We start from the raw sequence: 144,179 nt of genomic DNA on the forward strand, positions 1-144,179 counted from the left end.
ACCCTGAAGAGTATAATTGACAGATATCTATCTAGCTTCAAGAGACCGAGAATGGTGACACTGGGGACTCAGAGACGTGTGAGTACTGAGGGTCGTACAAGGACTTTGTCAGTTGAGAGAGATGCAGGACTCTGGAAATCCAAGCGAGGAATTTTATGATTTTCTTTCAGTGACTTCAATTGTTTGGACCTATCTCTGCCACTGGGGAGTCTGGGATAGGTGTTTTTGAACAGTTTAGCTTTGATTTGGCTGTGGTATTTTCTTGTTTTTCAAATAAACATCGATTTCTTGAAGACCCTTTTGGATCTTAAGGCTGTTTGGGGGAATATTTGCTACAGTCTGGTCCTTGGGACAAGGGAAACAAACTTCTTACCTTAGGCAAAAGATAGAAGAGAGGGCTGACAGTACCTGACCTGGGGCGCTTTGTCACAGGTGCTGAAGGTGTCACCAAAAGGCTGACTGAAGTCAGTGACAAGCAAGAGGATGGCTGGGGAACCACAAGGGATGACAAGATTAGGGATCTTGTGGTTAACAGTCACAGACCTCTTCCCTTAGTAATCACAAAGACATCAGCAGTCCTGGTGTGGGATGATGAGGAAAGACACTAAGATCTCGTTGGGATGAGAGAGATGCTTTTTTCTGCAAACCAATATAATCCCTGATGCAGCTGGATAACTTGCAGTGCACAAATGATTTGTCCTTTCTGTACCCACCTCCCCCCTCCTCCACTTGCCAATATTTTAAGATATTTCCAAAAGTAATGGGGAGTGGGTGTTGGAGAGTTGTATTTGCTTTATAGTCAGCTTTACATATAACAAATGAGCATTCCATTTCTCCTGGGAAATAAGTAAATTGTATTGAAATTGAAACAGTGGCAGAAAAGGAGTAAGTGGTTTGACTTGAAGCACAGAGGGAGATTAGAAGAGAGCAGAGATTAAAATGCAGAAACCCTTACATCATGCCAGAGCTTTGTGCGCTGCACCTCCCTCTCTCACTGCCTGGAACTGATGCTTCTTTCTTCTGGGGCAAACCAAGCTGCTGCTGGAAAAATGGAGCCTGTGAGCAAATCCCAAAACATCACTGTAACATAGTTTTGAACCCAGAAGATGCATTTGGGGTTGGGTTTGTTGGGCTTTTTGTTTGTTTGTTTGTTTTTATATTGTTTTGGTTTGATTTGGGTTTTTTTGTGGGGTTTTTGTAGTTTTTTTTTATTTGGGTTTTTTAGTTTGTTTGTTTTGTTTTGTTTGGTCTGTTTTATTTAAAATACTTGTCATTGAACTTTATTAAATATTCTGCACTCTATGAATAGAGTATTTTCCCAGAACTATGTTTGACTGCTATATACAAAAAAAATCCTCACCCAGTTTCCCTTTGCTCACTTCTATTCTCCAGATTAATTGTAAATAACACACTGGCTGAGTAACAAACTCATATGGAATGAATTGGTCACACAATTATTGTGCACTTATTCAGAAAATGTTTGTTCTAATTTATTATTGATTGAAATCCAGTGAATTTTTTTTCACTAGCTAATACTTTATTGTGCTCTATCAAGCTGCAGAATGTTCCATGCAATCACATTGATTAAAGAAATAAAAAAGATGTCAAAAGATTCTTGAACAAAATATTCCCATTAGATCTGAGTAGGGAATTTAGTTAATTTCTAGATAGCAGGTTTTATGGCTTTCAGAAGATAACTCTGTTTCTTAAATGTGGATGCCTTGTAAAGCTCTAACTGAAACACTTCATGTTTTGTGAGGCGCTTCTTTTTGCAAATAAAAGCCAAAAAAATTTGGTTAGTTGTACAGATTTTTGTTATTTTGCCATAGTAATATACATTTAGCGTTATCAAACAAAACCTATCGTCAAAACTTGAAAAAGTTAAATTTATTCTGTTATGTTTTAATTTTTTAACTGCAACATCTTTCCCAATTTTTATACTTAACAAACTCACTGAATAATTAAGGATTTGAGTAAATGAGATAGATAGGTTTAATCTAGAATTAAAATTTTTGAAAAACAGTAAAAAATTACTAAAACCAACTAACTTCATGCATAAGCTTTGTAGACTTGTAGACTCCCTGCAATGCCTTTTTCATTCAGATCTAAGTGCTCAACATTATTCTCAAAATGGCATCACTTTAAAATATAATGATATTGCCTGATAATGACTACTACAGGTGCAAATTACAGAACTCCAAAAAGTAAATGTAATCATCATGTTAGTTTTTGCTTTTTGAAGCCATTGAATGTCCCATTCATTCTTTTATTCCGAGCAAGTGTAAATAAAGTTCTTTATTTGCTTTCCCTGCAGCATTCAGAATTTTCTGCCGGTTTAATCTGTTCCCATCCACTAAGAGTCAGTTTCTTGCATGTCTTTTCACAGTCTTTACCTCCCTTTTTCATTGTGAAGCTGAATATCTCCCTGTTTGTCCCCAGTTCCTGCACTACAATGTTCTTTGCCTAGAAATGGTTGAGACTAAATACTCCCCCTGAGGATGTAAACTGACTTATTAAAGAGATAGGAGCAAGAACCAACAGTGAAAAGCCAAACACAGTAAAACACATATTATTACTATTAATATTACTATTATTTTACCATTTTTACTGTTATTTCTTATCTTTGCACTTATGCATACATTTACCTTGAGGTTTTTAGATAATGCTTCAGGCTTTATCTTATGTGCTTACAACTAATTTTTACTGTGGGAAAGTATACATTGTCATCCATGACCTCTGGGATTTTCAGAAAAATATCCCAAATGGGCACATCATTGCAGGTGCAGGTACAGGTAACATGAGCTAGCAGGTAAGCACAAAAGGTGGAACCTCCTGTAAATAAATAAGCCTAACTATTAAATGATGTGAAAAATGGGAAAAGTGGGTCAACTGAGCGAGTTATTCAGTAGCTACAGGGAGGGCCTCTGACTCCAAGCAGTGTCAAGCATTGAACTGGAAGGCCATACACCTTCTTGTGTTTCTGGCTGTTTGGAAATAAGTCTTAAGAACCAGCTCAGGGGATTCTCATGCTCCTTCCCGTTTCTGCTGAAGAACACTGTTCATCTTCTATATCTCCTTGCAGTGCACAGGAGCCTTGTTCATCAGCATGGAAATTGCATCTGACTGTTTCATTGCCAAAGGGTCACCCATATTTTTAATATACTATTTGAGCACAGTTATTCCTAAAAATTCAAGTGTTCAAAATTCAAGCAAGTTCCTCTTAGAAGTCCTTTGCACTTAGAAGTCCTTGTTCTTGATTTCTATTTTTTTTCCTTTTTATAATAAAATTGAAAGCGGGATGGAGCAATCTCAGGATTGTGATTAATCCAGAAGAACTGAATTAATATTTCAGTAACACTTGAGGTAATTTAGCACCTTTCCAAAACTGTTTTGTGAGGAGTGGGTTTATTTGGGAAGAGCATGATAGAGAGCAACTCTTTTGCAAAAAAACACACATCAGAAACATACAGAGGTTTTCACACCTTGCAGAGGAAAGTTAGATACCAGTTGGTATCCAGAATGAAGATGAACTGCTCTTTTATTCTTTCTTCGTTTTATGTGGATGTTAATTCCCTGCCACTTCCTTGCAAGGGACAAAGCTTTGAATAGCTGTACCGTCATCTTTTTCCACCTCTGGTTTTATTCTGAGTCTTAACTTTAAAGACAGAGGCTGGTTTATTCTGTAGAAATAAGTGGGAATGTTAGAAAAGGCTAAATATCATCATAAACCAAAACATTATGATACCAGAAACCCTTAGGAACAACACTAATGCTTTTAAATGAAGGTTTTATTTGTCTCTGAGCTGCAAAAGGAAGTCACTAATGAGATGTCATTTACATTCTAACACCTGTTAAATGGCACTTTTCTCTTTCCCCAAAGAGAGAGATGTTTATGAATGTTTGCAGCTTTCTGAGTGTATCTACAAGAATTATATTTTCATAATAAATGCTGTATATTTTTCCTGTATATACCTTGGTTACACTGGAACAGTATAGGGAAATATCAGGAGCTTTTTTTTGTTTTATTAGATTTATATGTCATTTTTATATAAATCTAACAGGGAATGTCTAACTTACAAAGAAATTTCATTAATCAGGATTTAACACAATTGTGTATTTAGGATGTGATTTGCAGCAGTTACAGTGCAAGAACTGCATGTAATTATACCTCCATTTAAATGAAAATTAAAAGCTCGTGTTGTAGCAGGGTACATGTGTTGAATATATTGCTTTACAGAATAAGCCCTTCAAAGGAGAATACCTGAAAATGAAGTTTCAGTTGATTCTGTCAGGGTACTGCTGCATGCTGTGACTTTTAAAATTGGGACTTGCATTAAAACTGACCAGAGGGAAAGATGGGAAATTACGGGAAAGCAAATGATCTATAACAATACAAGTTGATATGCTTCTGTTAGATAAGCATAATGCAAGTTTCTTTCAATCATTTCTAAAGTAGTTTGGTGTATAAATTAACTCATTCAGTTAATAAAAAAAGGCAGAATCCACAGAGGCTTGTGCTGGAAATAAGTTATGCAGAGGAATTGGAAGAAGGAATTAAATTAGTATTTGAATTAGAACTAGATCAGAATTAAGAAAGCGAATTTTAGGGAACCAACAACTTTAGCAGGTGCTCCTGTGGTCTGTCTCACACCTATTAAATATGGGATTCACTTGGGAGTTATTGCTTCCCAATTCCCATCCCAATGCCTGCAGTGGGCACATCTACTGCTTGTCTTCTAGCCTTGTCTCCTCAGGTACGAAGTGCAACTGCATGACTCTTTGGAAATCTTGTGCAGGGGAAAGGCGAGGCACAATGGCTCTGAGCACACCCTTGGCATGGGGTCCTCTCACAGAATCACAAAATATGCTGAGCTGGAAAGGACCCACAAGGACCATCAAACCCAACTCTTCAGTGAATGACCCAAACAGGATTGAACCCAGAAAACTGGCCTGAAACAGTGTTATGTCATCAGTTTGTTTTCCTGTTCAGCTCACAGGCAGTATGACCCTGGCACACAACACAGGGCAAAGGAAGAGGATAACACAACTGAAATGGCTGGTGCTATCATAAAATGAAGACATCCCATCTTGGTTGGATGTAGTGCCATTCTGGAAGCTGATGCCAGAGCTAACAGAAAAATTGGAAATAATATTTGGATCTCTAAATCTCAATTAGGTGCTTTACCCATGAGGTGTTGTTATGATCCAATTAGTGAGAGATGCCTCTGCCTGAATTAAGGTGCAAACAAGACCATATGCCAAAATCAATAATACAGATTTTATTTAACAGTAGTTGTGAGGTAGAGAGATAGAAAAAATGGAGAGGGGAGAGGGAAGGGGAGGGAGAGAAAAAAGAGAGAGAGAAGAAGATGTCCACCATCTGTGGATCCAGTAGTATCCCAATGGTCCTTCCTCACCCTGGTGGGGGTCCTGACCTCATTCTTCTGAGGGTACCAGTGGTATACAGCCCACTGTATATATGGGTAACCACGGGTGGTTGCAGATGCCATTCCCATAACTAGTGGTGATACGTGTATGAGCAGTTGCTTCCTTTCCCACAGTTTGCCACAGTGGGATTTTTTGTCTGGATATGTTAACCAGGACGTGCTAATCAGATCTCGCCTCCACCAGGTCTGGAATTAGCACCTTCCTGTCATAATTTCTCTCTTCTGTGCTTAACTCAAGTTCCCTCTGTGGTGGCTTATCTTACGGCAAGTTCCTTCTGTGGCCTTGGCAGTGTTCAAGACAGGCAATGGTGCCTTTAAGTCCTTGCAGGTGTAAAAACAGAAGACAGCACTGATATCTGTAGTGAACCATCAAAAACTGTGCTCTTCAACCAGAGAAATATGTGATTCAGCACAGACGCTCTGGGGGAAAGCCAGGGCAGAAGCTACCAGTGGAACAGAGCTGACAGAATATAATGAGCAAACCATGTGTTGGGGGCAAATTAAGCCCAAAGTTTTCTAAAACAGTTCCTTAAATTATAGGCTTAGGCACTTTAGCTTCTTTTCAGCTGCATAGTGCTGACATTTTAAATGTTGATGGTTCTGCAATGCTGTAAACATAATTTGTGTCAGTAGGTCCCAAGCAGTGGTTTGGGTTTTTCAAAAAGGGTTTAGTATCCATATGTCTATCGCAGATGTTTCTTGGGATTCAGAATTCCTTGAGAAAGACCCACATAAGCTGACAATGTCTCTTTCAACATGCTAGATGTGTGACAAAAGAAAGCAGTGTTTGTAAGTTGAAGTCAAAGTAATGACAAGCCTTTGAATGAAGGTAAGAACAAGTCCTTGTGGGCTAAGTCTACTTAAGCTGCCTTTTGGATTTAACCCGAATGGATCAAATTTTTTTGAAAAGAAGAGTGACTGAGCCCTGTTTGAAAGCCAAAGAACATAAGCCTTACAGCCCAAGTGCTCTGTAATTTCAGGAAGGGAAGAAATTTTTTCATGTATGACTTGATCTTTCTGAGAAATTATACAAAGTTTTAGCTCATGATCCATCTTCCCACCTATATTTCCCAGTTCTAACATTATTGTCTCTCTCCCCCTTAAACTACAGCCCATTTTCTGTAATTCATGTTAGTCTCGGATGTTCTGCTCAAGGAGCAGAGAGATGGTTTTGTTTTAAATTTAAAGCAGCTTTAAATTTTCTTATATGTTAAAGAGACTGGCTTCTTGCTTACTTTATGTCTGGAAACATTATTTCAAAAAGTTTGCAGTCTGGAGAACATGGGCTTAATCAGATTGCTCTGTAATTATTCACCAGCTTTATTCACCCTGGATGATATATACCTTGCATGGTGCTAAAAGAAATAAGTATATTCATTTCCTATCCAGTTCCCACCTTGCATTATAAAAGCCAAATATCCATTCTGTAAATAGAGATGAATCAGCAATCCATATAATATCTATTCATCATACATATTTCACAAGGAGGATATTGTGGTGGCTGGAAAGTTCTTACAAAAATAATATGGAAATCCGGAACTTGATGTGGAGTGTCAGAGAGCTTCTTACTATTATTTACCTTATCAGCTTTTGCTTTCTGAAATCAATGGAAGGGCATCAAGTTCAGCTAATCCATATTTCTGAGTATGAAATTGAATTTATAGTCTGTAGTATGTTGACTACCGCTCGCATTTAAGGCATAATTGATTTTTATTGAAAAGCCAGCAGGCACATCAAAAATTTCCACAAACCACAAGGATGTTAAATTTTACCCTGTTTAGATAATAGTGTTGCTTTATTTATCCTTTAAAATGAAGCTTTTATATTTATATCAGAAAATGTTGTGGAAGTGTGACAGATGCTTTTTGAAACCATCAGTCCATAGTTCTGTTGAACTCTACAGTACAGAAATAAGCAACTTTGCTGCCTCTAAGGTAAATGACTATGGTTGGTTTGTTTTAAGAGTAAAAGAAATAATAAATCTGCTCAAAGAAGCCATTTCATGTCATCTAGCAAAGTTATTTTTCTTCATTCCAATAAATAGCTTGTGTAATTACTTCTTTTCACTTCTCTTTTCTCTTTCTCTTCTATCTTTTTCTTTTTTTTTCTTTTTCTTTTTCTTTTTCTTTTTCTTTTTCTTTTTCTTTTTCTTTTTCTTTTTCTTTTTCTTTTTCTTTTTCTTTTTCTTTTTCTTCTCTTTCTCTTTTTCTTCTTTTTTCCTCTTCCTCTTCATCCTACCCCTCCCCCTCCCCCTCCTTCTCCTTCTCCTTCTCCTTCTCCTTCTCTTTCTCCTTCTCCTTCTTTTTCCATATTGGCCACTCTTTGCTTCCTCCTCACTCTTTAAAACCTATAAATGCACTTTTCTATATGCCTTTAATTGGTCATAGATAGCAAACTAACTAATACATGCTAAAATTTTTAGTTTCCAAAGCATTTACTTAATTTCCTTCAGGTACACATGTGTTCTTAATCCTAGCCTAGATTTTAGAATGAACAAATGACTCATGACCATTTTTTTCCCCCCTAACCAATTAAGTAATGAAACAGATTTTACTTTCATTGTCTTACTTGAGCTATCTGGGCTATGTGTGCGTGTTCCTCCACATTACCTACTGCATTGCTTCAGTGCATATGTGTTTTTCACAAGAATTCTTTGAACCAGAGGAAAAAACTCAGAGTTCCTCTGCATAGGAGATACATTGTGGTAAGTAATACAGCTGGAAACTTTGAAAAACCATGCAATGAGATATATATGTGTGACTCAAAAGCATGCAAATAAATTTATCAAAACTACGTAAATAAAAATCTTGATGAGATTGTACAGTTGCTACTCAGTATCAAGTAGTCAAAGTATCAAGAAGAAAAAAGGACCTACCTTTTGCAAAGGCAGGTATTTTCAAATACGTGTGCAACAGGTGCAGGCACAAATCCATTTAATAAATAGCAAGATTTGTACCTGCTCCTCTATTCTATCACTTTCAAACTTCACCACAAATGGTATACAGATATCCATACTTGCTTCTGTTTCTCCTTGTTGTCCATAGCATTTTTTACAAATTTGTGTCTTCTCTATTATGGGACTCTTACTGGAAGCATCTGTTTTCTTTCTAAAATAAAAAAGCAACACAGGCCAGGTAACACCAGTTTTGGTTCTGAAAGCATCATTTTGTCCCTTACTGTGTACTTTTCTATTCATTCTTGCATGTGAACACTGGCAACCCACTCTTGTTTTAAGATTGATCACTTTAAGGATAACCACACCCCTTGTTATTTCGGCTGTAATGGTGTTTTAAGAGCCCTGTTTAAGGACTGAGATACAGCTACAACAGAAGTCATACACGGAACAGAAAGACTGCAATGTGCTTAAAATTGAGAGCAAAGGGTGAGGAAAGAGAGAGAAGGAGACCAGAATGGAGCTCAAAGGAAGATATTAAAATGGAGGGTTTAGACACTTCTGCTTATGATGCTAAAGGTTCCTTTTCAGGATACTTTCTAAGGGTACATTTGGGTGAATAGATGAATGAAAACTGTTAAAGGAATGTAGGCTATTGAAGTTAAACTCCAGTTCATTGGCCTAGGTAATTTTTGCCTAATTTTAGATTTCCAAATAAAAGGGGATTTATCTTATTCAAAGAGAGGTCATTCTTTTCTAAAGTATTGATCATGTTCGTTATTGTGTCCTTTTTTCTCTACAGCTCTCCTGAAAGATATGGTTTCTAAGGACCTAAATGCATAAGCAAGATTGCATTTATTTGATTAAGAAAAGACAAAATCTTCATAATCACTATAAATTTTGACAAAACTTTAGAAATATAGTAATTTAGAATTTTTGTCTTTGAAAAGGCAGCAAAAGGAGTTTACCACATGTGTAGTATCAAGTCTGTGAGGAATGGAAGATGGGTTTGTCTGTCTATCTCTAATGCTACATCCTCTATATCTAAGAGTCTCATCTTTCAATTTCGCATACATATTTAGGAAAAGTATGCAAATTTACATGAAAATTCCCTGGAGTATTGCAAGGACAAATCTTGCCCATTAATGGACTCATAATGTCTATTCTCATATGAAAGATATAAAGGATATTGTTCACAAGTACTGAAAAGAGAACAATTCCATTAGAAATACATGTAGTACACTGAAACTAAGCAGGGACTGCATTCATGTATGAACACAATGTAAATTTATCACTGTAACAATTTTGTATAAAAGGGAGTTTCTATTTGCATTCACATTCTCTGCAGAGCTATGAAAATTACTCATACAGTGAATTTGGAGCCGTAATTAGAGGAAATTTCTTGGGTTTAAAGAATTTTCTGGTTTTTAAGGAGTAGATGTCTGTTGATAAAATTTTATCACATTGGTGAAGATGGGAGCGTATGAGGCTGTGGGAGAAAGACAGATAAAGGAGATTTAATGCTGAAACAAATGAGCCTTTCCTTCATCACATCTTTCCCTTATTTATCATCTCCCCCTTAGAACTTTTAATCATTAAAAGGATCGTTCTTAAATGTTACCCTGCTTTCCTCAGTTGATTTTCCTGCTACTTATACAAACAATGCCTCGGTTATTTTACTTTCTGGTTAGGAGCGCATAGGTTTTGGTATGGATAATTAGGTGTATTTATCAATTAGAATAATTCAGATTTTAATTTGTCATGAAGGGAAGGCTGAACTGAAATATTAAATCAGATTGCTGAAAAACATGATAATTAGGAATTTCAGGTTTTTAACTTGTTTCTACTGACCCATAGTATTGTCACTCTTAAAAAAAAAACAAAAAACAAAACAAAACAACCAAAAAAAACCACCCCAAAAAACCCCAGTACAAACAAACCTCCCTGTTTTATTATTTTTCAGTGGTAAAATGTTGGGACTGAACAGATCCTTTTGCACCACTTAGGATATGCTGTTTATTCTTGGACATACATTTTGCCAGACAGACTATTTTCCTTTCCCCCAAACAACAGAAGGTGCAAACTTAACATGGGTTTTCAGCTATAAAGGAGGGTCTTTCTGTAAAAATAAATTTTGGATATTGTATCAGACATCATTTTTTTCAGACCCACTTCAGCAATACCTGCAGTTTGATCTGTGCAAGAGCAGCTGAGTAGCCATTCAGAGACATGAATATGCTTAACAAAGGAAGTAAAAGGAGTCTCCAAAACTGCTAATGAATTACTATGAATAAAAGCAAAATTTTTATTTGATGTAGCAGTTATTTAGTAACATACTTCTGTAGTCCTCCAAAGCTCCTAAGTTGTCTTAAATATTATTGACTAACTCAGAGCTACATAGGAAAGCTGGCGCTGCATCAGAGCTCAGTGTCCATCTCTGCAGCCTCAACCAGTGGGAGTCAAATAAGACTTAGACCTACAAAGACTATTCAAGCTCCTAATCCTGAACAAAAAAAATAACAGTTTGGGGGTTTTCCGTCTTCTATTGTGATTTTATTTTCTCAGATAGTTTTAACCAATATTACCTCTCATTCAGATTCTACCAAATGTTTATGTTCTGCCTCTTCTATTCTTCAAGGCTGAAAAAGATTCCACATTCTCTGGGACCTACAGAGGAAGATGTATGATAATGTGGAATAGAAGCAACACCTCTGAGGGGAAGAGGCCAAGTAACATGTCATTTATATTGTTTAGAGATTCCTGTAGAATTGGAGTATATCTTGTGGACCTATGCTTTGTTCTCCACAATCTTTCTAGAGCCAGGATGCCTTGTATTGGGTTGCAGTCTTATAGATTTACTTCTTCATAGCCAAGAGGAGCCCTAGGTAAAAAACAGAATACAAAAAAACAGATTTTTCAAGTAAGAAATGTTTCCCACTAGATCAAACTTCAATGCAGCCACTAAAATGCCCCTCTTAATTCATAAGGAATTAAAAAAAGGGGGAATAATGATACAAGCAGTAAAAATAAAATTTGAATGCTGGATAACATTTTAATTCTTCTCCCCATTTTAACTGCTTTGCTTAAGACTTAAGATCATGAAAGTACAATACTAAAAAGGTCCTTCAATAAATAGAAACAAATGAGCTTTTCCCTACCACGGAATTACTTAAAATCAGTCCTTCTTGTGAAGCTAATCCCCTGACAGATAAGACTGTGAATATCCCCCCTCCCCTTCCTACACGCTCACAGATGGGTTGCAACAGAAAGATGACAAATGAGTTGTGTTTGGCTGGATTAATGGGTATTATCATGTTAATGGATGTTTATGGTGCAGTTTGGGAGGTTCATGTGGTTTTCAAAAAGTGTTGGTGTTCTGGTTAGCTGCAGTCTGTGCATGTGTGAGTCTGTGTATGCATTATTAGCCACCTTTTTATGCATATTGTACATTTTTGGTCTCCTTAATGGGTCACAGCCAAAGTGAGTGTGGAAGTGTTGGCCTTATGCTCAGGTCTTTCACCACGCCATCAAGCGTGACATGCAAAATGCAAGTGTCTGAGCCTTGTCTTGCCACAATCCCTGTGAATGCAGGTGCCTCATGATCCCAGGTCTACTTTGTTGCAATCAGTTTTAAAATCTGACATATTGATCAGGAGTTTAGCCTGAGTAACTACTGCACATCTATCAACTCTGGCTGCGAACGTCAGGTCAAATTTGTTGGCAAGGTGGTCTTACAGGCAAGCCGGGCAGCTCCTGCCACCCACATGAGCTGGGCAAGGACAGTATGTACTGCAGCGACAGGGCATGGGAATAAGGTACCAAGTGGGGCAGACCCTCAGGAAAATGTCTCACCAAAGACCATGATGCAGGAAAATCTCCTGTTTAAGCAAAAATATAAAATCACTCAGAATTAAATAAGTTTTTTATCTGGGTTTTAGAAATTGGGGTGGGGGGTGTAGTATGTTGTGGTATGTATGTTGGGGTTTTTAGTTTGGTTTTGGGTTTTTTTTGTGAGCTGGTTGTGGGGTTTTTTCTGTTCAAAATTTCTTATTCTGTGAAAAGATGAACCTTTAAAAATTCTTGTTTGCTCTCATTTTCTTCTGCCCACAAGACTTGTTTTCCTCTTACTTTCAGGATATAGGCTTTAACATGAACTGATAGGCTTCTCTCATACGAAACATATACATGCATATATATATATATATATATACACACATATATATGTATGTATAAATAAAGGAATACATATGTCAGACACTTGTGTGTAAACTTCTGCTTAAAACCCTAAATGCTCATTTGAATGCTAAAATGCATCATTTGCATGCAATATTGACGGAGTTGTTCGCATAAACATACAGTTGTGTTGACACTCAATTTTCCTCTGAAAAGAACAGGTATTTAAAAATCTGGAATTGCCACGGAATACCCTGCAAAAAATAGTAGAACCTCTAGCAATTAATACATTTATTGATTTAGACTGTATTAAAAGAATTTTAAAGGACTGAACTACAATAAAAATGCAGGAAATATACTGGTTTATCTAATTCATAATATTTCTGAGGGTTTTTTTCTAAATTTTGGGAAGTCAGATTTTCCATTCAGAATACTATAATTTTGGAATGAAGACAGTGAAAATGATCTTCTGAAATCAGTACCAGAGGGGATTTTAATGTACTGAAATAATGCATGCCATTTATTTGGTATTCCTCCACCATCCAGAATAAAATAATTCCTTCATGTCTTTTCTTTCCTTAAAAATTCACCAAGCGTATGTGGACCTCACAGATGCAGCTTTAATTGAAAGTAATGTCAAAAACAGTGTTTTGATCTGTTTCCTTTCTTTTGACATTTTCTGGTTTTGGAATGTGTTGAGTCTGTACGACCATTCTCTGTTCAGAAATTCATCTGGAAATTTACATATTTTAAAGGCTTCTTGCTCTATAATACAGCTGAGCATAATAGTGCAAGCTACACAGAAATTGAGGTGTGAAAGAGAAATTTCCCAATTTCAGTCCTTAACTGAAATATAAAAACAATTCTTCACCATCTGGGATTTACTGTGCAAGTCTTTATTCTGGGTAAGCTTGCTAGAGGGATAAAGTTCATATGATCCAGCAATGGATAGTCTGTAGCTGGCTTTAAAAAATAATAACAGGAAAAAAAAATGTACATTCATTAATACACAGCATTATCATTGAAATGCACAGAATTTTTGATACATTCAGAAGCACACTGGAATACATTACAACAGAGTGAAGCTCTAAATTTGTGAAATCCAATCGATTACATATTATTCTACAGGATGATAAAGTCTGTCTCCAACCAAGTAATGTTCCTGATATGGAAAGGTGTAAGTACCACAGGAAACAATACATATCAAGGATGCTCAGCATTTTTCTGGATTATGTCTCAAGAGAAAGAAAGACAAAAGAAAAATAAAGTAAGATAAACATTCATAAAGCTTGTCCTTGTTTTGTTTACTCCCTGTCTGAGCAAGTAGAATCAAGAAAGGTCTTAGTCTCTGAAAAAGGTTGTTAACTGTATATAATTCTTCTTCAAATTAATGATGAAGCCACCTACTGTTAAAAATAAATCAAACCTAAAATCAGTGTACAGGTACACTGTAATTTAAAGGTGAGACTAATTCTGACAGTTCAGTACCAGATGCTGTGGCGGGCGCACCTTTCAGATTGTACTGGACTATACATTCTGCAATAAAACTGCAACTACAGCAGGTATGTACAGTCGCCAGATTATGCTGATGTTGTCCACTTTTATTGCCCAAATTCATCCCTTGCTAGTTACAGAACTACAAAGGATGGGAAGACAGGCTTACTTGCAACTGAAATCTCAGATCAGTCAGAACTGTGAAATTAAGCGCTTCTAACAACAGCTACTTTGCGCAGTGCACCTATAAGGGATTACATGAACAATTTAAAACCTTTACCTTCAGGAGGAATAGAACCCCTATACAAAACTCCATAGAAACAACTTTAGCTAGAAGTGCTAAGCATTAAAAAAAGAATTAGTGGCATAAACCTCTGTACACAGTATCAATTTTCCATGTGCATGTGCTCTGGCACATACAGGCGCAGGGCTCAGCTCCTCCTGCCTCTGAGTTCAGATGATGAAGGACATGTCCGCGACACCTTGTGCTCAGATCCAAACTCTTAACACCCAGACACTGTAGGTGCAAGATTAATCCATAATGAGGGTGACAGGCTGGGGATCAGGAGTCCAAGGATATAACTTGCTCTCTGGCCCAGCAGCCTAAACTACAATACAGAAAGAGCCTTGATCTCTCTGATCCTGCTTCTCCCTTTGAACATACTGACAGCTATGCTTCCTTACTTCATTGGGCAGGGGTGTTGGGAAAAAGCTATTTCTTACCACTTGTCAGCCTACTTTGGGCTGACCAAGAATATTTGAAAATCTAGTTGAAATAAGTAATTGTTCAGATCAAAGAGCCCTGGGAGGCAGTGCGAAATATTAATGTTGTGATAGTTAATTAGGTGCTTTTCAAAATTGCAACTTTCAATTTTGTATTTTCAGTAATATTTTCACTACCATTAAATTTACGAGTTTAAGCATGCAAAGCAAAAAAAATTTTTTTTTGAGGTAAATATTCTGTTTAGTATGCATTTTTTCCATCTCTTTTGAGATGGGGGGTGGGGGGGAAATAAACCTCCTTTGGTCCAAGCTAAATAATTTTTCCATTCACTAAATTGAAAATATCCATATTATTCAGGGTATATACACAGCATAGTTCAAGGGAATCTCTCAGAAAGATGGTGAGTGCCAGATAAGATATTTTAAAGAGCAGTATAGCACCTTTTGGCTCTTACTTTGAGACAGCTGCAACATCTGAGTTGATAGATTGGCTTTGTTTTCTGCGTGGAAAAGTTAAACCACTTCAGTGCACAGCATTTGCATGACTTTCCTTACTTTCTTTTTTTAAAAAAATATACTTAGAAACACAGTATTTTACTCCTGAGAAGTGTGTAAGTGCCTCAGCTCTGTCCAGTTCCTCCTTTCTGATTGTTGTCACAATCTTGCTCCTTTTACATTACTAAGCTGCAATATCTTCTGTGTGCTCTTGAACAAAATCTCCTCTGGTTTGAGCCATTCTGATATGCACCCTATCCCAGCACTGGTGTTCTACAAGGAGCACTGCAAAGGCTGGAATTCAGCGTGGCCTGCATTGGGAGCTAAAGGACCACAGAGGCTGGAATGGGTCTGGACTCCATGTGGGTTCCAGGTTGCAACGGGGCTCTGCAGAAGGACAGGGTCTTGCTTGGCACTTGTCCCATGCATCAGTGTTGTGCCACGTGTGGAGCTGTGCTCCTAGGGACCAGGGCTACTTGTAATAAGTTTGTTTACTTTATTTACAAAGCAGCATATTTCAGACCAGCGAGCACTAACACTGAGTGGCATTGTGCACATGTACTGATAAACACATTGCATTCTTGCAATGCCTCTTTAGGAATGGTTTTCATGTGTAATCAGATGAGGCATATGTCACAAAGATGACAATGGAATCACATGATGTCTTATATATGTTTTTAATAAAAAAGCAGAGGGTTTAATTTTGTTGCTGTTATGAGTCTCAGAGTGTGAGGTATTCTTCTGTTTTTCCTGATAAAAAGGCCATTCAGAGTCTCTGCTTTACACAAGCTGCTGTGATTTTGAATGCAGCCACCCTACACTTTGGCTTTGCTAGTGGCTCGTCTTCCTACAGGTAGAGTTTGGCATGCAGAACCTCAGGAGCCCTTCTGCTCCACCTTGTGCCATGTGTATGTGTGCGTGTGCCTGTATGCACGCCTGGGTGTGTAAGAGAGGCACAATGCAACGAAAGGCAAATACACTACTGTGATCTGTGGGGTGAGCAAACCAAGCAGGCTTTAAGGAAAGCACAGATTCCATCAACACACTCTCCACCCCCTCTGTTTTTCCAGACAAGTGTTATTTTTCAATATTTTATTGCACTAGCCATAGGAGAAATCTTGTAATAAAATCATATCGCTGTTTCATCCAAGGCGAGTTTGGATGTTATCACAGTGATATACTTTGTCATAGATTTATTGTTAAGTTGTCACATAATGTAGTTGAATAGAGTTCTGACAATTGTACTCTAACAAAGTTTTAATACAAGATTGTGAAATTTTAACATGAAGTAGCTTTCTGCAATGACAGACCATTATTACCCTCAAACTTTCAGTGACAAATTGTATGACTGAATACAAAAAATGCAATTTAACAGCATTTGTTATTATCTGTACAGCTTTCTTGTTGTCTTTTCATTATATTCATAATCTGAAAATAATGTAAAACAGATATATGTCTGATCATGTAATGACCAATGGCATATTGTATCTTGTTTAATAAGCGGTTGTCCTCTTGTCTTATTTGGGAATATACAGTTTAACAAGATCCTTACCATCGTTTTCTTAACAGGGATAATAAACAGAACAATTCTGCATAAAAGCTCATATCAGCTTCTTTCATGCCTTTTCTTTTCAGAAGGCTGCCTAAGGGTTTAAGCAATTTAGTTGTCTGACCCGCATGCTTTCTCTGCAGTCTGCAGTTCTTTTGTTTAACATTAGTATGTGGGCAAACAGCACTCAGAGCTGTGCAGAGCTTATCAGCCTGTGCTCAGTTGACCAGAACCCCATTCTGTGTATCTAAGAGGGGCCACGTTTAATGCTTCACAGTAGGAGCATCTGCAGTTTCCAAAAATGACTTGTTTATCAGATAAACTCTGTCCTTGCACTGACACATAGTGGCTCTTCAATATCACACTCTCCTGTATGAGAACTGAGCAAAACAGGGTATGCACAATGAATAACAAGTGAAATTTATGCACATGGTGTGGTGACACAGGTACCCTGTAACACCGGGCAGTTTCTTTGCATCAGCTCAGTAATTGCAGAGAGAAACTTCCTCATTACATTCCAAAAACATTTTACTTACTCATTCTCAATACATTTCAAGCACATGTTCTGAAGTCAGCAAATGTTAATTAATTTGCTTATTTTGCTTGGAATTTAATTAGAAGTAGCATGAAGGGTCTGTCTTCTATGGCACAGTCAAAGAGACTCAGAGCTAAGCTGAGGTTTGTGATGTGCCCATAATCATGGCAACCTCTGACCAGCCAGTTAGGACCCTCACTTTTGAGTTTACTGTGTTACCAAAGTATGCCTTCACAGCCCTGTCTCTCCTTGCTCTACATGCTCTCTCCACTACACTGATTTTATAGACCCCTGGGCACTAAAACCATAAATATATTCTTTTAAGAATCGTGAATTGTGTGTTTGTAATAAAGGCCTCACTAAATATTTTAGATATCATAGAGGCTAGGCTTTGGTTTAGAAATAAAATCTTTATTAAAACACCATCTTTTAAGACAAGGTAAAAACAGCAGCTTAGAGTTGATATTTGAGGCTCAAGATCCAGTGAGAATGAAATGCTGTGAGCTCTTTTCAGAAAAGTGCAGCTGGTCTCTCAAATTCTCCATCCAACTAAACAAAGGAAATCTTGTAAGACAAGTTGGTTTTGCAAGATTTCTGGACTTCTCTGGAGCTTTTTGTAAACATGTTCGTGGCATCTGACCAGTCACAGAAGGGTAGGTAGATGGAGTAAGAACAAGATATTTGGATCCAAACCAATGCCATCTCCCTGCAATTCAGGCAAGCCTGTATTCTAGAATGATACCCATGACTAATTATAATGATTTTATTATGTGAAATTGATATTACACTGCAAATGGCAATAGCCCAGAAGGAGCCTGATAAAATTAACACCCTTGTCTGTACAATCAAGATTTTAGGTATAAAGATGAGAACACAGTAACTCTAGTAGCTGTTACACTCTCTAATACATACAATGGTTCAAAGCTGAAACAGTATGCTGGGAACAGAGGCTTATACCAGGCTTTCCCTTTCTCTCCCCTCCCCCCCTCATCAGCACATGCTGGCTGGTCAACTAGTCAGAGAAAAATTGTTAATGAGGGTTAAATAGAAGTTATCTATTAAATGTCATTCTAGGATCAAGATATTGGAGCTTTATTTTGAATGATGCCCATATTTTTTCTCTCCTTTATTTTTCCATCTTCTCCCTCCCCCACCTGAAAGAAAACATCCAGATGCCTGGCAGCATCCTCTGATTGCTTGCTGTTTTCCTGACACTAAATCTACTGTGTCATATTCCTTGCATGGGCTGCAGATTTTGGCCTTTTCACCTGCTGTTTTGGTTGGCTTTAGATGCAAAGAGAAGAATATGAAAAGGAGAGGGGGAGGGAGGGAAGTTGGGAATGCTGGAGAAAAAAAAAAAAAGGCAAATGTTTTTAGCGCCTTCATCTAGACATGTGTCCCCTCACTCTGTGACATGGCTGCTCCAATGTTGCCATGGTGAGGATTTCTAATCATCCCTACACATGACAGGCTCCTATTTGTCTGCACTCCCTTGGGTGTAAATTTCTAGGCTTAAAAAAAAAAATCCATGTGAGCGTATCATCCGCCGTGCAGATGTTTCACTGCTTTAGAATATCAGGCAGCTGCTTGTGCCACCGTCGACAGCTAATTGGAGACTGCATCGCAGGAACAGAGGCGTAATTATGGCATAAATACACATCCTCTGGTGCATCATTGTATCTCTATTAACAGAAAATTTTAAACAGTGTTCAGAGTGTAATTAGTGTAGTTGATAAAGTTGTAAAACATGTAAATAAGGGAAATAGCAGGTACGTGGCCAATCCACTACCCAGCACTAGGGGATGCAGATTATTGCCTATTTAGAAATAATTAGCAAAGCTGCATTAGCAAAGCCTGTGTCCAACAGAAGCAATGCAAACATTTATTCTGGTAACAGCTCTTTCTGTGCTAGCCATGAAAATCTACTAATATTGGTAATTTAGCCCTCATTACAGAGGATAAAGCATGAAAAGAGCTCAGACATGAAATATGACAAGTAATATTAATTTTTATTCCAGAGGAAAGGATGCTTTCTCGGGTTGCATGCTGATTTCTCGGCAGGGTCTCAGTAGTGTGTGAGCGAGCTGGTGGCTGAGGATGCGTCTCTGGAGCTGGCTCCCTGCTGGAGGTATGCCCTGAGGTACCCGTGACAGGAGCTGATGAGGCATGCTGTGGTTAGTGCCCAGCCAAACCTTAGGTCACAGTTCAGAACGAGCACTCAGGCATTAAACTTCTCTCCTTATAGACTCGAGTCTTTAATTTTGTCCTCAGCCTCGCTCCTTGCCACCCCCAAATGATTTTGCCAAATCACCTGCTCGGCCCCCAGCTGTCCTTCCCAAAATGTGTAACACGCAGCTGTGCCAGGCGAGCAGAGCTCTGAATCAGGGTGTACGTACTCTTCAGGTTTGTCTTGTGCCCTGGATGAGAAATGATTGCTTCCCCCTCACTGTTTATGCTTTAGATTATGTTTCATGAAGAACATTACCCTGTGACCATAAAAATAAATGCCAAAATTTTGGCTTTGCTATACAGATGTATTTTCTAATGAAGAAAAATGTGAAAGCCTGGCTGGCACAAGGGACATAGATCATTTTTTTTTTTTAAACAAGAGGATGAGAAGGGCTGAATGTTCTGGAAATGGGGAAAAAACTGTTGTGGGTTGTTTTTTTTTTAACATCTCTGATTTCTTCTTCTTTTTTTTTCTTCCTATTGGATGTAGAAACAGAATGAATAAAAACTCCAGCTTATAGTGTCGGCTAAGTTCTGCTGCATCCTTAATAAGTGTGCACGTGTGTGTTTACGAGAGAGAGAGGAAAGGGGGAACAGGAGAATTCTGCTTGACAAGTGCCAGTGTTTCAAAAAGAAGTCTAAGAAAGATGTTATCTCTGGCTCAGGCAAATAAATTTCCCCACTTAGCCAGTGTTTCCTGAACATTTTCAGAATTCAGCTCTCACCACAGACTGCATAAAATCCTGCCAAATAAGGGCTGAATTTCATGTAATACAATACTTAAGAAAAAGAGAAAGAAGAGAGGGGAAATGTAGAGATGAAAAGAAGCTGGACAAGCTACTGTCTGAAGTATTAAAATGTAAAATAAGCTTTAGAGCTGTAGCAGGGGGAAAAGCCTTTTACAGCTCCAAAGAGAACACTGTGTATATTTTATCAGCTACAATGACGTGAAAATTGTGAAAATACTGAACTTGTTGATTGAAGAGGGTTTTTTTCCATGCTTTGGTGGAGGTTCAGTAATCACCCCAACACCCTATTTGAGTAAAAAGAACCCAACAAAGCTAGAGAGGGAAGCTCAGTTAGTCTATTGCCTGTTGTGGAGCAAAAAGCACACAAAAGCTCAGACAATACGCACCTCATCTGCACTAATGTAAGCATCCCATCGAGTTCTAGCACACTGAATTTTTATAGCCTTAGCATATATTTTCCATGTTTAAGATTTATGTAGCTATATGCAGATGTGCATTCCTCTGGCACACAAGAAGTAGATGGTTTATGCATAAATACACTTTATGGGTAAGATGTTTGTATGTGACCAGGACGCCCTGTTAAATGCTCTGGTGCCACTCTGATCCTGAGGAGTTCTTTGAGGTTTTTACCATGGATTTCCCTGGAAGAGCTGGTCCATCTTCTGCTGCTTTTCATAATTCCAGCACTGTGTGGCTCTGTGTGAATCCTGCAGCATATTTGTAGGGCTGTGTGCTCACAGAGATGATGTTGCAGTGTTCGTGTGTAACTGTGTGCATATGGGCACAAATGTGGATGTTTGGATATATGTGTGTGTATCTGCACGTGATCATCAATGTTTAATAGTAATAGATTTCATTGGTAATGTGATGGATCAGGAAAACGTGACAGTTTGCATGTCAACATCTATTCCTATATGTATAATGCATACATATATCATGGGTATGCACATTATATAAAACAGTAATTTTTAATTTATACACTGAAATAATGTTAAAAATCAAATTAAAGGGAAAAAAAACCAAAAAAACCAAAATTGAAACCTTTCCAATTCTCTCCTTCAACTTCACTCCCATTATTTATCGCAGTGTATTGTGTATTGTTTGGATGCATTTTTCCAGTGTTTGGTTGGTTGTTTTTTCTGAGCCCACAGGACTGCCTTCAGACATCTTATATTTCCCATCCATTAGAAGAAGGAGAGAATTATCTCCTACATCAGGAAAAGTCATCTCTTTCCCCTCTTCCCTCTTTCCCTTCAAACTACATAAGTAAAACGCACATTGTTCAATGTTACTGCTGAATGAATTACAGTATTGCAAGCAGATCAGCAGAACAGTCTGGACACTGGGTGTATAGGGAGAGGTGTTTGGAGATGGACAGTCAGGCTTCTGTTGGTACAATATGCACAAGGGGGTTCTGAAATGGTTTTAGACAGATTATTGGTTCTTTACAGGGCAACAAAGCCATTTCTCACTCTTTTCTATAGAAAATAATGTCTCAGGTCATCGTAACTGGAAGCTGTTTAAATACTTACATGTTATTGTTTAATATTAATCAATATTTTGGTGTTATAATACTTTGGTGATGTTTATAATTGATAAGCAGCTATAATATCAGTTTGAAATAAAAACATATTAACTTACATATTCTGACCAAATCAGATTAAGGTCACATCTAATATCATCCCTATGGTCCAAATTTACTCCTGTGTAAATTAGACTAACTCCATTAAAGTCAATGTGAGTTTCTATCCATCACACTAGACTGTAAGAAAAATGAATGTTACCATACCTGGCATTTCTTTTGCACTGAGCAGTGTGTGCATTGCGACTGAAAGTTGTCTTTCTCCATTTTACCTTTGTAGGAATGTGTCCCACGGCACGTATGTGGGTTCTGACTGAAGAATAGCAGGGATACCAATCTTGATGCACTGCTTGCTTTCTGCATAGTCAGGGAGACCTGGAGGGGTTAAATTAGGGGTGCAAAGTAGGAAGGGTTGGTTTAAATAAACTGGTTTGTACTGAATTAAAGTCAATTAATTAATTGGGTCAGGAGGAAACTAAAATCACAATTGGCTCTGGAGGCTGAAGGAATTGGAACCTTGTAGATGCCGGGTGATTTCCCAAAGAATTACAATCACTTCATAGGTGTGACAGCTAGAAAAACATCAAACCAAAGCCCATTGAGTTTGGAGATAAGTGATTTAAAATGAAAAAACACTATCAGAAGAGAGGGTAGGTGGGAAAACAGTGAAAAAAAAAAGTGGTTGTGCCATTTTAGATCTCATAACCATTCACCTTTTATTTTCTGCTCATTTATACCATTTCTGTGTTATTGGTGGGTAGGTATTGAAATTAAATGTTTTAACCATGTTGTATCTTAAAAATAAAGGGGATAATGAGTTGAAACTTATGATTAATTTTCCTTTGAAGTTATTTGACTTCTTCTCTCAGTCCTTTCCCTGCATCTATTTTCAAGGGGGTAAAGCACATCAGGGGAGGGAATGCGCAGCAGGAGCGGCTGCGGCTCACAGCAGCGAAGTTGCCATTAGCAAGCAGCATAGCCTGGTAAGAACAGATCTGTGGAGTGAAATTGTTGATGCTGAAGACATGCCTTTCTGTAGTGTATGCCCTGAAATTTTTTTAATATGTGCTACTTCTCATCTGCTGTTGGAACCCACCATCCCGCAGGAGTAGGAGCAGAAAGGTGCTGTTGGTTTGCCTGGAAAGCTGCACGGGCATTGTTAGACTTCTCCATGATGCAAGCTGAAATGCAGTAAGTGGAGAAGTTAGGAGATTCACTTCAGATAATCATGTGCAGATAGACACACATCCCTGCTCTGAACTAAAGCATTGGTGTGGATGTCCCCTATTCCTCGAAGTCTCTGCTGCTGTCATCTCTAGTATATTCACTGTGCTTCAGCAAATGTAATCCTTTCCAGCCGCTGGATAATTGCTAGGAGTATGATTCCTTTGTCAAAACCTTGTGTTTGGATACCCTGGTAAGGGTAGGTGAGCCACTGCAAAAGGTTTTGGAAGGAATTCAAACCATTCATGATCCCGAATACGTTACTGTCTTGGTTTAACTTTGCTGTCCTAATAAGAAAATTAGGATAAATAAGGAAAAAGACAGAAACAAAAATCATATTTTCCTGAAATATTATTGGAAAGAGCATTCTTCTAAGTCATTATGAGTATTTAAGGCAGCTCAACTACCACTGAACATGGGAAAACCAAGTTTTTAAAGAAACTAGTCCCGAATTCCTTTACTACAGAGAAGGCAGCTTTGTTCGGTATGGATAAGAGGCACACCACCAGAGAAAAAGAGGGCACTCAATTGTAGTAACAAGGTCAGTGGTTCAGTCACGCAGGGGCTCTAGAGCATTTGTTACTGTTATTGTACTGGTACGTTCCTCCCACATTGACAGGTTTTCTTGCTAGCATAGGCAACATCAATATTAATTTTGTAAATGTTTATCTCATGTAATGTATATGATTAAGACTTGTTTGGATGTTCTGTGCTGATTAAACCGAGACCTTTCTATGCCAACAGCCCTGTGGCATTGAGTTACTGTGAGAAAAACAACGTGTGACAATGTTAGGGGAACACAGCTGAGCATACATACTTTGTCTAGTGCACTGGGTTTTCTCGAATTCTCTGTATTTTTGTTGCCACTGATAGAGCCACATACAAAACCAGATTTGAATTATCAAATGTCAATAGTATATTTTCACTTACTGAGTCTGTAAGCGACATGCCATTTATGGCATCCTTGGAATAATGTCTATTTCTTTAACTTACACATTCTGTGAGGTGGTAGATGGTTCCCCCTTGTCTGGTAGCATTAAAATTGCACTTTTAGACTCATGTGACAAATGCTGTGAAATGCTCACTTTTAGTCAAGTTTCACTTTGTGTTGAAAATAGCGGATGGAATTCACAGGTTCCTCAAAATATTAGCTCTTAGGTGTCTTGGTAAATGAATACTGCACTTCTTGGACCAGGCTCACTCTTTGTAAAAGTGTTCATTGAAATTGATGAGAACTGACCTTGATTTCATGACATAGTCATTACCCTCTGGTAATCTAGAGATGTGAAAGGAATTGGGAGGAAGGAAATGTTTCCCACTTTTATACATGTCATACTGCTGCAGCATACATGAATCAGTAGCCAAGAAAAACATTTTACTGCTTGCCTGCTGAAGTGATATAAATTAATTTGTCTCACTCTTTTTCCAAACAAATCATGGAGAGGCATGACCGTCAGCTACGATGAAGACCAGTGTTCTCAGATGCTCTTAATGTACACAAATGTTTTGTTGTACAACTAAACCATTACCACAAAGTCATCCTTGCTATTTTTGAGCTCTTCTTTGCAGAGGAATGAGTTACTTCAGTTTGAAGAAAACAGTGCAATAGACACTGCATAAGAGTGAAGGGGAATTTTTTGAGTCTTACTCCTTAGTCTGGCTTGTGGTCTGGGTCTTAATTTATTTATCTGCAGGACTTGCACTTTTCAGATATTTAGTGTTTGTCAAACACATTGAAATATTTAAGCATGAAAGCAAAGTATGACTTCAAATTCATTTTTATTCTTAGTACTATTGCTATTAATATTATTATTCAGATTTCACAAAGTTAAGTGTGTCAGTTTTGGAGGGTTTTATTAGCTTTTATGGATCATGTTTTTACAAGTAAATTCTTGCTTTTGGTTTCTGTTTCACTCTGCAGTTACAAATAGTACCCACTATCCTGCATTAACTATAAAATTTAGAAAAATAACCAATGAACTTATTCACCTCAACAGTTGCTGTACATGTCTGGTTTATTATTTACCTGCCTGTTCTGTATAAACAGACAATGTGTGTGTGTGTGTGTATTTTCAGCAAATGCACATTTTTATTTAGTGATGGGGAGAAACTACCCTGCACTTTGGATCCATGGGTAAAGAAAGTAAAACCACAGGACAGGTTTATAAATAAAACCACAGGTAATACCTCTAACACTTTTGAGTACTGTAGGGGTAGGTATGAGTGCACTCTTTAATTTAAACTCCCCAAGTCTGATTTTTACTGGCTGTGAGAGCTCCTGTGTGTCTGTCTGTCTGTCGACCACTGTGTGCTGTCACTTGGGGCACTGAAGCTGACATTGGGATTACAGCTGGTGTTTTAAGGCCCATTGTAACATAAACTGTAAGATCAGCAGAGTAAAATAACTATATCTCTTCAAACGGCTTTTCATGTTTACTGTTGAGGTTGTTTTCCTTGGAGAGTTTGTATTAAACTTTGCCTATAAAAAATTCAGACTTGCCTAATATTATTGCGGCTCTGCTTTCAGAAAAGCTGTGCTGTGATTGCTCATGAAACCGGGCTTGTAGCACCAGGCATTCTTTTTCTGGTTCTGCATCTGTTCAAGGCTTCATATACTATCCAAAGTAAAAGCCTCTTATCAGCCACCAAAGGGCCTGGTATTAATTTGGCCATTACAACAGGTAGTCACATAATATAGCAGAACTAATACGAGGGAACTTTTTACAGAAGCTGAAATTTTACTGTGTGTAAGGACAGGTGATTTAGGTTAGCTTGTGCCTATTAGGACGGGTTTCACTGTGACAGTAATCTAACCTCGATACAGTTCCTTTCATCTACAGGATCCCAGAGTGCTATGCAAACCTAGCAAATTGGTATGAAAAACTGTATGGTGAACACTCCATACATGCCTGGAGTGAAATGCAGCAGCTGTTCGACAGCATACAGTAATATTCCCAAACTCTTTAGAGAAGCAGTGATGAATGCTAAAAAAATCAAAGACAGATTTTTTTCAAAACTGGGTGTGTTAAAGTTATCTGCTAAAATACCTTTTTGGCAGCTAAATCCCAGTAGGTGGTCCTGGCTTTCACAGGTGAAGAGGGCTGGCATCTACCCTGAAATCTGTAAGACCTGCAGGAAGAGCAGTATTTCAGAAAAAAAGCAGGGTCAGAGCATCCTGAAATTCTGATCTCTACACTGCTAATAACCTTTAATATGACATAATATTCTTCATAAGATAATTCAGATAACACATTCTGAAAGTTTTAACCTTTTTGTGAAGTTAACATGCTCTTTCATGCCTTTACGGAATTCTTATTAACACTGAAAGCAGCTTTGCCCCAGAAAATATAGAAGCTACAAAAATCCCTTTGGAACATGGTTTCACAGGGCTCCCACTTCAAGGGAAGGATGATAATGTGGAAGAAAAGCATATTTTTCTTCCCAGATCAAGTCACATTATGGAATAATAAGACCACTTTCTTTGGTAGTTTGGTTTGATATTGAAAAAAGTGAAATGGCACAAGGAAATAAAAGTCCATGTTTGTTGCCTATCCTCACCAGAGCTGGTGATTCCTCTGACACCAGAGTCACACAGTGCATCCAACTTGCAGAATAGATGGGGCTGTTCTCTGCTCTTTCTAAGGGGTTTTAAATAAATGATCTCCAGTGTCCCAAAAAAAATGCCATAGCAACAGGTATACCTTATTTTATCTCTATTGTTAACATCCCAGTTTGAATCTTAGAGGGAAAGAAATTTTTCACTTTATCAGTTAGGCAGGGGAAGAAATTTAATATGACATCTGCTTTGTCTAAATTAAGGACTTCTACCAGTGTCCCCTTTCATTACAGCATTTTCTACGTCTAACCAGCTTTTTCAAGACTCCCTAAAAGTGCCTAAAAGCTAAGTATTTTGGAAATAACATGTCAAGCTTTGATTTCCACTTAAAGCACTTTTGTCTGGTTAAATATTTCATCATTCTTTAAAAAACCTCTGTCATTTCCATTTCAGCCAAAGAAATTCATTCATCAGTTCAGCCCGAACCCAGGAGTAATTCTGTCTTCCCCAACTTAAAGGGAGAGCTGCATTCCCTCAGCTCCACTCCTAGAAGGAGATCTTGGCAGGATCCTACTGTTTTAGGTCTCAAAGAGTCCGAGCTCCTCACCTGCGAATGGGTGGCCATGCATGAAGGAGCAGAGCTCTGGTGTGCAGGGGGAGAAAGGGAATGTAGGGGACTGCTGGGAGCTATTCATCGCAAACTTTAGCTGTCTCTGCCTGACTAATGATAACTAAGGGACGGAGTCTAATCTGAAATGTGCACTGGTCTGTGTCTTGAGAAATACACTACAAGGAAGGAGTGCATTTATCAATATATTCTTTACCGTTCGCCCTACATTTGGTCCATGTCCAGCTTACTTTGTGGAAATATCTAACTAATAAAGATCTGAATATAATTAGTCTGGAATTAGTGAAATAGTTGCAAAGCAAGGGGACCAGTTAATCGTCTGGTTTACTGATTTATCTTCCTACAAAGCCAATTTTGAGCTCTTCTTATTAACAAAATGTTCACTTGTAATCAGTAATAACTAGTGCCAGCTGTACAGTAGTTGAGAGACTATTTTGCAGGCAAAAATAAGATGTAAACATAAGAAATATTATAGCACTTTGATGTAAATAAAATTTTCCTTAATAATTGATTAGTGGATGATGAGAGAAATACACCTTACACATTAAATATTATGACTGACATAGCAGTTAAGTTCACTTGTGTCAATACATCATATATCACTTAATTTTTCAGTCAGTATCTTCAGAAAGAACTTTCTGTGTGCCAAAATAATTAATAATCCTCTTTGAAGCATTTTAGCACACTCTTTAATAGTAAAAGAAACTATCAAAGTACCATTATGTGCATTTCTACGTGTGTGTCTCAGTTTAGCTTTATGTAAAAATTCAGATGTCTGACAGTCATAGCACTGTAAAATATTTTGTCAGGGACACAATTTGGAAAACACTTTGTCACCCAGAAATTTCGCTGTAAATCTTGGAGAATATTAACACACAGGCTTTATTCTCAAGCCTGGGAGAGTGTCATCCTGACCTCTGTTTATTGCTATTAAACATGGAAGGTTTACTTTGAAGCATTCATTTAAGAAAGTGAGTTATTATTCCTTTGCTTGACCTTAGCCTATGGGGTATATATCATGAAGTTCCATAAGATCATCATGCACAAGAAAATTGGTCTAGCAAAAGATTAACTTAAAAACAATCTTACAATATTACCAAAAAAAAAAAAAATCAGGACTAATACTTGTGTGCTTATTACCTGTCTGTTAAATAAGCATCTACATATGCTGAAAAAATAAGTTTTTAAAACTTGCCATTTGATATGTAGCAATCGCTAATATGATTATCTTGAAACAAATCTTGTTGCTGAAGTTAACATTATGTGAGATATTGCTTATATTTATTACTGGGAAAACATTATTTTGAAAAGCATATAAAAAAATAGTTTTCAAGCTGTTTCCTTAATGAACTGGAAATAGTAACCCTGTCAAATGTAATACAAAAATAGTGTTATAAGCCTATGGCATCTATTTATTACTGGAGAACAAAAGCCTTCATCCATTTCCTTTAGAGAATGACATTTTTGTAATTCGCTGCCCATTTCATTTGTTCTAAAAGGACTTCTCAGGTTGACAAATATCCCACAGAAATGGCTTCTGATGCTTGATAGGATAATGTGCAGCCCCTTAGGACAAGGGCAAAGGCAGCAAACTTATCATCCTTTAGTTTAGCTTAGTATGGGTCAGTAACAGCGCCAGGGGTGACAGAAGATGTTAAAGTGTGGGAAGCAAGAACTAAGAGCTGTAGGAGGGTAGTTTTTATAGTTTATCCTTTCTTTCACCATGACGCTGCAGAGACAGCTTGAAACACATTGTTGATTTGGTTCACTGCACGCCACACTAACTGCTCCAGTAGGAGGGAAAAAAACACTTACGGGTCATTTTCCCCAATAGTGTGTGACATTTCAGCACTTATCCTATAGGAGGAGGAAACACATGTTTAATATTTTAGCTTGAAGTTCGTATTTTAAAGATGCATTATCACACTTGGAGGTCTGGTGTGATAAATTTGAAGATTATTGCGGTATTAGCAATGTGAGGATTTTGGAGGAGAAAGTGTTCTGCATGTTTAATTGTCCTCTACATTTTATTCCTTTTTTTTTTTTTTCCCAGCAAGGCAGGGTAAGAATGAACATTTTACTCCTGTGGAGCGCACATTTAAAAACAACAAACTAAAATTTAAATCCGTCATGATGGTTTTCGTTCTTCAAGAGCTGAAATCTGTCTTGGAAGTGTCATTGTAGAAATGTGTTTAACAAAGTTAGGTCTTCCTCAGTGGTGGATGATTGCTTCTCAGTCATAGATCTTGTAAACTTTGTGCTGATCTAGCGAGACATTTAATGCAATGATTTTCTGCTAAAGCCAATTGGAGTGACTGAACATAATGAGCAAAATCATGTCCTCTTTCTAAAACTTGCAGCTAGTCTTACACTAACTAGCCTGCTTACCCCTGCAAAATACTTTCCTGCTGTCACATTTCTTAGTTTCTATTCAGCACATTGAAATAATAAAAATCATAATTTTATTCTCTGATTAAAAGAGTCTTCACAAACTATACCCAAATGCAATTATAGTCATGAGAAAAATCTCATACTCCTGTAAATCGATTCTGATTGCATTGGATGAGGTAGCATAAAGTGCCATGAACCCAAATGGCTTGAGTTCAAACCAGATTTTTGCTCTGGTTTTCAGACATTAGATGAAAGCCAGTCTCAGCCAGTTTACTCACCAGGTCAAATGTACTTGGCTAAAATGAAAAAAAAAAAATTAAAAAATAATTTAAAAAAAAAAGGATGTCTGTAACTAACAAACATTTTACAAGCATTTTACACACTGACACCTTTGAAGCTTTTCTCCAGTATAGTTTTTTTCAGTTGCCTCTAGATTTTTTCAGAGATAACTTGAACCATAGGAGGATACAGACTCCTGACAAAATATCTGGAGCTCCTCCTGGAGGGGTGGGACTTGAGGTGCTCTCTAATTAAATATAGTTCTGGTTTGTGAGTATCGGGAGTACCACTGATAGTGAGATGTAGGTTTCTAAATCACAAGCCAACTTCTGAAGATTTATATTAACTCTTTTATTTTTTTAATGGCTTTTTGCTGAAGGGAAGTTTTGATAATGCTGGCACTGGAGTGGGGGGAACCTGATCTTTAATTTTTTTTCACAGATCTTCTGCTGTTGTGAAGCAAAATTGAGGCAACACTAACCCATGCAGCCATGGTTCAGACTATGGATTTGTGAATATTTTGTACAATTGTAATAAACCTTTCATAAGAGCAACAAACCATTTTTATATTTCTGCTGCAAGAAATATATTTCTTCAAAAGGTCTGCCAAAAACCATTCTTTAAGCACTACCCTCGAGTGCAGCTTGCAAACACTCCTTGCCTGCACCAAACACACCCACTACATATTAATTACAGAAGCTGTCTTTGCTGCAGTACCCTTTCTGGTTGGATCAGACCTGTTTTACAAAGAAACTGGAATAATTTGTTGGTGTAATGTATGATCTGAATTAATGTATTTTTAAGAATCAAATTATCCTGATGTGAGAGCCTCTAAAGGGACTGATATAGTGGAGAAGGACTGAAAGTTTTGACATGGTTTAATGAGCTGTATGCTAACTCCACCTGAGTAATTAACAGGCTTGACAGTCCTTTTGAACAGTGATATTCTCTGTAAGGATGCTTAATGCTCTAAGTATCAGCAGTGCAAAAGCCAAGACAGAGGCAGATTTGACTAGGGATTTTTTTGTCAAAGGAGTTTTGACTACATATTTTTTTCACTTTATGAATGATTAAGGCCAGTACTTTCAGAAGCAGTAGCTATTTTTTCAGTAATTCTGTTTTTGGGTGTGCAGTTACATGCTGCTTTCTCACAAGTTGTAGAGCTATCATCTTGCCATTACTTAAATATGAAAATATGGATGCAAAGTGACCCCATCTAACACAACCATGTGCAAACACTCTTCTGTGAGTAAAAGATAAATGATTCTGTGGCAAGCAATTTCAATACACTCTTTGCTGTAATTGTTAATATGTGCTAACATGCATATCATCTTATAAATCATTCTTTCAGAATTAAAAGAAATTGTTTTGTACCCAGAAACAATGAGATGATAATATGATTGAATGCAGAAGCCTAAGCACTATTAAATTTTTTTTTTATCAAGCAAAGAAATACCCTGAAATGGCAGAGTGCAAATAATGTAGTGAAATTGCAAGTATATTCCAAACTTGGACAGATCTTAAGAACTGACCAATGTCAAATACCAGATCTTTCAAAACTGCCCATCTTCCAGGTAGTGTAGTCTTAACCAGTTCTTTTCTGTGCCAGTGAAAGGGGAGGTGAAGAAAGGTGAAGTGTCTCAGCTGCATAAGATATAGACATGAACATTAAAAAGTGCCTTTTATTTTTTTCCTAGACTTTCTCTTATTTGTCTCTTTTTCCTTGATTTTTGTAATCTGAAATTCTTGAATAGTTGTATCATATAACATGTAAGTCTGTACACGTTGATGGCTGTAAGTTTTCTGCTTAACAGATTTTACTCCTTACTATGCCTGTCACTGGTTTAAGCAATCTGTGTGTAATTGATTTCTTCAGTAAAACAGATAACATTTGCTTAAAGCTCCTCTGATGGCTTTACAGCCTCTACATTAGCAACAGCACTTCCATTTCCACTGGCATTCTGGCAAAATATAATTATTATATATCCATCACAGACAAAAAGGCAAAAAAAGTAGCAGACAGAGCCAGTGCTGCATTTTCCCTGAGTTCAGCACTGCCCGAGCATCAGATTGCTCAGCTCTTACTGTGGTCACACTAAATGGCTGCTAATGCTGTCTCTCTCCCTGGCCCCATGCCATATAGTTTTCTATTTACTGATTTAATATCAGAACAAATGATATTTGTGACTCAGAAATAAATAGGAATTTAATTGCCTTGCAGGTAAATTGACATATTTTTAACTTCAGCAGAAACGTCTCTCTAGCCATAAATAAGGAAAACAGGACTTATTTTGTACAGTATAAAATAATGACTTTTACATGTTCTACTTCAGATAATTAAAGCAAAACAAAATATAAAACCATCCCTCAGGACAATTTTTTTTTTTTTTCTTTTTTTCCCCTGGAAAGGACATAAAAAAGGGAAAATAAGACAGATGCATGGAGGAACTTAATTGTAGCATACAGAGAACTCTCAAGGGACTGCAATGTGGCCTCTCTCCTCTTTTCTCCACAGTGTTCTGTGGATTGCAATTAAGCATCAGAGTACTGGACAGTGGATGTTTCCAACTGAGAAAGGAAAGGCTGCACACTTGAATTTTTAAGTGGTATTATTATTATTTCCAAGGCAATCACTACAGTTTTCTAAAACAATTAGCTTCCTCGTTTTAGCACATGAAGAAATACTATTCCCAGTTTCCAAGGATAAGCAGACATGTTTAAGGGATTTCAGTGACAAGAGAGGACAGGTTGTAACCGACAGTGCACAAACTGTATTCTCGTTGCTTGCAATGTACTAGACTTCAGAAATGGAAAAAGTGGATTTTTCTCCCTCTTCCTTGGAAATCAGAAGTGAGAGAAAGCCTTCCTGTCTGATCCTCTTTCTGACCCTAAGCAACAAACATATGAGTGATGAGTGAGGTCATTCTCATCAGGCACGGAATAAAAAGATCTTGAAAAGTAATACTGTTCCATCTGAGCTGAATCAAGGAGAGGACAGAAATGCATGCTCAACTTGGGCACACTCCTCATGGGTATAAATGATTTTCTGGATTGGTGCCAGAGTGTTCAACACCTTACAAGGTCTGTCCTCAGGCGAAGACCCAGAGGTGATCACCTGAAAATGAATTCTGCTGTATAGCCCACTGCCAGCATCTTGGCCTGTTCCTGCTGCTGGGTGCCCCCAGCCAAGGGCTCCCTGTCACCCTGGGTGTGTGCACACACGGCAGTGCTCAGCGCAGGTAAGAGGTAGCTGTTCTCTCTGTGTGTATGCTATGCCAAAAATAAATACTTGCAGGTCAGGGAATATCCTGGAAAAATACTGTCACCTCTCCCCTGCTTTCTAATTTTTTTTTTTATTTGAGTTTTTTCATCTTGTATGTCTTAAATGAAAGAAAACTGTGCTGAAAGCCCAAAAAGTGATTATTTACTGAATCCAAGATGTTAGGGGAGAGTGATGTTTCCAAGTAAGCTAAATCAATCAGATATGTAGAATGCTAAAACAAAAAAAACAAAAAAACCAAAAAAAACCAAAAAAAAAAAGTGTTAAAAAAAGATGTGTTTCATACTGATGTGGCAAAACCAGAATTAAAATTTAGTTCCCAGCTGAGATCTGACTCTTGCGTGTGTCTTGTAGATGCACTTTAAAGAAGAGCTACATTCCATTTTCACAGAACAAATATGGTCTGATAAAAGCACTGGGGAAAGTCACTGAGTTTGGAAATGAAAGATAGAGCTAGTTCTGCACATAATATTTTAGGTTTTGTTTCTTGCTTAATTATTTATCTGTTCATTCACAAAACTATAGACAAAGATCTGTGATTGTTAAAACATTAATACTTCTATTTTAAATAGTAAATTGTTCTTGTCTTTCACTGAAAGATGGCTGATGTGGTTTGGTGTGATACAATTTTACATCCCAAATAGCTTCTCAGGGAAATGTTATAGGCTGGTTTGAAATGACAGTACTGAGGGTGTTTTTTTCCCCTTCAGCTTGCAGAAGGTGCTAAAACAGTGATCCTCAGCTGTGAGGATCTCAAAACCTCTTGTTCAGAATTAAGATTCATGGCAGTTTAGTGAGAGCAGAAAAGATCTCTGTGTGAGAGGCAGCTGATATTTTTCTCCCACCATAAATCTTGATTTCAAAACTCTGATTTCAGAAGTGGGAAAACTGAAGCCCAAAGAGCTTAAGGGGAAAACTTAAAAGCACTTATTTGGCCTAGATTCAACAGTGTTAAACTAGCTTAGATACTTGTGCACCTGAATACCACCAACTCTCAAAGACTTTCATATTACAAGCTCTGAAAAATTAGAATATGCAGATTTGATCATATTGCCCCTTTGGCAAGGAGGATTCAGGCTTCAAGTATGTGAGGGGGAGAAGATGGCCAAGATCTGATCTGAATGCGCCTATGTAACTAAAGATGCATTTAAAAACTGATTTAATTATATCGGTTAAAAAACCTGGCACATTCGCTCTTAATTCATCTTGCTTCTATTGATTTAGCTAGAAGCTGTAGTTTAGTGTGGAACCTGCTGTTTGGTCTGGAACTTGCCTGACTTCTCCCTGATTTTTAATAGATGTCAGAAATGGTGCCTCCTGGACCACTGTGGGCATTGCCCAAGGAGCCAGGAAAGGCTTCTCTCTGCCTCCTCCTTCTGCCTGAAATGTAAGAGGTGCTGGACTTGCCATCCCTCTGTGGTTATGTCAGCAGTCCTGAGACAGCAGCAGGCAATGTAGTGATTTTCTTTCTCTCCCGGAAAGGAAAGAAAATAGAGAGCATTTATTACAGACCTCACAAATCAGATGTCACTAGTGCTGCTGCCACAGAATGACCAAAATATATACTTATAAAAATAAAGGTACATATACTGCTTGGAGGTTACCAAGTCACACTGCAGAGTAATACAGTTATTTTAGATGGCATGTGGTCCTTGTTTTGGTTTGGCCCTGGCACGTGACACTCATGTCACTCGTGTGACACTGGTGTGAGTGTCTTTACATGACACTCACTCGCCTGCCATAGGACTATCCAGAGGCAGCATCCCCAAATCAACAAAATGCTGCAGTTGGGAGCCCTCTGGGATAAAAATGTAGACAGGCCCTGTCTAACCTCTGTCACAGGTTTCTCACCCTTGCTCTGCATGTTTTCAAGGGTGTGAGTAGAAAGTGTGAATACCAGTGATCAGTTCTTGAGGATGGATTGTAGTCTACGTCGCTCACCATAAACTAAGAATTGCCCACCTGTTTAGGATGAGGACAGAATTGCAGTATGATATCCAAAAGTAACCTGGCACTATGATTGCAGACACAATTTTTACACTGCTTAAAGCAGTTTTAAAAAAAGGGTTTTTTTTCTCCCCATTAAAAGACTCCCTAGGCTTGAACAATCAGTGTGTACTTTAATCCACAGAGGCAGTTTTGTAATGGATAGCTGCTATCATGTTTTTTACTCTTATCCATTAATGGCTTGCACAAATTAGAGCTGAGGAAAGACATTCTGTGTATGTTAACTTGCACCTGATTCTCACTGCTAAAGAAACACCTTTAATAGCATTTGTGGAGGAAAGCTGTCTCACTGCCTCTGGCTCCCTGCACCAGCAAGGGCTGTCATTTTCCTTCTCAAAGATAGGGAAAGAGGCCAAAATAGACATGACAGCTTCTTTAAAGAAGACTTCAAATATGTCTAAGGTCATATTCTCCATTTTGATGGAGTTTTCTTGATTTAAAAAAAAAAAAATCTGCTAATATTTCAAGGCTTCAGTATTTAATTGCTGATTTCTTTCATGAGCCTAGACTTGCTCCAGAAACAGACATTTAACCTCTTCATCCTGGCTGAGAGATCCAAGAGCCTTCTTTTCTCAGGCCTAGCTTTATTGGTCTGTGCAAAAGTCAAAAATGCAGATACTGATGTTCAAGCTCAGTTCTTCCAATGGGTCTGTAGAGAATGAGCAGTTGCTCTTGGAGAACCAGGGCAATAAATAAAAGTTCTCAAAGTCTGAACACTGTGTGGCTTATCTCCCTCTTGGGAGATAAGAGTTTCCATGAGATACCACAACTAGTAACATTTTGCACTTCTCTACTAATTTTTAGGATAATCTCGGGTGTCTCTTCTCTCTTTCATGTCCTTTCTTTTCAGAAATTAAAAGAGAAAATGGAGGGCTATTTGTTGTTCTCATATCTAACTGGTAGGAAAAAATATATAGCAGAATCATTAGGAAGAAATTTTCTTTCTTTCAGTTTTTTAGAAGAGAAAAATATTTGGTACCTTTTTCCTATTTAATTTTTAAATATTGCAAGAAACTTTTTATTTGTTATGTATTTCCCTGGGCAAGCTCTGAGAAATGCCTGTAATACTAGGAAGAGTTCTTAATGTTTTCCTGTCCTCCCTTGTATCACAAGCCTTATTACCATCATTCACTTTTCAATTCCTCTTACCTGTTCCATCACATTTTTACAAAGCAAGGACTGACATGTAATATGGGGGTTTTTTTTTTGGTGTCTCGTCAAATTTGGCACTTAGCCTTTGTAAGAAAAGAATATTAATATTCAATAACAATGACACAAGTTTGAAGTTTGGCAGTTCATCAACTTTTGAATTATTCCCATGGGGAGAGGAAAAAAAAAAACACAGCTAGTTTTTTTTTCCTATGTTGTTCAGAGAAGTTGAGGGCATGAGGATTTGTTTTTACTCTTGTCATAAATCCAAAATGGCTGCAAGAATTTTGCTCAAACTTTTTAAAAAATCACTTTGGGAACAAGTCAAAGTGTGCTTTTTAATAGTAACCATGTAATTTACTGTAAAGAGGCTGACAACTGAATTGAGAAGTGGAATTAAATTTAAAAATGTGTTTGAGTGTGCTATCCTTCTCTGCAATGGCAGGAAATTTTTTCATAGCTTATGTCCAATCTTTCACTTAAAAAGGCAACTAGTGTCGAACCTGCTATTTTCTTGATGAATGAAAACAGTTTTCTGCTGTTGAACTGATAATAGGCTTTTATTATACTAACATGAAGACATCTTCACCAAATCTATCAAGAATCCAGTATGTAAGTAGAGTATACAAGCTATCTACTGGCACTTTTCCCAGGAAACTGATTTATCTTTTCATCAACAAATAGCTACTGCTACTGCTTAATCGGGCAATATTTGTGAGATGTCATTTTAATGGGGGCATATTTGGTCAATGTCAAGTGACTTAAGTGATGTTTTAAGTAAGCAATTCCACACTGAGATTCCCACTGATCACTAAAATAGTGAGATATTTCAGCTTTGGTATTTCAAGATGGAAACTAATATTAAAGTGTAACATGGATTCAGTCATGCACTGGTGCTGCAGTACTTATTTGCCTATACAGCTTTTACCTTCTGTAGAATTAGGGAAAGAAATGTCTTATGTTCCATAACTGAAAAAAAAAAAAAAAAAAAAAAAAAAGATTAAATTGTCAAGGTTGGTTAGAAGGCATCGCTAAATCTACACTAAAATTGATGAGAAACTTTCCTAGGTAACTGTACCAGCCCAAACTGATCACACTGATCACACAAGTATGACTTCCCCAAGTAGAGGCTTCTACAGCTGCTTTTGGTACAGAATGAAGGAAATGTAAATTGCCACATTCTAATTTACCTGGGACAAACAAAACAGGAAATAAACCTTAGGGTGTGCAATAAGGACTTGTAAGATAGCTCTCTCCTGCCCAGAGGGAGAATTCAGGCTATTGCAAACTCCTCAAAGCCATATTCAACAGGACCACTTTAAGTCTTTCTGCGACAGGCTTTATATCCCATGACAGATTACAGTTCCTTGGTGATACTGAAACAGTTAAGGTTGCTATAAGGACCTTTCATTAATTTCCCTAAGACTTTGATTTCACAAAGAATCAAGCCCTTTATCATAAGCACCTCCTTAAAAGCCAAGCTCATAAACTTAACCATGCCATTGAAAAAATTCAGGAAGCTGTTTATGTAAGGAGTTAGGATTAGAGACATAAAACTGTGACACTTAGACATTGCTTTTTACAAGAATACATAGATGTATGTTATTATTTGATAAAGAATATACATAATTAAAATATACTGGTTGCTTTCTGTTTTTAAAGATTTCTCTTAAGGCAGCAGTATTCTACAAAGGTGCCATCAAGAACAATAAATGTTATTAAATAATTCTATAAAATTTATGACATACATTATCTCAGTAGAATATTTCATGCTTTGTGTTTTCTGTGCTTCTTATACTCTAAGGTGCACTTGTTAAGATAAATGAAGCCTAATTTTCTAAGGCTAATGTCACTAGTGTATTTTCCATTGTGACAATAGAACTAGTAACACAAACAAAAATATTGTTGAACATCAGATCATGAGGCAGACTCCTAATGCTGTGAGCTCACACAGTAGCATACATGATAGAAATGTAATGCCACGGAAACTGTGAAAATACCGAAATAAAACCAAATCTTAACCTCATCATATTATGTTAAAACTTCCTGAGAAGACCCTGTGAAGGTAAAAAGGCCTCCCATGACACTAAAACTGATATTCCTTTTAAGGCCCTTTGTTAGTGTTACTGTGTGCAGGAAAACCTCTTGACCATATATGATAATCCAGTCCATAGTATTCCAATTGAGTGTTTTGCGTAGGAAGATGTGTATTTTGCATATGCATATTGAATGAGCTGGAATATAAACAAATATGTTTTTTTTAATGTAACTTTCCTGGATGAGAAGAGTTGATTTCATAGCCTAAAGCTATGAAACAGGGTCCTTTTGTGCTGCTTTTTGAGTGCAGCTTGTCTATTGCTGCATTTGCTTGATTTCTGTTGTTTTTAATCCTGTTTTTAAATCCTGAGGAGAGTGGAAGAATTTTAGTTTTTCTGATGTTTAACTGCCAACCAACCAGTTTCACTTTGATCCCTATGAAAATCATAGACCAAGTTCTCTTTGAAGGCTTTTCTAGGCCCGCAGATGAGAAGGTGGCAACTGAGAAAAGTCTACATGGATTTACCAAGGGTAAAATGCTTCCGGCCTCCCTGATTGCCTTCTAAAATGAATTGTCTAGGGCTGTGGATGACAAAAAAGCGATATGTGCCATCTGTCTTCACTTTACCAAAGCTTTCACCATAGTATTCCACTGCGTCCTTTGTATCCCTTGTATCCAAACTGGGACATTCTGGTCTTGATGAATAAACTGTAAGGTGCATGAAAAGCATTGTGTGCTGACAGGATACCAGTGCACATGTGGAATTCCTTGGGAGTCTGTCCCAGGACTGTCCTGTTTCAAGTCTTTACCAATGACCTGGAGATGGAATGACACAGACTGTGCATTCCCATCAAGCTGCAGATGGAAGAAAATGGGGGTACAAGCTGGTCTGCACAGGGCAAGGGTGCCTTTCAATTGTGTCCTTCAGCAAGGACACACCTGGGATGGTAGCAGCTCTGTGTGCTGGGGGCTGCCATGCTGAAGGGAGGTGTTAAGTGAAGGAGGATTTTTGTGCATATATGGAATTTCTCTTGTCGTGAGGATGACTGAGCACTGAGGCTCTCCAGGCTGCCTGGAGAAGTTGTGAGATCTCTGCCTTTGAAGTTTTTGAAATCCAAAGGAAAAAAGATACTGATCATCTTGTTGACTATGTTCTGAGGAGTGAGGTGGACTGAGTGACCTCTCAAGGTCTCTTTCAGAATGGACTGCTCAATGTTTCTAAGGATAGAAATTGTGGATTTATCATCCTTGGTCCTGATGTTTTGGGTGTTGGTTTTCATTTTTTTACATGTTTACATGTTTTATGTTTTTCCTCTAATGAGCTGAGATGGAAATAGTGTCCTATAGCAGGTGGGACAAGCTTTTTCTCTTGAATGACTCTAAGCATACAATCCTAATTACTGTGAACTGTAAATGAAAAAAAAATCATATCTGGGAAGTAAAATAAGATTCTAACTCCATGCTAAAGACCTCACCTCTTATATATATATACCACTCACACCTGTGTCATAACTATATGCCCAGTACCAGCCTGATCAAAAGTGTGAGGTGTGAGTTCATACATCTGATTTCTAGGCTAGGTTGCCAGGAAACACTGGGGTTTCCTTTTTAGCCTTTCCTACTGTGCAGAAGCAATTAACTCATTGGGATTATCTGTGCATTAACATCTATCAAGCTCTCTACTAACACATGGAACTAGGATATTGATTTCTTATCTCCCACCTTTCTGTGGAAATTTATTATTTTTGGTCTTGGCTCATTTAAGTAGAAGAAAAAAAGCCACCTTCTTCTCCCTACTGACTGTGTAGGGGAATTTAGGTATGCTCTTACTAATGAGGATTGGTATACTGGGTGCTTTAAAATCAGATTCAAGTTAAGTGCCTAACCTGAGTGAACTCGATTCTACCCTCAGTCATTAATGGATTATAATGATATTCATTTTACAAAAAAGCTCACTTAGAATGGGTGTTAGCAAATTCTGTTTGAAATTTTCAAAAGCAGCAAAAGTTACTTGGATGACTGCTCTCATTCATTTAAATGAACTCATAGGAAGTTGTCAGAAAATATTCTTCAGGACACAGGGCATCATTCTTCTGTTTCTACAGTGCCTTGGCAGAGCAGTCCTAATCTGTGACCAGGCCTTCTGTATGTTCCCTGCAACATGTGTAGTACTAAAACTCATAGTAAAAATAAGATGATAAATCTGTTCATTAGTGAAGGATATATTTCCTCATATCAACTAGCCAGGCAGAGAGAAAAAAAGAGAGACAAGCAGAGACAAGTTTTAGGTCATTAACTTAGTTTTATATTCAGATCATTTAACATTATATTTTCTGTAGTTTACATTTTGAAAAACTGAACAGGTTAATTTTGTGTCTGAGGTAGTATGTTCGTCATCCATATACTTGAAACATACCTTTAAGTGAAATATAACTTAAAAAGCTAATTTAAAGAACAAAGACATTAAAATACATGACACTCAGAAGTCAGGAAATTGCAAATAGTTGTCAAAGCAAGCATTCTTCTGTATCTCTAAGAGTATTCTCTCTCATTAAATACTTGATTTAAACAACCGCATTTTTAAACATTTCTTTTATTAGTGCACAGAGTGGGCATTGACCATTAAAATCAAGTGACTTTTTTTATTCCTGTGGCTCTTTAATATTTTTTCCCTTGTATCTTTTGCTCACTATTCTCCCACCCAAGGCAATGGAAGTCAGCTTAAGTCTTTCCAGGGCATCAGATCCCTTCCCAAGTGGGGTAGGTAGTAGCCCAGAAGATGGGAGAAAAGACACATGCCAGCTGTAAGTCAAAGGAAGAGAGAGGTGAATGAACTTGTTATTTCTTGGGATTTTCTGCGTAAGTGATTCTCAGCATAACACAGGTACCCTGGAGCCAGCATGCTGCTATCAGGGACCGTTTGGTACTTACTGCTAATGGCTGTGATCATCAGTCTGATTAGTGCTCATATAGGTGTCAATGGCATTCCATTGCAATTTATTATTACTTAATGAACACCTAGATTAGGCTCATACTGCACTTTGTTTAAAATCTGCTTAAAAGGGCTAGCTGTGAAATTTAGTGCCAGCCAGGATCTGCGTCTCAAATCAGTCCTCAGCTTCTTACAAATCTTCTCTCAGAAAGTGAAATTTTATTGCCTGCAAGATCACTGCTAGGAGACAGAGACAGGGGACTTAGAGCTTTTGGCCTGGGGACAATGGAAAGCTCACTCAAACAATGCTCTACAGCTTCTGGGCTCCTTCTGCCTCCATCCTCTGCCTGCCTGTTCCGCCAGAGGCAACCAGCTCTGGGCAGAGCTTTGGCTTGCAATGAGAGTTAGGTGAGGGAGCTGTTTTCCAAGAGCAGGGACCAGAAGGAGCTCAGCTTTGTGCTAGTGGTTCTCCCAGGCATGACTGAGGATCCAGCTGCTGTTGCTCACCCAGTGTCCAGTCCAGCTCTTGCCGATGCCCTTGCTGTCATAGGAGTCAGGCTATCACTGACAGAGCCAGGACACACTGCCTCCAGAGGGGAAAGTGGCTCCTAACAAAGGAGGTACCTGAGTCATAAAAGACTTTTCCTCACAGAGTGCAAAGGTCTCAGCAGTCAGCTGTCAGTGTGACTTTGCATTTGACACTGGGACTACAGGGGCTTTCTTAACTCCAGGGAACATCCCTACCTACTCCTTTGGTTTCCCTTTCTACATTCCAATTAGTTATATTTGGCACTCTTCATTCATTTCTAACTGTTGTTAACTATAAATTGTGCTTTAGCATAATGACTAAGCCCTTGCATAGAAGTCTTCCTTTGCCCTTGGAATACTACTGCCTTATATGTCCCTAAAAACCAATAAAACATAATAAAAAAATTTTTTTTTGAAAACTTTTTCTATGTGCCTTTTTTACCAACCTCATTTCAGTTTGCTGGGTTTTGTCCCTTTATATTTTTCCATAACTGTCAGTTCATCCACTGCTCCACCCTTTTTACTGTTTCCTCCTTTATTCCCAGTTTTATGTTTAACATTTCATTAGTTAATATTGTGTTCAACTTCTTTTACCACAGTTAGTGGAGTATTTAATTTTGTGGTTCAACACACAATTTTTTTCCCAAATTCCTTGCCATTAAAAATACTTTTTCTCAATCCTTTTTGGGTTATCACTCCAGCCATGTCAATCATTCCTTTTCCCACCTTTCAGTAAAATGCTCCTCACTGCCTTTGAGGCCCTTTACAATCCTTACTGCTGAGTTGTTGCCTTGTATCTCCCATCCTCTTTGCCATGCCACCATCATTCCCACTTCTTTGCATTTCCAACATTGTTGTGCTTCATGCCTTCTCACACCATGGAGTAACATCTCAGAACTGATCCACAAGGCTGTGACTCTAACTTCAGATTCTGATGTCTTTTGTAATACTTACAAAAAGGTTTTTGGATCAATACTGAGAGAAGAGTAATTTGAATTTTGCTGGGAAATAGTAGGGGAAGGTACAGCATTGTTCTCTTTTTATTCTTGCTTGCACAAATATCCCCTCAGAAGGAGTACTCTTTGTTGAGGAGATCATGTCTCCACCACACCTCTGAACAGCACCTACCACATTGCTGGTGCCAATGGAATACAATAACAACAATAATAATAACCCCTACCCAGAAAACCTCATTAAGGACCTCAGGTATCCCTTGAGTTACGTATTGATCCATGTAAAGGATTGCTGTGTCATGCACTTACATGAAAGGCCAAATTTAAATCCCCCAAAAAGCCACAGAAGAGCTCACATTACAGCTCCACAAAGAAGCTTGATTAAATGTGAATTTGGTTCAAGGACTGAAGTGTACATATTAAAACTCTTGAGGATCTTTTAATCAAAACTTGGACCCTTTTGCGTGGTTAAATCTCTGATTTTTGTTAGGTGATATTGACACGGATTGTTTGCTGATGCATTGTGATTTAATGCAATGTGACCATAATCCCCGCATGCAAATGATTAATTACAAAGTGTATTTGATTTTTTAAAAGGATTTATCACATTTCCTCCACTTCTGCTTCTGTTTAGATTGCAGTCTAAAAGTCCCGCATTTTTAATTTTTTAAATTTCATTTGAATTATGTCAGAAGATGTAATAATTCACAAGCTATTTAGCTTTTGGATTAAAACAGGTAATTGTTGTTTATAAAATATTATGGCTTCAAGTCTATAGCAACTTTAAATATTTCTGTATTTGCTTCAAGGCATGAGGAGACAGTGACACAGCTCATTTCCTCTGCTGAGCCCTCTTTGCTGCCTTGTACAACACTTATTTCAAAGCACGCCACAGCTTAGAACTGTCGTGATCCCCATTAATATAAAATCATTGACCTCTGCTCCTGCTGGTGCGACTAAATTACATTCTGCTGCTCAGCAGCAGCCGCATATGGGGCCAGCTCTTTTAGTCATGGCCAGGTGCCTTGATGTCAGTGCTGCCCCTCCTACGCTCAGGGTTTTCCTTTAATGAGGATTATGCACCTTCAAAGATTGAGGAAACCCACTCCCAGAATGGCAGCATTTCTAATGGCATCTGGTCTTACCACACAGTAACTCTGTGTTGTAGGAAACTGTGGAGAGGTGCTCTGTTTTCCCCCTCACAGTGAGGAACTGTGAGAGTTCATGATTTCATAGCTGTGTTCTCCCTTGACCAACAAACCCAGGACACTGTGGACAGAAATATCACATTTTTATGAAGCCCTGTAATGTTGTGTTAAAACAGTATCCTATATCGTGTCAAAACCTGGGTGGGATTCCTTCCCCTTCTCCTTGCTTTTTAGTTCATGTTGCTCAAAAATAAACTGCACATAGCACAGTTTTATAGTCTGCACATTATTGTCTGCTCTTACCAAAAAAAAAAAAAAAAAAGAAAAGAAAAAAAGATTTTATAGGATTGATTAGGATTGATACAGCTTCTGAATGTGGTCAGCTTTTCTCACTGTGTGGTCTTTCTTGATCTTTTTTCCCCTGACCCTTTTCACCCACCCCCACCCCCTTGAGACACTGTGCTTTGTGAGCCATGGTGCATTTTTGCCTGTAAGCAATGTACTCTACAAATGGGTTCTGAGCAGCAAGTTTCTATACCAATCTTCCTAAACATAATGTTCTTCAACGAGGAAATATTTTATGTCCTGGTCTTGCAATGAGTTACATATTGTTAGGCTTTGGCACCAATCAGAGAAACTAAATCCTGATGATGTCTAGAATAACTCTTAAACTACCACAGAAATTGCCAGTGCACTAATTTTGTGTTCAGTCCCACCAAGCAGTATTCATCACATTAAGCTTGAGATGATGTCAAAGTGAATTAGCAATGATCATCTCCTTGATAGTAGTCAAATTCTTATAGATCTCATCATGTAAGAATAAGTAACAGAGGAATTTGGAACAAGAAGTTTTTATACAGGAAAACAAGAAAATATTATAAAATATACACTTTTATTTTAGTGAATGTCTGTATCAAGGACTTAATATCATTGCTCTCTTTGGTAGATATCACTATTTTTTCATACTTTAGGCTGCTTTATGGTCTTATGTTATTTTAATTTTACAATTAATATAAATCTGACACTATTTTTTATTTTTTGGAAATTTGATGGGTTTGTATATTCTCTATTCAAAGTGATCACATAAAATAACAGTAAGTGTTGTTGTTGACTATATAACCACATTATTATGTATGTTCTTTGTTGTATTCTCCTTTGTGTTGCCAGTAAAAGTTAATGTTGACCAAATATGACCTGGAAAGGAAAGCTGAAGGTTTAGAAATTTCTTTTTAGTGGGTACCCATAGCCAAATTGCAGATAAATCTTTGTAATGGAAAGGAACAATTCCTTTATTTTCTTTTGTGTGCATGGTTGAGAGGGGGAGGAGGAGGTTTTTAATTGTGTTTTGTTCTTTATGAAAGGTAACATCTGGATTAACAACTTGCTTCTGAAAGCTGATACCCAAACACAGAGCTTTCTTTGCTGAGAGATGTCCTAACCCCAGTCACACGACTGCTAATTTGGCTTTTCTCTTAATCTCTGCAGAACTTGCTGAACAGAAGCAAAACTATGTGCATGCTAATAGCTCACTTTCTACATGCTCCCCTCTCTCCCTCGGAGTGTCTGGTGTGCAAAGCCGAGCTGGAACAAAGATACACTAATTATTCTCCATTAATTTGTCTGCTTGGATGGTCCTAAATACCAGAGTGATTAATTAGCGCGAAGCAGCCAGGGCAGGATGTCACACCCTTCTCTGCGTTTAAGTGTCGGCAAGGTTGTGCTCAAGTGTTGACAACAGCATATCTTTAATTTTCTCCAAGAAGAAAAGTTTAGTCAGTACAATTAATTTGAGCTTGGCTAGCTTGCAGGAATAAATGTAATGTGGAATAATATGACTGCTGATTAGACAATTTTTTGCATTCTTAGGATGCGGCAAAACTTTTTGGCACCTCAGTTATTGAATATTGTTTTGTTATAATTGTTTCAAATTGGTTTAATTACTTTTGTGCCTTTTGCAGTTAAAAAGTGGATCAAAAACCACATAGAAATTATCTCTAATGACTACATATATGTAAATGGTTTGATATGATGGATGAATTAAAGAGAGACAACGAATTTCAATTCACTTTCTGAATCTTCTTTATTCAGTAATTTTCGTGGTAATTTGTCCAAAAATATATGTCAACATCATTTGAAAAATTACTGATTACCTAGTTTGCAGAGTCTCATGTAAATTAAGTAAAATATCCTGAAAATGAAATAGAGCTGGTTCTATAATATTTACATGAGATCAGCACATGCATTGCACTTTTGTTTTCATATAGAGCTGTTAAAAGAATATTTAATAATACACTTGTTCAAAATAATCTCTATAATAATGCTAAGATTTACATATACACTTTTGTGGACTCTGAGAATTGGTTGTATTTAGCAAGCATGGTACATAAAAATACATCATCAGTTGTGGTAGCTCTGGCAATTATAAAAGTTACTGAATTTGCATGTCCTTGTGTTTTGTTTTGATTTTTTAAACACTTAGAGCATAATTTTTTTCTTGGGTAGGGGGCATAAATGCAAAAGAAACCCTAGACATTAGACAGTGCCTGTGACCTTTCAGCAGCTACCCTGAGATAACCCCCTAAAGGGGCCATACCAGAAGCCACAGAGAGAGCTTCATCTCTCCTTGCATTGCCAGTCACTATTGTTCTCCTTGTCAATTAATTCCCCATAATAAATGTTTGGCCATGTTGTGGCTGATACAAGCTGCTTCAAAGTGTGTTACTTTACACAGAAACTGACTTTCTCTTGCTCATTCATTGCTGTGTTTCAGCCATTAATATATGTTTTACTTCATAAATGAAATCTTTATTCAGCTGTCAGAGTGGATTGAGGTTTTCTTGTCACAGTTAAAATTTGGGGAATGGTTAAAGTTGATGATGAATATTTGTTTAAATTGACAGAGCTTATGTGTACCAAGGTTTGTGAAAAAATATAAGTGCTATGATATGTGTTGAAATATCCAACTATACTTAAGTCAGCTACCATTATGGCTTTTACATTCAAGAAAATCACAGACAATTCTGACAAAAAACTGACAGTTTCTGGGTCAATAAAAGTAAATAGACAAAGTAGACTGAATGTGAAGCAGAAGTCTTGGCCACTAAGTACAGATAATGGAACCTTGTTTCTAAAAAGAAGAAAAGAAGAGGCAATTGAGTAATACCACCCTTTTAATTCTTCTGTGTGTCTTGTATTTTTCTGTTTTGTGGGTTGCTTAAGTAGAAATATTTTTGCATTTGAATTTTTTGATTGTTCAATTTCCTCTCCAATCAGTGAATGATGCTGAGAAACTCTTATTCCCAATTCATTGTGTTAATTCCTCCATCCTAAAAATCATCCCCTACATTTTAGCTTCTAGGTCCTTACTGATATTTAGTCACTTGTTAAGCTTGTCTTGCTTCTTCCCAGTAAGCTCACTTCCCCATTTCTTCTCTTTTAATAATCACTTGTTCACAAAAGTCAGCACACTGTAGCCGTAGTATCTGTGGCTCCCTATAAGACACCCTTGTAATGAGAACATCTCAGATTAAAATGCTTAGGCAGGACATTGGGAATCAGCAGAATTTCAAGCTCAGTTCAACTCTCTTGGTTGGTTTGATCAGAGAAACGTAACCCAACTGTTACAATACATTCCCCATTCTTATAAGTATTAACATTTAAGGTCTGTCCCAACAGCCTTGTCGTAGGCAGTGTTCTTCACACTCTCCTACTCAATCAAAATAACAGCATCCATCAAGCTGTTGTGAAAATGAATAAGCTGCTTTGTGGGAGAAATATTTCAGTGTACTATTACAGGGCCAATGTGATCCAACTTCGATCTTGAAACTTGTTAACTCTACAGCTTATACCATTGCTCTCAATGGCACTAAATTGAGAAGTTAAGTCTTTTAAATGGCATTACAAAACTTCAAGTGACCACAGAATAAGAGGTGAGATGAGCAATAAAGCCCTTGCTCATTATTGTCTGTTGGCTCTAAATTATTCTATATGGCAGAGTAGAAAGCGGTTCTCAAATATAATAATTTCCTTAGGATTAACTTTAATCAACAAATTAATTAATTATTAATTACTTACTTTCTGCCTTCAGATCACACATTAATTATTTGCTTCTTGACGTTATTGTCAAAAGGCTCTAATTCCAAGATGTTTTTCCAACAAACTAAAAGTAAGAAAAATACCAAAGAATATTCTCAGTGTTTTAATTTAAAGAATTTTGTTGTATTTTTGGTGTACTGGTGATGTTATTTTAAAGTGAAAAATTTACTCCTGTCACTTTGAAAGGTCAGTACTGATGTCAGCTTATCTGCTGGTCAAATGAGTCCTCCCTACATAGTAGAGAACAGATCCATATGTGCTAGCTGTTCCACATCTTCCATGGCTGCATGACATTCTCATTTATACCTCACTTCCTCTGTATGGCAACCAAGCAAAAAGTCTGTTCTATGCAGAGCAATAGAGGACCAACTTCAGAGGTGCCCAACATACAGATGATGAAGAATTTCACTAATATTACCCCTGTAATTAAAATTTTGTAAGTTGACTCACTCGTTCTTCCCTAGGAATTGATCATAATAATTTAATTAAGACTGTGGTAAATCAGAGGAAAAATGCAGCCATTGTGCCAGAGGATATCTGAAGTGCATCCTAACATTTGGCTGATTAAAAAGTCTTAGACCTCTGTGAGGATTTTTTTTATGCAAAGCATACACGCAAAGCATGGATGAGACCAGTTAGTCCTTTGGATTACAGATCAGCCACCAATAAGGAACATGTAAATATGAAGCAGAATTCCAGTGCAAATTGGCACAGCTTCCTTGACTGCAGAGAAACTGCATTGATTAACAATACCTGTCGAGTCCACACATGTATGAGATCTCTGTTTATCACAGCAGGAAGATTTTTTGTGTATGTACTTCAATTGCATGAGCTCTGGGGGCTAGGGAGAAAACAAACAAACAAACAAACAAAAACTAAACCTCAACAAACCTGCAGTTTCCTCTTTTGTTTTATTCAAAGCCAGGCTCAGCGACTACTTGGAATCAGCAGGTGCAACTGGGACTTGCCTCAAAATTAGGGACTGAGCCTATTTTTTTCCCTTGCAACATTTCCATTAATCTGTTAGCATCAGCTTTTCCTGAAGATCCTAACTAAGGGATAGAGTCCTTTTATGATAAACTAAATTTAAAATTTAAAAATAGTCTTAGAACACACACTTTGGGTTCATAAGGAAAATAGGACAAAAGTCAGTGTTTCAGCTAATGACTGAAACACTGGCATTTAGAAGTTATTCTGCCTTATTTTTGTTCAGAACCATAAGCACACAATGAGTTACCTTTCCTAAGCAAATGCCAACCCTTATTCTGTAAACGTGTGAAAATGTTTAGGCTAAATAGCTCAAGGCACCACCCTTCAAAGGGTCAAGCCCTTTAGTAAGAATTTCCATTGCCACCCACAAAAATTGCAGGGTTTTATCCCATTATGGAAGAATATATGTCTAAAAGTGGATACGGAAATTAATTTGATCCCTTACTTTCTTGAAATTATTTTTTTTTCACCTGTAGCACCTTAATTTTTCTGCAAGACGTAGCTGATTGATGCTGTAGTTGACCTCCCTCCTTCTTCATTTATTCACTACCTGCTGTTTACTAACATTTGTTTTCTGATAACACTTGAAAGATGGAAATTACTTTCAGTCCTATTTCTGGAACAGAGCCTGAAGTGTTCTTAGCTTTATCAGGGGAACATGTGTATTTCTTATTATTCTGAAGGTCTAATTCTGAGCAATTAGGCCAACTAAAATCAAAACACTATGCTAACAACCTGTGAAAGGCTGAGGGAGAGAAAAATAGTTTCTCCTGGACTTCTGAATATTTGATGCTGTCATTTCTGAAGGGCAGTGGCACCTCAGAAATTCTCCTGTCAATAAAAGGCATTTGTTTAAATTCTTGGTCCAAGAGCTTTTTCTCCGAGAAAGAAGAAAAGGTGGTTTTGGTAATATATTCGCCTTTCTGATTAGAACATCTCCTCATGTAAAGGAGGGGGAAAGAGATCAATCCCTTTCCCATCCTGTTATTTATGCATCCACATATCACAAAAGTAATTTGGACAGAATTTGATTCTTATGCAAGGCTACATTAGAGAAATACTAAAAAAAAATCTACCTAGTTCCTGTTACCTATTTGCAATCCTTTTATTCTCCTTTGTCACAAGACAACACTACATAGACATGATTGCCTAAGATATAAATCTCTACAATATGAGAATTTTAAGTACTCTTTAAAAACCCCCTTAAAAGATAGGAATTTGCAAACCAGCTGACCTTTTTCTTCAACAGTTGATGCATTACAACAATTCAGAGATGTAATTAAGAAAATTACTTTTGATATTGATGCAGAAACTGAGGGCAGGGTAGATCACCCAAGTTTCTAGGACCATAATGGAGAATGTATACAGAGGAAGGCAGAGCACTTACATACACAGGCTGATGATGCAGAAGACTAGAGCCTAGAACATCTTCCTGGCTTGGACCATGGTATTAGTCCCATTCCCTCCTGGAGGGAAATTCACAAGTCATTAATATTGGATTGATTGCTATGCTGGCTCACAGCTTCCCTTAGGACACCACGGCTGGGTTGAATCTCATGGATGTGGCCATAGGTTCTCACATGTGTACACGCATGTGCACACAAGCATCTGCACACAGACACACATGAAGGGGCAAAGAGCAGACCTTGCAGACAACCTAAGGAAGTAAAGATTGCTCCAAATCCTGCCAAAACTGGAAACACTCCTTCTGCTTTCAGTAGGTTTTTCCAGGCTGTCAGCCCACTTATTTACCCCCTCAGTATGTGCTGTCACTCCTGATCACTTACTCACAAAGTGCTTCCAGAAATATATTTACAGAAGAACCTCATTCTGACTTTCCTATTAGTGCAAATTAGTGGGAGTACTTCCCTTGGAAGCGCTCTTGGGAGCCATTTTGGAAAGCTCTTGTTATTTGCTTGCTACTATAAATTAATCCCAAATGTTTGTATATTATTCATGAACATAAAACTCAAACAAGCCTTCTATCCCTTTCTCTGTGTTTATACAATTTCCATGTCCAGTTAAAATGAAAAGAAAATAATATTTGGGATGTGGCCCCACAAATCCATTACTACATAAGGGAATAGGTTAACACTGCTCTGTAGTTGAGCACACCGTTGCCACTCAGTTAATATGAGATATTTTTTTCTCTACCTTTACATATAGCAAAATTATACCAGTTATGGCAAGACAGGAATATGACCACAGGCTGCTTCTTCACTGGGTGTTCACAGCCTTGGTAACTTTCTCTTATGTAGTGTTCATCAGCCACGCTGTTAGAAGATTAAATTTAGGCACAGATAAGGTAAATATTTAAATAGGAAACTCTGACAATGGCACAGGGTAAATTGCTCTTTTATACTGAACCAAAATCCTGAGAGCAAAATGTTTGGTGAGAATATGCACAAATTTTGCTCAAAGTCTGAGGCACTCTGAATTTTGTAGTGCAAAATATGCACTAATACTCATTCAAGAATAATAGTCATTCGAATGAATACTCAGTTTCTGCGTGATCATCAAAGGGAAAAATTAATATTTGCGCTGTTGTGCTACATAACAATCAGTACACAGAGAAGTTAAACTGAAAGTCTGCAGAGTTTTAAAATTTGGGGTTTACTTCAGGAAGACGAATTGCTTGGGAAGAAGAGAGCGTACACCCTGCATCATTCTGACAAAAGTTCTCGTGGAGGTAAAGCTGTTACTAGATGAGAAACTAAATAGAAATGTTCAATAAAACATGTGTGCATCTGCACAATAGAATAGTCCTTACATTTTACATTGAGCTACCTCAGGGTCATGGAAGGTGTTTTATTAGAACAGTCAACAATAATAGCATGATTTTTATTAGTAGGAAAAGATAGAGTGAGAGACTACTAATTATTTTTCAGCCTGAGGGGCATTTTCCCTGAAACGACTGCTAATTTGATCATTGTCGTGCAGTTCACAGATTTACATGAACTTATTTCAGTACGACACATGGCTAAGAACTAGACTGAATATGTTGCTTTATTAATGGTTTTCAGTGAGTGTATTAGAAAGTGCTAACCATGTGGGTATAGGGATGATATTGATAGTACTTAGAAGGCTGAATCTTTTTGGAAGTAGCTAGCCCGAAGCCCTTTCTGTGTGATGTTTTTTGTTCATGCAGTGAGATATTAAGCCTACAAGAATGAAATAAAATCCCAGTGAAATGAGAATTTGATGGTGTTGTCTTAGATCTATGTGCAGTGATGCTGGCAGAGGTTTTGGGCTGGGATTGTTTTTTGCTTAGGTTTTTTTGTTCTGTGTTTTGGGTGGTTTTGGGTTTTTTTTGGTTTTTATTTTTTGTTTGTTTGTTTGTTTGCTTGTTTTAAACTAATCTGGCTGGTCTAGGAGGCAATTACATTTTAGGTAATTATTTAATCAATACATATGGCTTAGATATTTATGAATGTATGTGCACATATATAAATATAAACACACTCTCAATAAATCCTCTACTAGAAGTGACAAAAAAATCCTTGGAACACTTTCCAGGTTTTAGCATTTTTAAGCACTCTGGCATTTTTTCTTACTTCAGCCATCTCCTCTCCTTTTTAGCCCACATACACACATACTTTCAATCCTGAGGAGAGTCATATATGCAGTCTGAAAGGCCTTTAGTTTAGATTAAGAGAGACTACAAGATGAAAGGGAACAAAAACAGAGTCTCCAGAAGGACAAATAGTTTGCATCTCCTTTGTCACATGCTGCCTTTGCTTTTCCTTAACAAAGTTTCCTTACAAGCTTCCCTTGCTGGTGGGGACTTTTTACAAGTGTAAAACTTTAGTGTGCAGCAATCAGTCGCTATTGCTGTGCTGCACTGTCCCACGTGCAGACCAGCAGGGTGCAAGGTGCAGCTGCATCTTTCATCCTGCCGTGGGCAGACTCCAAATATGCACTTGGTGCAAGTGAAGTACTCTCACATGGTCATATCCATTTTCTCCAAGTTGTATCGTGAACAATTTCATCCTGTAAAAATCATTTTCATTACCAGCTGTGGGAAAAATGGTGGAAGAAACTCTTGGATTGGGAGAACAAGCAGTTCCAATGAGCTGTCAGACTGTTTCCCCACTTTTTTCTCAAGATCGTGTTTGTTTAGTGGATATTGACCTTCTTGAACCTGGCAAAGCAGCAGTACTACTTTCCCAAGTGTTTCCCAGGTTGAGAACTGACTCTAGGTCAGGAAATTAGTTTTCCTTAAATATCTTATTGACTTGTAGCTCAGTCTGAACTAGGAGGTGTAAGCAAATTTTTGCCTACCTTAATGCTCTAGATTGCTAATTGCTCCACACCATCCTCCAATGCCCCCCAGATCTCTTTAGCTGATGTAAATAGCTACTCTCTTTTTGACTGCTTTAAGGTCTCAGTTTTAGTCCCGCCTGCCTTCAATTACCATCTGTTCATCAACAGACCAAAAAGTAACAATTCCTAGCTATGGTTCAGCAAGACTTTTTAGACACTAATTTCCTCTGGCAGTAGCAAGAGGCAGAAGTATTTTTATTCTGCCTTTTTCTCTCTAGATTTAGTGGAGGAGAGGAACACAATTACGCAAAATAACAAGCCTAACAGAAAACACTGAACAGAAGCAACCAGTTTTTCAATGGCATTGTGTAACTGTGAGTTCCTATAAGAAATTTTAACTAGATTTATAAAATCTTTATTGAGATAATCAAGATATTATGGTTTACTGCAAAATGGATGGTCAGGTCTCAGCTTCCAATGCATGGATATCAGAACCTACCCTAAACCTCTGTCTGGAAAATGAGAGAGAGAGGCAATAGGCAGAAAGCCAGAGGATAAAAGCTTGCACTCCCACTGCATAAGTAAATAACACAGGGATCCACAGAAGCAAAGGAAAATACAGTAACCTAAAACTGCTGGGATAGCACAAAGAGGCAGCACCCTTCCTAATGCTGCCTGATCTTTATCATCAACTTTGCCCCAGGTCGTACTTCTGAGGAACCAACGTGATGAAAACACGATTCAGAATTACCTTTCTTTTCATCTCCCTTTCTGTACTAAGTTAACTTTTGTCAAAGATGAAAATTTTAGTTGGACATCCTCCAAAGCTCACTGTGGGCACTCACAGTTACCTGCATTGTATACAGACTTATTTTGCTGCCTTAACCAGGAGACTCAGATGGGTCAAGCCTTCACAGGTAGATTTTGCTGAGAGAAGATGACAGGTTATTGGCTGGAATTGCTACCATCACTGGTTTCTAACATGTATGTTCATGATAAAAATTATCTCTGTCATGCAGAACTGTAAGGCCATCCTGATTCCAGCTAGTATGTCAATGTGCAGAAAAGAAAAGTCTAGGACAGAAACCGGCACAATCAGGCACTGCTAGGGCTGCATGATAGTTAACATGAACTCTCAGTTTCTTGTGTTAAGGTCATTCTCTAAGGACTCTCCATGAGGTACCAATAGATCCTGACACACAACTCCATATCCTAGACTTTGAACTGTCCTAGGCTCTTCTCTGATATGTAAGATCTAAATAGCAAGGTCCCATCTGAACCTTCCAGATACACCTTTTTCTAAGAGACTTTACTTCAAATAAATTAGATCCCTTAGGATTTGAACTGCATTATTTTTAAGGATTTTTATCTCCACAGAATTGTGAGATAGTAATAAATATTTCATTTTTAGTAACTTCTTAGTCTATTTTATATATATCAAAAAAAGTTAAAGCTCTGATTTCAAGAAAAGAAATCCAATTTTTTAACTCTTTTATTTACAACTTTTATTGCTTTCTTCTAAAGGTCTGAAAGAAAGCTAAAAATATAGACTGAATGTTGCAATGATAAAATATATATATATTTTTTATCTAAAAGGAAACCAAAAGCCTATTATCCCAATAGTTAGAGCCTTTCAACCATGCTTGAAATTCAAATATTAGTTTTAAATTCAAATAAATAAACTTGAGCTGCATCACACATCTGTTGAAGTAAGCTTAATGACATGGCTGATATCACACATTTTTATACCATCCACAGCGTAAAAATGTCCCTGTAACATTTTCCTCAAAAACTGGTTTTATTGTAATAGACAGAAAAATAGAAGAAAATAAAATTAAATTAATGTTTATAATGAGTTTTCCTTTCTGCTGTGAAAAATGTATGGTAAACAAAAAGTGTTAACTGGAAATCCTATTGTCTTAAACTAAAAAAAAAGGAATATAACAAACACATGTCTAAAATTCCTCTGATTTTCCTTTTCTTTTGCTCATTCAGGATATGAAGCAACATGGTTAGACGAGCAAAATGGAACCTTTCATACAACCAACAAAAAGTTAATCAATACTAAAATTCACATTAATTAAAAATAAGGTACAATCCTACAGTAATCCCTATAATAATTTTGTGGTCTGTTTCCATTTCATAGCTAAAATAGCTCTAGAGTACTGTAGGGGAACTGTGAGCCAAAGTGATAGGGCAAGAGATATCTGGTAGGTCTCACCCTGCAAAGTATTTCTATAATTTTTATGTTGTCCAAGACAACTGCAAGTTGAATACTGTAAGCTAATCTGGAAGAGAACCATCAAATTTCAAAGTTATAACTGAGTAGAGTTAGCTGTAAAGGATTGTTTCTAACAGAAGTCTCTTGGCTGGGAGCTCAGTTACATCTAAAAATGTGGGACAATTTCATGCAACTAAACAAGAAGGAAATGATTACACAGCAATCAAAACAATATTGATGTTTGGATGTTCTTTAAAGTTGTGAATAGCCACCTTTGCTTTAAAATTCACATTTTTGAACTTTGGAAAGTGTACTTGAAGACAATTTGGTGCTGTTTGTTCCTTCCAAAGCCATATGGTTGAGAGAATTAAGCACTGTCCTGGGAATCAGGACATTCTCACTCCTTGTCTCATCTTTACTGCTGATGGGTCTTAATACTTTCTACTTCTTTAAACTTTGGAAATGCTATTTAATTATGCTATGCAACATCCCAGTTTGCAAACATTAATTAAGCCTCATAGCTCCCTTGTGGTCTGAGACAGGTAAAATACCATTAGTCTCAGATAATAGGGAAAATAAGGCTCAGAGGGGTTAAGTGGCATGCCCAAAGTCACAGAAGCAGTAGTATTTGGATAAGTATTATAATTCAAATTGTCTTTTAATCTACAATGACTCTCAAGCAAGGCCAATGCATCCATGTGACTCCTTTGAGTTAAAGAGCAAGAAACAAACATTTTAGCAGTAGTGAAAATTCAGTACCTTTAGGCTCAAATTGCCTCTAAGCATAATAACTGGGAAACTCAGGATTATGTAGCATCCCCTATTCAAGGACTGCTACACACTCAGGTGGCCATGAGAGAGTATTCTGAAAAAGTACAAAGAAACCCTGGCAGATACCTTACTGTATACACATCTTATTTCCCACATACTATATTCAAAGGTTGGCCCATGTCCCCATTGTAAGAATATGTAAGAACGAATAGTGTGCTCAGTTTTATATGAATTAATAAATAAAGTCTTTTCTACAGTTCATATAAGGGGTTTTTATTTTATCCATTTCCTATATGGATTCCACTTCTGCTTCTGTTAAGGCAACCAGCTCCTAAATGGTGCAGGACCTGTGCTCGTGTCTTTTGAAGAGTCTGCCCTTTCTGGGCAAGGCTGTCCTCATGTGCCAGAACATAAATGGTTTGAAGTGGGCATTCACTGTCCTTTTGTTCCTCCTGACTCACAAGCTATATTTTTATGGGATCTGCAGTGCCTGCACCAGATATCTGAACTGCAAGCTACAGTTCACAGGATGCTGTTCCTCAATAGCCCAACTGAACCTTGTTGAGTTGACGAAGAAAATACGGATAACCACATTGGTTGCAGCCATCTGGGGTCCTACTTAGGTTTAGGAGACAGATGACATGTCAGAATGTGATTTGCAGTTTCAAGAATATATAATAGCAGATTCAAGTAAGTGAAGATGCTTTCTAGATCACTGACATTGCTTTGATATTCTTTCTGTCTAACATTGAGTCATTAGGACATTCAGAACATTCTAGCAGTCCAGCTTAGCAGAGATATCTCAAATAATCACATGGACATCTTCAAATATTTTGTCATCCAGCTACAGAATTGTTTGTGACATACCATAACCATTAATGAGAGCTAGTACTACTCCAGGGGAACTGGAAGGCTTGAGTCCTTGTATTCATGCTCATTATTATTATCATTATTTTCAAGAGTACACAGAATTTTTCTGTCCTTGAGAAAACTGGTCATATTCTAGTGCTGCCCTTTGGATGGCTCCAGCTTGTGCCAGGTACTTCTATAAATCTAATCCAAAAGGAAACCATTCCTGAACTGATTTTAACAAGAGTTCTTGGTATCTCTTCAAGTGATATTTGTCTCCACTGAAGCCCTGAGGACTGCCTCTCAGCTTGATTATTACTCGGATCACACCTCACTGCATTTCCAAGGGTGCAGCCACATTACATTTCTACCAAGTTACAGAAAGGAAATTCTTGAAAACAGTAACCTTTGTGTTATTTTTGCCAAAAAGCTCTGGCTAGCTGCTTAATCCTTCCCTTATCTTTCAGTAGATACTGCTTTCCTGGCTGCTGTATCCAGCCAAGAGGCTGTAATATTCACAGGAACCTCTCAAATATTCGGAGCTTCAGCTATTTCCTGCCTCTATCCCTCATATGCTGTCTTTTCCAAAGCTGTTCTTGAACCATGTACAGTTTAAAACTGTCTCACAATTTTGATAATTTAAATCTCTTTTGTGTTCTTTTTTAATTTATTTTTTTTAATTATAACTGGCCAAGGCTACACTTCATGTCCTGAATGCAGTAACATGCTTTCTCTTTTCCTTGACAGTGTGGAATTATTTCAAGTGTTATTGAGACTAATTTTATGGCACAGATGAGAGATTTTTGACCATTTTGCAGTGACTATTCAACTGGGTTTCTGATTTGTACTTACTACTTTTTATCAAAGAAAGACCCACTCTGTTTTACTCAGTTTGAACCAATATGATCTCCTTCCCTCTCTGAACAGCAACCTTTAAAGATTTATAGGGCAGCAGCTTGGAGTTCACTAACTACACCAGAGACACATGAAATTACAGTTCTGATAGAAGGTGTGAATTCTGACAGCATCAGAAGTTTCAGAATAAAACTAGGAATTTCACTTAAATCTTCAGATTTTTTAATTTTCTGACTGAAATGGAGTGAAAGAAATGGCCGTTGCAGCTAAGTGAAGTTTTTCTAACACTGAGGGATTTATCTAGAGGTCAAAGTGCTTTCCTTGACACACAGCTAAAAGAGAAGGGTGGACAAGCAGCCAGAGGCACCCCATTCATAAGTTGTCAGGCATTTTCTTTCTACAGTAAAGAATATAACTAGAAACAAACACTGACAGCCAGATGGATTCCTGCTTCCTGTTGAAGATACAATTTGTAATTAGTGGAATATCTCCTGGCAGATTTTTAGATGCAAAGGCTAGTTCTTACAGGGAAGATTAAAACAAAGTCTCAAAATGTATGTATCTTTTCCATTCATCATTTTTTAAGCTCTGGTAGGTCACAATGAGTTTCAACATCCTCTTCTTCTCCACATTTCTCACATTAGGGATGTGGTGAGCCTGGAGAGAGAAAATTTAAAAAAAAAAAAAAAAGTGTTTGACAGAGTTTGACACAGTTTAATTCTGTCATGGTCTTTTGCCTGGATTTTGCCTTGGTGTCTGTCACAGGCACAGCAAACCCATCCCTTTCCTTCTTACAATTTTGAATTTGTTTTTGTTTTACAGGTTTTCACGTAGAAGAACTGCTCATCAGAACAGAAACTAACCTGCAACACGTTTTGTGCAGCTTGGATAAATCAAAATAATGGCATCCTGGCAAACATTTGGTAGAGAGAGTGTAATAATTATTGGTTTGGTTTTCCTTAACCTCTTTTTGTTTAGTCAACATTAAGTCAATCCACCTGGAGCTTAATACTGTATGTTACTATAGTAACTTTACAGCCTATTTGATTGTGACAAAGGGCTTCATCTCGTCCATTTCATGCTCCTGTGTCGACCTACTCCCTCCCAGTGTTTTATTATATCTGTCTTTAAGAGTATCTGCAGGAGCCACAGCTGCTCTGCTTTTGTAGCAGAAAGCAGCTTTCACTGTGTGAAATACTCTGCTCTAAAAGGTCTTTTGGGCTGACGGCATTATTGAATTTCAAAGCAAAGACAAACAACATTAAATTGTTTAAAGCTAATATTCATGTTTTGCTGTACAGCATGTTTGGGGTTTTTTTTCAGAATGGAACAGTATATAATCACTGGTTGATACCCTTGAGAGCAAAACCACAAAATAAAGCAATGTAGAATACAAAAAGACTTGAAAGTAATTCAGTTTTCAAAACAAAACAAAACAAAACAAAACAAAAAAATGTGTTGAGGGCTTAGGAAAAACATTAACTCCAGAAGCTGGAGTTAGCAGTTTGTAAAATGAAAAATCAAACCATTTTCTACAAATGGGCCCGATTCTTCCCTGTTAAACCACTGTGAAGCTATTGATTTTAATGGCATTACTTCCAAATTTATACTGGTATGAGGCTGAGTAGTACATGACCCATGAGTGCAAAATGTTTAAGAGTTTCCGACTGTTGCCTGTTCATTTTACAACCTGGTTTTTCTATAATACTCTAACCAGCCATGTGGATGATTGTAACCAGCCACTACGCAGCTTTTGTTTGGATTACCAGTGCCTCAAAACTCTTTCATTACATTGTTTGTTCCTGCTGTTGTTTAAATTTACCTTATTCCAGCTTCTCAGCACAATTTATTCCTTACTGGAGTTCTTTTCCCCTGCCTGCTCTACAGCTACTGGCCTCATGAGTGAAAATACTTTACAAATCTATTTTTCCTCAGTCCGCTCAGATTTGTCTCATATTGCTAATATTTATCAGCATATTTGATTTGAGAATAAAACATGTTCTCTGCCCTAGTTTCTCTCACTCCTCGCATGTTGTTACGGATGCTTCTGAATAAAGAACTCTGCATCTCTTTGTCGCCAGCACAAGGGCGATGCGGAGAGGCTCCTCCTGCATTTCAGCAGAGCCCTGCTCCAGTTGTGTTAATTGTTGGGCTGGGAGGGCAGCGAGCACTGAATGCTGCCTTGTTAACTTGCTAAGCAGCTGGTCAGCAGGGTAGTTTGATTCCAGCAAGGCTCTTGACACCTCTGCCAAGGGTTATTGATACCTCACACACCCCAGCTGAGACAGATTGTTTTAGTCGTGCTTCATATCCATAGCACAGCCTGTAGTTAGGAAAAAAAGTGATTGACAGCTCACACCTCCTGGGCCCTTCTTACTACCAGACACAACATCTGCTATGCCCTGTGGAGCAGTGAACCAACACACACTGAGAGAACTGTTTCTAGTATTGTCAGGGTTGATTTTGTTTAACCCTTTCTGGCTGCTCTCTGGAGATGAACATAGGGGTTTCTGTAATGCTTCACACGTGCTTAAAAAGTGTGGAATATTTGACCAATTGAATGCCGGAGAAGATGGTGTTTGCAATGGCAAGGAAATGGGCTGGCAGCTCTTCCTCTATAAAGTGACCAGTGTACTCAGGATTGTAAAATAGAAACAGAGTTATCCCTGCAGAAGTGCTGCTTATTTCCAAACAGTGCCAGGGATGCAGCCAATGGAGAGTGCAACTCTGAAATGTGCCCTGAAGCAATTTCACTGAGTGTGCATGGATATAAGGAGGATGAGCGCAGCCCTAAGTCTGTTTGCTAACCAGTTACCTAGGTCAAGCACACTGGTTAAAGTTTAGGTTATATGTACAAACAGCAGAGGGGTATAGCTTTTTGACTATGAGGAAAAATGGTTCTATTTTCTACCTTAGAAAACTAGCCAGTAACAGCTGGCAATTGCAGAATCTTCACAACAAATGAAGGCATGTTTGATTACAAATATGAATCATTAAATATACATGCAAGGAAATTTGTAAACTTTCTTCAACATGTTTAAAAAGTTATAAGAAATATTTTAAAGATTCCCAAAATCAAATCGATTTTCTTAAAATACATCTGACATGTTGATATGCCTTACTTTTGAATGGGTTTGGGTTTTTAAATTTTTTTCCCTCCTAAAATAGGTGAAGCTTAAAAATTAATATTTTTCTAAATGATAAAATTACAGAATGATATAATAGAATCATAGACTTGTCTAAGTCAAAGAAGATCCTTAATATCATTGAGTCCAATTGTTAGCCCAGCATTGCTGAGCCCATCACTAAACATGTCCCCAAGCATCATAACTGCACGTCTTTTAAATACCTCCAGGAATGGTGACTCCACCACTTCCCTGGGCATTCCAATTTTTGACAACCCTATCTGTGAAGAACTTTTTCCTAATGTCCAATCTAAATGTCTCCTCAAGCAACTTGAGGACATTTCCTCTAATCTTGTTATTTGGGGGAAGAAATCAACCCCCATCTCACTACAACCTCCTTTCAGGGAAGCTGTAGAGAGCAATTAAGTCTTTCCTGAGCCTCCTTTTTTCAAACTAAACAAACCCAGCTGCTTCAGCTGCTCCCCACAAGACTTGTGCTCCAGACCTTCACCAGCTTCATCGTCCTTTTCTGGGCAAACTCCAATACCTCAAACTCTTTCTTGTAGTGAAGGACACAAAATTCTACACAAGATTCAGGGTGTGGCCTCACCAGTGCTGAGTACAGAGAGTCATACACGGGGGTCAATCACTGTCCTGATCCTGCTGGTCACTCTATTTTGGATACAAGTCAGGATGCCATTGGCTTTCTTGGCCATGTGGGTACACACTGGCTCACATCCAGCTGCCATAGACCAACATCCCCAGATCCTTTTACAAGTAAATTTGCACTCTTCCCCCAGCCTGTAGGGTTTGTTGTGACCCAAGTGCAGGACCTGGCATTTTGACGAGTTTTGAGCCTGATACATTTGGCCTCAGATCATTGGTCCAGACTGTTCTCTGATCCTCTGCAGAGCGTTCCTGCCCTCCAGCTGATCAACACTCCTGTCCAAATTGTTGTCACCTGAAAATGGACTGAGAGAGAACTTGATCTCCTCATCCAAATAATTGTTAAATATATTAAACAGGACTGGTCCCTATGCTGAGGCCTGGGGGACACCACCTGTGACCAGCCATCAGCTGGTTTTAATCCACTTTCTGGACCCAGCCATCCAACCAGTTTTTTGCTCAGTGAAAAATGCGCATGTCCAAGCCGTGAACAGCCTCTTTCTCCAGGAAAATATTGTGGAGGACAGCATCAAATACTTTTACTAAAGTTCGGGTAGACTACATCCACAGCCTTTCCCTCATCCACCAACTGAGCCACTTTGCCATGAAAGGAGATCAGGTTGGTCAGGCAGCATCTGCCTTTCACAAACCTATGCTGGCTGCTTCTGGTCCCCTGAGTGTCCTGTAGGTGCTGCATGGTGCCTTTTAAGAGGATCTGCTCCAAAACTTTCCCTAGCGCCAAGGTCAGGCTGACAGGCCTGTAGTTCCCCTGTCCCTTCTTCCAGCCCTTCTTGTAGATGGGCATCATATTTGTTAACAGCTAGGACCACTCAGCTAGGACCTCACCGCCTAGCCAAGACTTCTGGTGAATGATGAAAAGTGGCTTAGCAAGCACTTCCACCATCTCCATCAGTTCCCTTGTGTGGTCTCATAGATTTGTTCATGTCTAAGCAGTGTAGCAGGGCATTGACCATTTCCCCTTGGATTATGAGGGCCTCATCCTGCTCACCACCCCTGTCTTCCAGCTCAGGGGGTAGGGTACTTGGAGAACAACTATCTGACTACTGAAGACTGAGGCCCAAAAAAGCATTAAGGAATTCAGCCTATTTTTCATCCTTTGTCGCTGTTCCCCCCACCCCCCGCAACCCCACACAATGAGATATGGAGATTCTCCTTAGTTCTCCTCATGTTGCTGATGTATTTCTGAAATTCTTTTTTTTTTTTTTTTTTTTTTGGCCCCCACTTCTTACTTCTCTGAGAAGGGAAAACTCTAATTTTGTGATTGCTGTGCCCAAGACAGCCCCCAACTATGACATCAATGACCAGTCTTTGCTCACAAGCAACAGGTCCAGAAGGGCAGCTCCTCCAGCTGCTCCCAAACCAGCTCTGTCAGGACATTACCTTCCACACACTACAGGAACCTCCTGGACTATTTAATCTCTGCTGTATTGTATTTCCTACAGACATCTGATACATTGAAGTTCCCAACAATAGCAAGGACTAGCAAAATCTTATTTTCTTGCATCATATAGTCACTGAGACTTTCACAGCAAATGCTATGCAAAGTAAAGAAGGCATATGGTAACAGATCAAAAGGACTTTTTGGACCTTTTTTTTTTTTAATTTGGCTGTAAACTGGCTTCCTACCATGCTGTCATGCTTTAGAACTGATGCTTGCCAGCTATATTATCTGTGTTTACAAAGCCATAAGGATGTGTTATGCTACAGAGAAACTAATAGGTTTATTTATTATATCTTTATTATAGTGATGTAATTAGCAATATTATTATTGCTAAGCATCACTATCACCTCTTGTCAGCACCATGTAACTCCAACATAAGTCACTGTGTGTTTTACATCCCAGAAAAAATTATTGGCTGCTTGAGTTTACATGATACTGTCTTGCTCATACTTCATGGGATTATATGGCTGTGTTCTTCTGGTAGGCTGAGGATTTGCTACAGTGCATGCTACAGCAAACCAGCATTATGACTACATGACTTACTGCACACAGCTCTCACCTCCGGTGGTTATCTATCCTTTCTTCCCTTGAGAATCTGGACTGTACTTCTGATGACTTTAAAACTTACAGCAGCCTCAGTGTGAGTTACATTAAAAAGTCAGAATATCAGATTAGTGACAAGCAATTTTTGTTTCTGGATTCGTACTCTTACTATGACTGCCTTTGCTTTAAGGGTTCTCTGAATAAAATAAAATTAGGTGGGGTATGGACAGAATTCAGATGCACGACAAAGTCGGACTTTGAATTATGTCCTTTTTCTGAGATTGTTTTCCCCTCTAGAGGTCATATTTGTTTTTAAAAAGGTCACATTTCCTCTAAATAAGCAGGATGTAGATATTTTGAAATATAAGCCAACAGAAATGGGGAAATCAGCCACACTTCCAGTCAATGGGAGAACATGGCATTGTCTTGAACTGACAACCACTTGGCACTTGCCAGGCCAAGAGCAAACAAGGCCAGTCAGATTAGGTGTCAGGAAGAGATGCTGGCACCAGTAAAACTCACACCAAACAACTTTTATTAGCAAAATCAAATACATATTTACAGAATACATAAGGATGGGACACAGTGGTCAAAACAACTATATTATCAGTACAAGTTGGTACTGATGAGGTGTCTTGTCTACTTGTCTCTAACAGACAGATCAAGACCTCAGATCACCAATTACACAGATGTGGTATCATTTTCTTGTTGGAAACCGAAACCATCAGCTCAGTACCAAAAACCAAGTCAGCTCAGTAACAAGGAAAAAGGGTTGAGTTCATGTTCATCATGTCACACTTGTTCCTCTGTGGAAAGGACACTTTTGAAAAGAAGGGAGAGCTCCTCTAAATTGAAGAAGTCACAATGCAATAATCTGAGAGACTGGGACAATGCAGTGAGATTTCAAAGAATTTCATCAAAGCAGTAGGGAAGAATGTTGGAAACAAATGCAAAACCAGGTATAGTAGAAAGAAACAGAATAGTCCTTAAGCACTTTTTAAGGTTCACACTAAAATAGCCATATCAGGTTTTCCCTATCCCTTGCCTGTTGATGTGTCAATATATAAAAGAGTTAATGTTGAGTATGGAGGAAGATGCGGTGCATTAAACATAATTACTTCTAGCATCTATATTCTATCCTTCTTTTTCTTCCCCAAGAAGGCAATCTTATTGTTTACTCTGAAAGGCAAAATCAAGGGTCAAGACAGAAACAACTCCATGAAAGCTTCTGCTATGTAGTAGAGAGACAACACAAACTAAAGGTCTTTTCTGCTCCTGAAATCTAAAACACTTGAAAGAATGAAGGTCTTAGTCAAACTCTATTACTGCAGGGAAATACGTCATATTGGTTTGACCCCTAAGTTCTGTTTGTGTTTGTGCATGTCCTTGTTTTTTTTACAGGAGAGAATCTCAGTAGAGCAATCAAAACAAAAAGCTCCTGTATGTGTACACATGTACCTATCTCTCTGATAATTTTGCATGACATTCCTGCATAACCACTGAAATGTCTGGGTCATACTATAGTTTAAATATTTTAAAATTATAATATAATGGGAGTATTTCTCTATGTTCCTTTCTTCCACTAACCAGTTCAGCTTTATGAAATATATTTCATTTCTTGAGCCTAAGGAACTGTAGAGAAAGGATATGTGTAACCAGAGTTAATTTCCCCCTGTGGCTTCTTATTGACCAGGACAGGTTATAATACTTTTCAGGACACTTATTTTCTTTTGTTAATTAAAGTGGTACTTCACTACCTGTACACTCTACCTTCTTGAATGGCAGATAAAATTCATATCAGTAGCTGACAACAAAGCATAATGTACAGCACTGATACAAATTTTAAAAATACATTTTAAAACTCTCCAGGAAGCCTTGTGTTCACATATATAATTTCCTCTTTCATTTGGTTCTAAATAAACAGGCTGGCACTGCAGGAAAATAAATAAAATAAAATAAAATAAAATAAAATAAAATAAAATAAAACATTTAGTTCTGGATTTTTGTCTTCAGGTGGCATAAAACTGGGATTCAGAAAATACTCTCAGACAGCTTATTGGAGGACATTTTTGGTCCTACTGTTGCTCTGAGTAGCTCCACTCTACAGTCTCTAGTCACCTCAACCTTATAAAAACTAAATGAAGAAAATATTAATTATTAAGTATCAGTTATAGAATAATAAAGTAATTTCCAATGTCATGGAAATGCCAGGAAATACATATATTTTCATAATGTTTTTATTTACTAAGAGAATTTGATTTTCACAGGAATCTTTACCTGTAAAGCCTTTTCTTTAAAAGAAAATCCCAGTCTCTAGCACTGACATTCTATTCAACCATCTTTGTGATGCTGATATAAAAATTTATATATGGCTTGTTGTGTGGCCAAATCTGGGTAGTTCTCGGAGCATCCCTCTATCCAGTGGGTCATTAGAAAATCTGTACCTACTGGTTTAGGTGGCAGTTCAATTTGTGATGGGGCAACCAGCAAACATGGGTTTTCTTTCCCTGATCTGTTCTGCTCCCTGACCTCTCTCAAAGCTTGGCCTTGTTGTGCCCAGTGCTTCTGTTGCCCTCCCTTCAATGCTTTTGTGAAGCCTATCAGCAATGCCATGAAGCCAGCTCAGACAGCACTGATGCTTTCCAGTGCATGCTAACAGAGTTACTGCTTTGTTCATTCAGTCTTGGGTGCCCTTCTTAAGTGCAAGACAGCTGCGATCCTGAAATGTGGAAGGCAGCATTTTTAGGGACGGATCAAGTCTATTTTCTCCCCAAGCTAAGGATGACATGCCAATTCAGAATCTCAGTTCATATCAGACTCTTCTGCCCTTCAGATAGCAGCGACTAGAAACATTTTGTTTTATCATCTCAGCTGGCGCATTTTCTTCTTAAATGCAGACTTTGTTACGGTGATCCATAACTGAGAATCCCTTCAGGCTTGTCTACTACATTGCACTCTATCAGATTCAAAGTGTGAAGAATCCTTGAAACCTCCAGTTACTTCAGAACACAGTTGCTTTCCCTCACAAGTGCTGTACTAGGAAGAACATATCACAACTCTGCTCCACAGGCTATGTTCAAACCTGGAAAACCAGGGTGCCAAAAAAAAAGAACTTAAAAGGCCGTAGTTATCTAGAAGAAAGAGGGCACCTGCAAACAAGGAAATCTTAATCCAAGTGCCAGTGACATTCAAGAAAACCAGACACAGGGATTTGCTAATTACAGTTTTGGAGTGACCCCTTCTTGGTTGCATATGGATCCCAACCTTGGCTTTTTAAAAATAACTAAAAAGTGCCTAGACTTTTTAGCTGCTACCAGTCCATTACATTTGGCATTTAAGTCAAACAGCTATGCTTTTTCTGCCAAGTATGCTACATGTTAGTAAAGCTGCTATCTTGAAGGGCCTCTGCTTTAAAGCTTTGTGGATTTAAACACCCTAATACAGATATTCTGCTGTGACATTGTGCTGTGAATGGGGCGTGCAAGGATCATCTTTGTGAACCACGCACTGTACACTAGGGGAGCAACTGTTCAGTGTTTACAGCTACCTACCAATACTCAATAAAGACTGCACTAATCTATCCTTAGAGGGTGAAGGGGAAGAGTAGGAAAAATTTCTCCTGCCTCATGTCATTTTGTACTTTCATTTAGCAGCACTGCACTTCAGTTATAAGTTAGTGAATCAGATACAGGCTATGACCTTTTGGGCGACCTTGGGCCACTCACCTCTCTGTGCCTCTCTTTTGTTTTCCCTCTGTAGTTTCCTTTAAAAGCACAGCATAAAATTATGCAGAGCTAATTCTGTCTTTGGAGAGCATTTTCCATCCTAGCAGGACCCCACCACTGGCTGTTAATTCCAGGATTTTAGGCTCATGATTAAGTTACTGCAGTGTAACAAGGTACCTTACATCTGTTGCTCATTAGGGGGACTTGTCTGAGCCAGGGTAAATGACTACATCTGAACTAGTCATCTTGACTTTCTCTGTAAAGTGTGGAAAAAAATTTGTCACTCTTAGGTTTCGTTCTGCACTAGACAACTAACATATATCAGATGAATCATGTTCCCCAAATGCCTATTTCTCTCCATTGATTATGAAGAGTGTCTAGAAGAAATAGCTGAGATGAAGATTTCCACACTGCGGTAGTCTAAAGTTATGTGGAAATTACTTTCCTAGTAACTGCTCATATATCTGCTGCTTGTCCCAAACAAAAGTGAACTTCTTTGATACAATATACAACTAACTATAAGACCTAGGTCGAGTTGTCTTACACTTATTTTGAGCTAAACACACACATGCAATTAACACAGCTCAGTGATGCACATTAAGTGCATCACTCATTCATTCACCTTCTTTTTGTAAAGGCACCATTCCATTACACTTGTTTACCATCAGCCTACTTTGTAACCAAGTTTTATCTATGACCATTCTTTTTTTCCTCTCGTTGACTGTACAGACTGAGGGCAAACTCACTCTTTCCACTGGCTCTTTGCTCACCGCGATTTAACCCCAGTCACCAGCCAAGCCCCACCCAGCCACCAAACCCCACCCAGCCACTCTCTCGCTTCCAACAGCAGAATCTGGCAGAGAATTAGAGGGGTGAAAGGTGGCAAACCGGTGGGTTGAGACAAAGACAGTTTAATAGGGAAAGCAAAAGCCAAGCACACAAGCAAAGCAAAATAAGGCATTAATTCACTGCTACCCATGGGCAGGCAGGCGTTCAGCCATCTTCAGGAAAGCAGAGCCCTAGCTTGGGTAACAGTGACTTGGGAAGACAAACCCATCATTTCAAATGTCCCCTCCTTCTTCCTCCCACTTTACGTACTGAGCATGATGTCACATGCTCTGGAATGTCCCTTTGGTCAGTTTGGGCCAGCTGTCCCAGCTGTGTCTCCTCCCAGGCTCCCAAGCACCCCCAGCCATCTCCCCAGTGTGGCAGTATGAGAAGCAGGAAAGGCCTTGGCTCTGTAAGCCCTGCTCAGCAATAACAAAACCAGCTCTATATTATAAACCCTCTGTTCAGCACAAATCCAAAACACAGCCCCATACCTGCCCCTGTGAATAAAATTAACTCTACCCAAGCTGAAACCAGCACACCGTGTTTATCTTATTCTCTCGAGCAGAGTAACCTCAGTTTGCACTTCTTTCTTAGTTTTCCTTTCCCTTTTACTCATAATATCCCCTCTTTCTATGCAGCCTTCTCAATGCTTCCTATGAAGGACACTGTAAAAATGAACTGAATTTTAATAGCTAAGTACTGGAAAAATTTAAAATGCAGACTGTAGGCATGAGTGTAAACTGTTTTGTAAATCAGCAGTCTTACAATTTTTAAATCAGGCTGTAGTATGAATGTAAGATTGTTTTAAAGCAAATACTTGTAAAGATGCAAAAAGCTAGAAAGGCACCCTTGAAAATGTTTTTTCATAGTATGTCTATGGGGGATAATATTCCGAAGTAAAATCTCTTTTTGTTGTTATTGTTGTAGCTGCATGAAGAAACAACAGAGCTGTTTCTAAAATGTAAACAGATTTTAATGTAGATTTCCAAATACCCACCTAAGAATTTGTTATGGAAATATGATTGTTTACCTATGGTATAGAAATTACAGAGATATACAACATAAGTTTGATGTCTATTGTATACATTTCTAACTGTATCAAATATTTAATACCTGATATTCTTTGGGATTTGTTAGCATCTCCTTTCAAACTTGCCTGCGGCAATTACAAGATGGAATGTAAAAAGTGGTTTTGATTATCGTTTTGGATTGTCACCTTGACAGTTTGGGTTGGGTTTTACAGACATGGAGAAAGAACACACACAGATGCACACAATTGCTCCTTTTCACTTTGCATCCCCTTCCCAGTAGACAATGCTCTACAGAAATGGCTCAAGAACAGAATAGACATGAAAGGATTACCAAGTGGAGCTATTTGAGGGAAACCTGGTTCGTTATTTGGAGACAGGAATATGTAAGTGGCCAGTTTCATCTATAAATTGCTATTGCTTGGGGATTGCAAATAGACCTTAGTGGGTATTTGAGCGGTCAAGTCAAATACACTGCTGCCAACAAAAACAGGAGGAGGAGAAAAAACAGGTGGAAGGAAAGAGAAGAGGGAATAGAAATTTAAAGAGCAAAAGAGGAAAAATGAAGTATCTTTAGCTTTTGTTGCCTGTTCAATAAAAAGAATATATTTAACAGGAGGAGTAGACTAAGGTCATTGCTTTAATTTTTAATCTAGGCTGGAGGATGCAAGAAGAGTGCTAATGTACCTGTGTATGTGAATATCCTTTAAATATGAAAACTATTTGCTGGTTTGAGTACCTTACTGGCTCTTAGCTTGCAGGTCCCCTGTAGGGCAAAGGCTGCACGTGGCCACCTGTTCTAGCAGTGCCCATCAATCCCTTTTTTGTCCAGTGGGGAACAGACATTTTGTCACAAGTGAATGGGAAGCTTACCTGAGTGTCAGACAGTGGGAGACCGAGTTCCATTAACTATTTATTTGTAGTCAGGCATTGTGTTTGTTTTGAGGCAGACTGAAGGCTGCTGTTTGCACAATAACTGAGCAGACTGTTCTGGCCACTGACTCTTAGGCATGAGGAACACTCAGGTGCATGATTTTATCATGAGGAAAGGAGAAGGAAATACTAGTGCAAGGTGCAGCACTGTATTTCTTCTTTCTGACTCTTCCACACTCTGACTGCAAGTTGAGTTTCTGAGGTTTTCTGTAAATGACATCTAAGCACCATAATGAATTATTAACATCCGTCTTTACATCGATTCTTCACATAGCTTTCCCCTGAAATCCACAAGCCTTTGTGAAGCATACAGACTTTTTTTCCTTTTTGTTTAAGTATTTTATTACTATGGTGCCAAATGTTGCTGTTATCATTGAATGTCTTTCAGCATTTCCATTATAAACCTTGTTTTCAAGGTATTTATAACCTACCTATTTTACTTCATGTTTTTTTGCAATTTGCCATAGAACATTTTCAGCATGGAGTAGATGGTACTCTCCTTCCTTGCAACATTTGATTTGAACACCTATAGCTATTCTGGACTGACAATTTCAAAAGGTAAAGGGGGACCACAGGTACCATCATTTTTATACAAAATAGTATTTGAGCAGAATGCAAGGGAAAAGAATGATTTTTACGATTTGAAAAAGAAAATGCAAAAATTTTTTATTTTTCAAATGGAATTGATCAATGGAGTCATGACTGCACAATGCATTGATAAGGAGAGAATGTTTTTCCTCACCAAAAATAAAACCATATGCTTAAATACAATATTTCATATGTACCTATGCTTTCAATATTAACCCGTGAATCCTACATTATTAACCTATTTATCCCTAACACTTAAGAATGCACAGAAGTAGTGAGTTTAATGAACATGTCTTTAAAACATATGGTGAAGTGCTTTCAGTTGCAGGCAATTACGTAGTTTTGTGAAAAATGATGAGCTGTACTGTAGTCATAATGCAAAAAAATCTTTCCCATTGGTTTCCCCTATTGCTGCAGTCAAAGGAGTTACAATATTACTCTTATGCAGAAATCTGGGCAATGCCATCTTATTGACTTAATGCCTAATCTAAAACCTAATGAGGTAAAAGGACTATTTCCTTCGACTTCAGTAGTCACTGGAGTCTCATGGTTCATTCTAACAGTTCTCTTGTACCCTAATAACTGAGATAATCAGCTGCAAATAGAAAGCCTGCAAAAGATTTTGGATCTTTGTTATACAGTTTTTTGCCAGTTTTTATTCTAACCAGCTCACCCTTGTACCAGAAGACCAATCATCTTTTGGCCTGATGTAAAAAAAACAGTGAAAATTATGTGGGATGGGAGATGGGTAAAGAGTGTTTTCCTGAGTTTGTTTTACTTTTAGATAATCTTGATGGATGAGTCATTGAAGTGAGGAAGCTGCCATTCATGTCAGTACTCAAAGAAAGAAACAGGAGAAGAAAATCTGGAAACATAAATGTTTTCTTACAGGAAGGTTGTCAAATTGAATGAAATTCAGGATTCTTTTTCCTCCTAAAAGACATTATAGCATACTAGAGCTTAATATGCTACTTTGCTTTCCTAAGTGTAGGTTATTGTAGTCTGTATATTACTTACCATTGCACTTTGACATGCCTCAGGCACTGCATTGCAAAACGTCCCCATTTTGGAACAGCTGTAGGTTATGTGACTTGGCTTTTGAGGCTGTTTACTGCCATCCAGTAACTGCTTCAATTGAAAGAGCATATTTTGGGGCAAAATTGGCTCTGCTGTAATCAGGCAGTGTTATCCTGTTCTTTTCCTGTGTCTCAAATACTGAGACTTCTGACCTGTAGCAGGCTTTTTCATTGGAAAGTGGAAAACAATAACTGAATAAATGTGCAAAGACTCCACCCTTCAGCAATGTAAAAATGCAAATCACACAAAACAAACTTCATTACAAGTGGCTAGGGAAAGAAAAAAAAAAACAAAAGAAAGAAAAGCTTCCAGGTGCAAGTCGCTGACATTTCAGAATATCAAGTAAAACTTATGTAGAAAGATACTAATTCCTACAAATTAAAAATCTCAAAATCTTAAAATATTCAGCCAGACTGGAAAAACATTTTGTTTTCAACAAGTGGATTCATTTTATTTATATTGTTGTATATTTTGAAGCTCAAATAACTAATAGCATCATAATTTCAAATTATTTTTAATTTTTTTTTTAATTTGGGATTAGGCTAGACAAGGAACTGCATACATATAATTAGTTGAATAGTAAACTATTTCATAGCAACATGCTATTAACAAGAATCCATTTACACTGTGATATATACAATTTCTATGCAATGACATGATGGCAGTTGTTTTAATTTAGTCTAAAAGTAGCACTAAATAAAGGGTGGGGGGAAAGTTCTGCACAAGGCAGCATGGAGCTAGTTTATTCTCTACTTTTGCCTATCAAGAATAATGCCAAGGGAGGAAAAACATGCTTTACCACTATTGCAATAAGCACAACATATTTTCTTTATTGAGAGAAGATTGAATGTTGACATGATTTTTTTGGTTGGAATCTAGAGTTGGAGGAGATTTCTAATCAGAGAGGTCTCTATTCTAGCAAAGCAATAATAAGACTTCTGTGGCTGGAAGCTTAAGCCAGTTATGTTTTGATTAGAAATAAACACTAGATTTTTTTAGCACTAAAGGTCATTAGATAGTTGCATGTATTGCCAAAGGATTTGTTTGACAGTGTGTTACTGTTTTAAATTAAGTTTGTGCATCCTTTGGAAAGAGTTGTTATAGTTCGTCCATAAGGTGTTAGTTCTAATGCAACAATTATTGGGTGAAAATTTGTATTTTGTGTCACAAGATGATTATGACAGTGGATTAGAAGCATAAAAGTCTATGCATTGCTGAAAGCTGAGTGGCTTCCCTGTTTTGAAAACTTAGATCAGAGTAGTCAGCATCATGGGTACCTCCCTCAGTATTGTGCATATTAGATATGCAACCCAAATGTTATCAAAGTGGTATTGGAAAGTGTCTGCATTCATTCTGATGAGGTGCATGGACTATCTTAAAAATTATATATCTGTACAAAGATATGAATGTCTTCTTTAAGCCAGCTGTATATTTCTAATGTGTTGTCATCAGACAGTACCTTGACTGCAAATAAATTATTGGTACCAGATTTTGACTTTAACTGTACCTTTACATATTACAGAGCATTGGTATCTATTCTTTACACTAACGACATTCTGAAAATAATTTCACGTTTACCAGATATAATGAAGCTGTGTTCTGACAAATATGAATGCAGCAAGGAAGAACATTGTCTCCCATCCACAGCTTTGATTTACTGGCTGTCTCCAGGGAACTTCACATTACACAGTGTTAGTCCACGATATTCTATCTAAGTACTCCCTGTAACTATGCAAAGCACAGGACATGCCACATTTTCCTTCTCCTTCACTGTAAATGTTGGATAAATCTTTATAACATATATTTCGTAGATGTTATTTATTAATCCATAGCAGTTTTAAAAAAATAATGACCCAAAGTGCAGGTGAGTAGTTTAAGTAAATATCTTCATTCAATCTTTGACAATCTATAAGTATGTTTTGGAATATGTCTGTATGCTGATTGTTTTTTTTTAATTTTGCAGACTGAAGGGATTATTTGTTGATTATATAAAATATTATGTGGTTTTCTTCAATATAATATGACTCATGTATCGAATGGTTTTGCTTTAAAATCATTAAGGCAAGCACATATTTATATGTTACAATACATATACAATACATATGCACATCACAGTCCATGTGCAACAGTACTTTTTACTAGTCCATATTATGTGTGCCAATCTATCAAGCTGGTGAGAAGATTGAATATGTCACTTCTTGGTTTAGGACATGTGTAGCTCATCTAAAGAGACAGGGTATTTAATTTTCCATCTGAAATTTATTTTGTTTGAGCTACTAGAAAGGAGTTGTACTCTGTGGCTAACCTGGGCAAATGATGAATTGTAATGTAACACCAGAAAGGAAGCTGCAGACTGCTGCCTTTAGACCTAGACTGTGGTGACCTTTATAGATATATACAGCCTCCCCATGTCTTTTTATTATTTTTTTCCCCTGCAGAATTTTGTCTCAACAACATACTGTTTTCAGAGTTGCCTTTCTCACCTCTCTAGAGGCTTCCTCACAGTCCTTTTTCAGCAGCCTGAGTGAAGTGGCACAGCCTGACCACATCGGAGCTGAAACACCCATGTTGACACCAAACCCTGCCATCTGCCCCCCTGGCTTCTGGGGAAAGGAGCTTACAGCAGGACCTGAGAGGGGTGCAGGATGAATATGAATTTGGCATTCGCAGGAATATTCATCACTTTTCTTTATGGCAAGAAACCTTTCCTTGTTAAAAAATACTAGGACTCCTTTCTTCTGATGCTCTTTACTAGGCTTCTACAATTAGCTACTTTTGTAGACAAATAAATGCAATAAATTGGGCTTTTTTCTGAACTATTAGAGATTTTTTTAGGTGTAGCAATTTTTTCATTCTAGATGTATTTTAAAATGTCAGTCAAATAGCAGATATATTTCCAAGACAAGTACACATCTAATAAAATGCTGTTTGACCTAATTTTCTTTGACGTGCTCGTAGAGCACTGAAAGAGGAAAGAGCTATGAATATCATGTTTACAACAAGATGAAGCACTGAGTCATGGGAAGTTAGGTATCAGAAAATAGAAATCTTCAACAGAGCAAGTAGATAAATTTCACAGAATCATAGAATGGGCCAGGTTGGAAGGGGCCACAGTGAGTCTTCTGATTGAACGTCTCTGCTCAGGCAGGATCATCCTAGAGCACGTGGCACAGGATTGTGCAGAAGGTTCTTCAATATCCTCAGTGAAGGAGGCTCCATGCCCTCTCCGGCCAATCTGTTCCAGTGCTGCGCAGTAAAGAAATTCTTCCTCATGTTCAGGTGGAACCTCCTGTATATCAGTTTCTGCCCATTGCCTGCGGTCCCAGTCTAGTGCTTCTGTCAAACAATCCTCAGTCAAACAGAAACAAAGGCTATGTCTTTTTCACTGATGACAGGCTGCAGTGCTGAAGGAAATATTCAATCCTTTGAAGGTTTTCATTTGAAGAGGAACTTACGGCATCTTCTAATTTTATTTAACGATAGTCTAGGATGAGTAAAAAAAATATAAAAAGGGAAAAGAAAATATTCATAGTGTGTTTAATATCTCCTTATTCATATAAGTGTTATATATATAATATATGCGCACGAGGGCTTATCTCCCTTATGACATTCATCTTCACCTGTGAGAAGAGAAATAATAAGTCACTGGTGACTATTGCACTTGACTTATGCCTCTACATCAGAGAAGATAAATGCCAATAGAAAGATCAAGTCTTTTGTATTCTTTTCAAGGGGAGAAGGAATTTATCATAGGGATATTGGAATTTATCTAGATCAGATACAGATGATTTCATCACAGTAATGAGGGAATCCTTATTGCATGCTGACAATGTCTATGTTTTGAGTGTAGTTTCATTTTTTTATATACTGTTTAACCTATAAAACAGACTCCTACTTTTAATTCAATGCAAGTTGGAGCTCTCAATTCCTACTGAACTCCACTGGGGAGGAATTATTTGGTTAAGGGGGAAAAGGAGAAAAAAAGAATGAATGGGGAGGAGAGCAAATATGAGAATTTAGGTACAAGAAAATCAGTTGGTATACAATTAAGGCGTTTGTTTTTGTGCACATAAAATGCAGCATGTCATTATAAATTGTGTGCTTCCCAATTCCTTCTAATTTAACACATTTTAATACAGATTTTATGCATGTAGTTAATATCTATTGTAAATATAAGTGCAGTAGAACAGCTTTTACAGATACTCCATTTGAAAAATATCAACAAAATGTCCTTCAAAGTATTATTTCAGAGGTTCTTTTTATCTCTTGTCTGTACTTCCTTCTCTATTTCCTTTTCATTTGCAGTAACAAAAGCATTTTCATCAAAAGTATAGGTCCTGTTCCTAAATACATTGCTATAGTTTTGTTTTACGCTCTGAGACTAGGAAGAACTGAATTCCTTCAGACCCTAGAAAATGTCCTGATGGTATTCCAGAAAAGGAATTTGATCAGAGAGATCTCAGCCCAGTTCTTCAGAGATGCATATGGTAGGAACTGTTTTGAGAACAAGCCCCATGCGCTTCAGCGGCCATAATAATGTATTTGGGCTGAAAGATACCAGCAAAAATTACAATGTGACATTGACAGCAGCCATAAGGTAGAGGAGGTTATTCAGAAGGAAGTCAAAATACTTTTGTTATGCTCAGTAAAACAGATATTACGTGACTACTGTAAAAGGGATAGAGTAAAACACATGGTAATGTTGTGACTATATGTAATGAATTACAGTGCGTTTGTTAGTATCAGCTAGGCTGTTTATAAGGGAATTTCAATCAGAAAAATCTCTAGGCTCATGTTGAAGACAATTCTGATTTGTGAAAGATTCATATTATAGATTTTTGAAGTATCAGTATTGCCTGATGTTGCAATATAGAAAATTTTGTAGTGACATGCCCTGCTGATTGTCACTTTGCATCATGACGCTGTATCTCAGAAATCACAGCCCCACCTAACCTCCCCACTTTTCTATTTATGGAAAGCAAATGGGCACTGAATAACTCCAGAAAGCAAGAACTTTAAAGGATCAGGAACCTGGAAGCAATTTTAAAATTGGTGTTTCATAGACTAATTAGTTAGAACTGTGACTATTGAAACTGGGATTTTAAAAAGGAGGGAACATGTTTCATTTCAAGAACTCAGTGTAATAAATGTACTCACCAACACAGTTTATAAAATATTTCCACCTTCATTTTATACAAATAATTCTAATGTATTGTAACAATAGGGAACAAGTTCATCAACAAGCCTCTCTGTTTGCCATAGCTATCCTTTTCAGTATTTAAATATTTCACATAACAGTCATAAAGTTATTGTTGAGAGTATGTGAATTCTGCATGTGCTATATAAATAAATACTTTGTGTATACTTTTAAGTTCATATTTGTGTTGAGACTAATATACTGCAACCTTGAGCACAGTGGGAGCAATGTGAATCAGGGGAGCCATCAACCAGGCTGATTAGACTGCCCACTGAGCACAAGTGATATCAAAACAAGCAAGTCTTGGCCAGCATTACAAGCAGAATGCAGCAGGAACTGCAGGCATGTTATACAAAGTGGGATGCTGTTGGCACTTCTAAAATAGCAAGATGTTGCAAAAATGGACCAATCACCCCAAAACGTATCTCTGAGTGATCAGTGGTTCTCATGGGAATGATGGGACACTGCTACTGGAATTGAAAACTAAATCACAGCCTTCACTGTTCACACAGTTATGGATGTACATGTTTATATATAATCTGTCCACATATCTGTCAACATTACTATTCATGACTGCTGTGGCACCTTGGTATGCTGGTGATATTTCAGTGAAAGAAAGCAACATGGTTTTCTTCCTTGGGAAAGAATTGGATCTGCATGTAAACAGATTTACAAAAACTGAAGGAGTACATTTTCAAAGCATGGCATACAATTTTAGTATCATGGACTGCTACAGGTCTCAAAATTGAGCTCTGTACAACTTCTATCAAAATCTTAAAAGAAATTTAGTGATATTTTTCTTTTTCCAGATGCACATACACACTGTGTTTTGCCTGTGATGCTCCTGTCAGTGAAGGAAGCATTAAAGATTTCTTTGTCTGGGGAGAGGAGGAATCAGGTTGGAGGAAATCAGTTGTGAGGAAATATACTTCATCTTGAGACCTGGAGAAATTTGACAATATTATTTTTCTTCTTAAAAGAGATTTAAAGCATTTCCTGCTATCCATGGCTATGGTGGATCACTCATTTTGAGGACATCTTGCACTTCTAAGGCTGAGGTTCTTTGTATTCACAAAAAGTCTGTGATGACTTTACACGTGAGCATCTCTATTAATGACAGGCAGGGACACCAAGCAACTGAACCACAGAAAATCTATAAACATGTGACTCCAAAGACTGGTTGGCCTTATTCTGTTTAGAAACATTTTGAATTGCTGTGAAAAATGATAGACAAGGCATTTACTCTCTGGTTAGAAAAACTATCTGCTTCCTCTGTTCATCTTTGCCCCCACACAGAAGCAGATTTTAAGATTTGGTTACTAACTTCTCCTCAATATGAAGCTACTTAAAATGCCAGCACTGTATAGCATGCAGTCCAGTGTCCATCACTTTGTTGTATCACTTAAGAACATATTCAATTCAACAGTTTACATATTTTAGAGAGATAGCTTTTGTTCCCTCATTTTTTACACATGATGACTTTTAAAAAGGGCAAGTTAAAAATTAAAAAAGAAAAGGTATGTGGGAAAATTATCCAAACATTTTAAATCTCCTGCCTTGAATAAGACTTTTAAGTCCCTCAGTTTAGGGGAGGCATCAATTACTGTTTAAACAATTAAATGCTTTTCACAATTTTCAAAAGAAGTGCTTTGTTCCTATCCCTACAGTAGACAATGTTTGTGTCAAAAATACATGTGAAATGAGAAAAATATTTGAAATGAAAAATAAATTTTAAAGAGGATTCACCACTTGAAATTTTGGCAGTTTGAACTCACCTTCAGCTATCATAACTGACCTTCATGAGGCCTTAGTGCTATGTCCAGCTACACGCAGTTGCAATGTCAATATAAACTTGAAAACAGATGGCCGTCAATGAAGGGAATTTTGTGGACTTGGGAAATCTATCAGACTCTTCCTGCCTGGAGCTGATTCAAGCTACTGGCCCCTTCAACAAAGCAGATCAAATCAAAACATGTTGTTTGAAATTATTTCGTTCTGCTTGGCTGTAGTACAAGTTGCTCTTCTTGAGGAGTTCTCTTTATAAACATCAGTTTCCTAAACCCTAAGTCTTTAATCAGAATTCAAATGAAATATGTCCACAGTAAATCATGGCACACCATGCTTTTTGAGTGTGAGTATTTACAGACTACATGATGTAGTTCTGCTACTGAAGGCTCAGCAGACTTTGGTAACTTCTTCCCATTTCTCCATGTTGCCTTGATCCCATGGCGTTCTCATGAGAAAAATGTTCTTTTGCTTCGGTTCACCAGTGTTTGTGCACAGCCCTAACTGTTGCTTTCATATTCTGAATATAAAATTGCTCTGATGGATAGATTTATGCTTTATGAAACCAAAATGCCAGTGGCCTTTGGTCCAAGTAATAAAATCAGCTCTTGCACAGAAACAAGCAGTACTATTAAGATTTTAAACATCATCGTAAACTATCATGAGTCACTCAGTACATCATCTCCAGGTACAAGATCTTTTGGTCTGTTCTACCCAACAGCCATCAATCAGAGTTTATAGGCTCACAAATTGCTTGGCCAACACTCAGTAGTAATATTTTAGCCATATCTATACTGCAAATAAAATCCTTAGAGAAAATGCAAGGTAAATGCCTGGTGTTTGATGTGGTTTGCTTTCTTAATTTATCAACAAAATTGATGTATTTCCCTCTTTGTTGATGTACTCACTGCTTGGATGTAGGTGTTACAGGTGCATCCATATCTTCTGTGAAGGCTTTTCTGTTATTATGTCTCACTTTCACATGAAGATCATAACTGAATCTAAATAAATGACATATTAGTTCTGCTTCTTTTGCTTTGTGAGTTTTGTACATTTCAAATTTAGCAATTTTTTCTTTTCCCACTATGCACTAGAATAGTATAGTGATTTATCTTGATGGCAAGAGTTACAGTAAAGGCACATAAAAATGAATTTTATACCTTCTTTGGCCAGTGTAGTCTCAAGTCAGCCTTTTTACACAGTAAAGAAATTTCTGAAAAAAAAACCCAAAAACCAAAACCAAACCTTGCCTCATGTATAGACATACACAGATGAGTGAAAACTTGAGTTTCATATTATAATCATTAAAAGGATTCAGGTTCTGAATCTATTAAGAAACACACAAAGTCAAGGGCAGTGCATCAGATGTCCCTACCATGGTCGAGGTTCAAGGAAAGGAAAGTTGTTGCTGTAATTATGTGAATGCTATCACTTCAAATGCACCAAATGAGAAATTGTCACAAACATCTTATTTTTTTTCTAGTTACAGTTTTAATATTCCATGTTCTGTAACATCTTGCAATATAATTTTAGTTTCATTTCATTCATCACAAGTATTTGTTGCTTTCTTTCTCAAAACCTCCCCAAGATGTGTATTGCGCTGCAGTTTAGTAAGTATGTTAACAAAGAATCAGCACAGTTCATAAAGAATCATCCCAGAACTGTCATATAATTCATACACCATCAATTACTTGCACAGGCAGAGTGAGCAGTGCTCTTTAATAAGCTGCTCTGAAATAAAATACCCTTAAATTTCATAAATGTGATCACTTTCCAAGCACAGGGTATTTCAAACTCTTCCTTTCAAATCCCCAGCCCAAGACTCTCTCATCTTTAAGGATAACCAAATAGTTAAAGCAGTACTTGGAATAATAAATTCTTAGATAAGGCAAGCGTAGGAGAATATTTCTATTCTTAAAAAGTCAGTTTATATCTGTCTGCCTCAGATTTCAGAAGCAGTAATTTGCTCTGTTAAGACTGGTGTAAATAGACTTCTACATTGCTGTTGGTTGTGTTGCAATTAAATGACCCGCTCTTTCTCTTAAAATTATCTTGTTGCCAAGTAGTCCATTTCTTTACCTTGGATTCCCAAACTAACTTTGCATTAGATACTTAGGTCTGATAAGACATTATCAATAGACACTGGTCTCCATGCTAAGACAGAAAAGAGTAACACTGGGAAAGGCTCTCAGCAATCCATAACAGCAATGAAAACTCTGAGGCATGCAGCTATAAAAGGAGTAAGGCAGTTCTGCAGTGAATGTAATCTCTAACCTCTCCTGAAATAATCCCATACGAAAAGTGTAAGTGGTCACATTGTGTTAATATATTGGGAATATTTATTTAAAACTGGAGGAAAGTAGATGTATGAAAAGGTAGATGATTTTTGATTTGTATTTAATCAAAAAGATATTTTGAAAGAAAGGAAAAGGAAAATCAATTTTATTTTTCAGAAATCTCTTCAAAAATTATAACCTAAACGTGAAGTCAGATATTGGTCTTTGGAAAAATGTTTAGCACTTTTTAAAGTGTTTCTTTTGTGCTCTATGGGTCAGCACTTTTTAAAGTGTTTCTTTTGTGCTCTATGGGTCAGCATAAGTTGGATTGGTTCAGAATAGAGTTAAAGTAGCATGAAACTATGACTGTGGTTCAAATGTTCCTCCTGAGCTCAGCCAGCAGGGAAAAATAAAATGCTTATATCTAGAACGTGTTTAATGATCTGCTTGAGATTATTTTGTGATTCAGTAAAAGGACTGGTAAATTAAAAGGTAGAAGGCACCATTGGTTCATCTAGTTTGGTCTCCTGGCTAAATAATTATTTTGCTGGATACTAACACTGAAAATATGGTTGAAAATTTCAAAGTCTTCCTAGAGAACCAAAGAGTGCCTTCCTTATCTTGATGGGATATATAGTGGAGATATGTTTCCAAGATTGATCTATCTTGAGAATCTTTCTGTCAATAACTGCTGAATTTGTGCAATTGCAAGCAAATTTATAAAGCTCTTCTTTTTCAAGCATTTCAGACTTTAATTTAGTTAAATAATAGAAATAATTAGAATTTTAGAACAAATGGCATGCTGACAAATACACTGTCATTTAATTTTGTATAGGTTTACAAAGAACATCTGGGTCTAATACTTTGGCTCACAATTCTTTTGCAATTAAATTATGTGGCCTAAATAATCTATTAATATATTAATAAAATGGAATTTGAAAGAAAACTGTTTATTTAGAGAAATTAATACTTTTAAAAAGTGGGTTAAACTTTTAAATAAATATATATTCAGCCTGGTTTGCTCCTGTTTAACAAAATGTATGATAAGTGAAATGCTAAGCTAACAGACAGCTTAGCAATTTTTTTTTCCTGAAAAGAAATATACTTAATGAAAAAAACAGGCAGCCAAAATAGTTCTGCATTTCTTAGGGTATACAAAATGTAAAAACCAAATATTTTACTAGGCATCCCTATGTGCAAATGAGGCTATTTATAATGTATTTCATAAATGCTGATTTCCTTTGTAAGTCTCTCAGACTGATTAAGCACTGACTTTGGAGTGACTTATTGTATGCTTAAGTTAATTACATCCACAAATATTTGCAAAATCCAAAGAAGGGGTTTTACCTGATATTATTAGCAAAGGCAGCAGAATCTAACCCATTGTTAACTTTACTTAGTAAAACCACATATATTCTTTCTTTATTTTCTTTATATTTTACTGATAGACAATGGATAATAAGATAAAACGTTACTGTGGAGAAAATAACCCATTTAATAGATAAGACTGAAAATATTACAAGAAACACTGCTGTGATTTTTGGCCATTCTATCCATATATCAAATAAGCTAATTCTATCACAGCCAATATAAATATGCACAAATTGTGTGCTTTAGAAACAGTATTGACTCTTTGGTAGAATCTCTATTTTAAAAATCACTAACACTTTTTATTGTTTTTAAAGTGTGTAAATATCAACTTTGCAAATCATATCCTTAGGAAGGTCTCAGACTGTAAAGATTACAAACACCTTTGCATTTACTTTGAAAGGTCAGTGCATGTAGGTACCTTGTGTTAACAAAAGTGTCTGTCACTCAAACATTGCCCACGCTTTTGAAAGCTATTCTCATAGCAGAAAAAGTAGATTTTTTTAATTTACTCTTCTCTCTCTTTCATTTGTTTGTTTGTTTTCTTTGATTTTTTTCCTCTGGTTTTTATCTTCTCTTTGTCTTCCCCTTTTTATTCATATTTTGGAAAACAAAACAGTGTTTGATTGTTGACTCGGTATTCAGTAATAACCACATATAAATGTAGGGTTCACCACTCAGATTAGTTTTATTCCTGTTCATATAAACATAGGTTATTGATAAAGACATAGCTAGGCCTAAACCATTCCCAGTACTACTGGACCAGACACTGACTGGGACATGAGTAGTGTGTGTGTGTTGATTTGAGCAGCAGGGGAGATGGTGATTGATGATCACTGGACTCTCCAGGAGCTATCACTGCACTGGAAATAAGAGTGAAACATTTTTTGAGATAAAAGGATAATCACCATAATGGAGGAAAAAAAAAAAAAAGAGAGAGAAAGCAAAAGAAAATGCAAACAGTCACAAATAACTTTCAATTTAATAAAGAAAAATCTGATCAGCAAAAGACATTGTTTCTGGGTTCCATCCTCTGGATGTGAAGTGGCTGTAAGTGATCTTTTGGCCGAAATGAGTATCTGTTCTTTTGCTATTGGCCAGTGGACAGTCACGACACCTTCATACCCTGTAGATATTTGCTCTTAATTCTTGTTCTAGAGTGCCTAGAGGCAGTGTTGGAGAAAAGTTGTAATTTTAAGTAGGTGGATAATAGCAACACATCATAATCAAAATATTTTTTCAGAAATCAACAGGTATGAAATCGAAAAAATATTTGCTCCCAGTTCTCAGTCTGCATTTCTCTCTCCTCTCTCACAAAAGAGTGGAGCTGGAGCATTCTTGTTTCTCTGGGATACCATGGACCTCACATATGCAGGGATGCAGGGTGGTCTGAACAGCTACTGCCCAAACACTTTCCTTTCCTGAAAAAGATGGCTCTGGAGTATTTAGTCTTAATTTTTACAGATCCTGTATAGGAAGATTTTCATGTGGACTCGTAAGTTAGTAGTCTTTTCAGTTTCCATCCTTTTATTGATATCAGGCCAGAGAAAAAGAGAAAGCATTGACAGCATGTCTTGAACAAATGGTTCAGTAACTCTTTCATGTCTTTCATGCTGTCTCCTGCAAGTCTTTGAGTCCATTGTCATGACTGAGCAAAAGGAATAAAATCACCAAAAATTACAACAGTTCTCATGTCCTTTCATTTGAAAGTAACATGACTGGAGTATAAAATTTAAAAATATCACCAAGAAACTGATGAAGTTGCTGGTCTTTCGTTGACCCCCAGTTGGACCTGAAGTGTTTAGGGAATACTCAAAAGCAGATTAGAAAGAAGAGGGCTAGAACAGATACGCAGCTGTGATGCAGCAGCACCAAAGAGCCATTAGCTGTGTGGTGCCTCAGCCCCCCAGCCCTCCCAGCAGAACAGGGAAGAGAATCAGACGAACAAAAGCAAAAACACTCATGGCTTGACATAGTTTAATAAGCAAAGAAAGAAGGAAAAAAATCATTTAAAAATTATGCGAAAGCAATCATTTGCCACCTTCCACAAATACGCTGATGTCCAGCCAGGCACTGTGCAGTTGTTATGTCTCCAGACTGTCCCTCCATTCAGTTTTTATAGCTGAGCATGACATTATAAAGTATCCCTTTGGAGCATGCCATCGATGCCGCTTTAGTTGCAAATCCACAACGCAGCACCACAAGAGTACCTCTGATGAAAATTAACTCCCTCCAAGCCAGGTCTAATTCAGCTGTTCAGAGCAAAAAGTTTAGATGGAAAAGGTTGATAACAAAGTGGTTAAAAAGAAATAAAAAAACACATAACCTTACATCTTTTTTGCATGGGTACTGACATTCTTCTAAAATCTGACTAAACTTTGCTTTCTTTTCCAGAATCATTGAAACATTTTTTCTTTCTGAATATCTGCAGGAACAACAGCCAGTGTTATGGCACCCACCTATAACTTATAAAACTTGAAATCACACTTAAGTTACTAAATATTGCCCTGTAACTTGATTTTGGGTATCAACCTTAAGAGGCATTTACTTCATCAAAGCCCAAAGGGAACTCAGGGAGAATACAGGACTAACCTTGGTAGTGGTGTGAATGCCTCACAAAGTTTCAGAATGACCTTGCTACTGGTGTCTTGGCTGTTGTGAGCTCAAGCTTTTCTTTCTTTGTCAGGCTGATGGGGTTCTGGAACCTTGTCTCCCAAAATACTCCCCAGTGCTGTGCACTGTCAGGTGCTACACCCAGCGATGTGCCCACCTTGTGTTCTAATCCCTGGACTTAATGTACTGGTTACCTAGTCCATGCTGCAAAGGTGCCTTTTTTGAAAAACACTCCTCTCTCCCGCACTGTGAGTCTGCAGTTGTTGGCAATATCTTTCTGTGAAACTCTTCCTTAAAACAGAAAGAGCGAAAGCAACTTTTGTTTTAAACTTTTAACAAATAATTTTTAAAAGCCTGATAATTATTGTGGGTCTCAACTTTTCTTATCCTACCCTATGTCACTTTAGCTTTTTGGGTTTTGCACAGAAATTGATTTGTTCAGTGAGGAAGTAAAAAACATTCAAAAAATTGCTTTCACTGAAAATCAATTTGTGACAGCATTTTCTTCTTCTAAAAATGCAATTTGAGGAGAAAACATTATTTTTTAAAAATGAACAGCTCTAATTGTGATTTTGGAAGCACACCAAACAATATATGGAGGCAGACTTCTTGGATTATATGTGCTCACTTGGTTCCTATCCTGCTAATCTGGTGACACTGCACACCTCCTCTTTTCTCAAAGCTACCTGTTCTCATAGATTTCCTCAGAAGGTCTCTCAGTCTTTCTCTCTACCTGTGTAGAAATTGACACAGGCTTCTCATACTCAGGCTGTGCTGACAGAATTGAGTCAGCACAACTTTCTTGGTGCTATAATGCAGATTCCTATACTTGCTAATAGCTTGGGTCAACAGATGAGCCCCGTGTTCCTGTGCAGGGGCATAGATCCTACTATCCTGATACAAATGTCAGATATATTACCAAGCCTTTAGTTCCTTGGCCAGAGTGCTCAGGGAAATAAATAAGGCAGTGACCTAAGCTATTGTTTATGAGTCAGGTCTTCATCATGTACTGGATATTATTGTACGTGAGAAATAACAGCACAAGCAGCAAGATCCCAAAATTTTGCAGTGTGGTTGCATTAACCACATGGTGTGTTAAAATATAATGAAAATATATTATGTTACGAGATATAAAGTAATGTCAAATAGAGGAAAATGCAAGCAGGCTCCTGACTGAATAAATCAGGAAGAATACGCAAGGCAATAAATTCCAGTCAGTTTCCTCGCTATGTGGGCAAAAGGGGATTAAACAAGACAGTGGTTTAAATTTATAGTAGCTCTTATTTATGAGTCAGGCCTCAATCATGTATCAGAGACACCGAGCCTATAATAATGGCACAAGCAAAACAGAACCGGCTCTGGGAGGGCAGATGCCTTCAGGACAAGGAAGTGTGCTATGATGTAGAAATCGATAATGAAGGCAGAGGCAGGAGATCTGAACAAAACCTTCACCTTATTTCCCTGATATGGAGGGCAGTAATGCCAAGGTTTTAGTCTTCTGTTTCCTGGCTTCCTTACCTCTACTTCTCTGAGTTCCTCCCCTTCCCCATTGCCACATTTTTTATTTTCTTCATATAGTGTGAATCAGGAAAAAACCAGAAGGCTTTCTGCCGAGTCCAGAGCGTACGGGGAGCTGGAGTTGCTCCTTTGTCAGCTGTCTCACCAGAACAGCTCACTTTCTCCCCATCCTCTACATACTTGTGACAATCTTATATAATTGAGCAAAGTATACAGAAAAAAAAATTGCCTGTCATTTGCTTGTATAAAGAAGGGATACACATGTAAAGCAGCAATGTCTCACAAAAAAGGTGGGATGATAGTAGCTACCAAATTAAACATGAGCTTGCTTTGTGATCCGAGATGAAAAATCCACTACAATTTTTGGCGGTGTATGCAGAGTCATCATATCAGATTGGCAACACACGTCTCTCTGCAAGCCACTGAGTGAGCTCCAGCCACTTTGGTACAAGGGAGATGTCAAAACAAACTGGTGGGAATTTGAAGCGGAACACTCCTTTCCCCTCTCCTCCCTTCACGCCTACCCGCCTCCGAACATCTGACGAGGCTGGAAGAGCTGCTACATCCGGAGCCTTTTAAATATAGAACTTGTGAATGGTTTGTACTGATTCATATATGCATCACTGACATGGTGCTGGCAGCAGCATAGCGATGAGTGCAGCATAAAATCTATGTGAAAGAGAAGAGGATATAACTTTTTGTTTATGTCAGTCAGACTTTGGTTCAGTAGATACCAAATGGTTAAACTGATTTTATATGTGGGACATGTAGCTGTGCTATATTAGGAGTATTTTTGCCAAAAAGTTATTGTCTAAAGGAAGAACCAGTATTTCAAGAGTGACACATGCTGCTGATGTGTACCAGCTTGGCATGATTTTTTTTCATTAAAGATTTCTGAAAAGCAAGCTAGAAAATCCAGTCAGAAAACAGGACAGTCTCAGAGTTCCTCACAATTTAATGGTCCTGCTGACTTGGGATGTAAGAGAGGCCAAATCAATTCCTCTGCCTCTTGGCTCACCATGGTGGTTTGTATTTCATCTTCCACAAGATGAAGGTGAGTGCTCAGACCTGATTTCTCTGTCCTGTTGCAGACCTGCTCTGCAAAAGTAAACACAAAGTGGAGTCTCCAACCAAACAGCCTTCAGTTATTTACTGAAATGGAGGATACACAAGTTTAACCTCTTGAGACAATAAAAGTTAATTTATGCAGAAGTTTGCACTCCCCTTGAAAGAGAGCCATCCCAAAATAGCAAAGAACAGTGGCTGAGGTACACATGAGAGAGAGACAGAGAGAGAGAGATGCAAAAATTATGTGAGGTGAAGTGATCTAGTTTCCCCTACAACAGACACGGGAGCTTGAGGTACTTAGGGACATTTCTCATATTCATCTTTCTTCTTACTAAAGCTTCAAAAGGCCTTAATTTTCGTCCTAAATGGAAATGAAACTGCAAATTTTCAGTATTCTTTCACAAGGGAAAATAACTATGGGAAATTGCTACCACTCTGGTTAATAGAAACATTAGAAGTTGTAGCAAATATTTCAGAAAGAAAAGAGATAGTGATGGGAAAAAAAAAAAAAAAAACACCGAACTTAGAGTAAATGTCTGTATATATCACTTGGGTTGCCGAGGCAATGCAGTATCTTTGCTGTGCAGGTTGGACAGAGGGCTGGGGACAAGGCTAAGAGCCCTTTATTGATGAAGGATGGGCAAGAAGCCTCAAAATAATTTTTCTTAATTCCTTTTGTTTTGTTGAAGAGTCCACAGCTCTAGAAATGTATAAGCATTCTATCTTAATTCTTCAAGCTGAAATACTTTTTGAGCATAATCTCAGAGGAAAGCAGGGTTTAAATTGAAAGGAGAAAGAAGCAAATATTTTACATTCTATAGCATTCCACAGAGATAGAAATGCATCATGGCCATAGTTTTTCTCAGATTATGTGTTATTTTCTAGTGCTGTTATGTGTTTTACAAGACACAATATTGATTTAATGCAGTAGTTGGTTCTCTAGTTGGTTCTCTTGTTGTGCCTTCTAGGCACTATTCATTAAACAAAAAGAAACCAAAAAAAAATCCAACCCCAAAACAAAACCCTCACACTTAGCAAACAAAAAATGTTTGTATATATATATTTGTATGTGTATGTATGTATATATATGCAGTACTGACCTGTTTGTAGCATTGCAGACTGTGGCTTTTACTCTACCAGTACAAGTGAGGTGTGAGCTGAGACAAATAATTCTCAGAAATCTGCAAACTGCCTCTCTCTTGTCTCTTCAATTTATAGCTACTCTGTTAGTTGTTTGGGATTTACTAGGAAGCACTGAGAACCTGATGGGAGAAATTACTAATGTTTGTGGAAATTATGCTTCTCTGGATACTTACCATCACATGATCTGTTCATTCCTAATGGTTTGGGGATCATATTCTTCATGATTATGACTCATCTGTTGTGAATCTTTTGAAATCCAATTTGCCTCCTTTTCATCTGTGAGGCAATAGCGTCGCCTAAAAGTAAGTTTTTTTCATGCCCTTCTGAACTGGGATCTCCTTCACAACCTTTTCAAACAGCTCAAAGCTTAAAGGAGCAAAAGTAAACATATTTTTCTTACTCTTTAACTGTATTTATTTTTACATTGTCTGCTACCCTGCCTGCAGCACTGCTAGTGTTCCCAGAGCTCATGAACCTATTTACTTTCCATCCACTGCTCTCTGAAGAAGGCTTTGTTCCTGTCTATCACAGTGGGGAAAAGTGTTCACAGCTTTTTGGGTCTTATCCTAGCAGTTGCAAGTAGACAAGAAATATAAACAGGCTCAGGAGATCTAGGTCTAGGTCTGAGGATGGAAAGAGGTGATTCCTGAGGAAATTTTAACTTTCAGGATCAAACACTTGGATGAGACTTTGACAGAACCTGTTGAGGCAGCTGAGAAATATTGGAAAAGTTATTAGGAGATGAGCCTCAACTACCATTCTGCAATTTGCAGAATAATGATGGGAGTTTTTTTATCACTGTTGTTGGCTTTTTTGGTTTTTTTTTTTTTTGTTTTGTTTTGTTTTGGTTTGGTTTGGTTTGATTTTTTTGCTTGTTTATTTGTTTGTTTGTTTGAAACTGGAAAAGGAATAAGGGTGTTTGAAGAGAGGAAAACTAGAGGAAAGAAAGAGAGTTTAAGTTCTGTGAGATACTCACTGTAACCTCTTGGGCAGTTTAAAATACATTAATTTTACTGAGTTTAGTCTTAGAAATTCAATGAAGATGCTAGAATGAACTTCTGAAGTGGCCAGGGAAACCCAGGAGCAGTCTTTCCTGAGGAAAAGGGGATTACTAAGGAGACATTCTGAAGTCTGTGGGCAATCTTTGTGAGCTTCATCTGTCACAAATGTTGCATGTCTGATATCATGTTCTGTCACATTTTATTTCATTTGTTTACAAACTGGATTATTTTTTTTCCTCTCAAAAATATGTCCAGGGAATATCCTTCCAAGTGTTCTATCAAACAGTTGACCTTGAAAATGGAATAACTTGCAAATGAATAGAGAATAAAATAAGACAATAAAAGCATTTTTAAAAATATTTTTTTCTCTCTTCTTGCTCATTCAAGCCATGATGTCAGTAGGGTGTCTGAGCAAAAGAAATTGTCTGTTTCTACATTTGCAAGAACAGATTTGATCATTGCAATGAGTTTTATAAGCTTTTTTCCTAGTGAAAAAAAAAATGTACCTAAAAAATTGTTTACCACCTAGTCTATTTTATTTTGTTTGCTAAATGGAGACAGGCAGTTACCTTGAGGAAGAAGCTTTTCTTGTCTGTTTCTGCAGAGTGCAGCATCACAGGGACAATAGCAGTTTGTAACTAAGGCATTGACATTACTTGAATACATCAAAAAAAATAATGCTTACCTCCCTCATTTAAAGATCACACATTCTTTCATGAAGCACTATCAAAAATATCTTTTGGCCAACTTACGTAGGAAAGCCTTCTTGCCATCTTTCCCCGCTGAAGCAATTATAGCAGCAATCACATGTGATTTACAAACTAAATGAGCACCTGAATCTTTCATGTGACAGTTTCATACCTTCTAGGTTTATTTGAAAGTTCAAATGGCTTGAGCTAGCCCAGCCCTATAACTACAAAGACTTTAGGCATGACTGCAACTCACATTTTCCAGAGCAGCATGAGGGCCAACATCAGCCAACAGCACTTCCCTCTCATGTGACTGCTGCCACAATGGGCTAACCTGGCAGCTAGGCACAGGAAGGAGAGGAGCCTGGACCAGGGAAGTTTTAGCCAAGGAATGCTTCCTGGCATCATGAGAGAAGTCTACATATCTGCATAAACACAACAGGCTCTCTGCTTGACAACACAGTGTAGTAAATCTTGATTGCAAATGCTGTTTGAACAGGGTCAGGGTTTGCTGAGGGTAGTGTATCCACAACTAAAATTAACTCGGCTGCCTTCCCCAAGTGTCCCACATTCTCATTCTACTAGACACATTTTGACAGTCCGTGTTCAGTGTTAACTAATTTTATGCAAAGCAGTAAATTTGGAAAAAAATATATTCCATTTTACAAAGTTGCTAACTTATGTAGAATTCAACAGACAATTCTGTAGTTTTTGCAAGGTAATCTCAGCCAATAAAACTTTTTACCTTGTCTATATTGATCATTTTTTCTTTGTTTTGGAGGATGAAGCCAGTTTTACAAGGAATAGCTTCTTTTCTGAACGCTTTCTGTATTAGCCAGTGAAGAAGTATGCTGAAGCTGGTCTAAATTTGCTTTGTTTATATGCAGCATGTACATATTTATGTGTGCTTCGTGCATTTTTTCATTTAAATTTCTCTCTTTTCCCCTCACTAACTCCTTTTATCATAGCATGTCCTAAATGAAAGGCAAATACAATTAGTCATCAACCAGCTTGTATTTCTGTGGCATCTGTCTCCCTGATATCTAAGCATTATTTAAGTTTATGTTGAATTTTGTGTTGAAATTTACCCATCCTTGCTAGAAAGAAGCATGAGGCGATTTCAAGAGCAATTTACAAGGAGGTTTTTTCCTCCTCGGTATGAGAGCAGCAATTCCTCTGATTCACAGGTTGACAGGAGCACATCACTCTGGTGCTCAGATCAGTGCACGAGCTGCCCATCGAATAGCAGATCAAGTTTAAAGTCCTAAGGGCAAATTCTGCTGTCAGTTACACAGGTGAACATGTAACTATAAGAGCAGAATTTGGCCCCTAGTCTTGATCTTCAAGTCTCTCAGTGGGAAACTTGATTACTGTGTTTAGGACAAAGTGTACGAATGCTTTGTAAAGAGCTTGATACACACACACACCATGAGACACAAGTCTCTTTTGCTGGTTACCTTTTCATAGCATTTGTGAAGTTCTTGAATTACAGCAGCTCTTAGGCTGCTTGTTGTGCTATTGCATTCATTTAAAGAAGAATCATTTTCCTTGAGCTTTGATATTCAGGACAGTACATGTGGCACTGATAAAAGCTTCACTGCTATATTTTCATGAAAGCATAAGCTAGGAAAATAGAAATGTGAATAAACATCCAGTCTGTATGATAATATGCAGTTAATTTTTTCCCCTCCCTCTTCCTTCTCCTTTCACCAGACCTACCAAACATTGTCCCAGTTTCTTTAGCACTTGAAATGGTCTAAATCATCTAGATTCCAGTATCACTTAATAACATGTTTCTGCATATCCTTCTGATGGAAGCTGGATAAAGGCAAAAATATAGGCACTCTGTTTTGTGTTATTTAATATTTCCCTAAATGCCTCATTGTTTGGGATTCATTTTAGCTTTATCTAAATGCTTGAGTGCTAATTAAGTGCTTCCTCCCAGGACATGACTTCATCCACAGGAGCAGCATTCTGATCTAAGAAATGGGCCAGAGGACAACCCACAAGTAGAACATGCTTAGAAGCCTGTTGCAGTTTCAGTGTGGCTCTACTGCAGTGCTTCTTTTGCTGCCTTATTTTTATTTTTTTTTTCCTTCTTGACAGTGTGAAAGACAGGCTTTTCTGTGTGTTTTTCCCAGGGGCTCCATGAAAATAAGCCAACATTTTCTGGATTCAATGTCTCGCTGCAGTCGTGGGGAAGTGGGGGCTCTCGGGTTTTTCAGAGATAGTTTCCTTGAAAAGTGAAGACTGGCACTGGATCCGGGTTCTTCCGCAGAGGACCTCAGAACTCCACACAGACCTTTGTTTCCCTGCCCCAGCTCCTCATAGCTCTGGTCAAACGCTAGATCAGAGCGGTGTCCACCAGATGGCAGCATGCCATATCGAAAATCAGTCACTTAAATCACTATTTAGGCTTTTTTTTTTTTTTTTTTTTTTTTTTTTTTTTTTTTCTCCCCAAGATGCACCATTAAATTTAATAAAAACTCATGGCCTCAGAAATTGAGGCTCTGCACTCCAGATACATCATCTGCTGACCATCCCAAAAGGAACCAATGGGTGGGAGAATGGCACCTTAGCATGTTACCAACACTTCCAGACCCCTTTTGGGATTGCAGAGAAAATTAAAGAGACAGTGGGGCAACAGTTCCTCCTCAAGGTATTCGAGAGGTGCCTCTGCTCTTTGAGATTACTGCTTGGTACGTGCTTGGACACCACAGCTCTGAGGACCACATGAGTGGCTGCAGGGTGTAAGAGCTTGAAGGACCCGAAGTGCCACTGAGTGCTCCCACTCAGGGGCTTTTCCCATCACTTAGTGACCTGAGCAGGGGGCAGACCCAGTGGCATCTGGCTGCAGCTGGCCTGAAGGACCTGCTCCTGGGTGCCAGGATACTGCTGGCAGATGTCAGCAGGCAGGAAAGTTCCAAACTCCTACTGGGGACAGGAGCCAGGCAGAGCTGGCAAGCCCAAAAGAGAGTTGCAGAGCAGACAAGAGGCAGGAGGAGATACTTTGCGCTCAGATATACAGATATGTGTGTGCAGAACAGGGAAACCACCTGCTAAAATTTGCCATTAATAATATTAAGAAAATGACCACAGTGTTTCTGTAGGCTTCAACGTGGCAATGATATTTGCAGTACCACCAGATCATAGATATGTTAAATCATGAGAGTGGTCATTTTCATCATGAACATTGATTCATAGTTGCATAACTAATCATGACAACTTTATTAATTGCTTATTACCAAGGGTTTTCTCTTTTATTAGAGAACAAGTGACTTCCTTCCCTTGTAGTGGTGTATATTTCTCTGTGTGATAGAGATTAATGCGTGAAGCTTTGGAGGAAACTGCCTCATTGATTTTGTTGCCTTTGTATTTGTCTTCCTTAGGTGGCTTCCAGTAACATAGATACAGGGGATGCAAGGAATTTCACTGGGACATTAAATTTGGTGCTTATGGCAACTTGAGTTTTGGGCTTTATTTGGAAACCCTGAGAGCAATATGTCCATTTTTCTCTGTTGTAATTTTCCCTTCAGATTTATTGACTTATTAAAAAATGCGTTGTTAATTCAGACCTAACAGTATGTTATGGCAAGTTATTTCAACCTGTATTCATTTTGCATAATGTATAATTACCATAATGTACTCCAGAACACTTCCTATAGCTTTTTGCAAAGCATAGTTTTGTGCGAATGTTTGTAATTGGATGTACTTTTGCTTCACAAATTTTGCTGTCATATATGTCTCTGTGTGCATGTATGCATTTTACCAGCATTTTAGACATACTCAGGAAAATTTCTGTTGTTAGTGTTTAACCTTATGACTCCACTGTGTGTTGAATGAACAATTATTAGAGGACCATTTCACCCTACACATTAGTAGCATATATTGCATTCACTGAACCTGAGAAGAAACTTGACTTTAGAGCCAAAAACTGTCAGTAAGGAAAAGTCTGCTATCAGTACTTCTGAAAGCCTATAGCTTGGGGATAGTGTACATAAAAGAATGCAAGAGAGCTGATGGGGTACTTTTAAAAAATGTCCTGACAGAGTCAAGGTGATGGCCATTTTTAGCTGCCCTGCTATCCATCACCTCTTTCAGCCAGGCATACTCCATCATATGCAACAGCCTCATGAATTTATGCATCAAGCTGTGCAGCCAGTCGTGCCGAGGGCTCTGGTGACAAGTGAAATTGCTGTGCGCCTCATTTAGCTGTTTATTGCGCCTGAGTACGTGTTGCAGCTGTCATCTTACGATGGGATGATAGTGCTCGTTAATAGACAAGACAGGCAAATAATGATGGAGACTATAGCAAGAGATGCTCATCTGCCAATAGGCTCTCAGCAATATCACAAACATTCACAAAGTTTTCAATCAAAAACAACACTGCAAGAAAATACTGAGGCCAACATCTGGTTTTTTATTTGACTAGAGGTACAGATTAAACTTCTGAGAAACTGCAGCCCAGTCTGTCACATAACTTAATTTCTGGACATTTTACCCTTTTTGTGTCTTTTTAAATGCCTTTTGAAAAGAATGATTAGTACGTAGTTGAATAACCCAGCATACTCTTTCCACTTTTTGTTAGTTACAATTCTGCCTGCTGTAACTAGGGTTGTTCCTCCTTCTTCGAACAGTGTGGCTGCAGTGCACCAGGAACTTTCAAGCATCCCTTCAAGGTTCTGCTAAAAGCTTTCCTTAATAAATTTAAGTTGCTGAATTGTGATATTGGCCATTAGTCTGCTTTTATACATTCTCTGGAGAAAAAAAAAAATTCAAAATAAAACTACAAAGCAACCAACCAAACAAAAAAACTCCAATGAACAAAACAAACTGTTTTAGTGGCATGTAGAATAATTTCAACAAAAAAAAAAATACCCCTGGGAGGCCCACACTTATTTGAGAAGCAGATACGATGAATGTAAAATCACTTTTGTAAAATGCTCTCTGTAAAGATGGTGCCATAGTCTGCCTTTCCCCTCTACATTAAAATTTGTGATGTGCTGCAATTTGCAACCTTTTTGTGGCTTGCAAAATTCTTTGCTCAAAGTAATAACTTTATAGGCTGTAGTATGAAGTATTGATTTTCCTTCATAATTAAATCCTTCAATTAGAATTGGAGCAAAGGGTTACTACATCTGATGTAATTAGAGGAATTATTTGTGTATATTGGATGAAGAAACTTTATGCAAATTCTCCTGGAATTTTCTGGGCAAGGTACTTTAAAACATTTTGTAAGTGTACTTGCTAGAGACTTTACTGAATATTAATCCATGCTACCACTTAAAATAATACAAAGTATAAATTTGTGTCACTCTTGCACAAAATGACAGAAAAGGTGCAATAAAATGGTTTTTGTGTAATGGACAATAACTCTGAAAAGGATTTTTGCAGGAATCTCTGAAAAGGATTTTTCTGTAGGAATACAATCCTACAGAAAAAAAAATCAAAGGGAATGTATACTAGCTCTTCATGCAATAAGTATTTTCCACATGTTGCTGGCATGTTTTCAGACATTATTATTGCATAATAACATTTTTTAGAAGAAAAAAAAAAACAAAACCTGGAAAAGCAGCCAGTTTGTAATGTAATTTATGTGTCCTTTCAGTTGCTATCACTGTAATATTGAGTACACAAAAATGAATCTATGGGAGGTTTATGACACCTCGAAACCATATGTGTCACAGGATGATCTAAAGCTCCTTTGCTAAGTGATAAACATTAAAACATTACCCTCATTTTACAGATGAAGATAGTGATGAAAGATAAATTTCTTTTTCCAAATCAATAGCAAATAAAATATATGTGCTTGATCACTTCCTCTTGGAAAAGTCTAAGTAAGATGAGGAATCTACTGTGCAAGGACTATACAGCCAACCTAGGAGCAGCAAGCCTAGGGCAGGGCTCTTCTAAGAGAGCATGAGGTTCCTGATGTCCCCAAAACAGCTGCACCATCCGTGAAAGCTGCCTGGAGTCTCCCTGTGGTGACCGAATAAAAGGAACCTGTGCATCCTGCTCTGGTGGCATTGCAAATGAACAGACCCTCTTGCAGCATCTGTTGCTCTACTCTAGCTCTAGACAGGTACTTTAATTTTAAAGAAGCCTGATTTTTTTGAAAACTAAAGTGAAATCAGATAACACCATCTGTACAGTCTAACCAATATATAGCTAATGATATTTTACTAAGGAAAAGCGGAGACACAGAGGGAGGATGTGGTCTGATAGAGATCAAACAAAAAGTCTGAATTAGACCTGGCTGTTTCCCACTGGTGCTTTCATTTCTATGAATAAACTCCATAGCATCTTTCAGAGTCTGGTCCCTCACTGTGAGATGAATGAGTCATTTTTTTCCTTCACAAGGGAACATTAAAATAAATATCAAAAAAAAGTGTAACACTAACTGTACTAACCAGACAGGTTTTTAGTTTGCTGTTTTGTTGGGGTTTTTTTTTGTTTGGTTTTTTTTTTTTCCCTGAAACTAAGTTATCACATGGGAAAAACTGGAATGTAATCCTGTGGCTTTGATGCCTCTGTGTATATGGGCAGACGGTCTAAATGTGAGACAACTTGTCGTTTGAATGCTTCACTTCATGATCTTTATTTTTACACAGAGTTTGTCTGTGACTACATGTTTTGTGTAAGTAAATAAATATACATATAAATATACATATAGATAAATATAAACATGTGTGTATTTCCACATATGAGTGTCTGTGTCTATTTGTTATGATAGGAGTCTGACTTTGAGGCAGCATTTAAATGAGGGAGTCAACAAAGAAACAGATTTTGTAACCAAATGAGAACATGTTTTTGTGACATGTCTTTCCTGTCTGGAAAACGTATTTTCTCTGGTTAAAGAGGTGTCAGTATTTCTTCAAGGAAGACATTTTTGCTGAAAAAATGTTTGTCTGCTTTTCCAAAGCAAAAATGTAGAGGGAAATTTTGGTTTAAAGAGAAAAGGACAATTATGCCAACAAAAGTGAAAGATGTAAAGTCAGTGCAACTTTTTTTCCCTTTTCCTTGTGTTTTTCTCTCTCTTTTATTCATTTTTACCTTCATCTCTTTATAGTTATATCTTCAATCTTGTTAAAATATGAAGAGAAAAGCAAGGAGTTGCAGAAAGGCGGATGGAAGGAAAAAAATGTAAAAGGGAAATTAATTTTTTGCCCCATATTTTTGTAAAATCATTTTGTAAAATCTTGCAGAATAAATCCCTGTTGAAAATTTTTAAAACTTCAGCATTTTTTCCCATGCTTACACGTAATTGGGCAAATGACAGCTGACTACAGGCATATAGCTGTATGTGTGTATTGCCCTACTCCAAGAAGATAACTACATTTATTATCTCTTCTATTCATTTACACCAGGTTTATGTTGATATTAATTCCAAATAATTATGCAATTAGTACCAGTAAAAGCAAGAGAAGAATCTGTTTCAATGAATATATCATTACTAACTGTAATTACATATAAAAATAGTATATGGGCACACATGCACACACATAGTAGTCTATTCTCATTTATGAAATGACATTGCAGTACAATATGACAAATCCATGTACAGTTTGTTCGTCTCTTTTAATTTGTGCTGAAATTATTGTGAAGCCAAATATAGTCTACCCACCACAGTGGTACTGCATTAAAAATAATCTTTCATTTGTTTTTGTCATTTACAGAGCTAATGGTCAGCAAATTTGTACATCCTGTCTTTTTTCTTAATGAAATGGAAAAGGGATGCATGCTACATAAAAAAGAAGTTTTATTAATGTTTCATAAAATGGTTGCTACAATCAAAGGAACTGCTATGAAAATTAAATTACTGGGCTGACTCTGAAAATCAGCATAATATGCTCTGTTTAATTCAGTCATGCTAAGATGTTAGATTCTCCTTCATTCTCTCAGCTTTCTCTCTCCTTCACCTGGGGGCATCTGCTGATGAGTCTCTTCTAGAGGTTGTTTAATGACTATTTTACAGCAACTGTCAGCTTTCTAAAGCCCAGTGGCACTGGGCGTCACTGTATTACCAGCCTTTTTACACAATTTGCCTGACTGTAAATCTGAGCTTTAAAAGTACAAGAAAAGCTCTTATTTGATTTAATGACTGGCTGACGGGGGTCGATTAATCTTTTTATGCTTAGATGTTTTACTCATAAAGGTCATCTCCTGTTTGTTTACTCTTTTCTTCTCCTCCTATGGCCATTGAGTATGAGGTGAGGAATTTTAAGTATCATGCAATTGGAGCTGAGTGGCTTGGAGGATAATGCTGTTCATGGGCAGGATTGTGTTGTATATAATTGATATCACAGGAAATCCCAAAGGCACCGTTCAGAATCAGGGCCCCATTGTTCTAATCACTGTATAAATTCCCATGGATACACAGTGCAATCTCTGGGATATGGATGATCTAATTTATGAGAAGGTGCAATGAGTGTGCTGTAATAATACAAAGGAGAGCAAGAAGGCAAGGACACCCAGAGAGAGGGACATGGAGATTTTTTTGTATAGTTTTTAAGATAATGTGAAGTTTAATATAGGTTCTCCTTTAACCACCAAGAATGTTCAACCAGGAAATAAAAGTCTATGAATGCATCATAAATAATATTTCCAGAAGTACCAAATTTCCCTTTTCTGAAAAGTCTTAGGTATTTGGGAGTATAGATTTCATCTACATTCACTGATACTCAAGTACATTTTCAATAAAGTTTCACATGTAACAGAAAACCAAATCTTATGTTTGAAATCAGTTATGTTTCTTTGTCTCGTTGAAAATCAGAGGTGCAAGGGGTGCAAGTTTCAAAAGCCTATAAATGTGATAACCTGGCATCTTCAAAACAAAATGATAGACAGCTATTTATAGTCCTGCAGCTAAGAAGGCAATGATTACTGGGACAAACTGATAGAAAAGATACCTCTTCATACAAGACTCTCTTCTTTTCTTCTTTTTTTTTTTTTTGTCAATAACACCAAGCCTTCTTTGATGTAAGAGGTTTGGTGATATAATCTTTCCTTTTTCTTTTGGAATGGTGCAAGATCCTTCATGACACTTCAGTGGGTTCCAGGAGAATATCACATAAACGGCTAGTTCCTCCTTTAACTCGGTATCTTATCAAATCTACTGGGTGGATGGCAAAACTTCTGGTCTCGTATATAGAATTAAACCCACTCTTGACACTCAACACATAGCCTTGCTGACATGTACCCTGCAAGTGTGAAAAAGTAGAATTGGCTGATCCTTCTATAGTAACTGAATTTTCATGCAAACAGTTACAGAGGTGAATTATAAACAAGTTTTTATCCCCTTGGTACTTAGAAGGTTTATATAATGATTTGTCATTCTATTTAGAGCATCACAGGCTACTTTGATGCCAGCACTGGAGAAGTCCTCAGAGCAGGACTCTTCCCTTGTTGCCAGTGGTTAGTTCTGCCATTGTGTCAGCAGGATAAAACATGGTAGAGTGTAAACAAGTATTACTGTTTGAAATGTCATAATGGTTTGAACCATATGTTTAATGAAAGTTTGCTTAATTCCATTTTTTTTTACAATTGTGGTGTAGATAGATTATTGTGAGTGTTGAGGAGAACATGCAGCTTACTCTGGAGACTTTTTTTTTTTGATCCATCACTTCCCTCCTTAGCCTCCTCTACTCTTTTAAAGTTGTTTCCAGTGCTTCCCTCTTTCCTTTAATTTGACTTGTACCTTCCACCAGGAAACCAAAATGGGAGTAAAGCATAAGTGTCAGGATAGTGAAAAAATGGCAAGGAAAAGATGATAACGTCTGACACCACGTGAGGGCATGTGGGGCTTGCTGACCCTCTTGGAAGTGGGGCAAAGCACAGTAGTACTTAACATGCATCAGCAGTGTGAGAAGTCTGAAGACAGCAACAGAAAAGTCTAGTTCCAGAAGCTGAAAAATACAGAAATAAATTTACTTCAAACTGAAAAATGGCTGTTCCAGTTTCTGGAAAATGTCACAGCTTGACCATTTTTTCCTACTCTGGTATATAAGGAGAAGGGATACCTGTCAGAATCCACCTCAACCAAAATTTGCATCATCTGCTTTCAAGCATGACCTGAAAACCTGTAGTTTCTATTCACTACTAAGACTGAGCAAGAGCTGGGATGTGACACTGGCTCTTCAATATTGCTACAAATCCAAACTATCTAATTCATGCGTGTTTTTCTCCATCATTATGCTCTGTTACCTCACACTTATGAAAAAAGAAACACATGCAGCAAATTAAGGTGAGAGATTTTCTGCAAAACTCATGCTTCAGACAATAATCATTACAATGTAGCTGTTCTGTGGCAAGCAGTCATTTCTGTCTTTATCTTTCTCTGGGTTTAATCAGCAGGTTTTTTTCTAGACTTGAGAGCTTTTCCCTGGTCAAAGTTTTGTTGAACTTGATAAACTCAAATAATTATTTAGCTCAATGCATCAACATTTTTCAGTGAAAAAGTTCTCATCAATAAAATCCTGTTCAGTTTCAGCATCCTTGTCTCTCTTATTTATGCTGGTATGATCCTGTATCAGAAGTGAAAATCATTGAACTAAATTATTTTATATAAATTTAAGATTTGCAAAATTAATTTGAATGCAGCCAAGTCTTGGCCAATAATTTTTTTAACTGTATTTATAAGCAGTGAATTGTTTGTAAATGGTAGGGGAAGCTTGTAGAACACTTAGGATCTAGAAGAAATATGTGGAGCTTCTCACTGGTCAGAAGTTTCTAACTTCTCTCCAGTTTATACTAGCATTCAACAAATTTCTTCTTCAGCTAAAATCTAAATTTTCCTATCTTCTCTTTTTTCAGTCTTCCACACAAAGGTAAAAAAAATCTTTTATTCCTCTCCATCATAACCCTCAAAATTAATTTTCTCTCCCCTTTTAGTGCTGTTTTTTTAATCAACATTTCTTAAGGTCAGTGAATGAACCTTTTCATGACACCTGACTTCTAAATTCATATAGGAAGAGAAATCAAACATTGCTAAACTCAGTTTTCCATTGACCTCATTCCTTCTGTTCTACAGCTGTTGGATGGTCACTTCAGTGAAAGTAAAAAAAGTAAAGTCAGTAAAAGTTCCTTAATAAGTGGCTAGTGGATATATTGGGAGGCTTCACACGTGATGAAACAAAAGTTTCATCACGTGTGAAGAAAAAATCACACTTTCTGTATGCCAAACAGTGAGCACTGGCTGAACAGCAGATCTCTTGCAGGAGAGTTGTAATCAGTGGCACAGGGTCTAAGTGGAGGTCTGTCACAAGTGGTGTCCTCCACCAAAATCCAACACTGGGCTCCCCAGCATGTGAGCATCCAGAATGCTGAATGCTGAGATGGGTTCAGGGAAGGGCTGCAAGGGTGGAGCACCTCTCTTATGAGGAAAGGCTGAGGGAGCTGGGCTTGTTCAGCCTTGAGAAGAGACAGCTGAGAGGGGGCCTCATCAGTGTCTGTAAGTATCTGAAAGGATGGTGCCAAGGGGATGGAGCCAGGCTCAGCTTGGTGGTGCCAAGCAATGGGGCAATGGGCAGAAACTTGTGCATAAGAAGTTTCATCTGAATATGAGGAAGAGCTTCTGCACTGTGCAGTGGAACAGATTGCCCAGAAAGGTTGTAAAGTCTCCCTCACTAAAGATATTCAAGATATTCAGTTGTGTCTAAACACAATCCTGTGCCATGTGCTCTAGGATGGTCCTGCTTGAGCAGGAAGACTGGACAAGATGAGTTAGTCTGGTCCCTTCCAACTCTCACCATTTTGCAATTCTACATCTGTTTTACTTTTCTGCCTTGCTTAGAGCCACATCCTGCTGTACATCATATGTTAACTGCTAACAAGCAAATCAGATCTCACGTCCTTCATGTTATTAAATGGTCACATGGAGTTGCTTATTCAGCAACATAAAAAATAGCCTGTGGAATTTCCAAATAACCCTGTGTTTATCCATCAAGTTCATTCTTTTATGCATTGTGAACTCCATTTTCATCACTGATACCATGGTGTAGAAAAATTGTAATAGCTCCTGTGTTGTCCCTGCAATTCTTATTGCTGAGGACTCACATTTATTTGAGAAACTTGATGCTCCTAGTTACTTTTAAAATTGTTCCTTTACTTCATAGTCAAATTAATCTGAAGTGGATCTGTAAGTATCTGACTGAAGGATAGGAGATGTTTAAGCTTTATAATTTCATAATTTGATATCTTATTATCAGTTCCAGACCTGGGACTTGACTTAAGCAGCCAGATTCTTCCAGTGATCTTGCATCCTTTTTCTTCTAATGTGTTCTTCTAGTGTATCTTTGAAAGGACACTTATTAAATGCAATTCTGGAACTCTACCTTACTTATAGATATATGTTTGATTTCACATGTAAATACAATTTCACCTTTTGGTCCCTATAATTTTTGAAGACTTGGGCTGGAGATACTGGAGCAGTGTAGATTCCTGTTTTTCTTGTAGCCATTTTGGCAGGCATGTGTCAGTTTGATCAATAATGATGTCTGGATTAGGCAGTCCCAGTGGCAAAAATGGACTCTTCTTAGGCTTATTGCCAGGTTTTGAAAGCTGCTATAATGACATTCTGCCAAGCAAGTAAGATCTGAATGCAGATTGAACCCCTTTAAAAAAAGTGCAGACTAATAGGCGTTATTGCGTGAATAATAATTAGCACAATTAAGTGGCTGGCGCTTTGCCTGTGAAATTTTCAGAGCACACAATTAAAAAGCTCTACAGAGTTTTGTTGACTATTGTCAAGTATAAAATAAGTGCAAGAAGGAATTACCAAGAATGATGCAATCTTGAAGATCATTCATCCGTAGCCCAGGAAAAAAAAATTAAGGAAGAAAGTTTTAACAGAATATATTTGAAGAATAGAAAATAACTACAGACCTTGGAAGGAAGTGTCCTGTAAATCCTCTGATGCGCAGCTTTCTTAAAGGAAGCTAAAGTCCAGTGATGCAAAGGTTTCAGTCCTCAAAAGTTTCCCTCAAATTATAAAACTGGACTGAGGGCTTTTAACCTTCTTAAGGTTCTTGAAGAGAGGGAAAGGGTTATCTTAGGATGCTAAAAAGAAGTAATCATCCGCTGCTCTTCATGAAGTGTAAAGGCTGAAGCAATGATGCACTTTCTGAGTCACTTTTGATGTCACTAAATCATCTCTGAAGGGGTAAGCTAAGGTTGAGCAATGAGTATATTTTTTATCTATCTAAAAATACAAATGGTGCCTCTAGTTCCAGAGATATGCTTATGACTAGCTATCAAATAAAGATTATTTTCTTACCAAGTCCTCCAGTTCAGCCTTATTTGACATATGTATAGCTTGGCATGAGCTAAATATATCATAGTAATATATTAGCTTAACATCAGCTCAGGAAAAATACTGTTAAAACTTATGTGGGATTTAATAAGGAATTAATAGATATGAATGGCTTTATAGGAAATAGAGTCTATCAAACAAATCTAACTTGGAAAAAAAATTACATATTACCTCATAAAAAGAAATGTAGACATTTATAAGGCTTTTAGCTCAGGTACACATGATCTTCTAGTTGAACTTTAGTACTAAGCATTAGCAATGCTCGTTATAAAGATTAAAAAGTGAGAAACTGGTAAGTCTCTAAAAGTAGCTGTCAATGAGATTGTTGTTTTGAAGGGGCTGGTTTTAACAGGGTGCTTCGGAGATCAGTGCTTCCCTTTGCACCATTCAATATTTTCATCAGGGCCTGGGAAGTAAGTATAAAATTGCTGCTGATAAAATTGGCAGGTGACACAAAGGTTGGCAAAGTGGTACATTAATGACAAAGATGTCAGTCATAGCAAGTGAACTGAACTGTGCGGCAAACTGTGCCTTGTTCAAACAGATTTCGTCTCAATACTGGGAAGTACAAAGTTGCAGCTCTATGAAAGGATGTCTGTGCAGGCTGAAAGACCTTGCCATTGATGTAGTGACTCCAAAATAAATTTGTGGTTTATTGTAGATAACAGAGCATATTGAGCTCCAAGTGCAATGTGGTGGTAAAATGGACTAATGAAATAGGAAGAGTTAATCAAATGTAGAGTCTTCTACGTTTCTATAAGGAAAGAGTAAGTTTTATAGTAGACTATTACAGAAGTTAACAACATCCACATATAAACCCTGAAAAGGGTTATTAGAAAATTGCAGAAAACATTTGAATTTTTGAACTAAATATTTTCAGGGGGAAACAGGGGAATTCAGCTTCTGAGGTTACTTGTGTACAGACCATTGGTGTGACTATGTGAAGAAAATAATGGGTAGGTTAGGACAGAAGATAAACTTGTGGATGGCAACTGAAGCCATACACATTAAAATAGAAAAGTGTCTCTGATTTTTTTATTAACATGGACAGCTAACCAGCATGAAAAAATACCAGTGAAAATCATGGCGTCTCCAACTCTGGTATTTTCCTAATATGAAAACTAAGCATCAGGGAGACAGCATTTACCCATGTCAGTGGCCTTAGTTCTGAGTCAAAGGGGGAAGATGGCAGAAATTGCTGGATGCAATTCCAAGAAATTATTAGATGAATGAGTTCTCCTATTTTGCCTCATGTGATATTCAGTGAAGACATTTTAGGAATATTCCTTCTTTCCATCTTCCAGCCACTTTAAAGAACTGAGAAGAAATAGAAGGGCATGAAGTGAGAAATTCCCAAATGTTTGATGTGTTACAGCTATGGTTGCTAACTGATAATCTGATTTCTGACTGATATTTTTTTTTTCGTCTTGGTGGACATTCAATAATACCCATTTCCTGATAATTGAGAAGGACACACAAATAGCATTCTTGGGTTCCAAAGCACTTTTGTTACTTTTGGAAAAAAAAAAAGTAAACATAAAAATGTAAGACCTTTAGAGCAGATACAAGTTGAAGGTCAAAAATGGGGGTTTATATTTTTTTTGCTGTTGCTGTTGTATCTGTGGGTGTAAATCTGTTATTTAGTTTAATGGCAGATCATAAGGAGACCATATGGCTTTCCACAAATTGATTCTGCTTCTGTTTAAAACTTCCAAATTGGCTCAGTCCATGAGAGTAAGTGTCATGCTCATTTACATACATAGAAGAGATTGACAGAAAATACACTAAAACAAACAGTCCTCATTTAGTTTGATTTGATAGATTAGATGTCCCAAAAAAGTGCTAATTAATTTTTTAATTTTTCGTAGAGATCTAGATGTCCACTGGAGAATATTCAAGAATATCTTCTAAAAATAGGTATTTCTTGATCTTCTATCAATACATGAGTGATGATCATGATGTATGCTGACATCCTAATGGTGATGATGGTATTTTCTGTAGCTACTTATTCCTCTGCTGTGGAAGTGTGGGTTTTTTTCAAGACTCATTCTGTTTGGAACCAAAGCCAAAGCTTATTAAATTAATTAATGAGGATCCAGTCCTTATTATAGACAAACTGATTTCCAAATTTTATATTTGGTTAATTAATATGAAAAGAGTTTGCACCCTATTCTTTACTCATGGCCTTTTAACACATGTCCCCACCTGTAAACAGTTTAGTGTTTGGAGACACTGGAAAATCAAAAATGTGTCACTGGAATAATAATAAAAATAATGCAACTGACAGACAATGATAGAATGTCAAACCACAGATAGAAGCTACTGCAAAACAAATTTATGCAAAATAAGAAAAGAACATCAAAGAGAGAACCTCTCACAAAGTTAAAGGCAATGAGTCACTTCATGATGAAAGAGATAGTTAGAAGTATGAATGCAGTTTATGAAACATTAGCAATCCCCCCACTAAGATGCAATCAAATCTTGAGTATCTGGGATATGTTTGTAGTGATAGTGAATAAGAATATATTCTGAAATCTTTTGACATATACACAAGTCATAAACATTAAGTAATCTACTTCAGAAAGCTTTAAATTGAAGAAACGTGTTAAACCTCCTTGAGCCTTACCTTCATTAAATAACATGCATGTACTAGTCTCATAGGAATTTCAGAAGCTCATCAATATTTGTTAATCTGCAAGATCCTGATGAAAAGTGGTATGTGATATTTCAGCACACCTGAAGCATTAAGTACCACTTTAAAAAAATCAAGATTATAATATTTTCCCTCACACACAGAAATACGAAAATATTATGAAAGCTGTGGAAAAAAAAACTAAAGATAAAAATCAAGCAGACCTTTCTATGTAGTATACCTTTTACCTACCTGTCATCAATCTGGAATAGTTTAAAAAAAGCATAGTGTATTAATCTACATTTGCAATCAATACAAACATAAAGTTTAGCCACTTGTGAAATGGAAGAACCTTAATGATCATAACCAACACAAATTAAAACTCAGTCATTAGAGTGAAAAATAAACTGAGGACCAAAAATGTTCAATACCACATGATGTACATATTTCTCAAGAGGAAGTACTGGCCTGGTGTGGAAAAATAAAGGTTTGGAGCAATGTGTCACCTCGGCAGGCTGAAGCATAAAATAACAAAATTGTTCCTGGGAAGGTGTAGAAGACTAGGAAGAGCAACTCCTGTAAGTTTTCAGCTCTAAATTGGCCAAGGGGTGTAAAAAGGAGATGATGAAAATATAAAGGAAAATGTAAATCTCTGGGTACTCCCTGGAGGTTTAATCATGGAAAATCAAAAATGTGACGCTATACATTGTGTCCCAGTTTCATTCCACTTAGCTTTAAACAAGAAAATTAGCTATCTAATTTAAGGAAGGATCCGTTTCCAATTCTGGCACAAAGAAGGAGGGGAAATTTTTCTTAGGTGTGTATTTCAGATATGATAAAATCCCTCTCTTGGGTCTCTATTTGTCTCTGTGGACTATGGAAGAGGCTTGAATAATTAGTTGAAGCTTAAATGATTATTTTAAACTTGGTGACAGTTAAACTTTTAGACAGCTAAAACCAGGTGAGACATATCTTACCCTTTGTTTACAGCCCATCACCTCCAGCTGCTCAGAGGGAAAAGGAGTATGCCTAAAAATATTAGAGTGGTGTACAGATCCTGGATGGCTTACCTGGTGCCAGAACTGAGAAGCCTAGAAAAGCCTGGTGTCCTGGACACTGTAGATGGAATATTATAGTCAAATGTTGCAATTGGTTTCCATTTTTTAAATGTTTGAATCTTATTTTTTTCCCATTTTTCATCTAGTACTAGCCAGAAATATAAGCAAAGATGGGAATGGCTTGTCCTGAAGCTACAAAGCAGCTCTCCTGAATCATTTTCACCTCTCAACTCTGCTTTATATGGCTCTGTTAGGGAGACATGCAAAGCTCCCCCTACCCCACAGTAACATTTCAAAATATGCCTAGGGGTATTCTTCACTTTTGAGCAGGGTTTGGCAGTAATAAAGCATTACTCATTTCCCTGCTTGCTTTCTCTGAGCCACAAGAGCAAACATATAGTCACTGATAGCTCTGCTCAAATGTTACTGTATAAAATAAGTGAGCATGTCTTGCATAAATTATCCCATCATGGAGAAAAGGAATTCTTTTCTTGGGCACTATAAGAATATAAATTAAATACAAAATTTTCCTTTAATGACTCAACACAATTTGAAATAAATATTTGGTCATATGATTTTAATATAAAAGATAAATTGTTTCTTTAAGTTATCTGAATTTAGCATCTATCTATAAAGACATATATATATAAAGCTCATAAACATGTACTTACATAAGTATAATATACATACATAGACACACACATACATAAATATGATATCCTCTCCTCACACATTGTATTCTTACAAAATAATGAACCAAATGTTATGGGGGAGTTATTTGTTACCCTAACCAATGTCTCCCAGAAGAAAAGAGAGTTAAAAAATCACCGCCATAACACTGTGAACATTGTAATTTCTCCCGATGAGTAAAATTGGAGAAATTTCTCCTTGAGAGCAAAAAGGCAAGCTGATTAAGTCAAAGAGGCGTTATAAACCCCAAGGGAAAACAACGTGCTTTATTTTTGAAGTATTCCCAGCAGAAGTCTGGGAAATCTTACATGTCCTCTCACCACGATCCATCATTATAAGTTAGCTGTTTGCAAATCCTCAGCAGGTCATCATATTTTACACTTGCTAACCATGTAAACACAACTGGGGACTCCTAATTACTGTAGATAATCTCAAAAACTTTCCACTTTTGTAAAGCATACAGAAAAGGCTGGGAATAGATAATTTCCCATGCCGTTGTGTTTTGCTCATGTATATTTGTATAGCTGTCACTTTTCTGGATCTCTGGCTGCAAGTGTAAAGTATCTTTTTCATACACATATAATAGCCTGTAACAGCCTTGGAGATGCTCAGTTCTTGTTCTGCATACAGCAGGTGGGTTTGCTGTGCTTTAGCTAAATTGTTTAATCAAAGTGCTTCATACTGAAGGGTCCATGAATAAATATTGTAAAAATCATCAGGGGAAGTGATTTATATTTACTTCAATTTTGCCAGGAGAAAACCTAGATTATCTTGAATTAGCAGCTGAAGTTTTTATACATTAAAGTTCACTGAGTATATTAAGGAGAGTGTCATGCACAAAAAAAGACAGCAGTTTCTCAGGTCTGGAATGACAGGCTTCCAAAAACAGAACAGAAAATGCCAATGATTTTTGCTTCGTTTATGTGAAATTTGCACCAGTATGGCTTATGACGCTGGACCTGGAAATGTAGATTTGGATGTGTCTCAAAATTACCAGCAGTACTGCAAATTTGAATTTTTCTGCCCCAAAGACAAGACTCCAGAGCCACAGCAAAGCAGGCTAATCTTTCCCTAGTGAAGAAGATGATGTGGGCAGGCTCAGAGCAAAGAGCTCAGGTGCAGCTCTATGGGGCCAGGTTGGATTCTCCAAGGTGGGAGAAATTTTGGGGATTGTCTCTGCTGCACAAATGACAGGACTTTATGGGAACACCAATTGGCGTGGATCTGCAGGGCCTAGGCACAGGGAACACTAATGGGAGAGTGAGGAGTCTTGGCTGCCTACTTCATCTCTGCCTGAAGTTTGCCTGCTGCATATCAATTATAGACACAGAGTGGTTATTATCTATTCATATGAAGAAAGGGCATGGTAACTATCCCTTCTTATAGGGAAGTTTTAGGGAAACAGATGAATATGCATTTTTTATATCTACATGCCCTATAAGGGTAATTGTTGAATCTGATCAAACCAGAGATGTGAAGCAAGGTGCATGTTAAGACAAGAAGGAAGAGTTTGCTACTGACAGATCAAATTTACTTTTCTAGGGTGTTGAATGCATTCTCTGTATCAGAGATTGCCGTGTAATTCCACACATAACTGCACTGCAGAAATCGCATTTTTAATAGCAGTTACTGTGCTAACCGTTGTATTTCAGTTATTCTCAAATTATTTTCGTGAGGCTAAGAAAAAACTGTATGGAAGCATTTGCCCATCTGTTATCTGTGGTTCACATTATGGATTTTGCGGCAGCAGAGCATGTTTTAGAGGTTCTTCCACCCTGTGGACTGTTTAACCACTGCTGCTGGCTCTTCACAACTTACCCCCAGCAGAGGTTGCTGCCACTTTGACTGAATTCACTGTATACAAATAGAAATACACATGGAAATACACATCATATATACATACATCTACATATATACGTATGTGTATGGGTGTGTATATAGACATATGGACACAAATGTACGTGTGAACAGCACTCCATTCCTAGGAAAATGGTGTACAATTTCTATAATTAGATATCATGTCTAAAAACCACCATTTTGCATTAATCTATTGGTTTTAGCTGCTCATCTGAAAGCATTTTATTTCTGTACACTTATAGAACAGCTGTTAAGCTGTAGTGGATCTGTAATCATATTCATGCCGTTCCATTTGTGCTAACACTTTTTTTCAACAATATCCCGAAGAGCTGAACTTTCTGTTAAGCTTTAAAACATTTCCTTTTTAATGACTTCAAAATTTTCTTTGTTTCATTTTTTACATTTTATGCTACAGAGGAGAAGAGGAGAAAGTGTGTTTATGGTTGTGGGTATTTCCATATATATATATATATATATCTCTCTATATATACTGTTTTTACCACTGCTCCTGTCTTAAACAGATTGCCCAAACTTTCTTTTAAAGTGAATTTTTTCCAAGCCCTTCCACCACTTTGCTACTTAAAAAAAGAAAAAAAGAAAAAAAAAAATAATCATATTCATGCCGTTCCATTTGTGCTAAGACTTTTTTTCAACAATATCCCAAAGAGTTCCACAGCTGAACTTTCTGTTAAGCTTTAAAACATTTCCTTTTTAATGACTTCAAAATTTTCTTTGTTTCATTTTTTACATTTTATGCTACAGAGGAGAAGAGGAGAAAGTGTGTTTATGGTTGTGGGTATTTCCATATATATATATATATATATCTCTCTATATATACTGTTTTTACCACTGCTCCTGTCTTAAACAGATTGCCCAAACTTTCTTTTAAAGTGAATTTTTTCCAAGCCCTTCCACCACTTTGCTACTTAAAAAAAGAAAAAAAGAAAAAAAAAAAGGTAACAATACACATAATTGTATGAGACTAAGATTGTAATGACATCATGTAAACCAATACTTCCAATAGCAATCCCTGTCTTTTCCTTGATGTAAGAAATACTTGTTTGTTTTTTTGACCCTAAGAGAAAAGCAAGTGCAAAGCTGAGCTTGGATCTTCAATATTCTTATCCTAGTTCTCTACTTAGCTCACTAGGTCATGACTCATATAACAACCAAGATATCAAAGAATTAGTCATTAGTTCCAGCTGGTAATTAAATATAACAAACTGTTTTGATGCAACAGAGCAATGAGTCTATGGCAGAGCTGTGGGGTACGTTGGGCCACCAGCTCCCAGACACAAAACTCCTCATTGATTGTGTGTGGACCATCCCTCAGCAGCCTGTTGGCATGCTGTGGCTCCCCAGTGATTCCACCGTGGAAGAAATTCAAGGAATTTGTCTCTGACCACAGAATTTATGAGGCCATGCAGAAGTTCTTCATGAACGGCAGGAAGCAGGGAAACAGTTCAGAGACTGTTGGGAATCTTCTTTTCTTTCTGTTTTGTTTGTTCTCTTTTGGGACTACACATGGGAAAAGGAAAGAGTTGAGAGGGAATTTTGGAAAGTTTTCAGCTCTGCCCTACCTCTGCTTCCACACAAATATAGGGCTAAGCTCCTGCTAATCTCAAAGGGAACTGAGGGAAATGCTGAGTATTTTTTCATTGTGGCAGAGGAGGTGTTTTGTCTCTTCAGAAATGTTAATGTTCAATTCAATAGAATTTTTAATAACACATTTTTAAAAATTACTTTTTGCTGCTACAAAAGAGAATTTTTTTTGAGACTAAAACAATGCTTTTATGCCAAAGAAGCAAGGTTGTTTTTGCCTACAGGATGTGAATTCATAGCCAAAGCACCCATGATGTTTGTATCTGTCTTTGCTGGTAGTACTACTTTGTTCCTATGTATTGCTTCCATCACAAGATCTCAAACTCTTTTCAAGCAACATTTCTCCACCTGTAATCTGTGGAGTAGTTGTGGACCAAGAAACATTTGAAAGTAGTCTGGAAAAAAACCTGTAACTCCTTCCTTCTGTATTACTGTATGACTGCAGACAGAAATACATTACAAAAAAATGCTACATACACTGATTCTTGCATAGAAGATAGGTGAAAAAATTAACTGAGAAAAGGATATGTCAAGTCTACTCTTTTATTTTATTCTAAATGAAAACTGTTGCAGCGACATTAGACATGATGGGCATTATATTGGTTTTGGGGAGATTTTTTGCATTTGGTTTTTTTTTGGGGGATGGGTTTTGTTGTTGTTTTTGTCTGGTTTTTTGGTGGTTTTTGTTTGCCTTTTGGGGATATTTTGTTTTGTTTTGTTTTGGTTTTGTTTTTCAGTTTTCTGAGATAATTCATATCAATGAAAATATTGAGGAGGAGTTTTCCTAAAGAAATTAATGCCATTATCCCCATTTTACAAGAGGCAACAATGAAATTCATTGAGGAAATGAATGTTGCTATAAGTACACGTACATAAACATGACATGCCCCAAATGGAAATGGGTCAGACTTCACCATTTATAACTTATATTTGAAGCAGTATTATAAGAATAAAAAAATAAATGTGCATTTCAGGGTTATTTTTTGCAGTCAGCCACTATGTTTTATAACTTCAGGCTCATAATTTATTCCACTTAACCTCAGGCACTCTCGCTGCAGGGCTGTATGAGGAGTAGAGACACCACAGTGTATGGGGTTAGTGCACCCAGCAAGCTGATAAGGGAGCTCTCTGCCCCCAGGTCCAGCCAGTAGCGAGTCTGAGCACGTATTCCCAGTGGGTACACACACACACATACACCCAGGGCACATATCAGTGCACACACAGCCACATGGGCCATCCCAGACAGAAAACATTGCACTCGCGCAATCACAAACAGCACTGGTGACCTCATCCTGCTCTCCTCTCTGGCTGAGCAGAAAGAAAGGCACTGAAAACTAGATATGAAAACCTGCAGTACGGTACACTACAGCAGAGAGTCTGTCTGGTAGCTGCCACTGGGTCCCAGTCTACTCAGTTGCTGCTCCTGCACATAGGAGACCCCTGGGACCACAGCCCCAATCCAATAGCCAGTACAGAGCCCCTCACTCACAGACAGACAGACAGACACACACACGTGCACACACACAAACAGGATCTCTCTAGCAGCTGGCCTTAAACACCTGGTTTAAGCAGTATCTGGTCCCTGGATGACCTGGTGTCCCAGTAGCCTCACACTCAGAGACCCACACATGCAGACAGGTCTCTCTGATCCATGGTTTTGGTGACATACTGCTCTCTATAGCCACCTCTCTAAACTAGAGAGCCATAGGTTTTTACTACAGTTCAAGTGCTCACGCCTGCAATTGCTGCTCCTATATATTTTAATTTCTTCCATATCAGTCACTAAGTCTTCTACAAAATCCAAGTAAGCACAACACACATCTCAGAATCAAACGTGTCATTGCTTTGGTGTTGTGCTGCTTTTTGATGTGTCAGGAAGGTAATTTTTTTTCTTCTGAAAGATCAGAGGTATTGGGAAATGCACCTATATATATTACAGGATTGGCAAGCCTGTAATAAGCAAGTTTCCTCAGTTCACTGTTTTATTTGAAACATATACAGGATGCTAGGTAAGTCTGCATGGATTTCAGGAGGATTAGTGTAATCAGTGTTAGGTTTTATAGTTTTGCTGCTAAAGCTCATGTCCTCAGACAGCTCACATCCAGGCATGAAGACAACAGATGCATTTGCTCTCAAGTAAGGGTCCACAGCTTTTTTCCTCCTATTCCAGTGATATGGGCCAGTAGGTTTGAACTCATTTCTCACATTTGTGAGAAGCCATTTGTGTAGGTAGTTCCAGCAGAAAAATGGATGAGATTACTTTTGGAGGGAAAATTTCACTCATGATTATAAAAGTTCACAATATATTCCTTGATTCAGTCTTAAATCAGAAGACAAAATCTAACGTTATTTTAAGTTTTAAAATTAATTTTTTTTCCTTTTTCCTTTGCCCTGACCATCTTCATGTTTTTGCAGCTTTACTTCAATGATTATTCTCCAAGTTAGTTCTCATTAATTGTTATTCTTGCTAATTTCTTTGGATTTTATTTACCAAAAATAGTTGCTAAATATTAATTTAAAAGTGATTGAAATCAGTTCAAGGCCACAGGAAATATCTTTGGAATTTTTAGCCTAGTATCAAAGGAAATCCAAATGGTGTAATGAAAAAAAAAAAAATCTCTAAATCCTGAACCTGATGTTCCTATAAGTGCCATTCAGAGCTAATTCTGTCAGCATTATATGTTTTCTTTAGCACAAGCCTTGTTTTCATAGGAATGACAGCCTTGTCAAAACAGACCAGGAAATAATAAGGTTATTTATTTATTTTTATTTATTTTTATTTATTTATTTTTATTATTTATTTTATTTATATTTATTTCCACTAATTTCTCTTCCATACATCTCAAATGAGACAAATGAGTAAGTCTCAAATGGCACTTACTTAACAATGTGCTCCAGAACCATGTAATTATTTTGGTTTGAGAATTCAGTCTGAAATCTTACTACTCCATTATCCAAAATTGAAGAACATTTTTAGAAAGAGTTCAAACCTTCTTCTGATTTTCTTGTCTGAAAATCTGAGTCAATGACAATGAATATATACAGTGAAAGACTGAAAGCTAACCTAGTCTTGTAGGCACAGCCAAGTCCGATTAAATTGTTGATATATTTTTAGGAACATGAAGGCAATGACATTCCTTAGCTTTCAAAGATTTCTTTTGAAATCTATATTTTCCCCCATTTTTTTTCTAAACAAAAACTGCTACATTTCCTAAAACTGTAACTTTTTCCTTGTCTTAAATAAGGGACTGATGATCAATATTTACTGGTTAATTTCAGAAATAAAAATTAATTATTATTCTTCTTTAAACTTCTATAAGAGCACTCTGTCAAAGCTTTTATCAATTAATAATTTGATCCCAAGAAACAATTTGTAGTACAATGTATTTATCATCATTATCTCTCCTATGATCAAAATGTAAAGAAATTTAAACAAACTATATGAATTTTTCCACAAGGTTATGCCAGACACCAGTTCCATTCTATTATATTGTGTCAAAAACCCAAGTTAAATTTCTTTGTCATGGCTTGACTGAAGAAGGTTCTGTTATTCTGTTATATTCTGCTCAATGTCAGAAACAAAAATTAGCATGACTGGGTACAATCAATAGTTTGTGCTAAGAAAAGCTCAAGTCAAGGATAACAAGACTGAAGGTATGTTGGCAGAGTGAAGTAGGAACCCAAGCTTTTCAGTCCTCACTGTTCAACTTCTAACATCAGTATAATAAAAAATGTAATGTACTCTAATAGAGCCTACTCTTTAACTATACACTACAGACTTCATAGAACAGGAACAGGGAAATATTACAGATGGCAGGGAGAATGAAAAAGAGCTGGAAGTTTTGTGACCAGGTGCTAAAAACACCACAATTTTGTACCAGAAATAAATACCAGACACCATAGATACACCATAACAAATACCAGAAACCAGAAAAGGTCAAGCCCTTGAGTGGCATAACAGAGTGTGATAAGACTGGCTGCTGGAGAGATGTGAAAGAGCTTTGCAGTTGTACTCTTTGTATCATACTCACTGATCATGAAAAGCACATGAACTTAATTTGATCGAGTAAGGTGCTTCTCCCTGTAAGACTTTAAAGCATGAATTTTATTTTTAAGTCAGTAAAGTTGATTCCTGTAAATTCATCCAAACTGTTGTTCAGTTTTGTCCAGCTCTGCCATCTCTAATTCCTCACAAGGGATTAATGATGAAGGGTTTTGCTTTCAGTGGTGAGCCAAGGCATCCAAGTCCATGTCACATGGGTTCCAAAATCACATAGGCAGCCCTACAGAGCGCCAGGAATGATACCAATTTTATCCTCTTTCACAGTAATCTCATTAGAACCTATATGTGAGAACATACAACTCAGACATGGAGAATGGGTAACTAGACAAGAAAATTTCTACAAATTTATCTTGATAAGTTGCATATCATATATAGTCTAACTAATGTTAACTTCCACTTGCTTCTACTTTTTTTTGGAGGAGAAAGCAAAATGAATTATAAATTTTTTAAAAAATGTTGATTAAGATTGTCATGCAAGCAGAGAACAAATCAATCAACAAATTCAGGGCAAATTTGGTCTTCAAAAACTTACCTTTGATTTTAAGTTTGAAGCTTCTTATAGAGTGTGATTGATAGGAATTGTATCTGAAGGAGTGGTATGTTAAGAATATGTTAGCACACAAGGATCAGCTGTCTCTTTCAGGGATCTACCTGCAAAAAAATAACTCTTCACAAAAGAGTTGTGGGTTTAAGATTTTCAGAGGGGTTGTGTGGGATTGTTTCCCCTCACAATATATTATTTTCTAAGAACAAAGGCCAAAGGCTTTGAACTGTTATTTCAACTGATCCCCAGCGTCTGTAGTTTGCACTTCACTACAAAGCCACTTGACCAAATTTTCTTTGGAAAAATATAAAACTGGCAATGGCAAAAAAAACAAAAATAAACCTCACTAGCACAAAAACTCAAACAAGTACTCAAATCCTTCCTTTCCCAATACAGCACCAAGACCAGACTTAAAGCTTTTCCCATCTTTACTCAATGGATTTTTAACATGCGAAAGCTGAGCCTCATCTTTTACCTGCATCTGAGCCTATATGAAGGGCTTAAAAGAGGTTTTTAATAATTGGATCAATTTACAAAAACTTAGGGAGGTGTTCCAGGAAAACTTGTCTTTTGAAGTCATCAGACTACACCGCTCTGAAGAGACTTATTTTGTCTACAAGTCTTTACACAGTTCTAAACATTTAAAGCACACCAAATTGCATTCTAGTATTATTCATATCTTGCCAGTGCTTGTGTCCTCATGTTGTACCTCCAAGAGGAAGCAGTCAGATGTTCTGATACACTGCAGAGCCCCTAAAAACTGCAAATACCTGGGACAGACTTGCCTCCCTTCCGTGTTTAAACACTAAATAGTGTAACTTCAGCTTGTTGGAGGGATTTTTTTACCATTTTACCAGATCAAGATTGACTAAAAACATCACTTCAGTGACTGGAAAAAGCAACCTTTCATAGCTAGCATATTTCATAAACACAAGTGTTTGTTTGGTGTAGCTTTGTGAAAGTCCAAGACCCAGAAAACCATCTGGAAATGTTTGTCCAAATATATATATTGATAAATTTAGAGTGAGTTTTTGCTGCCAAATGTTCCTCTTTGACTAAATGTTTCCAAAATAACCAACAGAAGATCCTCTTTATCCAGTATAACAGTAAATAAACAAAAAGCTCTAGCAAACAAAACCCTTTAAATTCTTTCTGGACATGTCTCAGCACACAAATTTCAGCATCCAGATTCTATTGAGGATTTTATTCTTTGTAATAATTTTTAATAGAATAGGCATAGCAGAAAACCTTGCAGTTAATAATTACTTGCTACTTTTGCATATAGAAACACACAAATATTTCACTTTGATTCTTTGTTTCTCTTTTTTGAATAAGGTAAATACAAAAAGGAGAGTGAAACCACACATTGTAAAAATCAGAATAAATGCTGCCGTGTCTATGGATTAGCATTTGTAGGCTAAGATTTAAACACATTTTTAATGAAGTGGAGGAATTCTGAGACATTCCTTTTGGCATTCCAGTCCAATGATTAATTCAGTTGCAGTAACCATCCTTAAAAATTAACTTCCTCCCATGAACCTTATAGCATTAGGATTTGAAGCCTTTCATGAAAGCTGTTATTTAAATCCATCCAATTCAAAAAAGAAACTGAGCAATGATCTTTTACACCCTCATGAAATACTGTTACCACGAAGATACTGATCAGAATGATGGTACCTTTTTTTCCTCAATAAATTTATGACTCTAATTCAGAAGGAAAAAAGTTCTACCCTAACCAATCTTGAAAACTAAATTCAATGCACACACCCCGGGAATATAGTCAGAACCATATTTTTATCACAGTCAAAAATAATTGATTTTTAATTCAAATCTTTCAAGGACTTCAAAAGTCCTAAGACTTACGGAATCAGTTACTTTTAAATAATTTTAGAGCTGTGAAGTACTACTCTTATTATTAGTGAATTAGCTAATCTAGAACACTAAAATTAAATCTGGAGAGATTTTTCACTGCACAGAGTTTTCCAGGGGTAGTAGTACTGTTTTGTATTCCCCTCAATTATTTATTTTATTTATTTTTAATAATTTATATATGAAACATCTTAAATTTCAATTTAACAGCAATTACTGGAAAATCTTCAAATGAAATGCAACCAGACCTTAGGTACCATTTTCATTCAAAATTCAGAGAGTGAAATTCAGTCCTTCTCAGAGTTAAAGAAGGGAAGATATTCATAGCTTCTAACTTTCAGATGTCTAGAAGTCAGTTGTCTGAGTTATTTACTTCGCGTTCCCCCTTATAATCTGTCGGGGTCCGCTGTTATGTGTCTCTGCCCCGACACGGGGAAAGGTGGTTCTGGGCGGCCAATCAGTGCAGAGAAGCAGGTATTTCCAAAGATAAATTCATCTTCTTTTAAGGTAGGAAGGATGAATCCATTTCAGGTGCACCTATTTCTCTCTGCTGCCTTTGATTTGAGGGTAGTTACAGCTGACTAACTGCGATTAATAATTTTTAGATGACTAAAGTTAAGTGAGATGAATCCCACCCAGTAAGAGCACACATCTTTTTCTGCCTGTTTCATCTGTGTTTCAAGGACCTAATGGTAATGTGCCCCTTGGACAAATTTGATGTGTGAGAGTGACTCTGTGTGTATGTGTGTGTTTGAAATGACAATGCTCTTTGGAGTCGCAGAATTACAGAATTCTTGGGATTGGAAGGAAACTCTGGGGATCGATTCTGCAGTCCAGCTCTCTGCCAAGGCAGGGTCACCTGGAGCAGGTTACATGGGAACATCTCCAGGTGGGTTTTGAAAGTCTCTAGAGAGGAAAGTGCACAACTGTGGTATTCGCATGGTCCCCAGGACGAAGGAGGGAGGATTGAATCTGACTCCATGTTCTTAGAAGGCTAATTTATTATTATATTATATTATATTATATTATATTATATTATATTATATTATAGAATGTTATACTAAACTATACTAAAGAACAGAGAAAGGATACAGACAGAAGGCTAGAAAGATACTAATGAAAAACGTGTGACTTCTTCCAGAGTCCCGACACAGCTGGCCCGTAATTGGCCAATAAGTAAAAACAATTCACATGAAACAATCTCCTACCATATTCCAAAGCAGCAAAACACAGGAGAAGCAAACAAAATAATTATTGTTTACTTTTTTCTCTGAGGCTTCTCAGCTTCCCAGGAGATAAATCCAGGCGAAGGGATTTTTCCAGAAAATATGACAGTGACACACAACTTCCCTGTGCAGCCTGTTCCAGAGCTCTGCCACCCTCAATGTAAAGAAGTTCTTCCTCATGTTGAGGTGGAATTTCTTGTGTTTAACTTTATGGCCATTGCTGCTCATCCTTTCACTGGGAACCACTAAACCAGCCCAGTTCCCTCAGCCTTTCCTCGTAAGAGAGATGTTCCAGACTCCTCATCATTTTTGGGTCTTATGCTGGATTCCCTCCAGTGGCTCCTTGTATTTCTTGTACAGAGGAGCCCAGAACTGGACACAGCACTCCAGATGTGGTCCTACTAGGGCCAAGTAGAGGGGCAGGATCACCTTTCTCTGCCTGCTGGCCACACATTTCCCAAAGCACCCCAGGATACCCTTGGCCCTCCTGGCCACAGGGGCCCTTCCAGCTCATGGTCATCTTGTCATCCACCAAGACTACCAAGTCCTTCTCTGCAGAGCTGCTCTGTAGGAGGTCAGCCCCAGACATGTACTGGTATTACTGCTTATCCCTCCCAGGTGCAGGACCCTACACCTGTCCATGTTGAACCTCATTAAGCTTCTCTCTGCCCAACTTTCCAGCCCAAGGTCCCACAGTTTCAGGTCATCAGCATGAAACATTTCTATTCTGTGAAATTTTCATGAAACATCAGCTCTTAAAACATTTATATGGGTATATCTTCCCTCTCTTTCTCACACTGTCAAGGCATCAGCTCTTCCAACTTCATCCCACTACTTCTTTAATGGGCCTGCAGTCTACACAAAACCTTCCTCATCCAATAGGACAACCACCGATCAGGTGAAGAGTGGATACAGGATCGGGAGATGAAGATGCTGGACCACACAAAACATCCAGTGTGAAAGGGAAAAACTGCTTTTTTGGTCCTGAAAGCTGAGCAGAAACATTTAGTGTTGGAGGGAGGTTGTAAACCTGAAGAATGGAGGGTGTCTGCAGGGCAAACCCAAGCTGCCTCTTGAGGGTTGTCAGGCACATCAATGGATAAGTTGAGGGAAATTGAAGAGTTCTTCTCTACTCAGACTCTTTCAGATGATAACATGTTTCCAAAACACAGGTTTTAAAAGAACCCAACAGCTAATATCAGCAAAATGCATAAATAATGTTCTAATTATTTTTTGCATATTTAATGGATGTATCTTAATACTACATCTTAAATAGATATGAAAATGGGAATCAACAATAAACTTGTCACCATTCTCATGTTCATTAAGCAATCAGAATTATTTTGTCAGTTTGATTTCAAATTTGGTGTATCAAAAAATAAATTGTAATTGCATTTATTTTGATGCCAAAGATGGAATTTACAGAATGAAAGCATATAAGTCTTTTTCTTTGCTGTTTTCATAGGAGCGGTAATTCCCTATTAATGTTTTTAATAAAATATAAAATCACTATTATTATAAAGACATTATCATTATGCCAATAGTACTATAAAAGAATCACATCTCTGATATGTATGCTAAATAAGTCTGGTGGGAAAAGAAATGGAGGCGAATTGCTGCCATATGTCAAAGGAAATTACCTGGGTGACCTTGTAAGAATGGCCAAGATCGTGTTCCAGATCCAGTGACTTGCTGAGTAATAGGGCTGAATTTAGGATATTATTAATACATGTTTTAATAAACTTGCCTGGCCATAGTCAATTTACTCTTTTGAGCCTTTAAAAAAAAATTTCCATAATTATCAAAGCTCATAGGCCTTAGGGCTTAAAAATGACCTCTTGTTTGTTTTCAGTGAAAAGAAGTAGAGGCAGGGAATCAATTTAAATCAATATTTTCAGTAGAATTGAATAAAGAATTTACCAGAATGTATTCCCATTCTTGGTTTTTTATGTCTGCACTTGCAGATATGCAAACATGCCTCCTCATAACTTTAGCAAGGACTGCCAGTTAAGTCTGAGTTAGCTGTAAGGAGTCCAGCTACGGTGAGCTTGGGGAAAGGGTTTCCACTGACTTCTACAATGAAAACTGAGTCCTGTATTGCACAAACTCTTTACCAAGGCCTCAGTTTAAGAAAGCACTGAGCAACTTCCAAAAACCCCCAAACCTTAGTGTCCTCTTTTTGTGCTAACCCATCCACGGCATTTGCACTGTACCTTTCAGCATTTAGACCAAAACCCTTAATTCTGTTAGATGCTATGTCTCCTAAATTTATGTGGGGCTCACTGACAGCAGAGGAAGGGGAAGCTGGAAAGAGGGGGGGCCATGGCAAACATCTATCCCAGTCTTCAACAAAAGTATGTCCTGTCCTTAAAGTTGTACTATTTTATGTTGTCATCTTCTTTTAATGGTCTGCTGCTGCATCCTCAAATAAGTTGTTGTGAGCATGGGAAAAGAGAGTGTTCACCTAAATGAAGTTATGTTCAATATTTAAAAATAATTTTCTTATCCAGTGCTGAGAAATAACTAAAAAATATTCAACTTAATTACTCAGTATTCAAAAGTGTCCTTTGAATAATGGCAGTGCTATAAGGCCTTGAGTTTAGGCTATTAAAGTGCCCTTTCTGCCCAACTACCCAATGAATGCTTATGGGAGATTGCTATTTTTACTGATTAGCAAACCTCTATAATCTATTTCAGAATACAAGTGACATCTTTCTTTGAGTATCCAGGACCCATGACCTCAGGGAGATGTGTTGTGTCACAGGCTTGACTGATAGAAAGGCAATATTCCTCCTTCAGACTCTAATTGGAACTAGTCTGTGCAACTGAAGAATTGAGTAAGTCCCTGTTATTCCATTTAATGGCTTTTTGCATTTACAAATCATTTATCAGAATCATACCCAAATGAAAAATTGTAATAATAGCAAAGATATTTGGCACAATATGTTTGACTTGTTATTCCAAGCCTTTGTATGGAGGCATCAAAGTACAAGGGATGATGTCATACACTAGAGCGGGTGCAAAAGGGGAATCATTCTTAATTTCTGGCTGACTTCCCAGCCTTTCTCCTGGTCATCTTCTACCGGAATCTGTCACACTGCTTTCTGTCACAGTTGTAAAATACTTTCGGAGAAACATAAAGTTTTTATGAGAAGAATGATAAAAGAGATTACTTATTCTGGGGTTGGAGGGTTAATATTTGCACTTGAGGACTGACTTCAAGAATTAAAAATAAAAAAGAGGGAGGAAGAAAGTCAAAGTCCTTTATTTCCCCTTGCAGTTATTCAGAAGACATAGCAGCATCTGCTCAAGATCTCATACAGGAAGTGAAGACACTGAGCTACAGTCACAGGGTTCTGAACATATGGGTTTATTGGTGAATAGACTCCATTTATCATGATTTCAATTTTAAAATTTTAAACAGGAAGGAAGGATGGGCAGAACGACAGAAGGATGGAAGGATGAAAGACAAAACAAAGGACAAAAGAAAGGACAAAAGGATGAAACAAAGGGTGAAAGGACAAAAGATGGGATGAAAGGATGAGGAAGGAAGGAAGGAAGGAAGGAAGGAAGGAAGGATGGAAGGAAGGTTTTAAAATTATCATGTGTTTCATTTCAAATTCAGATGCTGGTGATGGGAGATCTCCTAACCTTGAAGATAACTGGATATATCAACTCATGCTTTCTGGCTTAATTCACACAGCAGCCTGTACAGAGTGACTTATTCTTTTTTAACAAACAGGATTGTCTGAGACAGAATACCTTTCCTCCGTGTGTTTGCCCTTTTCGTATAATATTTACTTAGAGCCACCTAATGGGAAATGTCATTGAGGTTTTGAGTATCTTCTGAAGAATGGGAGCATTAAGATACTAAAACTGCATGCTGTCAAAAGCTATCTTAAGTGGTCTGGTTCACCAAATAATACACTAAGTAGAATTGAATTTAGAGGACTTTTATGCTACAATGAATAAGGAAAGACTCTAATACCTGAGATACACTTGGCGTTTCTTTCTTTTTCTTTTTTCTTTTTTTTTGGGGGGGGGAGGCGGGTGGAGGGGGGAAGGACAGTCTCCTAGTTCTTGAAGTTTAATAAAGCTTTAAGCTGTCAGGTTATTACTGTCAGTTTCAAGAAAGGAAAGAGCTACTGATGTAAAATTAATTTATTGAATAGAATTGTTTTGCCCCAGGGGAATAACATCACCATTTAATTTAATTTCCCCATCATATTGTCTCATTTGCAGAGGAAAAAAAATAACTTTCCTTTTTAACAGAGCAAAATATGTTATGCTGAATGGTGAATTGTCCTTACAGTTTTTTCCTGTTCTAGATTATCAGCTGTCATAAGAATACTTCAGGCTCCCTGTGGCTTCTACTTACTGCATTTTTTGAAAATACTGAATTGCAAAAGTCTCTCAGAGGCCTAGTCCTGAACCTTTTGGCTAATAGATGTATTCCCATTGACACATTTTGGCTTGAATCAAGCCAAAAGTGAGGAGAAAATTAAAAAAAAAAAATATTAGAAAATGCAGCTCAACCATTTACCAGTCTGTCCAGGATGGCTTCAGCGTCCCAGGCAACCTGATTTTGTTCATCTGTAATGAAATTAGCAGGCCCAGGTGGGAGATAGCTGCTGAACAGTTCAGTGGGATGGATTTACTTATCACAATTTTAGAGTTACTCTGTCAAATCAATACATTGCCAGGTCCTACCTCAGTGGAGCAAGAGGGTTTACAGTTATAACCTTTCTACCACCTGTTTGGTCAAAGTACTGTCTCAAATATTGTATGCAGTTATACCGTATGCATCTCTTTAGAAGACATAAAATGCTGCTGTCCTTTGATTTATTGAAATAAAAATGCTAACTGCCCCCATAAGTAGTAAAAATAGAAATAATTTAGAGCTGATTTTGGTACAAAGCTAACCATTGTTTCAGCCTTCTCAGTTTCTTTTTTCTTTCTGAACGTATCACTGTACCTTGCATAAATTACTAAAGGGAGAACATGATGGCCATGATGTTTTACTGTCTCTTCAATAGTTACAATTCCCAGAGGAAGGAAAATGTCACAGAAAAGGAGGTTTGCAATATAATCCTGTGTACACTGTGAACCTGACATGCTTTGTTATAAGAGTTGGTAATCTTGCTTTGGCATGTGACCCCACAAGAACTTCAAAGCTGGAAGGGCCGATTGTCGGAAAAGATTTCACCATAGATCCAAAGGGCCAAACAGCTGTAGGTACCTGCTGCTGCTGTGAGCTGCAGGCCTGCAGAGGGTTACAGCAAAGTTGAGGTGAAGCATCAAGAGCCAAGATAAATTAGTTAAAGCCTTAGCACTTAAACTTTAAGAGAATTCAGTCATGGAATAGTCAAAAGCTGAAATATCGGCTTAGAAGACTAACTCTTGTACAGACTTTGTGTGCCTAATATCTGCAGATTCAAAGGTACTGAATGGGAGGACTCACTGGCCTGCAAAAGCATGTGGTGGGAGAGGAAAGGGTCACTGTGCTCTGTAATGTTCCTTGCCATACAGTCCTTAAACTATAGCTTAGATTTGAGGAGAGATAAGCTAAGGGGAGTTAACACCTGGGAGATATCCTGGTGTCCGTCAGGGAAGTTGAGAGCAAACAAAGAAGTCCCTTTGGGAGTCTGGTTGCCTATTACAAAGGCAACCTCACTACCATTCAGTGATGGTGATAACAAGCAGAGGTCAACCTCTCTCTGAAAAGTGTCTGCCAAAGGAAAGATCTCTCTTCTGGAAAAAAAAAAATAAATAGACGCTTCAGAAATCTTTAGGGCAAAACAACCAGCCCTTGGTATTTAAGTTGTTGCTGTTTGTTAGCTCTCTTTTGGTTATTTTAAATAATGAACAAAAAGACAGAGGTTAAAGTCTGTCAATGTAATTACTCCTTTTTCAAAATCCATCCCAAACAACAGAGATATTTTATGAGAAACTGCTTTGCTTTGTGGTTGGGGTTTTTTCGACAACAAACCTCTGGTGTTTTTTAATGGTAGAACTGGAGTTCAAGTACTCTCTTTCTGAGGTTATTGGAAATGACCTAAATTTTTTCCAGGTCACACAAATAGGAACTATTGCCAGTGAATTCCTTCCTTTCTTTAAGATGCTTCTTTGTTTTGACAATGCTCTATTATTTACTAAAGAAAATCAAACTTCTGTGAGTCTCCAGAGAGGAAAAACATCAGGAGCAATGACTCCCAGTGCAGTGGGGAGAGTTGCTGCACACTGCTGAGATCTTGGCTGCCCAGTTGGATCTGGAGCAGCCCTGATTGCTTGTGTGTGGAAGCTTTCATGGAATAAGCAGCATTCATGGAATGGCATCCATCTTGTCTGACATCAGGTAAAACCTGACAAAAGCAGTTCAGAAGCACCTAAATAAATTCCAGCGCAGATTCTGAGCAGTGTCTGAGGACAAAGCTAGAGGATCAGAAACTGTGGGTCAGGATCATTTGTGCATTATTTGATTGAAGACAGAAGAAGTGCACTTCACACCAACAGTAGGGTACAGCTTATGGAACAGCTTGTCACTCTTATCTCAGGAACAGAAAGAAGAAGATTCAGGGAACAGGCTGCTTACCTCAATCCTAGGCAAGGTGGAACAGCAACTACTTCTGGAAAGCATTTCTAGGCACATGAAGGACAAGAAGGTAATTGGAATTTGCTTAGATTTACAACTAATTTCTGGCTTGGTGCAGGAGGAAAGAATAAATTATATCATCTGTTTTAACTTCAGTAAGGCTTTTGACACTGTCTCCCAAAACATCCTCATGGACAAACTGATGAAGCATGATCCAGAAAAGCTGACAGTGAGATGGAAAGAAAGCTGGCTGAATATCTGAGGCTTGTGATCAGCACCTCAAAGCCTAAATAGGGTTCAACCACTAGAACCACATGTATTCCAGGCGTTGATACTGGGCCATTACTAGCCAGTACTTCATTAATTATATATATAATGGGGGCAGAGTGTAACCTCAATGTGCTTTCAGATAATACAAAACAGGGAGGATGGTTGGTACACCAGATGTCTGTGCACCATTCAGAAGGACCTGGACAGGCTTGAGAAGTGTGCTGACAAGCCCTCATAAGTTCAACAAAGGCAAATGCAGTGACCTGCCCCTGGGGAGGGTTTATGCCATTTCAAAGGCCACTTTGCAATAAAAAACTTGAAAGTCCTGGGGGGCAACAAGTTGACCATGATACAGCAATGCACAGTTACAGCAAAGCAAGCTAATAACCTATAGATTGCACCATATGGTCAGCAGGATCAGGGCAGTGATCCTTCTCATCTGCCAAGACACATCAGGAGCACTGTGTCCATGTCTGGGCTTCCCAGTACAAAGGAGACAAGGACATACTGGAGCATATCCAGAGATGGGCCAAAGAATTGCTGAAGGAACAGGAGTATTTGATGAGACAGAGAGATGGACTTGTTCAGCATGGAGAAATCTCAGGGGGATCTGATCAATATGTACAAATATCTGATGGGATGACATAAGAAGGCAGAGCCACACCCTCAGTGTTATCCAGTGACAGAACAAGAGTCAGGAGGCACAGGCTGAAAGTCAGGAAATTCCATTTAAACAAAAATATATGAAGATTGAGGGTAATCAAGCACAGAAACCAGTTGCCCAGTGCAACTCTATCCTAAGAAACATTAAAAATCTGACAGAACCCCACTCTGGGCAACCAGAGATACAGAGATCTCTTCCCATCTCAGCCAATTTGTTAATTTCTTAAGATTATAAGAAAATGTAACTGGTGAACATGGCTGCCTTTCAAGTGATATTGACAGTGCAGCATTAACTCCATGGTTTATTTTATTCCTGTTGCAGTCTGAAATGTCTCTGTATAGGTACCAAAAATAATGGGAGATATTGAACAACTCTTGCCAGTGTAAAAACACAACCTTGTCCACTGATATCTTAGGTTGCCCAAGAATTTTTTTCTATCATGTATAGATGCATCTTGTATAACCTTCTGTCTGCCCTCTCATGGATGGTGGATGCTTCTTCTGGTACGAGTTACCCTTTGTGCACACATGGGCAACTTGTGTCTATGGAAGCATCCATTGTGTCTAAGTGGTTTGAATACAGAATGTGCTTCAAGAAGCAAGGGTATAGTGAAGAGAAATCAGTGCATTTTCTATTCAGCAATAAAGCAAAGCTGTGTCGCCTGTACAGCAAAATAAACTTTTCAACAACCTTTTCAGCAGTTATTAGCATCTGAAATAGGAAGGAGCAAAGCTCCAAAGCACTACAAGTGATAGTATCTCCCAGAAATGTACTTGAGGGAGAGGAAAAAAAAAAAAAGGAAACAAGTATCTTGAACTTATATATATATCAAAGTTCAGTATTTAACACAATGGGAGTGGGGGGAAGGGGAGGGGGTGAAGGACAGATAAAACATACCTTTAAAATTAAGCCAAAAATTTTAGAAGTATAGCTCATAGAGGTTCATACCCATTTGAAGACATCAGAGAAAATTATCACAAAAAGTGCAGTGGGGCTAGTTACTGGTTATTGCTGAAATGAAATTATTCTTAAGCAACACTAAGAGCTTCAGTTAAAAATTTCATTGTGTTTGAATGGATAACTAAAGCTTCAGAGAAATTGGGTTCGAGTAAATGGTCAGGCTCCCAGCTGTGTTCACTGGCTGATCACCAGCATCGGAAAGAAGAGAGAGATTACCATTTGTACATTTCAGTAAATTGCATAATGTCAAATTGTCCCAATCTTATCCCAAAAGAAAGATGTCAAAGAGAGCTGGAGTGGGATTTTTATCACGGCATCTAGTTTAAGAAGTAAAGATATGATTCATTCTGAACAGAAAGGTTGAGGAAAAGTAATGCATAATGCATTTAATATGGAGGTTGCTAGCCCACTGAGGTGGCGTTGGCCATATACATTAATAAAATTATGCATGCACCTTGCCCAGTTGTGTGAAGTGAAATTTCTTCCAGAAATATTATCAGATATGACTGCATGCTGCAAGGTAAACTTCTGTAAAGGCTTCAGTTTGCAATGAGAGGCTTTACATTCCCCAGCATGCAGAGTTCTGCTCACTGGTAGGGCCACCATTGAAATTTCTATTTGATTTTTATTTACTTATTTATTTTTCAGCCAAGGTTGATGTACTTGAACTTTCAATAGAGGGCCATTATTTTTTTGCCCTAATATAAACAAGTAGATGGAACTACTTTCTGTGCAGCTGTCTTAAAACTAACAGGGATGTTAGTGCAACTCACTGCGTGGCAGACATCTTTTACTTAGCTAGGTAAGAGCTGGATTAGACAGGAATTTTTTATGGGAGTAAATATCCAGAAGAAGTTGAATGATTTCCTCTTGGTCTATTATTCTTGTTCATCTTTTTCTTTCCTGGAAGAATGATTAGATTTTCTTGGCAGCACTAGTTCAGCACTGTAATGTAACCAGTAAAATTTCCTCTGCTGTTTCCCCATTTTTCTGGTTCACTAATCAGTGATAATAAAATGATTACACTACTTTCATAATCTCTCTAAAGAAAATAATTGTCAGGAGACGGATCTGGATTTCTAGTTGAAAATGGATGAACTGGGTTTCATTTTTCTGTGATGGAAAATACAAATGACAGTGTATCTCAAGTTATTTTTCTTCACCTCATTAAAACTTAAATGTACCTTTGAATCAGACAGGAAAGAACTGCACCAATTCTGTTTCTGAAGCAAAGTCAGTTTTATTTCTCTACTTACTAAACAAAAAAAAAAAAAAAAATACATGCTGGACTTTTTTGTGCTTCTTAGTCTGGGAGTCTGGGAAGAAAAGTACAGTACAGAAGAAGTCAGAGGAAGCCCAGTACATCAAATTTTCACACTTCATTGCAACACAGCCAAGCAGTGATAATCGCCTTACTCAGAACTAGCTTGTGACACCTTGGATCTCCACATTTTCTAGCTCTGTATCCCCCTGCACATCTCTGAACTCACAATGTTAGAGGGGTAAGGGTAAGCTTATTAAAGAAAAGGGATGGCTGAAGGACTGGAAAGCAATATTTTGCTCAACTTGCATTCCCACTTGCAGATGCAACTTGTCTGCAAATAGTCTTTCAGTTAAGAATAGCTTTAGCTTTATAGGCCTGGAGTGCTCTCATGCTAAACTCAGCATGGCATACACAGAACAATACTCCATCCTAACAAGATATGAACCTGCAAAGCACTTTGGCATGCTTGTGGGTCTAAACCAAGTTTCACTGATCATAACGGTTTCATATGGCCAAAATAATAATAATAATAATATTTCTGTATTTATATATAAATCTGTGTGAATTATGTGTAAATCTGTATTCAAAGAAAAGTCTATAAGGACAGGAAATATGCTCTCTCAAGCAAGACAATCTTTGGAGTTTTCAAAAATTTCCAGCTTGGGTCTTGTAATTATTATCAAACAATTGAGAAGCCAGTAGTTCCTATAGGTGAGAATTGTGGGTATCTGATAACCAATTATATTTTTACTAAGAGATTAACAAAGAATCCCTTTCAGAGCCTAGATCAGGTGCTGCACCTTGGCAAATATAAAATCACAGAAAAGTTAATGTGCAATAGCCATCCTCACTGTTGTCAAATGTTTTTCACATATTTTTTGCTTCATTCAAATGTATTATTATTTCAGTACCTAGGGGATTAAATTACTGAATTAATTCTTTTCTTAATTTGTATATATTTGATATAGTATCTATTTTTAATTATCAGAAGTCTTATTTAATTTTGACTTCATTAAAAATTACATATGGAATTATACATATCTCTTCTACATGTGAGAAGATGCAATATTCTGTTAGCTGGAAGTAGTCAATTAAAATGTTCAGCACATAAACAAAAATGTTTTCCCTTATCAAAGATTATACAGAAGAATGGTCTTGTGGTTAAAGTGTTCAGTGCATAAATATAGAACTCTGCTTCTCAACAAATATAATAAAGAAACCTTATTATTAAGCAGAGGGAGGTAAACTGTTCCATCTGCATTCCTGTCTCTGCTAGAAACTTGTGTTACATCTTGTGGCAAGTTGTGAGCACAAGATTTTCAAGCAGAGGTGATACAGGTGTCATGCTGGGAATATGAGTGCTATTATTTTCTAGAAAGAACAGAATATGAAGAAATTTTCAACACTGCTCTGCTGGATTTCGGAGTGCTCGCTGCTGTGTTGGTGCTCTGCTGTCACCTGCATGGCAGTTCAGGTGCCCTGCTGGTAGATGCACATATTCCTTCACGTCGCCTAGGACCTCAGAGTGCTGAGGGAACAGGGCTTGGACTTTGTGGTCCTTGATAGAAAAAAGATGTTCCATCAATAATTGCTGAGTTAATGGCCTCACACAACAGTAATTTATTATTGCCTAACTGCAATAACTTTGCTCTTCCCCCTTGCTCCCCAAGGAGCCCTTGCCTTCCACACACGTGCACACAGCTCTCTCTCCTGTCCCAAGGCACCTGTCAGGCACTTCAGCACCCTCCCTCTTGCCTGATGAGAAGCAGCATGTGCCACTCCTGGATCCCAGATTTCGGAACAGGGGGACACATGGGACAGCAACAGCTAAGCCCAGTAAGTATCTTTACTGCTGTAAAGATACTAAGTCTGTATCCTTACTGCTTCTGTTGTTCCCAGAACTCATAAGTATTTAAAATCTTGTAGAGTATCTGGAGGCAGACAGACAGACAGACAGGCATACACTGTCTTTTTTTCACAGTCTCCATCCGCTTGGATTGGAGTTCCTGGAAGTGCTGTTGATCTGGAATTAGTTGTACAGACCTCCCAAACACAAGCATAGGTTTCTCCAGGGCTGAACTCCTCCTCACTGTGGTTCTCAGTCAAGTGAATAAAGAATAAATTAAAAAAAAAAAAAAAGTTAAACAGAGGACTTGGATGCCCCTTCTGTTTTTTAAAACTATAATTTAAGTAGGGCATAAGCAATGAAGTGATCAAATGCTCAAACAAAGTGGATTTTTTTTCTCGGGTGGAGGCTACCTTTAACTTTTTAAAAATATGTACCTCCAGGTAGCTACAGGAGGCAAAAAGATACCTCCGGGTCAGCTTGATTGCCTGTAATCACAGACAAACATTTTTGAAAGTAATCTTTCATTGGCATGGTTCAGTCAAACTTCAGGCTCCCAAATCCTTTACTGGATCTGGTGACAGGCTCCTGCCAGTCACTCTTGGCTGTCCAGGGTGGTACAGCAATGTTGTACCTGGACTTGTCTCACCCCAAAAGTGACATTGCCAGCGTTAGATATTTACAAGGGGCTCCTTCATGGAGACAGACCTGGCATCAGACTGTCTGCAGGTTCGTGTGCTGCTTATTGTGCGCTTTCACTCAACCTTTTGCAAGTACAAAGATTTGAAAGTTAGGTGCTGTTGATGAAAGTGAACCAGAGCATCAAGAGAATAGAACACTACATTTTAGTTAATACTTCAAAACTTGTTTTAGGGTAATTAGTTACCATCATGATGGAACGCTTTCTGAAAAAGTGTTTGACAGGACCAAAATTTTTCAAGAATTTACATTTAATTCAAAAAGTGATTTTTCCAAAGGTAAAAAGCCCTTTGTAAATTTTTTTTCCAGATCTGCTGAAAGATTTTATCTTTTTCACAGCAATATGTTTTAGCTACTCCTTTTGGAATAGCATTTGGCATTTCAAAGTTGACCTTAAAAAAGAAAAGAATTAAAAAAAAAAAAAAGACAAAGGACTTCAAAACAGAGAAACATGTCAAAATATTGAATTTTAGACAGATGATATTTTTGGGCAAGTCCCAAATTACTTTTTAATTTCCCCAAAGGAAATCTGGTTTGGTTTGTTCAAACTAATTGGTTTTTCCTTCTGTTTTTTTGCCAGTTTCATAAAACAAAATAATTGTATTTTTTCAAGTTTATTGTGGTCCTTTTTGACAAGAGAGAGAGGGACTTAAAAAAAATTTCTTTGATAGAAAATAAATATCCATATCTGGTGTGCCTTCACATTGATTTCTCTGCCTTTACAATGACCAAAAGCTTTTAAATTTGCTAATTAACTATTGTAAAAGTCTTCTTATCTATTGCTGCCATTTATCTAGGATAAAGCTGACTATTTTTTGATATTTATCAAGTTTAGGATGGAGATTCATTACCTGATTTTTAAACATGTTCAGCCTTCTGCCTCTTCACATGATACACATTGAAATTACTGTAGGATATACTGCATGTTTACACTGGCAGATTAAGATATGTTGGACATACTTTTTTTTTTCCTAATCTTTGAGTGCACTTTCCAATAAAACCAAGCACGTGGCAATTCTTATAACCTCATTGGGCACAAGCAGAAACATTACAAAAGAATGGTATTAGAGATCTTTTCCCAGAACAGCTTCCATTCTACATGTACTGTGGTTTATCCCTAAGGCAATGTTTTCCCTACATATATTATAAATCTCTCCTGTAAACTGTATCTTATGGGCTATCCCTGAATTAATATCACACTTCCATGACATTGCCTGATCCATGCTGCTGAAGATTAATTTTGAAAAGATTTTGGAGAAGATGCCTGGATTACCAGACTGCAAAAATATCTGTTAGCTACTTTTCAAATAATACATAAATGCACTCCTAAGTTACTGCTCTGATCACTGCATTAACCAGAAAAATGTGACTTTTGTTACTTTAATGCAAACTATTATATACCTATTCCTTTCTTGTCTCCAAGGACCAAATAATCTGTCATCTGTCACAGAAATTTACAAAGATTTTGTGAGTTCTCTCAAAGGTGTAACTAGTTATTGCAGACTTCGCCATACACAAGCAAATATCATAGTGTAGTCACCAAAAGGTGTCTTAAGATGATAAAAGAAATTCCTTGCTAACACTGGAACTGTCATTTTGTCAGCTTGATGAATCAAAACTTCAGAACTAACAAAATGTGGATTTAATTGCTTTTTCATAGAATACTATGTATTCTTTCACAATATTGAAACAGTAAAAAAAACCCATACTGCTAAAATTCACCCTATTAATTAAGAACTTATTAAAGAATAAATTCCATGTAGTACACACTGTTCCTGGTAGTCTTAATCTATAAATACAAGCAACTGAGCTGTGCTAAGTGAGGAGGATGTTTGAAGCATGAGCTGGATGAAGGAGGCATTCTTTTCAGAGAGTAGCTGCATTTTATGCAACCCTTCAGTATTAATTTGCTTTTTTTCCTTTTCAGGGGATTTTATTGTCTGTTGTGTATTTCAAATCTCAGAGCTACAGAAAAGCTATGAATTTAGTTTTATACCCTGGTTTGTTTTTTTTTTTTTTTGAGAAAAACACGAACTTCCTCATTCAAGCTGTGTGTCTGAATAAAAGAGCTAGAGGTCCTTGTGTTAAAGGCACTGTTATCCTGATGCTTCACACAGGTTATCAATTAGAGTATGGGATATTATTATATATCCAGTTAGATTTTGTTGTTGTTGTTGTTGTTGTTTTTGTTGGGGTTTGTATATCCAGTTAGATTTTGTCGTTGTTGTTGTTTTTGTTGGGGTTTTTTGCTGTTGTTTTTGGGGGTGGTTTGTTTGTTTGTTTGTTTGTTTTGCTGGTTTTGGTTTTTTGGGGTTTTTTTGTGATAGTAAACTTTGCTTAAATAGAAAGGTAAATTCTCTCAGAGGTCCTTGCTGCAGTCAATGCCTTAAGTTCCTGGGGTTTTTTTCTCTTTTTTTCTCTGCATTCATAGCTCTCACCAGTGCTGGTGATTGAAGGTCTCTGAAACTGAACAAAGCTACTCTTGTGGCACAATTCGGCTTCTAGCTGACAGATGCAACTGAATACAGAGGTTTAAAGGAAGTGTCTATAAAGCATCTCACTCCCCAAGATATCCAGCTGTTTACGAGCACTCTGTGACATAAGGGGCAAGTACTGCATCCTCCAAAGTCTTCCTATTTATAAAATAGGGGCATATTTTCTGTACCTCAGAGACTTCCCAAAGTATTGATAAAAGAGATGTGCTGAGATGTTGCTTTCTGAGATGCCAGGAGGTTGTATTACTGCCTTCATGTCATTACAGTGGAGCTAACTACCTCATTTGAGGTGAGCCAGTAACTTCATTGTGGGCTGCTTATAAATACTGGCCAATAACTAAAAATTCTCCAGGATCCAGCAAGGGTTTGTTGTCTATTCATAACCCAGACCTTGTTTCACTCCCTCCGTGATGTCATGGTCAAGGAAGAATATCACAGAACAACAGAAAATAATGGGCTATACTCTGTGGCTTAACAACAAGTTAAAGAGTAGTGATGGATAAATATTAAAAAAAAAATCAGCAATATTCACTGATTTAAAGAAATCTTAACATTCAGAAGCAAAAAACTGAATACGTGGGATTTAAGCAAAAATCTTTTAGAGAATACAGTGAAACACACTCTAAGCAAACAGGCTCTTTGACTTGCAAATTGAGGGTAGAAACTTGTAAGAAGAGGTTTTATTTTATCAGCCCTTGCTGTGCTGTTTTCCAGGCAGTGGCATACTCCCAAAGAGTAGGCCAGGAATGGACATGGCCAGGTCACCCCAGGGTGCTGAATTTTGTTGGATGCATGCAAGAGAAGGGACACAGACCTGAGAGTACAGGCACAAGGAGCAGGATGGGCATGAAGAGGCAATTATTCTGTGTGGGATAAAGAGGACAAGTAATACCTGGTGACAAAGTGACATAGAAAAAAAGAGCATAACTCCAAGTTACAGAAGATTTGAGATCACCTGCCTTTTACTTATCTTTGAAGGGCTGGAACATCAATTTAAAAAGTTACAAATCTCAGTTAGATTGACCTGTCTTTCTATGCTTATGATATAGTCAGATAGTCTCCACTAAGTGAGGAATATCTGGCTTATGTTAGGATATGTGGCTAGAAATCTTCAGCGTCAGCACCTTCTGAACCAAGGAGACCCTTCTACATGTACTGTTGCCTGCTTTGATTATTTCCTAATTCTGCCTAGATTAGACTAAGGAACTGGTTTGTGTGCAAGGTCATGTAACACTTCAGTGACTGGCTAAAGAGAAAGAAAGGGAGAAGCTTAGTTTAAACCTCAGATTCTGTCACACAGTAATTAAAAAAGAGAAAGAGCATAATGCAGATAGGGGGAAGCTGATGAAGGTGGGAGAGAATGTGATATAGAGACCACTTTCTTGTCAGTAAGGGATTGCAAAAGAGCCCTTAAACAGATTCTTTAGCCTGTTCTTAAATTATTGAGTGGATATTTATAATATTCTAGGAATGTCTCATAATTGTATTTATATAAAATATTGCTGACATTAATTTAATACCTAAGCTTTAAAATCTCCCTTCCCATCTCTTCACTTCCCTTTCCCTTCCCCTTTGACAAAGCAGGTGCAGGTTTAAGAAAAAAGGCTAAATGAGCAGCTGAAGTAAAAGGATCAATACTAAGGAATTCAATTAAATTTCCCTCACAGGAGGTTTGCTCCAAATCTCATTGAAGACAACAGAAAGATTCCCACTGACTTCAGTGGGGTTTTGATGATACCCAGGGGACACAGCCAAAGAGGGCCCCATCAGTGTTTTGCTGACTTAGAGCTCTTCCTCTGAGTCACCTTCTTTTTTTTTTTCCCTTTTTTTTTTTTTTCCCAAGAGAATCCATTTTTTTCTGGTCTCAGACTTGCAGTTTGTGTCTGCAGAAAGTCTCTGTGCCTGGGAACTCTTCTAGTGATCAAAAACCCTTCAAATCTTCCAAGTACTACTGGATGAACAGTGCAAAACGATTTCTTAATCACCTTCCCTCCTTTTGTGCATCCTGGTCTGTTCTAGCCCCAAACAAAGTTCCCATGTTTATGCAAAATATTAGTGGCTTTATTTTTATTAAGGGCATGCTTTATTAATCTTAATAAATCAGTTTGTCACTTGCTTTCTGACTGCCTCTCAAGTAAAACGGGGATTGACTGTGCGGTAACACTGTTTATGTCATGCCTGAATAGTTTAAGGTGAGGCTTTGAGTAGTTTTATTGCTTTTGTTTATATAGGTAAACCCAATCTGTGCATTTGAAATGATTGATGAAGTGCAGTCCCACTTGGAGTGTTTGTCATCATTCATGTGCTGAAGTGACGTTTCTTTATGTATTTTGGCATAAACATATGCAACTACTGGCAAAGCATTTGACCCTGGAGTCTGACTATTTGTCATTCTAATCTTTTTTTTTTCATACCCCAAAGTCAGGCAAGTTACTGTATATTCCATCTGAATTCATGTTGCTAATTATTCAAGAGATAGTAAAAGAGTCCTGTGGCTGAAACTGAGTAAGTTGCTGAATGTGCATTCTTCTTTTCACAAGTTAGGTACTTTGCTGCAATATAAATAAAGTTGGGATGTGTGTAAATGTCAAGAGCATCATCCATATCAAGCTGCAGTATCTTTTCAGTAAAATCTGAAGCCGGTGCTTTGTCAATAGAATAAGGTAAAACAGTTTGCAAGGGATTTAGCAAATCAAATGTGAGCAGAGATTAAGTAAAATGCGTTAAATATGTCTTGGGATATAATTTTCCAATAACAGAGTTACAATGAAAAGCAAGTAACCAATAATTCACATTATGTGAACAGAGATAAATGGATGGTGCCTTAACCTCCAGGCTCAGGGTTCAGACCGTGTGCTGTCTTGTTGGAAAAGAGCTGATTATTTATTGGGGAAAATGTCAGAAAAATAATTAAACTGTGAAGTAATTTTCCCTGGAAAGAAATCACACGTCATTATAAAATATATCAACTTTTTTTGAGGAGTCATAGAAATGTGATACCTCCTCAAAACTTACCTGTCTAGTTCTGAATAAAGCATTTGTATCTACAATAACCGAGATAGATTTAGATATTTGGACACAGAAAGCAAATTATAATATGATTGATAGAGAATCTATCCAAATCCTTATATCAAGGAATATGTGTCCTGAAATGACATGTTTAAATGGCTTTCATTTTAAACTTGGATAACACTTTCTAAATTTGCACTAACATGATATGAGATTGCCTTTTTTTGGAAAGTAGTATTAGTATGAATTCTGCTGGGTTTGCTCCAGATTTCCCCACATTTATATGCAAAGAAGCATCATACAAATTCTTCAGAAATACAGTGTAGAGATGAAAGTTTAATTCTTGGTTTCAAACGTTCATACAGAAGGACAAAAGATAGAGGGAATCTAGGCAGGATGCCCAGCTGCACAGGAGTTGACACAAGAGGAGCAGTTGAGTCTGTACCTAGAGGATGGGATGGGTGTCTCTAGAGCAGCTGAGGAGCTCCCCATTTCCCACTGGCAGGACTGGTGAAGGGTCAGCTCGTTTGCCTGTGGAAAATAATTTCAATTTCATTGCCCTTTTCCTCAGTCTCCAGCTGCGAGGGGACTGTAGTACTTCTATGTAGAAAGGCACTAAAAAGGTATTGATATTTAGTCCTGAAATGAGTTCCATGCTCAAGCTGGGGGGGAGGGAGGGAAACCAAACCCACCAAAGTAAAGTACCTGACTCTGCTATTTGTCTTTCAATTCATATTAGGCCACAAATTCAGATTATACCAATAAATGGAGTAGCAACAAAATGTCTGTTAAAATTGTAATATTTTTTGTTATGGGTACAAATACCTGCATACAAAACCCCTGCTTAAAAATAAACTATTTAAAGTATTTTTGCTCATATTTTCTAGAAGTTTTTGAAAGACACAAAAGCTATGTATTTAGAGATACATCCATTTTCCATGCTCTGAGACGAATAGCCATGGCCATCTGCATTTTTTCCCTTCTCCTCTTTGCTTTTATCTATATAAAGATAGCTTTATATAGGTTTTTTTTTTTTCTTTTAGACTCGTCAAGGACTTTGATTTCCTCATAGTTGTTCTATTAAAATTTTACTACATTTCACTCACAGTGTTAAATAGACTCTATTTTGGGTATTTTTTGAGTATCAAAAAAACCAGACAAAGGTTGCCATCATGTTCACAGAAATACTTTCATTCTCCCTCTTCCCCTCAAAATAACCCTGGCATAAAAAGTAAGAAAAGATGAGAAATGGTTTGGATTTTTTTCATGGGGAATACTTGCCCTTTCAATGATGATACATTTCTTTGTACTTTTTGTTATAGGAAATGACATATAGTTGGAAAAATCTCTGAGAAATGCTTTTCATTATCAAATCATTCTATGCAGTAAATGTATCATGGCACTGCTAAAACCCATGGTACAAACTAAACAGTTTCTATAAAGCAAGACTGGCAAACAATATCCTGCAGGTGCACTATGTTGTACCTCTGGCTTTTTTTTTTTTTTTTTCTGAAAGAGAGCTCACGTAAATGATGCATCAAAATATTTGTGGGCTGAGGAGAAAATAGGGGGGTTTCTTGTCAGGCTTGTCTCTATTTCTGTCTGGCTTTTTTTCAAGTCTGACTCCTTCTGGGATGTCTCTGGTTTGGAATATGTGATAATATGTTGCACTGGATATGCAACAAGTCATGTGTAAAGCAAATACAGGGCCACTTTAAGTGAATGTCTCTCTTGATAAAAGAATATATTCCAATTACATTAATCCATTAATGGTTCATTTCCTCAGATAATTGGCTACTTATGTGTATCTTTATTTGCATCCACTAAATACATAGCCCAGAGTTACCAATATCTATGTTAAGGCTAATGATTTCATCCTAGGTTAGCGTTTACAGGCTAAGACCAGGTAAAGCAATGTAAGTTCAATTAATACAGAAAAAAAAAAAAAAAAAAGAAAAAAAAAAAAGAAAAAAAAAGAAAATAAAAAAGTTCATTGATTGATCTCCTGCCTTCTGGTTACAGCTTATAGATAATTCTACTTTTCAATTCCTCTTTAAGAACAGTATATAAAGTAATGGTAATGTCTCATTTGGGTACTGCATTAAAAGCACAGCCCTAAATTATAATTTGTCATTAATAGTTTCTGTTGGTGAATAAATGTTTAATCCAATAATAATCACTGGTTCTGTCATTCCAGCATGGAATTTTGTGCCTGAAACTAGGGAAAATTCTAATTTTTAAATGAAATATTAGATTTATTCAATTTTGAGACAAAAAGCTCTCACACTCCATATTTCAACAATAAATTGTCTGGTTGATTGGACTACAGGTCTTACCTTTCAGAAATTATGGTCAAGTTTGACCTCAGTCTCCAAGTGTTGATTTATTTATAATCTTCAAAATTTCATTAATATACAATTATCAGTTGCTAATTACAATGCATAGATACACTAATAATTGTTGATTGATTATCTCCTTTGACAGAAACTTAATTATTCAAAAAAGTCTGAATAAATAGATAGAGGAAAAATGTTTCCCTTATTTTGAAATGCAAGAATCTCAAAATTTCCTCCCCTTTTCTCTTCCACTTTTTCTCCATTTCATTTAGACCTTTATTTTTCATCCTTTTGTCAGTGCTATCAACTGCCCCAAATGTTGATCAAATCTCCTGAAATTTTGACAGTGTCCTACTCCTGAAGCTCTGTGAGTCCCTAAGTCCAGAATACCAGAGATGATACACTCTGGTTTCTAAAAATGCAACAACAAATACTAGGGTATGTTCCTTTTTCTCACCTTGAATATGGAATTGAACCTTCCCTGTTAAAACTTAAAAATTAAATTCTTCAGTTTAAAAATGCACAGTTTTTGCTGAAGATATTTTAGTATTTAGGGTCTGTCTACTTGCACATTTACAAAAAGCAAATCACCCAAGCTCTGGAGTATTTCTACTCTCTGTGAACTTCAGGGAAAAAGTTAAAGCAAGCCATGGGACTCACTTTGTGGAGGCCAGCAAGTCAGGCAATCACAGCCAACCTCGCTGGCTTTCGAAATCTGATGTACACCAAGTGCTCCAGAGCACAGCAGCTCCTTGCAGGAGTTCAGCTTCCATGGCTGCTTCTCTTTTCAGGCACCGACTTATTCTGAAGAAGGAAAGGTCTATCAAGTCATACTTTCTGCAAGTGAAATAGAGTAAAGAGATGCAACATTTGATCTCAGAATTTCTGCCTGCCCAGTAAAATGGAACTTCTGATGACAATTGAATCTCTCTTCCTGAATATAGAATGTTTTTCTTGCACAGTTACATGAACCTAATAACCATATCAATCAGGGCTCTTGAAAGCGACGCAATACATTCCACTGAAGTGTCTGAGGAGATGTTGAGGTTAAGGATATGTTTGAATTTCTGGATGAATGACAAGGTTGTTTTTGTTTCGAAGTTAACTAGGAACATGAAGAAGCTGCGAAATACTAGGCAAAGTATACTCAGAGAAGGAGCAGAAGTTTGCAAAGAGAAGGAAAAATCTCTTACATGGAAGACCTTATGTGTTAAGTGCGCCTGAATTCACACGTACGTAGGCAAGTCTATGTAGATTTATAACAAGGGTGGTATGAGTGCAGCAGTTGCATTGGTATATTTGGAATCAAAAATACAGCACTAGCAGGAACACTGAGAAGTTGTAGCATGTTCACGAGCTAGGGGCATGGTTCTGATGTGCCATTACCTCAAATCCAGCAAAGAAACTGCACCCTGGGAAGAAAAGAACCTGAAAGATGGAAACAGATAGGAAAAGAGGTAGAGTGTGCTAAGGTACAACCCTTGGCTTCATAAGGGCTTACAATGATTCTTTGCTAATAAAAAGAAATTTCATTCAAAATTAAGTAAATGTAGTCTTTGGCCTCAAGTTGTTCTAACTAACCCTGTGACTGCTTGATATTTTATGCTCATGATTTTCCCCTCATTGTGAATATGGAGCATCCATCTGGATTTTTAGTTCCTTTGGTGAATTTCCTCTTCCCTTTCAAATTCCCTGATCAGAAGGTATAACTCTCCCTGAATATTTTATTGCATTACTGCTAAAGACAGTCTCAGCTCAGGGTAAGTCCTCACAAGAGTGTTGAACATTTTGAGACAAAACAATAGGAGCATTTAGACTTCAGTCTCCAAACTTTCCAACCAGCAGGTTGCCCAAGAATTAAAGTTATTAGACTGCTCAAGTTATTTGCAGCTCATACTGCCTCAGTTCCCACTTGCAGGGATTCTCAGGAGTGTTTCCCTAAGAATTGGTGTCACTTCAACATAAAACAGTGGAGAGAAGAGGATCACTTTGCTTTCATGGTCCTGCAGAGTGGAAGGAACTAAAAGTTGCTGACCTTTACCAATGTCTATTCACTTTTGTGTTGTTGCTTAGATAACAGCTACAGATACACTTACAGGGAGCATTTATCACTCAACCTTCACAAAAGTGTGAAAATTCACCGCTGATGGCTCTTCTTGAAATGACAAGTGAGAAATTGTGCAAAATCTGTTTTTCAGGATTTGTTAGCCCAAGAATGAATAAAAGCGAAAGTTGCTTTGCTTTAACTGCCACAAGCAAAAAGTAGTGAAAGACAGCAGCTTGTTGGAAGATGAACACCTGGAGAAGGTTGAGGCACTGGAGACCAAGGCAGCAACAGAGCAGAGCAGAACAACTGTACCAGAAACTGCTGAGTCCAGACTTCTTCTAGCCACACCTGGAAAATCACATCTTTAGTCTTCCACAAAAATATATATTTGGACCATTTGATGACATTTTTCTGGAATAAGCAGCTGTGTTTTCCTTCTTAGAAAACCAGGTGTTGGTCTGCATTTCACAGCGACAAACAAGAAAAAGATAGGGCAAAGGTAGACAGATGGGAGCAGAGGAAAGTGCTTCCAAATGCTGCTACATAAGGAGTGGGACAGTCCTGGACTTTTGACAGACCCGGTTTAAAACCGGGAAAGAACAAGCTGGATCCAAGTCTCTGCTTCAGATCCATCACATGAGAAAGCAATCATCTTTCCCCAGCCATGAGCTTATCACATGCATTCCTCTGTGTTTTCATCAAAAGCTCCAGACACAAGCTTACCTTAATATAGAAAGAGAAATTTTCAGATGTGTTAAAAATATTTGTGGAATGGTAAGTCTTCCCACTGGAGCTTCAAAATAGGTGTCTTCATGCATTTTCCATACTAAAATAAGTGTAAAGCAAATAATCTTTTTTGTTTAGATAAAGGTCTACAGAAGTGTTTGATATTACGAAAGACAAGAATAAACTTTGTATCTGTTCACAGGTTGCATTCCCTACCAGCCTCTCCCAAAATCTAATCTGAAAATAGCCAATACCATCATATGGTGGCCAGTGGCTATGTCTGTCAGAGAGCTAAGGCAGGTGCTGTTGAGGTCCTCACGCTTGTTATATGCATTTCACATCTTCTACTTCATCCAACATGTAACCTGGTCTCCTGAACTGAACATCCTAACCATGCACACCATTTAACGCTGTTCAGAGAAGCAGGCACTGGAGTTTCTCCTGGTGACTTGTGCACTGAGACAGAACTCTTCAAAAATAAAACAGTTCACTCATCAGGAAAGATTCTGTGAAGGAAAGCAACCTTCAGTTAGCAGAGATATTCAGGAGATTTATTTCAAAACTAGATTTCTTCTCAAATCAAAACATTAATGCAGACACAACTTGCATGACTGTATAGAGAAGCTGAATATTTGAGAATGTGAGTGTGAGTCTTGAATTAAACATTAGCACTGAACACAATTCATAACTTCCTGAATTTGAAAGTATACATAAGGAATTAGAATGTATTTTTAAAACTTTAAAGAAGCAACAATATATTTCAGCATGCTCCATACAAATTGTGGGCTGGAGACTATTAAAACACTTTTTTGGGAAAGTGCCAAAAAAAAGTAATGACAATTTGTCTGTGTTATGTAATTTATTTTGAGCGAATATTTACAGCAGTGCTTTAGGTTTCTCCTATTCTCTGACAGGTGTTAAAAGGGTAGTGATTTTACATAACGTCTTTGTCTAAGGCTGAGTAAGGCCTTTGCGTCTTTTGAGATCAGGTTCATTTTGAAAAAGCAACCAAAAGTTCAAACATGCATTTGAAGCTCCAGAAACCTTCCAAATCCAAACCACACTCTTCTCTTTCTTCCCCATGCAAACAAGTCAATGACTTCTCCTTCAGCAGTCCAAATTTAAAGTACCTCTCAGGACATCTTCAAAGAGATTGTCTAGGCTGATAACCTTATCCTCAAGAAATAGTCAGAATGCCTTTTCATCCTGATTCCTTCTGGTAAGTTTGACACCTCTTTCTGCAGACCTTCCTCTCTCTCCTTGGCATTTTCTTCTTAGCATACCCATAATTACTCCTCTGGGTCTCACTATCATTCCTTTAGCCTTTTAAGTGACCTGGTACACAATATGGTGTGCTAAAATTACCTTCTTATATGAAACTGCAGAAAGAATTTTCTAAACCTTTCAAACCAGAAAAATTAACCTGATGTAAAGCAACTAAAGTGTTGTTTAATGTGTTTAGAAATTGAAGGCGAATAGTTTGATCGTTTCCACACACAAAACAGAACCCCATTAAAATCCTTGATTCCATTCAAGGAGCTGCTGGAAACCTGACTGTTATGAGCACTAAGGCAGTACTGACTAATTTTTCTAACAAAAGAGTCAGATGTAGGTTATGGAGCATTTTCTCTATATACTATTATCTTAGTATATTTTACTTGTGTTTAAACCAGAGACTCAAGAACTGTTTTTTCCTCTGTACCTTTCTTCAAAAGCCTAGTAAATTTTGTATTGGCATGTTTTTCCCCTATCAACCACT

This window comes from Pyrgilauda ruficollis, unplaced genomic scaffold (assembly GCF_017590135.1).
Source record: "Pyrgilauda ruficollis isolate IOZ18807 unplaced genomic scaffold, ASM1759013v1 scaffold43, whole genome shotgun sequence".
Classification (NCBI taxonomy): Eukaryota; Metazoa; Chordata; class Aves; order Passeriformes; family Passeridae; genus Pyrgilauda; species Pyrgilauda ruficollis.